At 62.5% G+C, this 126,291-nt stretch overlaps 3 protein-coding genes, 1 long non-coding RNA gene and 1 pseudogene across 9 annotated transcripts; 3 read left to right on the top strand and 2 right to left on the bottom strand.

The window, feature by feature from the left end:
* The first annotated feature begins 32,466 nt into the window (after window positions 1-32,466).
* CACNA1H (calcium voltage-gated channel subunit alpha1 H) lies at window positions 32,467-89,678 on the top strand. Of its 4 annotated transcripts, none has more exons than XM_085017837.1 (35): window positions 32,467-32,603; window positions 32,889-33,199; window positions 65,208-65,319; window positions 65,442-65,575; window positions 65,932-66,029; window positions 68,411-68,570; window positions 68,845-69,163; window positions 69,277-69,369; window positions 70,355-71,126; window positions 72,058-72,497; window positions 73,935-74,086; window positions 75,079-75,264; window positions 75,880-75,997; window positions 76,176-76,331; window positions 76,451-76,541; window positions 76,701-76,909; window positions 78,217-78,633; window positions 79,033-79,133; window positions 79,261-79,384; window positions 79,461-79,529; window positions 79,629-79,813; window positions 80,011-80,137; window positions 80,360-80,485; window positions 80,717-80,806; window positions 81,031-81,223; window positions 81,792-81,809; window positions 82,900-83,051; window positions 83,751-83,860; window positions 84,035-84,168; window positions 84,365-84,439; window positions 85,734-85,808; window positions 86,449-86,570; window positions 86,767-87,190; window positions 87,275-87,402; window positions 87,933-89,678. In XM_085017837.1, the coding sequence occupies exons 2-35, from the start codon at window positions 32,907-32,909 to the stop codon at window positions 88,914-88,916; spliced, it is 6,987 nt and encodes a 2,328-aa protein (XP_084873963.1). In that variant the 5' UTR covers window positions 32,467-32,603; window positions 32,889-32,906; the 3' UTR covers window positions 88,917-89,678. The 4 variants fall into 4 exon arrangements, with proteins under 4 accessions (XP_084873963.1, XP_020942524.2, XP_084873961.1 ...); XM_021086865.2 differs by having other exon boundaries at window positions 81,031-81,262; window positions 84,365-84,435; window positions 85,730-85,808; XM_085017835.1 differs by having other exon boundaries at window positions 81,031-81,262.
* Window positions 89,679-91,314: 1,636 nt separating this feature from the next.
* LOC110255206 (tryptase-like) lies at window positions 91,315-93,064 on the bottom strand. The gene is made up of 6 exons (XM_085018109.1): window positions 92,981-93,064; window positions 92,768-92,828; window positions 92,430-92,601; window positions 92,053-92,318; window positions 91,782-91,945; window positions 91,315-91,699 (listed from the first exon to the last, which is right to left on the bottom strand). The coding sequence occupies exons 2-6, from the start codon at window positions 92,826-92,828 to the stop codon at window positions 91,535-91,537; spliced, it is 828 nt and encodes a 275-aa protein (XP_084874235.1). The 5' UTR covers window positions 92,981-93,064; the 3' UTR covers window positions 91,315-91,534.
* A 15,086-nt stretch (window positions 93,065-108,150) lies between these two features.
* Window positions 108,151-110,462, top strand: MCT7 (tryptase). Of its 3 annotated transcripts, none has more exons than XM_021085858.2 (6): window positions 108,151-108,172; window positions 108,949-109,009; window positions 109,176-109,347; window positions 109,459-109,724; window positions 109,832-109,995; window positions 110,078-110,462. In XM_021085858.2, exons 2-6 carry the CDS (start codon window positions 108,949-108,951, stop codon window positions 110,240-110,242), a joined length of 828 nt encoding a protein of 275 aa, XP_020941517.2. In that variant the 5' UTR covers window positions 108,151-108,172; the 3' UTR covers window positions 110,243-110,462.
* Window positions 110,463-113,797: 3,335 nt separating this feature from the next.
* Window positions 113,798-121,450, top strand: LOC110259949 (uncharacterized). Its single transcript, XR_002342456.2, has 4 exons — window positions 113,798-113,879; window positions 117,752-117,953; window positions 118,398-120,077; window positions 120,775-121,450. It is a non-coding gene; the product is annotated as an uncharacterized LOC110259949 (long non-coding RNA).
* LOC146404609 (serine protease 33-like) lies at window positions 115,151-117,743 on the bottom strand (annotated as a pseudogene).
* Window positions 121,451-126,291: the final 4,841 nt, after the last annotated feature.

The following is a 126,291-nucleotide window of genomic DNA, read 5'->3' as shown; positions in this document are numbered from 1 at the left end:
ACACGAGACCCTTACCTGCGTGAGGACAGCGGGGTGATGGCGAGGGGCCTGGGCTCCTGTTACTCTTAGCTGGGTGTGTCCGGGGTGGTGAGGACAGGCCCGATGGGGACAGAGGGGCCATTTGACACTGTTGGTATTTGGGCCTGAGTCCCCCTCTGCCGGGCCAGCCCACACCTGGCCCTGGAGCTCAAGGCCTCGCCCTGGCCGTGCTGGGCGCCCAGATGCTGGAACCCAGTTCTGTAGGTCTCAGCAGCTGCTCACACCACCTCCCCCTCTTATTCCCTGGGGACCCTCGCTGCCTCTGCGGCCCCCGAACAAAAGACCAGAGGGGTCTGGGCACAGCAGTGACACAGCCCTGGCTGGCCCTAAGCTGCAGACATTGGGGGACGGGGCCTGGAAGGGGCACCGGGTCCCCTCCCTCACTGCACGGGGGTGGGGTGGGCCTAGGGCACAGCAGGGATGTCACCCCCCCCCCCACCTAGACCGCAGCCCCTGGGCAGCCGCTCCCCCCACTAATCCGAACCCCCAGCAAGTCGTGGCCCCGTGACCTTGGGCCGTCGCAGCAGCGTGTCAGGAGTGGAGCCACTTCTCATGTTAAGAGGCTCCAGCAACATCCTTTGCAGACGCTCCTGTTGGCAATCGAGCCGATTAGGTGTGTGCGGGCTCCAGATAAGAGCCCGGAGCCACAGTTGGAGGGCAGCAGGGAGACCGGAGAAGGCATCCGCCCCCCCACCCCCCAGCCTCCTGCCGCTGCAGGCTCTGGTCAAAGGCCTGGAGCTGCCTGCAGTCGAGCCCTGCGGGTGAGCCCTCGTCCCGTCTGAGCTCTGGGTGACTTCTGGCACACCCCTCACCTCGCTGGGCCTTGTCTGCAGCCAGGAGCCTTGGTCTACTTCCCTGGGGGCGGGGTGGGGCGTGCCTTGGGCCTGGAGGGCTGCAGGCCACGGGGGGCCAGGCCTCCCATCCTCCAGGCATCCTGGAGCCCAGTGGGGAGATGGATGGAGTCTGACGCGCCCACAGCCCTAGGGGGTCGGGGCCTGATGCCTGCTGGCACGGGGCTGCCCCCTGTTAGACTAGGGGAGTCGGGGTCCCAGCCTCCAAACACCCCACACAGGGGCCGTCACATTGCTGTTCTGTGGCCACGGCCTGGGGACCACCGCAGGCTCTCCCACAGCAGTGTTTCTCAGCTGGGGGTGACTCTGCCCCGGGCACCCCGGGTGATGGCTAGAAGCAGTTTTGTTTGTCACGAGGGCTGGGGAAGGGGCAGAAGCCAGTGACACTGGTCAGCACCTTGCGTTCCTGGGGCCCCTCGGCACTGCGTGGGAGACGCTGCCTTATAAGGGCCAGGGCTCTGTTTCTCTCCAAGACAATGCTTTTCCAGCAGGAAAGAGGAGACGGTACCCCCCACCCCCAGCATCCCTGGCCAAGGGCATTCCAAGTGCATGGGGTGGGGTGGGGGCTGTGGGGGGGGGGGGTCAGGCCCAAGGCGGCGCCAGGACGAAAAAAATAGCCCTGAGTGCAGCCCCTCCTGGGGCCACGGAAGGAGCCTGGGCTCCGCCCAGCACTTAGCCCTAAGAGGCCCTGGAAATAGATAGAGGGAGCTGGCTGGTTGCCACACTGTGCCCCCTAGGGCCCTCGTGGGAGCGGTGGACACGGCGTGGAGCCACTTAGCGGCGTGGAGCCACTTAGCTGAGAACTGAGGCCACTCCATATCCAAAAGGGAGCACGCGGCCCGTTGAGTGCTGGGAGGAGAAGGCAAGGTCACCGCCGGGCCTGCCCAAGTGGCAGCTGCAGCCCTTCCCGCCCGCCTGCCTCTGCTGCCCGGCCTCCGACCTGCCCTGCACCCCCACCCACGGCCCCCCTCCCTGCCTGGTTCTCTCAGCTCAGGGACCTGGGGGCGCTGTCCCAGGAAGTACACACCTGCCTCTTTTGGTCCCTTCATCCCTCTGACCTGCAACTGTAAGTGGACTTGGGTGTAAATTTAGCTCCTGAGTGTTACTGTCCCTCCCTAGGCAGGCAGTCCCAGGGGAGCTGGGAGGCTGGGGTCGCTGGCCAGGCCGGCCAGGTGGGGCTCCAGAGATCAGAGGTCAGTGCAGTGCCTGCCTCATGGCAGGGACAGGAACCCCAGGAGGCAGGCATTCGGTCACTGCCCTCTGAACTCCGATGCTCCCTGAGCTGGGGGGACCGTCCAGGGCACCGTTCTGTAGGGATGGCACCTTCCAGGCTCTGAGCCCCCGGCTCCTGTCTCCCCACAGCACCAATCTGCTGTGCCCGGGTCCCTCTGCCAAGGAGGGTGAGCAGTGGGCTCCAGGGGGGGCCCCTGGCCCTCAGTGATCCCCACCTGCCAATGGCAGGGAGTCATGCAAGTTTTCCCAGACCCTGTGTGGGCCCAGTGTGTGCCGGGAGCTCGAGAGTTAGCTGGGGTGGGGGCTGCCCCCACCAGCCCATCAGAGCCCCAACTTCTGCCTGCCGGGCACCTTGGCACCTGGAGCTGTCGAGCACAGAGCCAGCTAAGATGCACCCTCCGCTCAGGGATCCCCAGGATGAGCAAGAAGGGCCCTGGGAATTGGGGTCTTTGTGGGTAGGTGCAGGTATGGCCCCCCAGGAAAGGGAAAGGCCTCCCCACTGTCTGGGCAGGCCCATGGAGGCTTGCTGGGGTGGGGCAATGCTCTGCTGGTTCCCATCCCCCACTAGCCCCCCCCCGCCCCCCGCAACCTTGGGCAGCTCTGAATAGCCGTCAAGGCATCGACCGCAGCTGCCTTGAGGAAGCCCGGCCACTGGCCAGTGGGATGAGCCCCGCCGGCTCCCCAGCAGTTCCTGTGCTTTGCATTATTGGAAATCTCGCTTTCCTCGGGGCGAGCTGGTAGGGGCTCGGGAGACCCGGCCTCCCTCCAGAAAGGAGCTGGCGCCTCACCCTCACGGACGCCAGTCGCCCCTGACTCACACAACGGTCCTTCCTGGTGGGTCCTGTGTGGCCCCATCCCCCACCTCAAGGGCCCCTGCCAGGCCCCCGGTGCCCCCGGCCCCTCTGCTGCTCAGGCCTACCTCCTGGGTCCTCAGAGCCCAGGGGTTTCTGCCCACTCTGCCTCCCATCTCTCCATCCTCAGGACCAGCCCTGGGCCGCCTCCTCCAGGAAACTCTCAGGCACCCCGTCCCCTCCAGCGCCCTCCAGCCGGGCCTCCGCCGCGGTCCACACCCCTGCCTCCCCCAGCCAGTGGCCCCTGGTAGACGGGCTGACCACGTGGAGGGACCCACTCCACCGAGCCGGCTCTAGGGGACACTGTGACCCCGGCCAGAGGGGCCTCCCGTGAGCATCACCTGCCTCCCCCACTGGCACTGAGGTCCTGGGGGGGGCCGGGAGGCTGTCCTGAGTCTGCAGCGGTTCCTTCGTCCGTTATAAACTGAGGAAAGCCACCCCAGTTGGAAAGATGCCCGCGTTCTCGTTTCACATGCGACGCCGAGCGCCCGTGTCGGAGTCTCACCGTGACCGGTATTGAGGCAGAACGTTAGCTGCCAGGGCTTTCATAATGGGACCCCAAACTGGGGCGCCCCGCGGACCCATCATCTCGCAGCCTGGGGGCCAAAAGTTCTCCTGGGCCTCCCCGTCTTCCTTGGCTTATGGCTAATTCGAGTTCTGAGGTGGGATGGGCCTGGGCTCAGTGTGTCGCTGGCCAGGCGGGGATAGGCGCTGCCGGGCGTGACAGGGGGACAGGGGAGAGGGGCCTGCAGGGTTGGAGTCCCGCATGACGGGAAGCAGGCACAGGTGGGTGTGCGAGCGGGAACTTGCCCCTATTTGTCTCATTACTAGATCCAGGGAGGAGAGGCGACGTGCCCCACCCGGCCAGAGAGGGACACTGACGGCGGTGGGTTACTTTGGGATCCTGGTCTGTTTCTTTGACGACGGGGCCCTCCCGTGGACAATTGCTCACCAGGCCTTGGGAGTGGGGTGAGGGTGGGGGAGCTGAGCCCCCACCCCCAAGCAAGGAGGACGTTCCACTTACTGGGCATCTGGGTGCCCGGGTCCCGGGAGATGGGGGTGGGGATTGTCCAGAGCAAAGCTCCCTGGGCCCCGCCTGGACTCAAGCTCCCCTTGGGAGGGTCTGTCCCTCCCCGGCCACCTAGGGAGACGAGGGACCCACTGGGGGACCAGATTCACATCCCCACCCCCACATCCAAAGTGGCGCCCTGGCACAGTCAGGCACCCAGCAGCCCGCCCTGCACTTGGCCAGGGCATCCGTGATAAAATTGTTCTTTTTAAAGAGTCTCAATGGTGCGTGAGGACCTAATGGGGTTTGCCATCAGCTGATTGTCCCAGATCAATAGGGGTGCCAGGGTTTGCCAGGCCACCAACTGGCAGCCCCCACCTCGGCCCCGCCAACTGTCTGTCACCTGAACTCAGCCCAGAACACTCCAGAAGGTTCCAGAGACTCGGTGGCTGGGAAATCATTTCTGGAAGGATGGAGTTGTGGGGCTGGATGTGGGGAGAGCTTGGCTGTGTCCCAGGGTCCACACGAGGGCTGGGGGGCTGAAGCCATGGCCTGCAGCCCCCACCCCACCTATAAGCCATTCCCTTCCTCCTGGAGGGGCAAAGGCCTAAGAGCCCCCCCCCCGGGAGGCGGCCCTCCCCTTGAGGTGCCTGTGGCAGGCGGGCTCTGGGGGCTGCCCGGAGATGTCTCCCAAATGAAATGCGAGGACAAACGCCTGGCGAACACAGGCGGGGACACCAGAAGACTCCAATGGAGCAGGGTGCCCATCTGAGAAAGGAAAGGGGTTGCCAGCCTTGAGGGCAGTTCTCGCTGGACCAGCAGCCGCATCTGCCTCTGAAGGCCCCTCCAGAAGGCCCAGCTCTCAGACCCCAGCCCCAGGGTGCCCCCACTGGTGCTTCCTGGGCCTCGGCCTCGTCAGGGCCCTGCAGGCCTGGTCTCTGGTACCCAGGCTGCTCTGGGGCCAGAACAGGCCCAGCTTAGGCTCCGTCGGCATCTGTCCTATGCGTGCAGAAGCCCAGGCCTTTTGGAGGGATGGTGCTGGGCCGTGGCCCCATTGCAGAGGCCGGGGAGGGCCATCCCCTAGCGCAGGTACCGCGGAGTGGACCCATCCGAGATGCAGGCTGAGAGGGACCGGGAGAGAGGCGGCATCCTGGGCCCAGTGGGGGCTGGCTGGGGGCTTCTCCACAGACACCCCTAGCTCTGAAGGGCATCCGCTGGCTGCCAGCTCTGAGCCAGGCCAAACATCCACTTTGCACTTAAAAATCCTGTGTGTGTGTTTCAAGCCCATTGGAGGGAGGGTCCCTGGTCTGTCTGACTCACGGGTGTGAGGCTGTGGGTTCATGGCTGGCCCACGTCCTGAGCCCACGTCCCCCTGCCAGTTTGGGCTGTGACCTCACAGGCTGGGAGGGCTCTTCCTCCAGGGAGATGCGAGTCCTCGGGCCTCAGGTACCCCTGGACAATGGGGGCTCAGCTGAGGCTGCTGCCTCCGGGGGACCAAGGCCTGGGGTGTCCAGGTGCCCCCATTCCCAGCCAGCCTGAGTCAGCGGGCAGAGGGCTGTGCCTCCAGGGCCCTTGGAGGGAGTGTTTGTTGACTTCTGCCTGACCTGAGCTGAGGGATGCCTCCCGATGCTTGGACCGTCCGCGAGGCCTGAGGGTCCCCCTGATGCGGAGACCCCCACCCCAGGGCCCTGACCTTGACCCTGCCAGGGGGAGTCACGTCACTGCCCCTTCAAGGCCAGCCCCCCCACCCCTGTTCTGACATTTGCCCCTGGGGCATTTCCCAATTCCTGCCTCTCCTTGAAGCTCTGGAGAGTGGGGGGCGGCCGACAGCAGGGCCTGGAGCTTGTGGGGCCTGGGTCAGGCCCCCCGTTGGGCTGGATGCTAAATGTAGGCAGCCAAGAGCCCACAAGCCAGGCCCTGATGGCGCTGCTCCCCTGCTCCTAGGCTGGCCTGCCCAGGCATTCTTGGTCTGCCCGGGGCATCCTCAGACCAGGAGGGCCCTGGTGGCCTGGGCATATGGCCAATCACAGACAGTGCAGGACCTGGGGAGCTTCCAGGGGGGGCAGATCTGGGCTGCCAAACGGCTTACAGGGGGTGGGGCCCACGCGAAGGCGGGCCCAGGCTCTGCCCTGCCTGCAGGTTTCGGGGAGGGGAGGGGGCCCTCTTGCTGGTGCCCATGGAAGGAGAGGGTCCCAGCCAGTAAGACCCTCCCACAAGAGCAGCCCCAGTGGGTCAGCAGGGAACACCCCCACCCCCCCGCTCCCACCCTGGATTGGCAGGAGGCCCAGGGGTAGGGTCAGGGGATGGAACGGGCTCACAAGCTACAGGGAATCCCAGCCACCCAGCAGCGGACTGTCTGGTTCATAGGGCCAAGTGCTGGGGTTGGGCACACAAGGGGTGGACCGGGCTGGAGCCTTGGCGGGCAGTGTCCACACCCTGCTGTTCTCAGCCCTTGGCCCCAGAAAGCCGGGCAGGCACAGTGCCCCAGGGCAGAGCTGGGCCCCCGGGGAGGGGCTATCTCTGGTCCTGCCTCCCCATGACCAGCGCCTTCTCTCCTGGAGCCCGTGGGGTCCCCAGGCCTCTGGTCACACAGAATCCTCCGGGAGCGCCCAGGTCACCCAAGATGCTTATTACACTAATGGAAAAATTGGGGCTCCAGGAGCTTGGGGCCCACACCATGCAGGGCAGGCTCGGCTGGTGAGACGCTTTTTCCTTAGGGTGACCAGGAGCCGTGGGACCCAGCAGGAAAGCCCTGTGCCTGGACTTCCATCTCACGGCCTCCTGGCCCGCAGCTCTAAGCCTCTTGGACAACCTTGGGACCCCTCTCCCGAGAGCAGAGTTGGGGGCTAGGGGCGTAGCACTCTCCCTTCCGGGGACCCAGGTGTGCCCCCCCACCCCCCGCCGTGATGGACACCATTCCCTCCTGCCGCCCCAGCAGGCGGCAGAGCACGGCTATTGAAACCTGGGGCTCCTCCACCCCATGAGCCCAGACACGACCGGATGCATGTGGTGGTTGCCTGGCAACCCGCTGCCAGCGCCGCACCCCGAGCCCACGCAGGCCGGTCCTACCTCCTTCAGCACCTCCAGCTCGGCCAGTCTGAGGGAGGGGACAGTGGCAGGGGACAACCCCAGTGTCTCAGCCCTGGGTGGCCTCTGCAGACAAACCAGACAGCCTCTCCCCTGTCCCCTGGGTGTCTCTGGGATGCAGGGCCCCCAGGGGATGATGGGGGTCCTGGGAGGTTCTGGACCCCCTCTCTGTGCAGATGCGCCTTTTCGGCGGGACGGAGAGATACCCGGCCCCACCCGCCAGGAGCGCCCTGGCCCCCCCTGAACCACCAAACGACCTGGGTGCTCGGGCCTCCGAGCCAGCCCCAGACCTGGAGATGGGAGGCGGGAGGCCGTGCTGGGTCACGGTCTGGGGCTGCTTGGCCCTGATCACAGGCCGGACCTGCTTTTTTGAGAGGTGGAAACCCGATTTTAGGCCAGCGGGCAATGCCTACCCCCATGTGTGAAGTGTGATCTCTGCTCACCTGGTCTGTGTGATGCTCCCAATTAGAGCTGGTGACGTCTTCGGAGCGAGGGGGGAGGGAGGCCCCCACCCCCGTCACACCTGGAGATGGAGACCTCGTGCCCTGCGTCACCTGAGGTCACTGGCTGGGCTGGAGCTGGGATTAGGACCCGGGCCCACCGTGTCTCATGACTCCTGGGATTTGGGGACCAGGGAGCCCCTCCCCGCCCCGATGTTCCCTGGCTGTGGAGGCCGCCTCTGTGCCCTTGGTCTCTGCAGGGTCTCTCCAGCTGCAGGTGCCCAGCTGGGCCCTCGGGTGGCCCTTAGCGTGGAATTTCCAGGAATCCCCCGCTCCTGACAGCCTGATGGGGCTGAGTGGGTGGGGGCTGCCAGCATTGCCAGAGCTGGCCAAGCCCAGCGGTCCCGTTATTCCCACATGACTCTTGGCAGGGCCCTGAGTCGGGGGACAGACTTTTCTGTCCCATCTCACATGGCAGCCCCTCCCCCTCGGCCAGGAGAGTGAGGGCCCACACCTGCTTGCAGGTTTGGACACTTAAACTTGCCTGAGGAGTTCCCACTGTGGCTCAGTGGTTAATGAACCTGACTCGTATCCATGAGGACGCAGGTTCGACCCCTGGCCTCGCTTAGTGGGTTAAGGATCTGGCGTTGCCATGAACTGTGGTGTAGATTGCAGACGTGGCTCAGATCCCACGTTGCTGTGTCTGTGGAGTAGGCTGGTGGCTACAGCTCCAATGTGACCCCTGGCCTGGGAACCTCCATATGCCATGGGTGTGGCCCTAAAAAGACAAACGACAAAAGACAGAAGAAAAAAAAAAAACCCTTGCCTGAGACTCCTCTGGTCTCCTTTGGAGAAAACAGTGACTTTTGGCCGCAGAAACCTCAGCATCACCCCAGAGTCCTCACCTGCAGAGCCTGTGTGCCCGAGTCTGAGGGTTAGTCCACATGCAGCACCTCCCTGTGCTGCCGTGACCGTGACCGTGACCGTGACCGTGGGGAAGGGCTGGAAGGCACAACCCACAGCGCAGCAGCGTGAGCTCAGAGGATCTGGGGCTGAGGTGGAATGGGAACTCAGAAAGGGGGGCCTCCCAGCGGCTCGAGGGCTCAGTTCGAGCCATGCGCCAGCCCCTGGGTCCTGGAGGAGATGGGGGTGGGGCTCAGTCCCCCTCCTGCCTGCCGATCACAGGGCTGTGCCACCCCCACCCCAGCCCCACCCTAACCCCACCCTAGCCCCACCCCAGCACCCCTCCATCCTGAGATCCAGGCAGGTGCCAGTGCTGTCCGGGGGTCCCCCCACATGCCTGCTCGTGACAGCCTCTGGTGGGGGCATCTGGCCAAGATGGACCAGCGAGGTGGGGCTGGTGTGGGCCCCTCCTGAGAGCCTGGGGCTCCTCTGCAGACCCCCTGGGGCCTGAGCTTCCATTTCCTCACCCACAAAATCGGTGGCGGGGGTCCTGCACCCACCTCCAGGCTGTCAGGGGCCTGGCTCTCGGCAGGGCCAGCGGACACTGGTTATCTTGCTGGGAGCGGGCTCAGGACTCCAAGAGCCCAAATGTGACTGTTTATTGGAAACAGAGAAGCAATATTTGCATTTCAAGGCCATCAGCCCTGGAAACCAAATATTTTGTCTGAGGATCTCTCGTAGTGACGAGCAGACGTTTGGGGGAGGAGGTAAGGATGGTCCCCAGGGTCCCTGGTGCCCTGAGTGTCCACTCCGAGGCTGGGAGGAGATACTCCCACCCCCACTGGTAGATGGTGCCCTGTGGCCTTTCCCTGGTCCGCCTCACAGCCGAGCCTCAACGTGTGGGGGGTTGGCTACCCAAACACTTGGGGAATAGCCCTCAACAGCCCTGACAGGGACACTGGGTGTAGCCCCCGCCGTCCACAGGGCTCCTAGAGTCCCCTTTGCGCTGACCCGGCCTCTTTCCCTTCCTGGTCTGCTCTGCCTACAGTCTTCCTGGGAAACGTTCACCTGATTGCTTTTCTCAGGGGGACCCCAAGTCTGAGCCTCAGCTCCCCCCCACCCCGACTGTTCACAGAGCCACCAGAGCAGCATGTGCTAATACAGCCTCCCGAAAGGGACCTCCAGCCTCCACCTCCTGTTGAGGGGAGGGTCCTGCCATCCTGTCCTCAGTTCCCCGTCTGTCCTCGTCACCGAGGTCCCTGGCAGCCGGGCAGCGCCTGACACCCACAGTCGTGCACGCCCTGGTGTGCGTGTGGGTGAACGCGTGCCTTGGAGACCAGCTCCAGGGCGCCCTGGCCGGGGGTCTCTGCTTAGCCCCTGGGAAGCGCAGGTTCGCCTCTGGCCCCGCCCCCTCCCCACTTGCCCCGCCTCCAGTGAGCCCAGCCCCGCCTTCCACCTCAGAGGCCAGCCTTGCCTGCTCGCTGGGTCGCTGGACCGTTCACCCCTGTACACCCGACCCACAGCTTGTTTGCGTGAGGTTTGCGTGAGCCGTGAGGGCGGAGGGTTCTCAGTCCCCGAGGTCTGCAGCAGCCACCGCTGACCATGCACGCTCCCCGGGGACCCCCACGCCCGTATCGCCGGTGCCGGCTGGGACGAGACCTTGGCCTTTGTCAGCCTCCGTGGCCCCTCAGGAGGAGTGGGGGTCCCTTGATCCCGGCGAGAGCCCCCGGGGCGCCCTCTGACTTCTAGGAGCCTTTGGAGCCGCCTGCTCTCTGCGCCTTCGCCCCACCTCTGAGGGCCCGTCGGGCAGGCATGCTTCCTCCCTCACTGGGCGGTCTGTGGTGGCTGAGGATTTGGCAGTGGGGCCTCTGCCCTGCTGCCCCACACTGGATGATGGGCATCCCGGTGGGGCATGTGTGGAACAGCTGGGGGTGGGGGGCTGGCGCTGCTCCTACTTTTGCATCCAAGTGCTGGGCCCGGGGCCACCGGGAGCCCTGTCACCTCCCCTTGATGTGATGTGTGGGTCCCTCCCTAGCAGGTGCTGCTCTGGCAGCTGCAGGGAGCCTCCTGCCCACCCAGCCCTGGATACCGGGGAAGTGGTTTGGGCGGGCCCTGGGTGACTGGTGTTTGAGGCTCTATGGTGACCACAGGGGCAACCAGGCTGAACAATGCCTGGGACCTGTACTGGGCCACACTGGCCCCCTTCCTGCTAGGCTGTGCCTCCTGGGTGGAGGGGTCCTGGGCCCTGCTGGACCACCAGGCTGATGGGGGCAGGGTGCTTGACCAAGGGGCTGAGGGGCTGCATTAGGAGGGGGCCAAGCTCTACCTGCCACCTTCAGCCCCCAGCCCAGAGCCACCCCCCCAACCCTGCAGGCTGCCAGCCAATGCCCCCGAGCTCCAGGCCCCAGGCCCCCACGTGGCCTCTCTCTGGCTGGCTTTCCGCCTCTGGATGGCGTCAGGAGTCCCACAGCCACCCACGCTGGTCACCTGGGGCGTCTCCATGGAGACCACCCCCGCCACCGGCCACTCATGCTCTCCTCCAGGATGGCCAGGGAAGCAGAGATGGACACAGCGGTCTTGAGGGGAGAGGGGGCGGGAGGTGGCACCATGTCCGGGCCGGGTCCCTAAGGTTCCTCAGGACACAGGTCCTGGACCCCAAGGGTAGCCGTCCAGCAGGAAAGCAGGACCCTCCAGCTCTTCTCGGTGGGCACACCCGTGGTGACAGCAGTGCCCTCCCTGCCCCCTCTTGCGGGGGAAGAGTTTTGGCTCATGTTCCTCCTGACAGGTCTCTCCCAGAACCCAAACTGTCCACGACCCCACCCCCATTTAGCTGCAGCCCCCGAGAGAGAGACAGAAGGCACTCCCCACCTTGCTGATTTTTCCAAGGTCTTTATTTCTATTGAGAAATACCTGGGAGTTCCCGTTGTGGTACAGTGGTTAACGAATCCGACTAGGAACCATGAGGTTGCGGGTTCGGTCCCTGCCCTTGCTCAGTGGGTTAACAATCTGGCGTTGCCGTGAGCCGTGGTGTAGGTTGCAGATGTGGCTCGGATCCCACGTTGCTGTGACTCTGGCGTAGGCCGGTGGCTACAGCTCCGATTCGACCCCTAGCCTGGGAACCTCCATATGCCGCGGGAGCGGCCCAAGAAATAGCAAAAAAACAAAAAAACAAAAAAAAAAAAAAAAAAAAAAGAGAGAGAGAGAGAAATACCTGCAGTCAGTGAAAAGCTCAAAATTTAAGCGTAAAGATCTTGTAGGGTTTTGACGATTGAATAGGAGTTCGTTCTGGTGGCCCGAATGAGAATGAACATTCTGGCTAGAGAGAAGGACCAGCAGCAGGTCAGTGTGCTGATGGAAACCAGGAGGGAGCAGTGGTGCCTGTGAGCTGGTTCCGCAATCACTTATCTACCAGAGCCACAGGAGAGAAGAGTACCACCCCAGGATTAGCCAGGATCCCTAGGTCACAGGGTTGTCTAGGGAGACCCAGGAGAAGCTTCAGGGCTCCTCCAGCTGCTCCTGAATCTGTGCTCAGGGGAGCGTGTGTAAGCCGAGGCTGCTCTCAGCCCCTCCAGGTCTCAGCCGGTTACACTCTGGTCACTGCAGGTGGGTGTGAGACTTGCAGACTTTTCTGGTCTTGCTCACGACCCCAAGACTCACAGCTCGTTTCTGAACCAGCTCAACACGGCTCAGCCGAGGGTCAAATGGTGGCCCCAAAAAGACAGGTCTGTGCCCTGATCCTAGAACTGTGACTGTGACCTTGCTTTGCAGATGTCCCTAAGTGAGGGATCTTAGGTGGGTCTCCCTGGATTATCTGGGTGTCCCTAGGTCCAATGACAGTGTCCTTATAGAGAAGACAGGAGAGGCAGGATGTCGAAGGCAGAGGCTGGGGGAACCCCCTGGGGCCCCGAGGGACTGAGGCTCTGCCCACACCTCGGTCTCTGATTTCTGGTTCCAAACTGTGGAGATTAAAAGTCTGTGCCCTGGGCCATGGTCTGCGCAGGAGCCTGGAATCCACCAGATGCCCTCATATCCAATTCAGAGTGAGTTCTTCCAGCCACAGCCACCTGCTAAGGATCCCGTGTGGCCAGGCTGGCATGTGTCTCCAGGTGGGCGGAGGGCTGCCTGCTTCAGAGTGCCCCCCCACCCCACCCCCCGGAGGGTTTGGGTTCCCTCTGGGACACCCCGCCCTGCTCTCTTTCTCCTTCGGCCCTGGTCACGCCCTCGGGTCCAACCCCAGACCTGGACAGCCTCAGGAAGCTCTGGGTCCACCTGGAATGCGGCCGTCACCCCAGCCTGGGGTGTGGGCTCCATCTCTCCCGGTTCCCAGGGTCTGCAACACATCACGAGGGGCCGGCCGCCCTGCTCACTTCCTCCGCGAGGCCCTGACATTCTGCAGATGCAGCTCAGCTGGCCACGTGGGGTGCCGCGTGTGGGGAGCCGCTCCAGGGTGGGAGTGAGCAGGCAGGCTAGGGGCCAAGCTGGACACCTGGTGCCCCTCCAGCCTCGTTCCCACTGCCCACCGGTGCAAGGCCTGCAGCCGCCCTCAGTCCACAGTGCAGGGGTCGCAGGGGCACCCAGGCAGCTGGGTCTCGCTGGCCCCTCGGAATCACGGAGGCCTCCTGGGGTGAGGGCTTCCTTGAGAGCCCTGTGGGGACCCTGGGCCCTGCGGCTGGACGGTTGCCTCCTGTCAGCCACATGGGGACAGTGGGGGCCTGGAGACTGAAGGCCCAGGAGCACAGCCTGAGCCCTTCCACTGTCCAGTGCTCAGCTCACTGACACTTTTGGGGGGAGGCGGGGGTGGGGTGGGGGATGGGGGGAAAACAGTGCAGCCTGGAAATTCTAGAACAGCCCCTCCCATTGTATCAGAGCTTTCTTGGAGGGGCAAAGACCGAACATTCCAGTTTGGAAGGAAGAGTGATGGAGGGTGAGGGGGCGTGGAGGATGGATTTGGAAATCAGTAGTTTTTAGCCTCGCGGGGGAGGGGTTGCAGCCGGCACAGACCGATGTCTGGTCACCTGTAGGTCCCAGGTCTCTCCCCCATGCCCCGCCAGGTCTCAGCTCCACCTGTGGACTCCGACTCAGGAACCGGGACCCCCTGCTCAGCCCCGCCCACCGCCTGCTCAGCCCCGCCCACCACTCAGCTCCAGCTGCTCTTCTGTTTGGAGGGACTGCGCTTGGACACTTGAGGGGTCTGGGGTCACACGCTGTCAGCCCCCCACCTCAGTGCAGGTGACCCCTGGCTAGTGGCTTGCACTGTGGTCCCAAAAGCTAACCATCAGTACCTGGAAAAAGGTCTTTGCAGATGATCAAGTTAAGATGAGGTCACTGGGGGACACTAGTCCCATGGCCAATGTCCTCATCGGAGAACTCTTGGGACTCAGACACACGGGGAGGCCATGTGACGGCAGAGCCAGAGACTAGGTGACGTGGCCACAGGCCAAGGACGCCAGCAGCTCCGGAAGCGGGAAGGGGCAGAAAGGAGCCTCCTTGATCCAGGACTTGTGGCCTCCAGGCTGTGGGAGGGCGAACTTCCGTTGTTTCAGGCCGGTGGCAGCCCCAGGAGGGTCACACGCCCTGTGTACTCCCCCTGCTCCCTGTGATGGGCCCTCCGGCCGCCTGCTCCCAGGCTGCCTCCCCAGCTGGGACAGCGCTGGACACGGGGTGCCACAGCACCCCTGCCCTGACCCCTCCCCACCGCTGGGACTCCAGGCAGGAATCCCTCACTGGCACTGCCCCAGGAGGGCGGGCCTCCCTGGCAGCCCAACGTCCTCCGGCCAGGTCCCGTGCCATGTGCCAGGAGGTGCTCAAAGATGGCTTTGGGTGCCTACTGCATGTGGGTGCTAGCAGTGCCACTGGTGCCTGGGGACGTGCAGGAGGCGACTGTGTGTAACAGGGAACTGGCCCAGGCCAGGCAGTCTTCCTGGAGGAAACGCCTCACAGCCACAGGAGCACTTGCAAGGCTGCCCCAACCCCAGCCCTGCTGGCACAGTTGGCTCTCAATAAACGCCCCCGGGAGGGGGATGGAGAAGGTCTCCGAGAGCCCAGCCGGCGGCCAGCACGACCCGCTCTGGTCGGCCCTGAGAGCTGGGACCAGGTCATCCTCGCCGAGGGAACCCCTTGAGCACCGGCTGTATACCTGGAAGGCGGGTCTGGGTGTCTGAGCCCTGCCCCCATCTTCAGAACCTGTCCCCGCCGTCTCTCTGGGCCCCCGGGCTTCCTGTCAACTCGTCCTGTTTAAATATTTAATCCTGTTAAATATTAAACCTCTTCCAGGCCCCAATTACGATCGGATCGATTCTGAGCTGTGGCTGTGCTGCCAAGCTGGCGCTCTGCCTCCTGGCGCCCACATGGCCTGGGTGTGGGGGGAGAGGGCCGATGCAGGCAGATACTGCCTTCCCCCACCCCCCACCCCCAGGCTCCCTGAGTTCTGTGGGGTTTCCCTATGGCCCAAAGTAGGGACCAGCCCTGAGCTCCAGGAGGTGGGCTCACTGGGCCCACGTGACAGGCCTGCTTTCCTGGCTGTGGCCGGAGGTGGAGACGTTCCAGGAGGTGGGGAGTGGGGATGACCCATCAGGAGGGGTGACTCCAGGAACCCAAAGCGACCTCTTTTAAAACCAGTTTTAGGAGTTCCTGTGGTGGCTCAGCGGAAACCAATCTGATGAGCATCCATGAGGTTGCAGGTTCGATCCCTGGCCTTGCTCAGTGGGTTAGGGATCTGGTGTTGCTGTGGCTGTGGTGGAGGCCAGCATCTACAGCTCCAATTTGACCCCTAGCCTGGGAACCTCCATATGCTGTAGATGTGGCCCTAAAAAGCAAAACCAAAACCAAACAGTTTCGAGTTCCGAGATATTGGCCCGTAACAGCAGTGCTCCTCCGAGACTGAGCACAGACGTGCCTGTGGCTTCAAGGGTTTTTGAAATGCATGTAACTTGCGGCACACCTGTGCATCTGTGCAAGTGGGTGCAGGCTCACCCACGTGTGAGCGTCCCCCGAGCTACGTGGGTGCCTGCTTACGCACACACAGCGGCAGCTTCTCACACTCCGCTGGGACCGCCACACGAGCACAGGGCTGCAGGCCGTGACCATGCAGGCGATGCTTTTTATCGTCAATCCCGTTCAGTGGCTCAGATCTTACGGGACCCCCTCTGTTCACCTGTGTGGCTCTGGACGTGCCCTGAGGCCGCGGGCTGCGTCCCGTCTACCCGGGCGTGTCGCTCAGTCCAGGAGGGGAACCTCTTCGACTCTTTCTCCTCCTGGAACAAATTATATTCATTTAACTGAGGCTTCTTCCAGCTCAGCACCAAATGTAAGCGAGCATGGTTTAGTGTTCACGGGGCTCTTGAATGGATTTGGGAGCGTTTAACCATCGGGTGTATGAGCTGGGCGGTTGGCGGCGGCTCTACAGACACATGCTCAGGCGTGTTTTCCGTGTTTCTGCCCACTGTGCAGGATCCTCATGCGGGGTGGGACTGGGGCTGGGGAACCCCTTTCCAGCTCTCTGTTTTGCCTCCCTCTTCTTATCTAACCCCTGGTGTGGCCATGTCTTCAGTTGGTGATAAATTTTTTTTTTTTTTTTTTTTTTTTTTTTTGCTTTTTAGGGCTGCATCGGTGGCATGTGGAAGTTCCCAGGCTAGAGGTGTAATAGGAGCTGCCGGCCTACACCACAGTCACAGCCACACCGGATCCCCCACACATCCAGGATCAAACCCACATCCTCGTGGACACTAGTCGGGTTCATAACCTGCTGAGCCACAGTGGGAACTCCCATTTGATATCTGGCCAGGGACCCCTTCCTGGCTCTTCTCTCTCTCTGTCTTTCTCTCTGCGTCTTTTTTTTTTTTTTTTTTTTTTTTTTGGCCGCGTCCACAGCATGCAGAATTCCCTGGGCCACTGGGGAACTCCCCTGACTGTTCTCTCGAAGTTGCCTTGGTGGCTCCCGGACCCTTCTTCATCCAGATATGTTTTTGGGTCGGCTTGCCAAGATCCCAGAAACACCTGTTGGGCTTCTGCTGGCCGTCGCTTTGAGTTGACAGTTAATTTTAGGAGAATTGCCTTCTCTGCCATATGGAGTCTTCCCACCCACGGACACCATGGCTCTGCAGTTTTTAGATCTTTTGTACCTTTGAATACTGTTTCTCACTATTGTCCTCATACCGGCCGCCAGCATCTCCCCCCGCCGCCCCCAGAAGTTCCTCCAGCAGAGTCAGGAAGTGGAAGCCCTTTGGTCCAGGTTGTCTGAAGTGTCTTAGCATCTGCCCAGTGCTACTGGTGGCTATGCGGGCCCCTGCTCCCCACATCCCAGCTTTGGGGGTGCTGTTCCGTCATCCAGACAGACCCCCTCTCTTCTTCTTCACCTGGCCCAGCCGGGGTGGGAATTTGCTCCTATTCATTATATTTACTCATTTCAGTTTGGGGTGCCTCGTGTTTTGGAATCCGGGGCTTCCTCGTGTCCCTCAGCTCTGGGGACGTCTCGGCCGAAACGCTTCAGTCCTTGCGACTCCTTCCTTTCAGAGCAGAGATCACAAGTACGTTGGGCTTGGAGTCGTGGCGCAGCGGAAACACATCCGACTCGGAACCATGAAGTCGTGGGTACGATCCCTGGCCTCACTCCGTGGGCTAAGGATCCAGCGTTGCGGTGAGCTCTGGTGTAGGTCACAGACGTGGCTGGGATCCTGCGTTGCTGTGGTTGTGGTGTAGGCCAGCAGCTGTAGCTCTGATTCGACCCCAAGCCTGGGAATGTCCATTTGCCATGGGTGCGGCCCTAAAAAGACAAAAAAAAAAAAAAAAAAAATACGTTTGGCTTCATGGAGTCACAACTGTTTGACTCCAATTTCGGTGCAAAGGCTGCCACAGGCCACATGCAAACTCCTGTGCTTCCAGTAAAAAGACAGGCGGGGGCCCCTCCGTGGGGCACACGGGGTCGTCCCTGTACCTTTTTCTTCAAATTCACTCATTCTCTCCTCAGCTTCACCCAATTGGACGTCCACCACGCATGCACGTTGCACCCCCACAGACCGCCGTCCTCAAGTCTGCGAGGCCCCCTCTGCTCCCCCCACGGGTTTCCCGGGGCTCCTCCTCCCTGAAGTTGCATCATCTCCTGCGCTCTTGGGCTCACGGGGCGGGTTTCCTTGTGAGCTGAGCCCCCAGGAGCTGGTTTCAGGGTTACCCGTTCAGAGGCGCTTGACAGCACAGAGCCTAAGGGCCCAGGGCGTTGATGGCCCAGCCGCTATGCCAATGTTTCAGCTGGATGGCGTCTAGAACCAAAGGGAGTGCAGTTCTGACGGTCTGAGTGAGGCCAGCCTGTGGTTTCAAGACCCAGGACGGCGAGTTGCCTTCATGGCTCAGCAGTTAATGAACCCAACTAGGATCCATGAGGACACAGGTTCGATCCCTGGCCTCACTCAGTGGGTTAAGGATCTGGCGTTGCCGTGTACTGTGGTGTAGGTTGCAGATGCGGCTTGGATCCTGCGCTACTGTGGCTGTGGCATAGACCAGCAGCTGTAGCTCCAATTCAACCCCTAGCCGGGGAACCTCCATGTGCCATGGGTGCGGCCTTAAAAAGCAGAAAAAAAACCCACCCAGGACACACCGCTGTCCTGCCCAGAGGCCAGGTGACATAGGCGGTGCCTGTGGCTGGAGTTTTCCCACCTCCTGGGACCCCGATTCTGACGCTGTCTGGCCTGGACCCAAGGTCTTGCCTCTGTGTAGCAGTTGACACTGCATCCCCTGATTAGACGGGTGCTCATGCTGCTCCAGGCCCCGCGGGTGCAGATTCCGGCCTCGTCACCCTGTTCTTCGTGCATCCCCGGTGCGCTGAGTGTCCACGGTCCCCCACGTCTAGGTGTGGAAACCTGCCCACCAGGGGGACAGTGTGAGGAGGTGAGGTCTCCGGGTGGTGACCTCATCGCGAGGCTCGGCCTCACGGGGGGAAGAGCATCCTTACAAATGAGACCCCACTGAGACCCCTTCAGCCCGTGAGGACACAGGTTGGCCGTCAGTGACCTGCACGGGGCACCCTGGTCCTGGACATCCGGCCTCCAGAAGGGAGAAGTAAATTGCTCTTACTTATCAGCCACCCTGTCCGTGGCGCTCAGTTCCAGCCCCCCGGGCAGATGCCCCTTCATTTATTTCCTTCCTTTCCTGGAGACCAGCTAAGCCCTCAAAACAGTGTCCTGTGGATTACCCAGCGTTTCTAGGTATTTGGGGGGATTTTCAGGTTCCCCTTTTCCCCGACTGCTGCTACCCAAGCCCCCGTGGATTCTGTGCGTCCTTGTGGAGCCCGGAGCCCTCGGCCGGGTCGTGGAGGCCACAGCCTCAAACGGGCTCCCGGCGACCAGTGTTGGCTCTGGGGACACAGAGCAGGCTGTGTCCTTGTCCCAGCGGGGCTGGTAAACACACGCTGTCCTCGTTCCAGCGAAGGAGAAATAAAGGAGAGAGCCCGACGCTTCTGGCAACACCAGGAGGTCCCTGTCCAGGCAGCCGCAGTGGCTGCTCCACTGAGCTAAGGAAGCCACCCTGGGGAGACCCACCGTCAAAGCAGGGCACTCCCTGGGGACATCCCGCCTTCCCCGAGGCCACCACGAGGCTCGTGCGGAGATGGCCGGGTCCAGGGCTCCGGGCATCTGGGCAGAGAAGGCTGGTGAGCGGAAGCGGTGGTGGACACGGTTCTTTCAGGGTCAGGTGCTAGGCAGCCACCCAGGCAGGGGCCTGGGGGAGAGGCCCGTGAGCTGCCCCCCGACCTGGCTGCCCCCCCCCCCGGTTCTTCGGGGTGGGGGCTGCCCACCACCGGGCTCCTCTAGGGGATTGGAAGCCCCCAGAGCGGCTGCACCCACCCCTCCCTGGCCGGGAAGCACCCCCAAGAGTTCTGGGGGCCGCAGGCCCTGGGGCAGAGGAGGCCATTTGCTGCCTTCCTGGGGCTGCCTTCTCAGCTTGCGGGTGAAGGATCAGGCCAGGAAGGAAAAGGCAGGGCTGTGGATGAGAGATGACATGTGTGGCCCGAAATCAAGGCCTCTCCGGCACCGCGGCCACGTGGGCTTCTCCCTACCAGCTTCTCAGCCGCACAGCCTCCCTCCATTCCGGCCTCTGACCGTTTCCAAACCTGGTGGTTTATCATGTTACCTTGAGTGATGGTGCTTCTTCTTCCACCCTGGCCCCGAGTTCTGGCCAGACCCGCCCACGGATCCCGCGCCCAGTCTGCACTGGCCTTTGAGTTTCCCGGTGGCTCTTTTGATGGGCCAGTTTTAATTGATGAAACTTGATTTATCAATTTTTTTCTTTCATAGTTATGTTTTTTATTTTTCTTCAAGAAATATTTGTCCAGGAGTTCTCGTTGTGGCTTAGCAGGTTAAGAACCCGACTAGCATCCGTGAGGACGCAGCTTTGATCCCTGGGCTTGCTCAGTGCGTTAGGGATCCAGTGTTGTCATGAGCTGGGTTGTAGGTCGCAGATGTGGCTCGGATCCTGCGTTGCTGTGGCTGTGGTGTAGGCCGCCGCTGCTCCTCTGATTGAACCCCTAGCCTGGGAACCTCCATATGCTGTGGGTGCGGCCCTGAAAATACAAAAAGAAAAAAGAAATATTTGTCCACATCAAAGTGGCAGAGATACGCATCTACAACCTCTCTGGACAGTCGTGGTTTCAGTTTGTGTGCGAGGTCTGTGTTTGCTTCACGTTGCTCTGGCTGTGCCAGGAGGGAGGCTCGGGGTTGTTTTCCTGCTGGGTTTGCCACTTTTCCCAACGCCACTTGCTAGAGAGCTTCCTCTCTCCCGCTGAATCACCTGGCACGTTAGGGCCACGTCTGCCCTCAGCTCCGTGTGGAACGTTGTGGCACTGGTGCCTGGGTGAGTCTCCAGCTGTGCTCTTGTTCTCATGGCGGTTTGGCTGCCGCTATGCGTTGCGTTTCCCTGTGTATCTTGGATTTGGCTGGTTAGGTGCTGCAAAATGGCTTTGGGGTTTCGTTGCGGGGGCGGGGTTACTCTGAATCTCTCGGGGAAACTCGGGGGACAGGTGTGACAGCTTGATGACACCAAGGCTCCCGATCCCCAGTTGTGGATGGAAATGTGTCTCCAGACGTCCAGGTCTTAACTTTCTTGACCCCTCCCTCCAGAGGCCTTGCGCATCTTTTGTTAAATTGAAGTGTACCTATTATTATTATCATTATTATTATTTTTGGTCTTTTTCGGGCCACACCTGCAGCATATGGAGGTTCCCAGGCTAGGGGTTGAATCAGAGCTGTAGCCACTGGCCTCCACCACAGCCACAGAAACACAGGATCTGAGCCGCATCTGCAACCTGCACCACCGCTCACGGCAACACCGGATTCTTAACCCACTGAGCGAGGCCAGGGCTCGAACCCACGTCCTCGTGGTTCCTCATTGGGTTCGTTATTGCTGAGCCTCGACAGGAACCCCCAGTGTGCACCCATTTTGTGTTTCTGTGCTGTTGTGAGTGGGCGTGTACCTCCTCCTGCTTTGAAGCTGCGTGGCGCTGGCTTACCCTTCGGTCAGCGGTCCTGTGCTCCTGCCACGTCCCCGCAGTGGCTCTCGTGGATTGGAGGGACCCCTCAAGAGGGGTCTGAGATCTGTGCGTCAACAGTTTTACTCTTTCCTTCCCAAACTTTCAGCCCTTTGTTTCTGGCTCCTGCCCAATTAAACGAACTGGGCCTCCAGCACCGTGTTGGATGGCAGTGGCTGAGCCGGTGTCCTGTCTGGTCCCTAATCTTAGGGGAAATTTTCCAGCCTTTCACCATCGAGCATGAAGTCCACTGTGGGGTTTCCACAGACGTCTTGTGGCCCCAAGGGGGGCACCTAGGGTCCAGGCTGCTGACCTGAGGCCCCACAGGTCCCGCATGTCAGGGCTGGTCTGCGGGCAGCTTTGCATCCTGAGCAGAGCCTGCCAGTGGCCTCCATCCTTATCTCAGTAATGAAGCCGCAGAAGAGCTCATAAATCCAGGGAAATTAAAGCATCAGCATCTGCCGCCCAGAAGCCCTTCTCCTGGAACAGCTGTCTGGCCAGGCGAGGGGTGGGGGCTGGAGGCGGCACCTGCTGGGTGGGTGGGGGGCTTGGAGAGGCCGAGCGGTCATTGCCCCCTGGCCCCCATAACAACCGTCCAGGACTGGCCTTGGGACCTCCCGCATCTACGGCCCTGTCCCGAGGCCCAGCCTGTGGAGGGGGCCTTGCGGACCAGAGAGGGACCCCAAGGGCTCAGCTGCCAGCACGGGTCCAACACTCAGTCCTGGGCTCGATCACCCACCCACCCATCATGAGCCCAGTTGTGCGAGTGCCCCTTCCCCCAAGGCCCGGGGGGTGAGCTGTGCTCGGCTCAGGGGAATCTCCACGTTACATCGAGAGGCCCCCGGAGACCCCCTCTGGGAGCACTTTGCCCCTGACGCCAGCTGGACCCCTGCACGGCCCAAGCTGAGCCCTCTTCCCCTAAAAGCGTCCCGGGAGGCCTGATTCCACCCGGCCCTGCCACCCAACCTGTGCCCGTGAAACAGGCCCTGCCTGCAGGCCAAGGTGGGTCTCCCCTGGAGCTGGGGCAGCCAGCTCCCCAGACACCAGCCTGCAACCCCCCCAACCCCGCTCTGCTCGGCCCCCACCATCTCTCTAACCCGGAGCCCCTCAATGCCTTTGCCACCATCACCCAACTCTCTGCTCCCCACTGTGGGTGACGGGGAAAGAGGACAGATGAACTTGCAAGCACTGTCAGTGGCCTCTGCCAGCGCTTCCCAGAAGGATGCGGTTTTTGAAGAGTCCAGGTTCCCTGGTGGGTCAGTGGGTTAAGGACCGGGTGTTGTCCCCACCATGGTGAAGGTTCACTGCTGTGGCATGGGTTTGATCCATCAGGGAAAGAAGAGCCCGAGGCAGGCAGGGCTTAACCCAAAGTCAAGTGCTAACGGTACAACTTCCAGGGGGGCTTCCTGATGTTCCTCATGCCCCCCGAGTCCCTCCCTGTGGTGGTCGGGCTGGATCAGCTCAGCAGGGCCCAGGCCACATGCCCCGCAGGCTGCGTGGTGGCAGGCAGAGACGCGGACCCCAGGCTACGGCACCAGGCTGAGCGAGGGACGTGCCGGCCCGATGACAGCTGCCCTCCTTATCGGGATGCTGCCAGGTACACTTGTCATAATGGCAAAAGCTGCTGCTTTCTTCTCCCTTTACCTATTCTGACAAAGTTAGAAGATGATTTACTGACAACAGCAGGAAGGAGAAAAGCCGGAGTTCTCTCCTTGCGGTCTGATCCCAAAGGTGACGGAAGGGCCAGCTGGAGCCACCACTCGGACCGCATCCCCCCACCAAGGGCCCTCAGCGAGGCAGGAGGGCTCCCCTGACACGGTCAGCGGCCTTTCTGTCCTTCCCCCGCCCTGGGCTTGGGGAGTGTATTGGGGAGGAGGGCAGGGGTCCGACAGCCACCCCCGCGGCCCCGGGCTTGGCGGGGCACAGTGCAGGCTCGCAAAATGTTGAGGTCTGCACTGGGACGTCTGAACCCTGGAAGGCTTGGCTGAGCAAGGGCGACACCCAGCTGTACAGGGTCCCCTGGCCCCCCACCCGCAGTAACAGAAGCAAGTGGATACACACCGCCCTCCCTCGCCCCGCAGCAGGTGATGCCAGCCTGTGATGTACCCGATGCTTGGGGTCCCCAGCATGACTGAGGCCTGGCTGCCCTCGGAAAGTCCATCTGCCCAGGAGCAAACCCAGCTCATGGTGGGAGCCAACCTGAGGCAGCACCTATCCCTTACTTTTTGGTCTTTGTAGGGCCCCACCCGCAGCATGTGGAGGTTCCCAGGCTAGGGGGCGAATCAGAGCTGTAGCCATCAGCCTACACCACAGCCACAGCCACGCCAGACTCGAGCTGTGTCTGTGACCTACACCAGAGCTCACGGCAATGCCGGATCCTTAACCCAGTGAGCAAAGCAGGGATTGAACCTGCAACCTCATGATTCTTAGTCACGTTTGTTTCCGGTGCGCCACGATGGGATCTCCGCGAGCCTATCATTTTACGGGACTCATCCTCAGGTCCTTTCAACTCTGAGGCTGCCTCATCCATGTGACACGTCCCTCTCCCGAGCCACGTGGTCTCCATACCTGCCCCAGCCAAGGAGCCACCCCCACCCCTTCACCAAGGCCCTGGGTGCAAGGAGAAGGTGCGTGGTCACCCTCACATCTTGACCGACCCCGCCTCACCCTGGGCCCTAGGGCGGGTTCCCCAGACCAGCGGCGAAGCACGGAAGCTGCAGACACAATGGGAATCGGCTGGGAGTTGGCACTGGTCGGGCAGGTGCAGGCCCACCGTCCACAGTCCAGACGTGGAAGGTCGGGAAATCTCTTGGGGTTGGAATCCTTCTGGCCAGCAGCCTGCCCGCTTTTGCTTCAGGGACTCGGATTTTCAGGAACACGAGATGGGGAATTTAAGGTGTCCCCCTCCCGCCTCCACTTCGGGGCAGGTACGGCCGCGTGGGTCTCTCCTGCACTTCCTGCTCCTGCTTCCTCAGCTCCGCGAGCCCTAATCCATCCGTCCGGGGGGCCGTCCCAGCCCTGCTCTGGCCCACGCGGCCACACCGTGTGCCTCCAGGGGACCCAGGCTGCCCTGAAAGCCTGACATCCCGAGGCGAGGGCCAGACTGCAGCTTGTCTGAAATCTGTGCTCCCAAGTCTGGGTGCTCCCAGGAGCCCGCAGCCTCCGAAACTCTTTCCAGGGGAGGCAGGGGCCCCTGTCCAGGAGGGACGCCGGGCTTGCTGGGTGGTTGAGGCACCGAGGGCCGTGGTGCAGGTGGGCGGGCAGCCTGCTGTCTCCTCGGTTGGGAGCAGCTCCCCCTCCCTGAAAATGTGACCGGCCTGCAATGTCTGCCCACGGGCAGGGGAGAAGCCACTGTTAAGTGGAATCAACATTCAACAAACAGGAACCGTTTACCATGATTTGTGTAAATGCTGTCGGTGCCCGGCCTCTGCGGGCCCCAGTAGTGGCTGGGGTGCGAGGGCACCCCTTCTGCCACCTCCGTTCCCGGCCCTGCAGCCGGGAGGCTCCCCGGCCCGAGTCACGGCTGGGAGGGGCTGTTCACACGCGGCAGTGGACAGCTTGACCCATTTAACCACTAAGGTGGAAACTACCCCGTGTGAATGAGCGCAAGGAAGCAGGACCCCTCAGCCGGGTCCCCAGCATCCCGTGGATGGGTGACCGCCTTCGTCGGTGCGACAGAGAACAGGGGTAACGTCAGGGCAGCCCTGGCTCCCAGGGGACACTTCCCAGGCTTTCCTCTATGTCACCGCCCAGCCCAGGGCTCGCTCAACCCTCCTTCTGATGTAACGCTCCCACCCTCTCTCTGTCCCCGCCCGGGTCCCCTGCTGCTCTGAGGGTCTCTGCCCTGCTGGGTCCCAGCTCCAGTGCTGGCGCATGGGGCTGAGGGCCAGGGAAGAGGCTGGCGTGCAGACCACCCAGTGGGAGGCCTTGTGTGGGTCCCGGGGCAGAGTCACTGATGGCCAAGGCGGGGCAGGTAGGGAGGCTGGCCGAGGAGGAGCCTGGGGTCTGAGGGGCCAGCAGATTCGACTTTTTAGGGGCCTTGCTGAGCCTCGGAAGAGACCTCGTGAGTGAATCTGCCAGCCCCAGGCCTTCCTGCGGGCATGGGGGAGACAGAACTGGGGGCTATGGAGGGAACCCATGTGGAGACGAGGAGGGGCCACATCTGCCTCCAGTCTCCCACTTTCCACGGCCCCTTCATGGTCCTCTGGGAGCACCCGGCTGGCTCCCTGTCCCCTCAGGTCAGCCCCATCCCTCCTGCTGTTGGGGAGCACTCGGCGGCCCGAGCAGGAGGGCCTGTACCCTGGATTCAAAGCTGAGACGCCCCTTCATTGCCGGTCCTGGAGGGCTGCCCCGACTCCTCTGGGCGGTGGCTCAGCTCCCGCATGGGCACCCGCTGAGCCTGACATTGCTGCCAGGTGGCCTTCCAGGGCCCGGTGCCTGAGGCCCCCGAGGACAGTGAGCACCTCGGAGGCCCGGCTCTGGCCCCTCAGGTCCACCCCTCCCAGGGCAGCGCCACTGTCATCACAGGCGTCCCTCCAGCGCTGCTGCCTCTCGGCTTGTGGGGATGTGGTTCCCATGACCGCCAGGGTGCGGGGATTTGGGGATATTTAGAGCTGGGCAGCCACCGCCCCCCAGTCAACTTTTAGAATGTGTTCGGCCCCCCCGAAAAGGACACCCCATCTGTGCTCCCCTCCCCCTGCCCCGTGGCACCCTGTGGTCTCCCCAGTTCTGGGCATCCTGTGGGATCCTGTGCTGCTTGGCCCCGGGTCTGGCTGCTGTCACTTGGCCTCATGGTTTTAAGACTCGGCCACGTGGCAACTGTGTCTCAGTGTCGCTCCTGTCTGGGGCTGAGCTGGACTCCGCTGCACAGAAGGACCACGTTCAGTTTGTCCGCGTGTCTGTCCACACCTGGGTGGTTTCGCCTTGGTCTGAAGTTACGGCCGCTGCTGTGAACATGCATGTGAAGGGCTGGACATGGGTGGGCATGGGACAGCTGGTGGCCTGGTAACTCTGGCCTCAACCACCTGAGAGCAACGGCCAGCTCACTATCGCTTTTCACCTGATGAAGACAATCTAAGACTCAGAGACGTCAAGACACCTGACCAAAACCGTACAGCCAACTTGTGGCAGAGCTGGGATGCGAACCCAGGCCCTGCGGCTGCAGAACCTGAGGAAGGCCCTGAGCTTCCCCCAACCCCCACCCCCTCCTGGTGGACACGGGGCCACCCCCCGCCACAGCGGCACTGCCTGCGCCGCAGCCCCTTGGCAGCCTCCGGGGGGTGGGGCGTGCACGGAGGTGGACACTGAAGCACACGGCGAGGTCCTCCCGTTGCCCCTTCCCCACGAGACCCACTTCCCTGGCCGCTGGGTGGCCCAGATCCCGGTCAGGGCTGGGGAAACACCCCAATGCCCCGGTGAGCTGGGACGCGTGGCCCCCTAGGCCCCGCCGTGGCCTATGTCCCTTTCTCAGGCAGGAAAGTGTCCCCTGGCCAAGAGTCCCATGGCCCCCTGGATTTGGGGAGCAGAGCAGGGCTCAGGCTTCGCGAGTGACAGCCAAGGTGAGAGAGGGCAATTTTCACATATAGCGTGGCGGGAATGTCTAGACGCTTCCAGAAACGGGTGGTTTTTTGGATTTTGTTTGTCTTTTAGGGCTGCACCCGTGGCCTATGGAGGTTCCCAGGCTAGGGGTCCAATCAGAGCTGTTGCTGCCGGCCTACACCACAGCCACAGCAACGCAGGATCCGAGCTGCATCTGCGACATACATCACAGCTCATGGCCACGCCGGATCCTCAAGCCACTGAGCGAGGCCAGGGATCGAACCCATGGCCTCATGGATACTAGTCGGGTTTGTTAACCATTGAGCCACCACAGATACTCCCAGAAACGGGTGTTTTTAACCCAGCGGTGGTGCGGTAGAAGGGTTCTCCACTCGCTGCTGTTAAGGTTCAGGCTCTTCTGGTTGAAACGTAACAAAACTGCCAGTGCTGAGTTAAGACTCCAGACAATGTGTGAGGTCCCCAGGGAAGGGCAGCCCCCTCTGCGAGCTGGGGGCTGGGGGCTGACTATGCGGCAGCCGCCAGGCCCCTGCCCACGGTGGGAGCCACCCCTCCCAGCACAGCTTGGGGCTGAGATTCAAGGTAAGCCCGGGCCCCGCAGCCCCCGGCAGCGCGTGCTCATGTAGCACCTACTGTGTGCCCACAGCAGAGACCCACCTCTTCGGCCCCCCAGAGTCTCGCATCCAAAGCCCCGAGCTGTCACACAATTGGAGAATGAAGGTCTAGAGGCTTCCATGCTCCAGGGTGACCTATGTACTGTCCCCTGCTTTTGGAGTCTGGGGGCTCAAAGGTCACACCCTGGAGCCCCCCCCACCCTTCTGTCCTATGCTGACCAGAGGGAAACTGAGCTGGTTGGCCTGGGGCCCGCCCAGACCCTCTGAGCCTCCGTGGGGAGAGGCAGGAGGTGAGGGCCAGCCTGCAGGGTGCTGGGCACACAGCACCCATGCTCAGATGCCCCTTATCCCTGTTCAATACCCCCCGGGCACCTGCTGTTTCACCCCGGCCCTGCAGTGGATACCTGGCCTGGGCCTGGCCTCCTCCCTCTCTCCCAGCCCTTCACAGAGCCGTCCTGCTGCCCCAGGCAGGGGCACGAGATAAAATACAAAACACACAGCTCAGATACCATTTTTCAGACACCATCTTTTTTTTCTTTTTTTGACTGCCCTGTGGCATATGGATCAGATGCGAGTAGCAGCTGCAGCAATGCCCCATCCCCAGCTCACTGTGCTGGGCCAGGGATCAAACCTACGTCCTGGCTCTCCAGAGACGCCACCCATCCCACTGCGCCACAGTGGGAACGCCCAGACAAATGTTTTAAGTATATCCCAAATATCGCGTGGGATATACTTACACTAAACATGATTCAGTGAATGAAATTCAAAATGAACTAGGAAAACTTTTTTTTCCCTGCTAAGTCAGAGGCTTCTGTGAGCAGTGGACCAGGCTCACTCTGCACTCAGAGACTGGATGGAGGCCTGAGGCCCAGGGCACCCTCTCCTTCCCGTCCCTGGTCTAGCACTGCCCTGTGGGGACTCGGGAGGCAGAGGAGCGGGGGCCGTATGGAGGTGGAGTGGGGGCAGCCGAGTGGCTTGTCTGGGACACTGGCAGAGGCAGAGAGGGCGGATTCTGCGGGGACAGCTTGAAAGATGAACAGGCCACTAAAATGCAGAGGAAACCATTAAGCATTAGAGCAAACGCTGTCTTCTGGGCACCTCCATTGATGGGGGGTGCAAGTTTCGAACGAGACTTTCACTGCTGCTTTGTCTTGGGGGCTGGGAAAGGTGCCACTGCCCAAGACAGCCAGTGGGGCCAGGCAACCCCAAATCTCAGGCGGCCCTTGAGCTGGGGTGACAGCCCGGGATGCTCAGGCCCAGGCAGACATGCATCTGGGAGTGAGGCACCTGTCGCTGGAGGTATCCCAGCTGGTCAGGGGTCTAGGCTTGTGTTGGCCCTTCAGGGCAGGCCGCTGCCTGCAGAGCCTGGCCAGGGCTGGCCTCCAGCCCCACGGACGCTGAAAGGAGCACCTCTGGCCCCCGTTTCTAGGCATCCACGTGTTGCCAGTGATGGTGGCCCATCCAAGAGGCATAAGGTGGGCTCGGGGGTGGGGGCGGGTGGCCGAGGTGGATCACCTCCTGCGCGAGGCCCAGGGCCCCTCCTTTGAGGCATGATCCCTCTGCAGCACCCCTGGGGGAGTGCCCAGGTGGGCTCGGCGTGGCCGGGGTGACGCGGGCTCAGCCTCCACTCCTCTGGACACGCTCGCCTGCTGGGTGACTGGCATCTCATCTCCCACCTTCGTTCAGGTCTCTGCTCCTACAGCTCCTGCACTGCCTACGTGTTTCCTGGCCACCCCCTGGGACAAGGACTTGCCAGGCATCACAGGCACATTAAGTATGACACCATGCTGGCTCGGGAGCGCGGGGCTGGCCTGAAGACGGCAGGAGAGTGCTGTGGGGAGCTGTGTGGGGGCGGAGACGCCCTGGAGTGGGCACTGGTGGTTGAAGGGCTGGCTAAGCGAGGGCCGAGCAGGGGCGTCCCAGCAGTGGGCACTGCAGGGCCAGGGCTGGGGCAGAGAGGGGCCCCTTGGCTGGGGGTCTGTGGACCAAAGGGACAGGGGCAGGCTGGATTTAGCACCCAGAAGCGGGTTGTGCCCGCTTGAGGAGGCTCCACCCAGAGCCCAGAACCAGTGGGGCCTCTGTACGGACGGGGGCGTGTGAGGGGAGGGAAATGGATGGAGAGCAGTTCCTGCCGTGGCGCTGCGGAAGCAAATCTGACTAGCATCCTTGAGGACACAGGTTCGATCCCTGGCCTTGATCAGCGGGTTATCTGGCATTGCCGTGAGCTGTGGTGTAGGTCGCAGAGGCAGCTTGGATCCCGCGTGGCTGAGGCTGTGGTGGAGGCCGGTGGCTACAGCTCCGATTCCACCCCTAGCCTGGGAGCCTCCATATGCCGCGGATGTGGCCCTAAAAAGACAAAAAAGACAGGGTGCATGGACACAGAGCAGCGTGGCTGTGTGGGGGTGGTGACCTGGGCCAGGCACCCACAAGTCTAACAGAGGTGGCCATGCTGCCCACTGCCCTGGGCCCAGCCTGCCAGGGGGGAGGGCCCCAAGGCAGCCTGGAGCCCCCAGGCCAGGAGTGCCACTCCTGGGCCAGTTTCCCTCGGGCTGAACCCACAGGCTGTTCATCCCCACTCCCATCTATGTCAAAAAAAAAGCTTTACCCTTAAAAAAAAAAAAGGAGGAAATAGCAAAAAGCAGAATCAAATTTTCCAGAGACCAAGAGGATTCAAAAAAAAAAAAAAATCTGAACACTCTGTACAGTTTAACGAAATACTTTTAATGCCAATTTCCAAATTGTCCTATGCTTCAGCTCTGCAATGTCCCTTTCCAGCTTCATTGATTCCAACGCCGTTTTCTCTCTTGTATCAACCCCCGACCTCTTCCTCACCTCCTGTCCCCTGCGTGGGGCAGTCCCCCACCTGTGAAGCGCTCAGGCCTGAGCCACGTCACTCTCAGCCCCGCAGCTGAGCCTGCCCTGTGTGGTCGGTGCCATCAGACGCCGCCGTGGACGCAGGGTCAGTGAGGATCAGCTCCGGGGACGCAGAGCCTTGGAGGACAAAGTTCTCGGATGTGCTGGATGGCCCGGGAGGTGCCGGGAAGAGGTCTTCCAAGACTCTGAGGTGGACAAGGCCCTACCATGGTCAGTGTAGCATCACGGGTCTCTGAACGGGCCCTGGGACTCCTGAAGCCTACAGATCTTTGTCAGCTTAGAGATGCTCTTTAAGAAACAATGCCTGCTGAGAAACTCCCTGGCCCTTTCTCTCCGGCAGATGTCTGCAGGGCAGAGTGTGACAGAGGGTGGCAGTCTGTCACATTTAGAATTCCCAGGACCACAGGGCCGTCTCTTATCTCTTTAACCTTAGCACACCCCACTGCTGTGCGGGCAGCCCGGGCTGGCTCTGCTGCTTCCCAGTCTCTGGCTCCCTTCTGTGCCACAAGGCCTTTGCACAGTCTGTTCTCCATGCCGAGAGAACCCCTTGCTTCTCTCCCTTGTCCTCAAACAGACCCTCAGCCCCTATCCTGGCTCTCCACGGCGCTTAGCACAGCTTGTAATTGTTTTCATCCTCTACCCACAGACTTGTCTGTGGCCACCTCGCTGCCAGAATGAAGTCCCAAGGGACAAGGACAGGGTCTGTACTGGTCACTGCCACCGCACCCCAGTTCCATGCAGGACCTGGCACACTGTCAACTCTCAGTAATTTTTGTCCAATGAACCACAGCCCCCAGCAAGAACCAATCTCAAGCTTCGCCTTCACTTTTAATGAGATGAGCCGTGTGAAAAGGACCAGGAGGTCCAGGGCCCTGCGTGAGCCCCTGCTGCGGCTCTCCTGTCTGCCTGCCCTTGCAAGCTTCCTGTGACCTAGTCCTGGGGCTCTCCCAGGCCCCCTCCTAGGCGGCTGGGGCACTAATTGCTCTTTAAGGGCCTTAATTACCGGCCATGGCCCTTCACGGCTAAGTAGCAGCATTAAAATAGAGTAAATGTTTTCCTTTTCTTGAAAAGTTCACATATACAAGAGGAGGTGCTGCTGAGCAGTGATCAGCCCAGTGCAGGACACCTCCTGGGACCTGCGTGGGAGCCACCAGTCTTGCATGCAGCATCGTGTTCACCCCAGGGCCCCACGGTGGAGGGCACAGCGCCTCCTGGGCCCTTTCCTTCTGTCCTTGACAGCGCATCCACCCCAACCTGGTCACACTCTCTGCAGTGCCACCGCACAGATGGGAAAGCCCCGGCTGGCGGTGACCTTGCCAGAGCCTCTTGAGGTCTGGAGGGGGTCTGCACACCAGCCCTCCCACCTGAGCATCTGCTGAGGCCTGAGACCCCTGGAGCGAGCTTGTGTGGACCAGCTGCCCGTTCTCTTGTCCAGAGAAGGTGAGGTCTCTCTTCCACCGGGGAGCGGGCCCCTCCCCGCTGCTCTCCCTGCCCACCCCCCCTGGGCACTCGGAGCCAGAAGACTGTGGTTGTGGGGACCTGCGTGAAGAGCTAGGCAAGAGAGCCCACCTGGGTGGGACCCCGGAGAACAGGCGTCTGAGCTCTGTCCCCCATGCATCTCGGTGTGAGAGCGGGGGGGGGGGGGGTGTTGCGGGAGGGCCTGACCCATCCCCGGGATCCCACAGGTCTCCACCCAAAACCGGGTTGCGCGAGGGACAAGTTCGAAGAAGCTGCCTGAGGTGCGCTTGGGAGTGCGCGCGCGCGTGTTGGGGGATGCGGTTGCACGAGCATCCAGAATCCCACCCACGGATACGGCAGCCCATCACACACGCACGGTCACACCCAGGCCACACATCGGAGGGGGAGGGGCCCGCGGCCAAGGCCGCCACGCACCGCCCACGCCTGCTGGCCCCGCCCCCTCGCCGACCCCCGCCCGCGCCGCGGAGGGGCGGGGGCGCGCGCCGCGGAGGGGAGGGGGGAGGAGGAGGAGGGCCCGCCTCCGCGGCTCCGGCCGCCCCCGCAGCTGGGGGCGGGGAGGACGCCGGCGCCGCTCCCCCTCCCCCGCCAAGGCTCTCCGCGAGCGCCCCCTGGCGCCCCGAGCGCCCGCCCGGGAAGGAGGGTGGGGGCGCGACGGGGGGCGCGGGCCGACCCGGCTCCGCCTTCCCGGGCGGGGGTCGGGGCGACCTCCGCGGTGGGGGAGGGGCGGCGCGCGCGCGCCTCGGGGCGGGAGCGGCCCCTCCGGAGCCCCCCGCCCGGCCCCGCCCCCCGCGCCGGCCCCGCCCCGCCCCCGCCCCGCCCGGGGCTCACTCCGAAGTTTCCTGCGCCGCGAGTGGACCGGCTCTGAGCTCGCTCGCAGCCCCGCCGCCCGGCCCGCGCTCCCCGTGCTCCGCGCTCCGCGCCCCGCGCCCGTCCGCCCCGCGGACCCCTCTGCGCCGGACCGCTGCCGTCGCCGCCGGGCCAGCCGGAGCGGGAGCCGGAGCGGGAGCCGGAGCGGGAGCCAGCGGGCCGGGGGCGCGGGCCGGGGGCGCGGGCTGGGGGCGGCGGCGCTCCAGCCGGGGCCGAGCGCCTGCCGGGTACGCGGTGACCGCGCCACCCGGGCGATGCCCGCGGGGACGCCGCCGGCCGCCGGAGTGAGGTGAGACGCGGCGAGGACGCGCGCCCCACAGCGCGCCGGGACCCTCTTCAACTTGAGGCAGCCGGCGGGGGAGCCCCTCGTGCGCCTGCCCCCGCCCCGGCAGTGGGGGAGGGGCCGCCCAGCCCTCGCCGGAGGGAGGGGGCGGGCGGGGGCGGGGGGTGCCTGTGTCTCTAATGAGAAAAGACAAAGACATCCCGGCGGCCGTGGCTCTTCCCGCGGATCCGCTCCACTCGAGGCAGGCGAGAGTGTCGTTCCCGGGACCCGGTCACTGCCTGTCCCCCGCAGGTGCTGCCCGCCGCCACCATGACCGAGGGCGCGCTAGCGGCCGAAGAGGTCCGAGTGCCCCTGGGCGCGCCAGCCCCAGGCCCTGCGGCGGCGGCATCCCCCGCGAGCCCTGGGGCGCCGGGATCAGAGACGGAGCGGGGGTCGGGGCCCAGTGCGTCGTCCCCCGAGAGCCCAGCGACCGAACGTGGTGCGGAGCTGGGCACCGACGAGGAGCAGCCCGTCCCGTACCCGGCACTGGCGGCCACGGTCTTTTTCTGCCTCGGGCAGACCACGCGGCCGCGCAGCTGGTGTCTCCGGCTGGTCTGTAACCCATATCCTTCCCGGGCCGCCGGGGCGCAGGGATGGGGGGCATGGAGGTCCGGGGCACGGGACCCTCTCCGCGTGTGCCTCCTACGCTCGGGCTGCTTGGACCCAGCATGGGCTTGGTGCGCGGAGGGCGCAGGGCAGGGGCGCGAGGAGGGCAGCCCTCCTCCGAAAGAAGCGGCCCCGGGCCGAGCTTTGCCGGGCAGCGGGGGCGGCTCTCTCCATCCGAATGGGGTGTCCCCGCTCCGGAACCAGCTCAGGACCGGAGGGGCGGGGAGAGAAGCGGCTAGGCCACCGCAGGCTTGCGGTGGAGAGGGGTCGGCAGGGAGAGGAGATCGGAACTCCCTCCGCCCCCATGGGTGCCGGTCGGGACGGTAATTCTCTCTGGGTTTATGGCATGTGTGGTCTGAGGCAGGACCCTCGCCGGGGAAGGGGGGCCGGCGGGACCTCACTAAGGTAGCAAAGTTTTCCTCCGGCGCCTTGCGCTTGGGAGAGCCCGGGAGACCCTGGGGGCTGGGAGGCTGTGCGGTCTCGCTGGTCCTTCTCCGCGGAGGGAGGCGGGGACGTTGGTTGTGAACTCGCCTTTCCCGGCTGAACTCGCTGTTGGGGCTGATTTAAGTCATGCGCAGTGGGGGGTGGGGGGGGCAGGGAGGCAGCTGGCACCGCACAGTGGCACGCTGGTGCCCCTTCCCTTCTCCCAGTGCTTCCCTAGCCAGAGAGGAAGGGGGCCACCCTCTCTGCTCCTGGTGAGAGCGATGCAGACTTTTGGAGAAGGTTCCAGAGCAGAGCTGGTGGGGCAGGGGGCATTTCTGAGATGCTGGTAGCAGGTCTGGTGACCCCCAGCAGGTAGCCTTTGGGGATGGTCAGCGGGCCCTGGCTGGCTGGGTTCCAGCTGGTCCTCCCACTGGTCCGTGGAGCTGGTGGCCAAGTGGCTGAGCTCTGGGCGCTGGGCATTCCCACCCCATGGCCTGAGGGAATCCGGTGCGACAGCGAGGTGCGGTGCTGAGGAGAGGAGGCTGCCAGGCGGGACCTCGCGTGTGAACTTCTGCTGGCGTGGAAGAGGCAGGAGGGAGGAAGGCCTGCGTGTGTGTTTCCTACCTTGTGGGTTTAACTGTGCAGACATCACACCCCAAAGAGGGATTTGTACCAGGAAAGTAACAAGCGCCGAATGTTCCTTCCCTGAAGTCCAGACCTGGGCAGAGTCAGGGGACCTCTGTGGTTGTGAAGAGAGCCATGGTGGCTTGAGGGAGGGGCCAGGGCCCAAGGGCCCCCCACCCCCACCCCCCGGCGTGGCCCAGCCCCTGGTTGGGCTTGACCGCTGCCAGGCTGAGCTTGCAGGGTGGCTGTAGGCTTGTCCTCTGTCCAGATCCCCGCCTGGAGATGGCCAGGCCACCTCGTTTTGGCGGGAAGGCGGCCGGACTGGGGGAGGTGGTGGGTGATGGGGTGGGTGCCCTAAGGCCCTGGGACAGGAGGCTCCCCCCCCCCCCACGTGTAGGTCACTTCCAAGCACTCGTGGGACCAGCTAGGGAGGGGAGCAGGCCTGCAGTTTCTCTCCTGACAGCCCCCGCGTCTGGCTGCTCTGTCCCCATGCGGCCCAGGGAGTCTTCCGAGGCTGACCCTGTGTTCTGGCTGTTCCAGGCAGGCTGCGTCCTTTGGGACGGCTCGCAAGGTTGTTTGTGTTACTCGCGCAGGGGAGGTGGGGCGCTGCCACGCGCAGGTGGGGTGAGGTGAGGGGCTGGGGCGGGGGCTGAGGCTGGCAGGGGTGTGGAGGAGCTCAGGTCCAAGGATCATTTTACCCCTGCCCGCTTGTGGAAATGCTGCATCTGTCGAGTGGGGTGGGCCTGTCAGGCCCCCAGTGTGTGGGGACGGCTGCTGGCCTCCAGCAGATGCCAGGCCCTGGTGTGGAGGTGCCTAAAATAGGCCAGTGAGCCCGGACAGGTGGGGACCAGCCCCTCAGGGAACCCCGTGGCCTCAGCAAGGCTTTCGGAGCCTCTCGTTCCTGGGAGGAGCAGCAGCTTGTGAGAAGCGGGGGCTGTGGTTCTCCAGGGACCCGGTGGCGTCTGTCCTGGGCCGGAGGGTGCTCCTGGGCCTCGGCGTCCCTTCCTGCAGGTGGCTGTCCCATCAGCAGCCCTGCCGTCCTTCCCCGGAGCCTTGCCTGCTGCCCAGGGTAAACTTGCCCAGAGGGACGTGAGACAATGGGGTTTGCTCTGGAACCCACACTCCGTAAAGCAGCTCCTCGCTCCCCGGCGGCTGGCAGAGTCACAGGCGGTCCGCCCAGCCCAGCCCTGAGCCGGGACAAGATCGGCGGTTGGAACAGAGGACAAGGCCTTCCTTAAGGCCCGGACTTTCCAGAACCCCTGCGTGGATGGCCCCCCACACGAGGGAGCACGTGCGTTCCGTCCCTGCCTTGAGGGACACGCGATTCATAGTGAAGGAGCTTCCAAGGACGGCGTTTTCCTTATTGATTTACTTTGCTTCTGGAAAATATAATTGTGCTGGAACTTTTGGGGCGAGCGCTGTTTCTCCTACACAGGCTTATTTATAGAGGAGGGTGGGTGGGATCTGTGTGTTGTAGCTGCTCTGGGTTGTGTTCTGCCTGGGCTCCCCCGGGGTTCCTGACTCCTCGGTGCGGCTGTGATGCAGCTGCCTCCTCCCGGCACCCAGGCCGGGCGGGGCCTCCCAGGGATGCTGGAGGCTGGGAAGGGGGCCCTGTCTCAGTCTCCATGTGAGCCTGGGGACCGGCTGTGGCCCCATTGGGGTGTGTAGGGACTGGGAAGCAGCCACGGGGGCACTTGGGGGTGGTGGGCACCTCCAGGAGGTGTGTCCCAGAGGCTGGGCCCCAAGAGCCCCAGGCGCAGGGCCCAGGGAGGACGCAGGGCGTGGCAAGGTCACAAGGGTAGAGCAGGGTGAGCCCAGCCTGGCTCTTGAGTCTGAGTCTTTGGACCCTCAGGGCTGTGCCGGCAGGGAGCCGAGGGAGGCGAGCCCAGGTCCTTGAAAACGCACCGTGGACATCAGGGCCCCAGACTCATGCCCCAGGCTCGGCGGTTGCTGCCAGCGTCTGGGCCCTCAGCGGGCAAGGGCGTTCTGTCGGGGACATGCGGGGCGTTGACGTGGCAAAGGTCGGGCCCCCATCTGCCCTCGCCGGCCCCCCAGCACCCATCTGGCCCCACTAGGCTGGACATGAGCGGCTGGTCTCGTGTCCTCACCTTCCTGATCCTGTGGCCATGACCCCTGAGCGCTTTGTGGAGCACAGACCCCTCCCCCGACCCCCCCATACCTGTTCTTGCTGCCTCCTCCACCTCCCCTCCACCCCCCACCCCCCACCCCCGATCCTGACACCGGTGTGTTTATTTCTCAGGACCTAGAATCCTCAGGCTGCCCCTGGCCGGTGCATCCGTGTGTCTCACTGGAGTACCTGGCGCTGCCCGGCTTCCTTTGAAAGACAAAGGATGGGGGACAGGGCTCCGAGTGGCCTGCAGCCCCAGGCCTCCCCATCACCTCCTGCTCCGGGGTACGATTTCATGCTGAGCACCGACTGTATGCCCGCGGGAGGGGAGGGGAGGGGAGCCAAGGAAAGACCCTCCCCCACCGTGTGGCAGTGGAGATCAGAGTCCATGGCAGGGGAGCTTCCTGGGGATCAGCAGTGGGTTTCCGGGCAGGAGGCCTGCAGGAGGCAGGCTTGGGGGAGCCTTGTCCCTGGGTGGCTGCCCCTCGGGGTCCCTGGACTTGGGCTTGAGCTCCCATTGGTCCCCAGGTTGAGAGCAGGGCTGTGATGTGTCCTCATTCTGGCTTCTGGGCTCAGGAGGGCTTCCTGGAGGAGGTGTGGCTGGGCTGGGCCATTCGGGTGGATGTGAGAAGGAACAGGAAGACCTTGGGACGGCGGGGGGGCGGGGGGGTTGTAGAAGGGAGAATTCGTGCGAGCTGAGCTGCGTTCGTCTGGGAGAGCCCTGGCTGTGTCTGTGTCACGGTCAGTGCTGTGATGCTGCCCAGGGAGGGGCCTGGCCGAGGTTCCCTCTCCACAGTGGCCTAGGCTTCTAGCCCTGCCTCGTTTCCCACCCAGGAACCTATGGGTACGATCTGGTATCTGAGCAGACAGTTGGTGTCCCTCCAGCTCGGTGGCCTGATTAGTTGGCAGAGGCCAGAAAGCGCTGATTAATGCCCTGTGTGTGGCATGGCAAGGCCAAGTGTGGCCCTGGCCACCACATCTGCTGCCCAGCTGGACCATGGGGACGTTGTGGGGGCGGGGAGAGCCACGTAGAGTGAGACAGGGGCTCCTGCGAGCACTCATTTCAGGGCGGTCTCCCTACACAAACCTTTCCTGGCCTGAGCGCTGTGCTGGGCCCACAAGACTCTCCCAGCAGAGCTTCCAGTGTGTGTCTGGTGAGGCTGGCCTGACCGAGGTGGGGGTGCTCGGGTGGGTGGGATGGGCCACATGGAGGCTTTGGGGTGGTGGTGGGGAGCCAGGGAGACTCTCTGCTTGATGGACACAGGGACCCGTCGGGGGAGGAGACCTGGAGGGGGTGGATGTGGAGCAGCCGTGTCCCAGGCAAAGGAACGGCCTGCGCACAGGCCCCGAGGCTGGTGGAATGTGTCAGTGCAGCTGAAGCAGGTGGGGGCGTGCTGTGAGGGCAAGGGAGGAGCCGTCGGGGGCGGGGGGTGGGGTGGGGGGGGTCTGCCTCAGCTGGGTTGGGGCTTGTTCTCCGAGGGAAGAGCTGTGTTGGGACCAGGCTTGGGGAGAAGTCAAGGAGAGGGTGGAGGGCACCGCAGGGGCAGGGGCCAAGGTGAAGACGTGGCCACGGGTGCCAGCCTTCAAAGGAAACTCTCGGATGCAGCGGGCATCACGTTCTGACCGCCCAGTCTCCATCCTGACTGCGGGACGCTGTGGGCGCCCTCCTTGGCATGACGGGCGCTCAGAGGGCGCCTCCTTGGCATGACGGGCGCTCAGAGGTGGTCTGGGTGCTCCTCGCCCCTTCCTGGGGCAGCAGGCAAGGCGGCGGCTCCCCAGAGCTGCTGGCAGGACTCCCCGTTCCAGGGTCAGGATCAGGATGCGAAGGAATGCGGGGGATGGGCCAGCCTGTCAAACATCCCGGGATGAATCCAAGCAGCCCATCCCGGCTCCAGAGTCTAAACCTTGGCCTTGGCAGTCAAGGTCAGGCGGGAAAGACGTGTTACCTTCATTTATGCGGGTGTCGCGCTGAGACCAGAGACCGCCCAGAAGGGGGTGGCAGCCCTCGCCGCCAAGTTGGGAATATATATTTTTTTCTCTCTCTTCTTGTAAGTGGGTATTTAACCCTGGCACAAAAGACTAGTTGTGCGCTCCCCGCGCTGGTGAGCCGTTGCCTTTGACGGAGCTGGAAACATCTCTGAGCCACGTGTGCCCAAGCAGCGGGCAGTTAAAGCGGTGGCGCCCGCCTGCGGTGGCAGACGCAGAGTGATTTAGGGCCCTGTTCCCCCACCCGGACGGGATGGGTCTCAGAGGGAAGCGGCCCAGCCTAACGCGTTGGCAGCAGGTTCGGGCACTGTCCCCAGAGCACTGCGCCCACCGCAGATGACAGATGGGGGCTGCTCGGCTGCGCTGTCTTCGCAGAGTGAGGAGCGGCTCGGTGTCGTTCTGCTGGGGAGGGGCCCCGCCGTGCACACACCCCCCCACACACTCTCACACCTCTCGAGGCGAGGCTGCCCCGCCCTGCGTGGCCAGACGGCAGGCCGCGAGGACACTGGGGCCCCTGGCCACCAGCACGCTGGCCCCTCTGCTGGGGCGAGCAGGGAGGGCTCCTTGTGGAGGGAGCCTGAGTAGTGGCGATGGTTGGTGAGTGTGTTAAATTGGAGTGTGAGCGAGGGCCCTGCCTCCCCCCCCCACCCCAAAGGCACAGGGGGGGCCACCACCCAGGCTGGGGGACAGTGGCTAGACTCCCCTCCCATGACCAGGAGGTCCTTCCCAGCTGCCCGTGCAGGGCAGGGGCCTCGTGCTGTGAGCCTGCCTCTCCAGGACCCGAGTGGCTCTTGGATGCGAGGGATTTGAGGGGCTCTAGAAGCACCCCCCCGCCAGCATGATGCTGACAAGAACCAAGGCGGGTCCCAGGGCGGCCCTCGCTCAGCCTCACCCATCGCTTCTCTCTCTGCCAGTCAGGCAGGTCCAACAGTGAGAAGACCGAACACCCTCTGTAGGGCTGCCCTGGGGGAGAGGGGACCCCTGCCCCACCGGGTCTTGACGGGTGCAGGGGTACCAGCCCCGTGGTGTCAGCTCTTCCTTCTCCTTGGGGCGCAGGCACGTAGGGAGCAGATGTTAACGAAAGCCCTTGTGGTTGGGCCTGGACAGAGTGGGCTGGGTGCTCGGGGCCGGCGTGCAGGCTGGCAGCGCAGGGAGGAGGCCAGTTCTCCTGGGTGGGCATGGCCCCCGTCCCACTGCCTGGAACTGGGCAAAGCCCGACCCAGCATCAGTGCCAAGGCGCCTGGCAGGCGGCTGGCCTATTTGTCACACTGTTCTCTCCTTGTTCTGGGTTCTGCCAGTGCTCCTTCCCGGCTGGCCTCCAGGTGAGGTCGGGGTGCTGGGTCGGGAGGTCAGCACCCCTTTTCTGGGTGGCCATTGTCTCTCTCTCCCCACCTGCCCACATGCACCTGGTGGAGTCCCCGGCAGGAGGCCCTTGTATCTCAGCCCCTCGCTGGCTGGGGGCTGGGCTGGGGGCACCCTGATGCCCCTTTGGGGGGTGCGGCCCCTGGAGTCATTGAGCCCCTCCCACCAGGGGGGCTGGGCAGGACTTCCTGGTCACAGGAGGGGAGTGTGGCTGCTGTCCCCCAGCCTGGGTGGTGGCCCCGCCTGTGCCTTTGTTTTTCATTTGCATCACCTCTTCCAGAGCAGTGGTTAACGAATCTGACTGGGAACCGTGAGGTTGCAGGTTCGGTCCCTGGCCTCGCTCAGTGGGTTGAGGATCCAGTGTTGCTGTGAGCTGTGGTGTAGGTTGCAGATGCGGTTCGGATCCCGCGTTGCTGTGGCTCTGGCGTAGGCCGGTGGCTACGGCTCCGATTAGACCCCTGACCTGAGAATGTCCATATACCGCAGGAGTGGCCCTAGAAAAGGCAAAAAAGGCAAAAAGGCAAAAAAAAAAAAAAAATCACCTTTTCCTTTCCTACCGCTGAGACCAGGTTCCCAAGGTGAAGAGCCCAGTCCAGCTGGCTGGTGAGAGGTCTGTGCAGTGAGGGCTCTGGAGGCCTGTCTGGGACACAGCCCTGGCCCCAGGAGCAGCTCTGAGGGTGCCCGGGCTCCGGCTCTGGCCCCAGCCTGCAGGGGGTGTGTGCAGCATTGGGTGTGTTCACGGGGTGGGGGGAGGCCCAGGGGATCTTCCAGAAGGTGGTGGGGCCTCCGGGATGGACAGAGTGTGTGTCCCTGGAGTCCAGGGCAGTGAGGTGGGGGCTGGCTCTGAGCCCGGGGCCCGGGCCTGCTCCAGGCCCCGTCAGGGTGTCAGAGGCTGAGTCCCTGTTGCACCAAAGGCAGAGGCCACAAGGTCCACCACCCCAAAGCTGAGGGGCCTTGGTAGACAGGTCGCCTTCTGGACCCCAGTGTTCTGATCCGAGGGGCAGGCCTGTGCCCCTCAACCCCTCACGGGCAGCCATCCCCATCCTGCCCAGGGAGATGGGGCAGCTGGGACCATCTGCTGGGCCCTGGGCTGGCAGCCTGGGCTCGTTGGGGAAGGGCTTTGTCAACTCCTCTGGGCCTCCCTTGCAGCGATGGCTCTTGGGCAGTGCCCGTGGAGGGAGCTGCCCCCCAGGTTCTCAAGTGCCAGGCCCAGGCCGCCCACTTGGTGCCACTAGGGTGACCTTTGAGCCCCTCCCAGGCACCCCGGGAGGCCTGGGACCAGATGGGCCCGTTTTGGCCTTGATCTCCGTGCTGCCTGCGTCTGTAAGGAGGGGCCTGCCTGTCGGCGGGTCTGGGCACCCACATCCCCCGGAGCTCCGTGTGCTTGGCACAGAGCGGGCCAGGCCCCTGAAGCCACGCACCTCCCAGGATCTGCTCTTGGTGCTGGCTCCAGGGAGCCCACGAAGGGGACAAAGAAATGGACGTGACAGTGGCAGTGTTGGGGTCTTGGCCCTGCCCTATAGAGGGCATCACTACGCAGAGGGGGTCCTGGCAGGGTGGGCACTCCGGGCAGGCAGGCAGTGTCAGGGGGACCGCACCTGGCTGGGCGTGCAGCGTCCAAGGTGTGGCTCTGCTCGTCGTCCACACAGGCCGGCATGCGTAGGCCAGTGCACTGGCTTGAGGGTGTCCCCAAGTTCACATCCACCCGGACCTCGGAAGGTGACCTCACGTGGAAGTGCGGTCTTTGGGGACACAGGTTGGGATGAGGTCAGCCTGGGCCGGGCCCTCAGTCCAAGAGGAGCAGGTGCAGATACGGGGAGACCGCGGGAGGGTGGGGGCAGACGTGGGCGAGGCGGCCACACCCCAGGACACCCTGGGTTTCCTGCAGCCGCCACGGAGGCCTGCCTGGGACCAGCGCCCTCACGGCCCCAGACAGACCAGACTGCCGACGGGCTCCTGGCCTCCGGACTCGGAGAGGAAGCCTTCCTATAGCCTAAACCCCCGTCCTGTGGTGCCTGGTCTCTCACTCTTGGCCCCTCTCCGTCCCCTGGGAGAGCCAGGCCCTACTGGGGGAAACCATGTCAGGCCTTCCAACGAGGAGCAGGGCCCCTGGGAGACAGAAAACCAACCGTAAAATCGGTCATTTGGAGGCCTGGCCAGACCCCAAGCGGTCGTGTCGCTGGGGATCCTGGGGGCCGTTCTGGAGGAGGTGCCGTGAGGACATTGGGCCTTCGGGTGCCTTCTGGGTGGATGGAGACGGCAGAATCCCCTGTGCAGTGCTGAGCCACTTGCTCAGCGAGTGTTCCCCGTGCCGTTGGCCCTTGGAGGCTTTGCCGCGGCTCCTAGGGGGTCGTTTGACTGCATCAGCCTTAGAGGAAGCCCAGTGTTGGCCGTGCCTGGTGGGACCGAGGGTGTCCTGCAGGATGTAGTCTGGATGGCTGGCGGGTGAGGGGCCGCGTTCCCAGCTGCGGACCCGCTGTGGCAGCAGGGGCTCTGGAGGTGTCTGGATTCAGGCTGCTCCTGTGTCCTCTTCTAGAAGGCACTGCCCGAGGTGGCTGGGGGCGAGGTGGCTCCCCCAGAGGCCTGAAGCCCAGCCCCAGGCGCTCGCAGGTGTGGTGGGCATCCTGCCTCAGGCCCAGCTCTTGGGGCAGGACGGGCAGACAGGGACACCCCAGCCCTGCGGCAGCAGAGGCACTGGTCCCTGTGGACAGTGTCTGGGGCAGGGCTGGGGTGTGAGGCCGAGGGGGTGGGTGTGAGCAGTGTGGCTGCTCCCGGGATGCTGGGGGCGGCTGAGGCCAGGTGGGTGGGCCCTGGGGGGCGGGGGACAGGTGTGGGGACATCTGACAGTAGGTGGGAGGGCCACGGGTGCTGTTCCGAGGAGGGGCGCTGGGAGGGTCCCCTGAGCAGCCTGGGAGCCTGCAGGAAGGTGCGAGGATCCCGTGTCCTGTCCCTTTGTCTTTCAAGTGGTCACCTGGCGGCTGCACTCTGATGAGTCAGCCTGCATTAGCGCCTCATCGAGATGGACGAGGACGTGTCCCCTGGGCTGCTGGCAGGGCAGCCGCCGGCTCCGGCCACAGAGCAGGCCTGCCACGTTGCTGCGATGTCGAGCCGACCGCGTTTGTCCGCGTGCGCTGTGCCCTGGGCATGGCAGGCCTGCTGTTCCGGACCCGCGGCGGTGTCCTTCCAGCGCTGCTCTGAGGGTCGTTCTGGGCTGTGGAGGATGCCACACTGGGCACATGGCGGAGGAGGGGCAGAAGGTGACAATGACCTGCGTGGGGAGGGGGCACAGGGTGGGACACATGAGGGGTGGCGGCAGGTGGACCATCTGGAGTGGGGTCAAGGCGGAAGGAGGCTGGCCGAGCGTGGACACTTGGGGTCCCTGGGAAGGACCCCACCCAGCACCCCCATTCGCTGAGTGCGGCGCTGCTTAGATGCAGGAACAAGAGGTGGGGCCTGAGGAACATTCTAGAAGCAGGGTGGGACTGGTGGCCTGGGGACCTGGGGTACAAAGGATCATGAAGCACATCCCTGGACCATGGACTCCTGGACGTTGGGGTCGGGGAGGGGGTGCCTGGGCCCAGGGTTCGGGGAGCCAGCTCCTCCTGGCTGCGCTCTTGTCCCCACCTGGCTCCCACTTCGCCTGCCGAGGTCTCCCTTCCTTCCTGAGGTCAAGGCTGTACCTGCCCCCTGGGTGTGAGAGCGGCCTCACCTCCTGGGGCGCGAGGGGCTCAGAGCATGCCTTGGGCCGCTCGCGTCACCCACGGCCACAGTCCTCTGCTGCAACCACTCCTCAGCGTCTCACAGGCGCCCAAGGCCGCGTGTCCCGTCCGTGCGACCAGGACCCAGAGGCAGGGAGTCCCTGTGTGGTTTCTCCCTCGGACATCACCAGGTCCTTCCCGGGGTGCCCCTTGGGAGACCATGCTGGGCCCCGGATCACTCTCCTACATGTGGCAGGTGGGAGGGCACCCGGGCACCTCTGACGTCAGGCCAGGGGAACAGTGGTCAAGAGGCTCACCCGTTTGCCATGGGGAGCCCCTTACTCTGTCTCGGCCCTGAGGCAGGCGTCAGCACCGACTTCTGCCTACTGTTGAGAAAACTGAGGGTCAGAGCAGGTCCCTGCAAGGCCCCGGGGCCCGGCGTGCAGGCCGTCCCCCCCAGGAGCCCACTGTCCCCTTTGAGTTTGGCGAGGTGTGACGCGTATCAGCACAGCCCACGCAGAGCGCCTGGGTCCGTGCTCTTTGCTGTAGTTGTGCGCCTGTCACTACAGTCAGCGTTGGGACCTATCCATCAGCCTGAAGGGAGTCCCGTCCCTGTCAGCCGCTAGCCCTCCCCAGCCCCACCCCGGCCCCGGCGCCCCCCGGTCGGCATCCTGTCTCAGGGTGTGCCCGCTCTGGACTTTTCGTAGAAGGGGAGTCCCACGCAAGTGACCCTGTGTGTCGGGTGTCCCTCTGAGCCCAGTGTCCTCAGGGCCCGTCCAGGCCGGAGGACGATGGCGCGTCACTGCTTTTAGGCTGATGTGCTGGACCTCGTGTTCCTTGTTCACTTGGTGGTGGCGGCCATGGCGGGTCACACCTTTCAGCCGCTGTGATGTGTGCTGCCGTGAGTGGTCCGAGTTCTGCTGGGCCTGTGTCCAGGAGCGGAATTGCTGGGCTCTGGGGAAATGCATCCTGTCGTTCGAGATGCCAGAGCCTTTTCCCAGACAGCACCTCCTTCCTGCCTCGTGTGCCCCGAACTCGGGTCTCTGAGCCGGTGGTCTGCAGAGGCCTTGGCGCCAGTCCCTAGGGAGGGACCCCACCCCGCCTGAGCCTGAGCCCCCTGAGCCAGCAGGACCTGCCCACCCATAGATGCTTCCAGGGTGACCACTGGGAGGTGGGCAGAGCTGTCCAGTTGGCTTAGAAAAGGGGCCCTGCCTGGCGGCCTCCTGGGTGGAGTGGCCTTTCTGAACTGAATCCCCCTGGGATGGACTGTCCAGGCAGGGCCGTCAGAGCCATGTGGCCTGCGAGGCACCGCATCCTGGCACCCAGGTGGGTGCGCAGACAGCGCACAGGTGGGGTGGGGCCAAGCCCAGGGCCGGGTGGTGCTGGCCTGGGGGTGGGAGTAGCTGGCGTGTGTTTGCCTGGCATCCATCTCTCCATCAGCCCTCTGGAGAATTTCAACACCCACACGAGGAATAAAAAAAAATTATTAATGAGCTTGGCGCGGTTGCCATGGGAACCTGTTGCTAATGAATCTCTGGGGTCTCCTTTTACCTCTGTGGAGCGGCGCAGCCCGAGCTGTGCTCCCGAAGACGACATGTTTCCGACTAATCAGGTTGCCGTGGCAACGCCTGTCACTAATCCCCAGCCCGGCTCCTGCTTTACCCGCCTGGCCTGGGTTACATAAAGCGCTTTCGTGCATCCAGGGCTGCTCCCGGATTGGAGACCCCCCGGCCCCCCATCCGGAGAGCCTGGGAGTCCTGTCTCCAGGGCATCCCGGCCACTTGCCTCTCCACCCCCTCCACCAGTCACACCTGGGGTTCCCCAGACTCAGAAAGCAGAGGTGCCAGAGTCTGTGGCGTTTTGTTAGGAAAAAAGCGCAGAGGGTGGGATCTTCTCTTGGCCCCCCGTGTGTGTGGTGCTTGGAGGCCTGGCACCAGCAGGTGCTCCCGGAACGCCGGAGGGAGCAGCAGCTGGAGTGGTCACAGCCAGGGATCTGGCTTGTTCCCGGGAGGCCTAGGGCCCCAGGGCCCTAGAGCTGGCTGCTCATTTCCAGGCCAGTGCTCACGCCCGTCTGCCTTGGGCTCCGTGGTGGGGGGGGGACCCAAGAGGTGGACCAGAATCCTGGGGCATGAAGGTGGGAGGTGAGGCTGGTGTCCACCGTGTCCTGTGTTGGGAGGATCCTGCAGGGACCTTCCACACCCTCGGCCCACCCCGAGGAGCCCACGTGTCCGGTCTGCTCTGACGCTAGCCGGGCGCCTGGGCTCGCATGTAGTGGGCATGTGAGGCGGACATCAGTGAGTCTCCCGCTCTGTTGCTCCGGCCCAAGTATCTGAGACGCTCCTGCAGGGCAGGTGCCGGCGTGGGGACGGAAAGCGGACAGATCCTGTCTGCCCCCGGGGTCCAGCTTTAGGACTGGGTCAGCCATGGCTCAGTGCGCTGTGGGCTTCTCCAGTCTGGGCGGAGAAGCCACTGGACTTGGGGTTTTAGCTCTCTCTCCAGCTGCTGCGGGACACCCTGGAGCTGCTGAAATGGGTGCTGGGTAGGAGGCAGGCGGCCCTTCCCTAGTCATCGCGCATAGCTGCAGGCCGGGAGGGCTTCCTGGAGGAGGCGGTCTCCACAGGGCCCTGAGGGCAGAGGGGTGGGAATGGGGGTTCCTGTCAGGGTGATGCCCAGTATATCCGTGGACCCGAGAGCCCCTCTGTGCCCAGCTCAGGGGTTTGCTGGGGGTACCCACCCCTCAGACTGCTGAGCACACCCTCCCCCACCCCTTGCTCAGGGGCTCTTTGTCCTGGGGCCCCTGGGACACCCCGGACCATGCCTTCTGAAGCACCCCGCTCAGGCGGCCGTGGCAGCGCATCGCAGATGGATAGCTTAAACCTCACGAATGTGTTTCTTGCAGTCCTGGGGGCTGGACATCCAGATCGGGGGTGGGCAGTGCTGGTTTCTCCCGGGCCCCTGTTCTCCGCCTGTGGCTCTGCCCTCTGTGCCTGCCCGTCCTGCTCTTGTCTCACTGGGATGTGCTCTGGATCAGGGTCCCGCCCTGTGGCCTCACTTTTCCTCCATCGCCTCTCGAAAGACCCCACCCGCGAATACGACCACATCGGAGTTCCGTGCGGGGGGCTGGGCTGCAACACAGGAGTTTGCAGGGAAGGCCCTGCGGTATCTCCCAGAGCCCCAGCCGCTGGCTGAGCCCTGCCTTTGTCTCTCGGTTCTCTGGTCCCTCGGGGCCCAGTGCGCATCCCACACCCCCCAGCACAAGGCAAGGCCCCTGGGGGAGCTTCCCCCCTCTCCACCTGACAAGCGGTCCCAGGCCCCTGGGTGCCGCCAGCCACATGCCTGGGTGGACCCCTGGCAGCGCCCACTCTGAAACTGCTGGCCTGTGAGGGTCTGAAGCACAGACCTGAAACAAGGCCCTCAGAGCCCTGCTTGTCCTGGTGCCGCCCCTGCGCCTAAATCCCCCACCCCTGGGGTCCCAGTGAAGGGGAGGCCAGCCTGGAGCCCCTATGCCCCTGCCTGTCCCAGGGAGGCTGAGGGGCTTACGTGCCCTGGGCCTGAGGCTCTGCATGTCCACAGGGTTGGGTAGCTGGGGAGATGGAGGGAAGGCAGTAGGTAATTCCAGGTAGCAGAGCCGTCGCCTGGCGGGGGCACAGAGGGCAGGAGTTTGGCCCGGCCCATGGCTGTGTCCCTCTGTCCGGGGACCTCCAGCCTGGACCGGACATTTCTCAGGCTGGGCTGGGGCGGGGCTGGGGGGGCGGCTGTTGTTCTGACAAGAGAGGAGGCTGGGGTCCCTTCCCAAGCACAGAGATGTGGCCTCATGGGGTCTGGGTGGTGGGGGTGGCAGCAGACACCCCAGGAAGCATCTGCTCTTCCTTGCCGAGGGCAGAGCAAGACGGCAGCCGAGCGGGGTGCACGGTACAGAGGGAGGGGCTGGGGGGCACTTCCCCGTCATTGCTAATTTGGCCTTTCCAGCTCTCAGCTCCCAACACGCACCTGCTTCCACTGGTCTTGAGCCCCAGTCACCTCCCCAGACCCCCCCGGGAAGGTGGCACCCTCTGGACTGGCCTCTTGGCCCCGGGCTGAGCCTTGGCAGAGAGGGCAGTCCCTGGGCCTGGTCCTAAGTTGTTGACTGTCTGATGCCTGGAATTCCACCACGGAGCGCACGCTGTCCAGGGCTACACCCTGTTCCAGGCCAGCCCCCCCGCAGCCCCCCTGGGAGCGGGTGAGCAGATGCGCCCTGGAGCTCGGGGCGGGGGTGCTGCCCTGCCCTCCACAGGGCCCGGGCCAAGTCCAGCGCCCTCAAGGCCTCTCCCGGGGCAGGGGCAGGGTGCTCACCGGGCCCAGCACCGCGCGCCCCCACTGACGGCTCCCTTCGCCCACCGTGTGCCAGCCTCCTCCTTGGGCTCACGGGAGCCCTGGACAGGGTGGCATGACTCTGGCCCAGGGAGGCCTGCCCTTCTGTCCGTCTCTCCCAGGCCTGGCGCTGGCCCCAGGGTGAGTGGTTGTGCCTCGTTGGGACCTGTGGTGGTCTGCTCCCTCGACGTGGCGTGACCTTCCAGAACCCCGTGGGGAAGGCGGGGGCTCCAGGCAGGGGCCGGGGTGTTTCCTGCACGTTTGAAATACGGCCGGCCTGTGGCTGGGGGGAGCAGGCAGTGTTTTAATTCCTAATTTAGACTGTTTATCTGCAGAGCTCTGGAGGCTGGGCGGGCAGGCGGGCGGGCGGGGAGAGGCAGTGCCCCCGCCCCCGCCCCCCCAGGCGCCTCCGCCTCCTGCGCGCTCCAGCTGCCCAGTGGGCATGGGTGGGGGGCTCGTCCCTCCCCGCTTCCTGGACGGGGCCTCGCGGCTGCTGCTGATGCTGCTGCCACCGCACCGCTCGGGGGCACCGTCCACTCTCCAGCAGGGGCAGCCCCCTCCCCACACCTCCCGGCCAGGACTGGGAGTTGTGAGGCATCTGGCCCAGACGGAGTTGCGGCCTCGCCCGAGTTTTACTGTACAAGAGAGTAAAAAAGGGCAGAGGGCCCGGGGTACACGGGGCGAGGGAAGGGGGGACCTGGGGTGGGGGGGAAGCCAGCCTGTGTCGCTCCCTGCCCCCGGCTCCCTCCACCTCTCTCGTGACCGCCCCACGGTGGCCTCTCCAGCTTTAATTAGGACGTAGATTTCTTTTTCCAGCCATGATGATCTGGTTGAGGCCGGGCTGGCTTCCCAGTTGCCATGGAAACCGGTGTGCACCCCTTCTTTTGTCCCCTCCCGCAGTCCTCTGCAGAGGGGCTCTGGGCTGGACCCTCCATGGCTGGGAGCCTGTGTTTTCATCTTCTCTGCTTGTGGGCGCCGTGACCTGCTGGCTATGGTAGGAACTCACAGCAGGGGACGGGGGGTGGGGGCAGGGGAGGGGGACAGGTACTGGGCCGAGCGTACCCCTCAGGCCGCAGAAGGCAATGTGTTGTCACCCTGGGGTCTAGAGGCCTGGAGGGGGCTGCGTGGGCCCGTGTAGGGTGTTAGCCATCCAGGAGGGCACCCAGGGTCGGGGTGTGTGGGTGAGGCCCAGACCCAGGGTGCTGGTGACTTGGAAAAGCTACCTGGAGGGTGGGAGCCCGTCCTGGCCCAAGGGAGGCTCTGCAGACCCCACAGACCACGGACGGCGAGCCCCTCTCAGCTCACCTGTTGGGCACAGGCCTGAGGTCCATCCCATCTGGAACCCGCCGCCAGATTCCAAGCCCCCATGCCCCTGCACCTTGGCCTCCTAGAAGCTTCCAGGAATGGGAGAGGGGCTCTGAAACGTGTTTTTAGTGTCCAGGGGCAAAGGCTCTGCTGGCACACACCCCCCCCCCGGCCACTGTCCAAGCCCCCTCCCCCAGCAGGGCCTGCCCACCCCAGGCAGCACGTGCACCAGCGCCAGCGCGTGGGGAGCCCGAGCGTGGGAACAGCAGGTAGCCCTCGGCGGGCAGCGCAGGGATTCCCTAATTAGAGGATTTATTAGGAAAACGCCGGCGTTCTCGGCGCAGGCTTCCTGCAGCCGCAGAGGCACACGTCGGCCTCCAGCCCAGCAGCCTTGTGAGGGCGAGGGTGGGTGGGCTGCAGGGGGTCCCTGCCCCTGGAGAATCCCCCCATGGGGAGGATGGGCTTTGTCCCCCCACAAGGAGCCCGCCGAGCCCTGAGGGGCCCCTTCAGGGCCTTGAAGGGCGGGAGTACATCTGGGACCCACAGGGCCCAGCCAGCCTCATGGTGGGTGACTGGCCGCGGGCAGACGCAGACGCTGGCAGGGGGGGACCTGGGGCAGCTTGGGGTGTGGCCGGAAGCGCTTCCGTCCCTGTGACTGTTGGGGTGAGTGAGGCGTGGTTGTTCCCAGGCGATCAGAGCCCGGGGCAGCCTGTGGAGGGGCTGGGCCCCGTCAGGGGTTCTTGGGAGGGGGCAGGTCCAGGGCCTGGGGCCGTGGTTGGGGGGCTCCCAGCAGGTGACGGGGCGGGTCTGAGCCCCAGGTGGGGAGAGGACATCCTTCAGAGTTGGGTGGCCCTGGCACGAACCAGCTGCCCTGTCCTCTAGCCCCTGAAGCCAAGGTCTCTGAGCTGCAGGGCCTCGCCGTTCGTTGAGGCCCCAGGGAGCTTCTGCCACAGGACTCTATCTTGCTGTTTATCTTCCTGGAATTTAAAACTGAGAAATTTAGAAATTGCTGTTTGGTCATTTAAAACAATAATAAACTCATTATGTGTGAACATAGCATTTCTTTTATGAAAAATGCCTCTGTCTTGCAAGACATAAAAATTTAGCCAGACAAGGGGCGTTTCAGGGTTTTGCAAGTCTGGCGACTGCCCGGCCTGATGCAAGAACCAGAAACAGCAGGACCCCTTCTGCTCTGCGTGCCTGTGGGTGCCAGTGAGGAAGGGTGGGTCCGGGTGGGTTCCACCCCACCAAGGACTGCCAGCCTGAGGCAGCAACGCCCACCCCAGGGAGAGTTCTTCAGGCTCCTTCTGGAAGGTCTCCTCTTGGGGGGTGCCCTTGGGGTCCCCACTGTCCAAGCGAGGGGACGTCCAGCGCTCCCGAGCCCTGGCCGCCTGCTCCAATCCGTTTGCTCCCCCTGTCGTGGCAGTCAGACTGCATGTCGCCCTGGCCTGTGGGAGCCCCACTGTCTCCCTCCTGGAGGGGGTGTCAGCAGCCCGCTCCCCCCTTGAGGACCCGAGTACCTGGCCAGGCAGGCCTCGAATGGGAAGCTGTGATGTGGCCAAGCGGACAGGCCGGTGAGCCCTGGCAGGGAAGACCGTGCCCCGGCCAGGCCGTGGGGGTCCAGCCCGGCCTGTGGGCCCTGCCCCACGGCACCCATGGCCCCCTCCCATGGTGGGGGCACCAGCACCTTTCTGGACCTCTGGTGGCAGCGGCTGCAGCAAGCGTAGACAGCCCACCACGCTGGGGAGGGAGAGGCACCCCATTGTTAGTTTAAAAAAAATGACTCAGACGATTCACAGAAGTCTTCCTTTTCCTGCCAGTTTCCAAGAATTCTCTTCCAGCATAATGGATCGAGTTATTCGGAGATCGATGCAGATGCAGGTGGCTGGAGGGGAGCCAGGATGGGCGAATCCACGAATCCACGCGCCGCACGGCCAGGGCCCTGCTCCGGGGGCTCCGCCGGCTTGGGGGGGGGCAGGGCCACAGGGGACCAGGACCTACTGTGCGCTTGGCCTGTGCGTTTGCCTGTGCACACCTGCAGGTCCTGGCGAGGCCGTCCTTCCTTCGTGACAGAGGTCATGATCCCACCGTGCGCACGGTCTCAGCCCACAGCCCCCCCTGAGTGCAGCCCTACTGTGTGTCCAGACCTAAGTCCAAGCCCCACATAATCTGAGGTCCCGCTGAGCGTGTGAGTCCACTGAGAGTGAAGCCCTGCTGTGTGCAAGGGTCTCCCCAGGGACCGCCCTTCTGTGGGGGGGGTGAGGAGGGTGTGATCCCAGGAGGGCCCCACCCCCAGCAGGTGTGCACCCACCCAGGACACTCCAGCTGTGGGGGTGGGTGAGCAGCGGGTCTCCAGGGGTTGCCTCACTGACTTGGTGTCACAGCCCCGGGCTCATGCTGGGGTGCCCCGGTGGCCAAGAGGCACCCCCCCTGCCCTTGGTCAGGCCTGCCCTTGGTCAGGCCCCTTGCTGCTTTGACATCCTCGCTGGTGCATGTGACTGCTCCACACGTGCCCTGTTCGCTGTCCTCTGCTGGCTCCCTGCAGGCTGCCCTGTCTGTTCACTCGGTCCAAGGACCTAGAGCAGTCCCTGCCCACAGCAGGCGTTCGGTAAACAACTGTGTGGCGGGGGAGCCTTCAGCCTGGGTTTTGAGGGGTGGATAGGAGTTTTCCCAAGTCAGGAAGGTGGATGGGCGTTGCAGGTGAAGGCGTACCGGGCCTGGACTCAGGAGGTTGCATCTCTAGTGTGGTCCTCCAACTGCCCTGGCCTCGGGCTTGCTGTTTCAGGGGCATCCTGGTGGCTGTCCAGGGGCCCATGCCCCTGTGCCTGGGCCGCTGCTCCTCTGGTCACGAGGTGACCCCATTCCCGGCTCCCGTGCGGTGCTTTCCACTTCCCTGCAAATTGGCTGCCGTAATGGCTCAGCTGGGCTCTCAGCTTAAAGAATTGCAGCCCATTAAATGCCAGTGCCAGGTTGCTAGAAATGTTTGTGTGGAGGCAGGGGGTGCCCCCCGATGTTGTAATTAGCTTCCGATGGCGCCTGCATCCCTCACTGTCCTCTCCCTTCTTGTCTAGGGGTTCGGGGCTGAGCACTTTTGCTGATGTTTTGAAACGCCTGGCCCTAGCCCCTGCCTGCCAGTGCTGGGGGCTTTTCTGGACGCTCCGAGGGCCCAGCTGTGTGCCCTCTGCCCAGGTTGGGTCTCTGTTGGGTCTGGGGGCCTATACCTGCAGAGTTGGTGTCTGGCTGCCTATACCTGCAGAGTTGGTGGCCGGCCACTCCTGCCTCCAGCAGCACTGGGAACCTGCCTTTGTGTGTGTGACCCAAGCTGCAGGGACTTATGTGGAGGTGACAGCATGGGCACCTGGGGAGGGAGGCCCCAGGCTGCTGCTGGGGGGCCACGGGTGGGGGGCCCCCACCCATGGCTGGCAGGAAGCCAGACCATCAGGGCCAGCAGCAGCCAAGCCGCGTGTCTGGGGATGGTTCCTAGAGAACCTGGGACAAGGGACACAGGGTTGAGCGTCCACTGGGGCCTGGGGCCAGACGGGCCTGGGTTCTCTGTGACCTGGCAGGGGAAGGGCCCTGAGCCTTGGCTGATCCAGCAGGAAAACTGCCATGCTGGGCGGGCACATGGGAGGGGCCCAGCCTGACAGGGGAGTCCCCACTGTCCATCCAGACACCCCTTCCCCCAGCCAATCCCCCAACCAACAGAACTCACAGGACAGGGCATCAGGGTTGTGCCAGCTCCAGGGATCGCCCAGCTGGGGGTTGAGGCAGGACCGACCAGGGCACAGGGAGCGTCCCCCAAGTATGTGGTGGCACTTGGGGGTGTACTCGTCTGCACTGGGTGGCTGTGACAAAGCACCACACCCAGGGCCACTCAAACAGCAGGCGTGCGTTTCCTCCCCGCTCGGGGCGGGGCCTCCCGAGGCGTCTCCAGGCCTGTCCCCCGTCCTTGTCCTCCAGGGACCTTCCCTCAGTGCTCCCGTGCCCCCCCATCAGCTCTTTCTGTAGGGAGACACTCTGCTGGAGTCTGAAGCACCCGATCTTCTCCCGTCGCCGTCATTACCTCTTTAGTCTCCGGGGACGGTCGCATCCTGCGCTCTTGGGGGTGGGGCTTCTGCGTAAGAATTCCCAGGGGACATAGCACAGCCCGCACCAGGAAGGGCTGAGGCCCAGGGCCCGGAAGGATCTAGACTGAGTTGGAACGGCTCGAGGGGCGGCCGGGCAGGGAAGGTGGCCCTCACGTGTGAGGTGAACGTGAGTGACCTCAAGTCACCGTCAGGACTGTGACACCCCCCCGCCCCCCAGCAACAGGGGACCACGAACCCCTGGCCCTGAACTTCAGGCAGGATTTCCGAGGATGCCAGCGGCAGCTTATAAATGTCAGGGTCACATGCTGGTGGGGGGACAGCAGACCTGGGACGCGGAGCCCAGGTCCAGCCACTCTCACTTTGAAATCGGCGTTCTGAGGGCCTAGGTCCTTGTTAAGTGTCACTGCTGTTAAGTGACACAGACAGGGCTGGGGCGGGATGCCTGGTGTTCCAGCCTCCTTGGCCCGCGGGCCTCGGGGGTGCCCGGGGTCCTGGGGACCCGCTCCGTGTGGGTTGGGCAGGCTGCACAGGGCTTTCCAGAGGCCGGGGTCCTGTGCCCAGCTCCGCGGCGTGGGTACAGAGATGCCCCCGGGAGACAGGGACCCAGTGGGCCTTGGTGTCTCTGCATGACGAGGAGCCAGCTTCTCCTGGGCCTCTGTGTGGTCTGTGAAGGGAGATTGGAACCTCCCTCAAGGACTGGGTCTTTTCAGAGGCTCCGCGCTGCCCCCTGCGTGCGTGGGTCCCGGGCTGACCGTGCGCCCGAGGGCAGGAAGAGCAGAGCTCAGGCAGGCCAAGCCAGTGGTTCCAGAGATGGAATCTGCACCAGGGCTGGGGGCGGGAGGGCAGTGCCCCCGGGGGCTGCTGGGGGCCCTGCCTTAGGCACTGAGGCCCAGAGAGGCGCGGCCTTTCCCCATGTGGCCTGGAAGGTCCCCCGGGAGCCTGGACCAGAACAGATACCTGGAGATAGGGGTGGGGCTGGGGGTTGCCCTTGGATCTAGGGCCCGAGGAAGGTGCTACGGGGCGAGTCTGGACTCCCCCTTCCCCTGTGAAGAGGGTCCTGCCCTGTCCAGGCTCAGGGTGGGGCCCCAGGAGGGCTCCCCATAGGCCCGCAGGGGAGATTCTGGGAGCGAGCTTTCCCCTTGGGCTGTGCGGAAGGCACACCTCCTGCTTCTCAGCCAGCCTCCAAGGCCTTCTCCCCACCTTGCTGCGGTCCCAGGCCTGCAGGTGCCAGGTCAGTGGTGCCCATGCTGTCCGCGCTCCTGGGGCCAGCCTGAGCCCCTGCTCTGCGCAAGCCCTCTCATCACCATGGGAAGTCACTGCTCTGTGGGGCTCTTGGCGACTGCAGCCTCAGCGTCCAGCTTCTGTCTGGTGTTTGTTCTTCCGTGGCCCACCGGGGTCTGGGCTGCTCTGCTCTGGAGGGAGGGAAGGCCACCGTAACTACTGGTACCCACCCCCCACAACCTCATCTGGAAGGTTCTGGATGCTGCCCACCGCATGGGACCTGTTTCCCCTGATAAGCAGCTCCTAGCCTGCAGGAGGGCCCACCACTCCTAGTAGGGTCGCTACTGTGTCCTGGCGCCTGGTGGCAAATGAATGCCGGAGTGTAAAAATGTGTCTGGGCTCCCTGCCGCTGTCCTTATGCTGGGTAGTTGGGGGGTGGGGTTCTATTTTTATCCAGTGTTCACCCATTGGAAAGTTTGGGAAGGTACCCCGAGGCCGCTGGGGAGAGGGTCTGGTCCCATCTGTTGCTGGGGTGGGGGGGGGCAGGGGGCGGCGCTGGACTCAGGGCTCCCTGGCCTCAGCCTCGAGGGACCATTCTCCTGTCCCCATACCCCAGATGGAGGCCTTCGCTGGCCCAGCCCTCAGTTGAGGGGAGCCAGGGGTGGGGAAGCACCGTGCCCCATGGAACAGCAGGCAGGCCCGGCGGGCGCACTGTGACAAGGCCAGGCCCTCCTCCTTCTTAATAAATGCCCAGTTGCCAGGCAACGCTCGTGGGGAAGCCGGATTTGCAGGGAGCCGCCTGCGTGGGGTGGGGCCCAGGAACTGTGCCCCCCGCGGGGCTGCTGGCCCGTGCACCTGCTGTCAGGGTGTCAGGTCCCCACCGTGCAGAAACGTATGTCCGCACGTGGAGCGCGTTCCCATCACCGTCACTGGGGGTCCCAGATGTGAGCTGGGTCTTAACACAGAGACTGAGACCTTGGCGTCACCAGGCAAGGCGCAGAGGCGGGAGGGACGGGCCATGGGGGTCCCGCTTGGAGGGCAGAGCAGGGGAGGCTGTGCTGGGGTGCCGCAGGTCCGCTCACCCGCCTCTCCTGTGGGAAGGTCTTCCTGCAGCCAGCCGTTTGCAGACCCCGGGCCCCCTCTCCAGGGGCAGCCTGCCTGCTGGGGGGCAGGGCACTCCGGGCCGCGTTCCCATGGAAGGAGCGAGCAGTCCCCCGGGGCCGCTAATTCAGGCCACAGGCAGCTGTGCAGTGGCGCTGAGGCAGTTATTTCTGGCCCCGAGAATTCCTGCCCAGAAGCCTGTCCCCACGGCCGGGCGGTCGTCTTCCCCAGGGGCCCCTCCTGGCTCTGGGCCCCCGCCCACACCTTTCCCTTGCGGAGTTTGGGGACCAAGACAGGCGGAGGTGTGGCTGGAAGGAGGCTGTACCTGGCAGGGCTGGTCCCTCCAGGCTTCGGTCCCAGACACAGCCAGCCTGAGAGGGCAGTTCCCGAGGCCTCAGCGGCTCCCAGCAGGAACCACGCCAGAGCCCAGAGCCATGAGGAGGAGCTGTGGCCAGAGAGCTAGAGGAAGGGAGCGAAACGGGGCTGGGGGTCGGCTTCACTTTCAGACAGTGACACCCCTCGGGGAGGCTGCGGGCCCCCAGGGCACTTGTGCATGCTGCCACCAAGTGGCTGATGGGGTCTCCACGAGGCACTGGCTTTCCGAGGCGGTTGCTCGAAGTCACGGTGATGGAGCTGAAGACAGGGCCCTTTTCCCCAGTTGCACCCTGAGAAAACCCCGACTCAAGCTCTTTATTAAAGAGCTAAGCGGAGACGTTAGCACTTTTCCTAATAGCACGGTTTTTAGCAGCGGGCACAATGAGAGGGAGCTGTGGGCATGTGCTCCGGCTCTGCGGCTCTGCGAGCAAGGGAGCGGGGCTCTTCCTCCCTGAGAAATACGACCGCCAGCCCCAAGTCTGAAGGCCACGGCCTTGAAGATGCACACGTGAGTGTACAAGAGCATGTGTGTGTGTGTGCACACGAGGGACAGGCAGCACCCAGATGCACACACGCCCAGCGCACTCGTGCCAGGGGCACGGGCTCGCTCTTGCCGGGGTCTGGCTGCCACGTGCCGTCCCCGCCCCCTGGCCCTGCCTGGCTGGAGTCGAGAGGCTGCCCGCCGTCGCGTCCCTCCCTCCTGTGGCATAGGCTTAGCACAGACATTTGCCTGTGGGGCGTGGCCGTCTGTGCCCCAGCTGTCCAGAACGATGTGGTAATTGAGACCCGGTTCCAGGCACTGGGCTCCACTGCAGCCGGAGACCCAGGCCCTGGACCCCCAGCAGCCCAAGTGCCCAGGGGTCTGGGGCGTGGTGTGCAGACGGGTCAGAGCTGGCTTCCGGTGCGCCTCCGAGCACAGCAGCGGAAGCCTCCCAGGCCGCTGTGCGGGGAGAACAGAGATTTGGTCCTGGAAGAAGAAGGACGTTCTGGCGGCCACGGCTGGCCGCTCGCAGGGTGATGAGGTCCTGTCGCTGGGGCGGGTGGCATGCTCGGGTGGAGAGTGGGCTCGCAGCCCCCCAGCTCCTGGGGGAGGTGCTCTCCCAGGACCAGCCTGGCCCCCGGAGTCCCCCGCCCCCACCCCCGGCCCTCGGGTGACCTCGAGCCGTGGCCAAGAACAAACAGCTCCATGTTTGGCCGGCTCGCCTCGCTCTCCACCCGGCGAGCAGAGCCAGTGAGTCATGAGGCCCAGGCCCTGTGCGCAGGCGGGGGAGACTAGCTCCCTGCAGCAGGGGTCGGGCCAGGGTGGGAGCCCAGAGGGAGTCGGGGTCAGAGCAGAGGGACCATCCTGGAGGGGCCGGGAGATCCCGAAGCTGGGGCCCTCGCCCGCCTCGGTCCCCATATCCTGCCCCTGACTCGAGTGACCACGGAGCAGGAGAGGGGTGGGTGCTGCTGGGCCCCACAGTGGCCAGGCCAGTGGGCAATCCTCTGTCCCCGACGGTGCAGAGGGCCGGGCAGCGTGGAGCTGCCCGCAGAAGACCAGGACCCTTCAGGACAGAGCCACTGTGGGCAGGGAGGAACCTCCCTACAGCCACCGCCCAGCTACACACACGCCCTGCTCCCCGCTGGCCGCTTGGGTCCCCTCCCACCCTTCCCTCTCCCCAAACGCTGTGGGGTCCTCTGGACCCACCCGCTTCCCCAGTTAAAACCCTGCAGTGGCTTTCCATGGGGCAGGAGGGGGAGACTTGAGGCTGATCCACGGGGTCCCGGGCTGGGGGAGCCCCCTCCTTGGCCCTCAGCTGCCCCGGGGTCCTCCTCAGCTGTCAGCAGCTTGTCGTTGTGGCAACAGCCTCAGGGGAAAGAGAGAAACTTCTGTGGCCCTGAGTGCCAGCTTCCCCCTCCCCTTAGAGGCTCTCTTGAGGGACCCCTCTGGCTCTTTCCTGGGACCGGATAGCCGGATAGCTGTGCCCGAGCCCTGCTCTGGGAGCCCCGCGGGCTCCATCTGCTTCCGCATCCTGCTGGGTGTGGTTTGTCACCTCCTCCAGGCAGGCCTGGATGGCGCGGTGGGCTGGAGCCCCAGGCAGCTGGCTTGTCCTGAGACCTTGCTTCCCCCAGGCCCCAGGGTCAGGACCTCTCCAGGTCAAGGGTCACATGCTCTCAGGGGCAGGGGCCGATCTCTTGTCCTCGGCAGGCTGTGGCCTGGATGCCCCCAGGGGAAGGAGACAGCTGGCCCGGCTGCTGATGGGGCTGCAGAGACGTCTGTCAGCTTGGGGGACTCCTGGTGTCAGCCTCCCAGCCTCGGCCACAAGGGCTTGGTCTCCGCCGGCTCCGGTCTGCAGTCCCCGAGGGCCTGGCCTAGGAGAGCCCCACCAGATGCCCCAGCACCAGTGAGCGTGCGCACACGTGTGCCAGGGGGCCCAGCGACCTGTTCTGTCCCGCTGCCTGGAGGCCCCCAAATCTACAGGTAGACATCCCATCCCTGGCTGGGCCCCATCAAGGCTGGAGGGCCCCTAATTAATGAACTACCTCAGTAATGAATTAATTAGCCAGGAGTGCGTGGAAGAGCTTTCTCCAGCCCCGGGGGGAGGTGACCCTGCCTTGGGGCTGCCCTGCTGTTCCGGCCTCATGGGAACAGCAGGGCGGCCCCAAGGCTGGGGGTCTGTCTGCCAGGACCCTCCGGCCACCCCTGGAGGCTGGCAGCAGGAATTGGGTCACAGCCCACCGCGTGCCTCCATGGCCTCATGCACCTGTTGGTTGAAAGGTTTGAGGAGCTGGTCTCTTGACGCAGACACTGCTGCCTGGTGTGAGGTGGTCTCTGGACCTTTGGTAGCTGGGCCTTGGCCTCCGTGGGTCTGGGAACAGCCCGGTTCTGGGTGGACATGTGGACGGAGGGGTCAGTTCCGGAGGCTGTACTGCGCCAGGAGAGGCCGGTTCCGGGGCTCTCTGAGCTTGCTGCCCGGCACCACCCACGTGGGGTATCGGCCGGGCTGTGGTTCAGCCTCAGCGGGTGGGGAGGGGTCAGCGCCCCTCCTCAGTGGCTCACAGGTGGTTCTTCCCCAGGAGGGGCTGGGTTTCCCCCACTGAGGCAGTTCAGGGGGGCGGGGGACACACCGGCAGGGGCGTGCAGGCCTGGGGCGCAGGGGAGGGGCCGCCCCAGGGCGGGGAGGGGTGTGCCCACCAGGGGCCCCCGCGGGTTATGTGTTTGAAGGCAGCCCCAGCGCGTGTGTCCCTGGACCAGCCTGGCATTCAGCCTTCACTGGTCCTCGCATCTCCCTGCCTGTCCAAGCCACTTATCCGCACGGCACAGAACCCGAGGAGGAACACTGGGGTGGGGGCTGGAGGCCAGCCGTCCCAGCCCCCCACCCCCACACGTGAGCCCCTGAGCGCCTCCCATGGGGGGTCTGGCTCGGCCCTGCCTGTCTGCCAGGAGTGGGAGTCACCTGGGCTCACCTCTATCCTCTGAGTCATGGGCTGTGGGGGGAGGACGGAGTGGGGGCTGCTTGGTGCAGGACAGACACAGGGAGCCCGAAAGCTGCTGCCGTCGTCCAGCGTGAGCAGCCTGGCCCGGTCTAGGCAGTGGCCATGGCCGGGCTGAGGAGGGCACGGATGCTGACCTGGGTGTGCGGAGCTGGAGCTCTGGGCCGCCCAGCCCGGGTTCCCTTTTTCCTGCTGTCAGCACCCCTCCGTCCCCCACCACCTGGGCCCAGCGACGCTTACACCAGGCTCTTGGGGGCTTGGTCTGAGCGAGCTGCTGGCCACAGGCAGGCTACTCCGGAGAGCGGCCAGTCGGGCCTTCTCCTTCCCCCCAGACCCTCGCAGCTCTGTCTGGTGATTGCAGGCAGACCCTGTGGGATCAGGGCCTCGTCCCCATACAGCCCTGCATGGGGGCCATTGTGACTGTAGGGGGCCGACTGCAGCCATCCTGGGGACCCTGACCCTCCGTCCTCGAGCTGCTGCGTCCCCGTTGGTTTGTGGCTCTGGGGCCTGGAGCCGTGTCCCCAGGTGGGAGCGTCCCCACTCTGACCTTCACCCCACAGACTCCATCCTGCATCCTCAGCGAGGGAAAGCCAGTGTCCCCTCTCCCTGTGTGTCTGGAGCCAGCCAGGGGGTGGGATTGAGCAGAATGAGGGACAGGGTGGGAGGTTTGGAGCCTGCTGACCACTGTGCAGAGGGGCCTGGGTGAACCTTGGCACCCAAAAAGTAGCTGTTATCACTCCCATTGTACAGGTGGGGACACTGAGGCTAGGGAAGAGGGAAGGGTGGGCGGTGGAAGGATTGGGGGTCAGGTTCTCATCCTCAGACTCTGAGTGAGACTGCAAGGCTGTGAGCCCCTGGGACCTGGAGCCAGTAGGTCTGGGTGGGCTGGGGGTGGCTGTGTGATGATGAGAATCTGGTTCTGGGGTGAGGGTCAGAGAACACCCTTTGGGCCGCACCATCCTGCATCATGTAGGCTTTGGGGACACCTGCCCCATGCCAGGTCCCTGAAGGCCCCCATCCTTGGTGAGAGGCTGTGCCGTGATGTGTCCGTGGCCCTGCTGACGTGGCTGCAGTGGGGGGCTGGCACCCCCTGACGTGTGCTGAGGGGCCCCGAGCCCCTTCTGACTCCAGTTACACTCCCCGCACCCCAGCTCCTGACCTGGTGGCAGCTTCAGTGCAGAGCTGACCTCGGTGGCCCCACTTCCGAGCTGCTGCTCCCAGGCGGGGGGTCTCCCCGTGCCCAGGCCCAGGGTGGGTGCTCTCAGGCCAGCAGCCCTTGTGTGCTGTTCATAACCAGTCAGGAGTCTGGCTGCGAATGAGAAAGCTGTGGAACAGAAAACGCTGGACCGTTTCCAACCACACACAGGCCTGGGAGAGCAGGGCCCCGGGGTGCAGGGCCAGGGCCGCTTCAGCACCATGGACAGCGGCCAGCATCCCCTCGGCCTCCTGGCCCCGGGCCTGGCATCCGGTTTATTTGGGGTGCATTGCTGCCATGATCTGGGGGAGCTCGGAGCCAGCACCAAAGCCTTCAAGACAGGGCTGGGTCTCTGCTCCGCCCCGGTTCTGGGAACCTGGCCCACGGCCATGGCTGCTGGGGTAGGAGCTGGGCCAGCCCTCGCCAAGACCCAGGAGAGTGCGAAGCCGGGACCTCGTCCCTCCCAGGCTGGCCCCACGCTGAGAGGCTTTGAGTTGGAGTGGGGGACATCTGGGGGACATGGCACCTGAGGGGTCCCTGCACAGACAAGACCACTGGCCCACAGCTGTTGGGTCTCCAGCCCAGGGCCCTCTCCAAGCCTCCCTCAGAGCCTGTTTCTCATTATAAGCCCCAGGCCTGGGTGTGGAACAGGCTGCCCGGAGAAAGTCACTCCAGGCCCCACCCTGCCCAGGCCGGACACCGGGGGGCGGGGGGGGGGGCTGGCTGAGGGCCATCCCTGGGGCCTATGGACCCAGGGCCGGGTGGTCAGGGAGCCTGGGTTGGGGGAATCTCTCCCTACGTTCAGCCTCCAGGCCTGGGCAGGGCCTTCCTGGGTATGGGGTCCCGTGGGAGAGACTCATACCTGTGGCCCCTCGGTGGCCCGTGCTGGTGCAGCCGCCTCTTCCTGGCCACAGGGCAGCCTGGCTTCCTTGGACTTGCAGTGGAAATTGACTAATTTGTAGAATTTGGTTCAAGAACTAAAGGATTTTTAATTAAAACCCAGAAAATCCATCTGTGCAATTAAGCCTTGGGAAGTGACTGGCTGTTGTGATGAGAGTCAGGTTTGCACCGCTTGTCCTCAGCTGCCACTAAGGCGTGACCTCAGGATGGCTGTGATGCGTGGGCCAACGTGGCCCCTCTCTGGGCGGGGCGGGGCCCGTGGGACCCTCCCCAGGGCCAGGCGGCTCCTCGTGCTGCTTCTGTGTGCCCTTTGCATGGACAAGGTATGCAGACCCCGGGACCCCATCCTCCCTGGGTGTTTGGGGTGGGGCGTGGGGAGGGGCGATGATGGTAACGGGAGGGAGGGGGCCCAGTCGGCCAGATGAACGCCCCCAGCCGTGCTGACCGGGTTGGTCACTCAGCCACACGGATGGCGCCCCACCTTGTGTGAGCCCGTGCTCCCCCATCCCACGAGGTCACTGTAGCTGTGGTGGATGTCCTGAGCCCCTAGGGTGTGCTTGGGGGAGCAGGGCAGGCAGGGCCGTGGGGCCTGCGGGGTGGGTAGGTGCCCTCAGCTTGTCAGTGGTCTGGGAAAGTGTTGACGTAGGACCCTGACCCAGGACCTCAAGCCAAGCTGTCTTCGTACTTTGCTGGGGGCCTAGGTTGTGGCTCCTGCTGGGGATTGGGCCCCTCCAGCTCCTGATCAAGTAGCTTTCCGTGGCCCAGACAAGCCCAGTGGCTGCAGACACATCTGCGGCCCCGGTGAAAGTCAGGGTCCTTAGCTCTGCCCAATACCAGTTCTGAGGTCTGGGGGTCGTCTTCATGGGTGCAGGCCTGGGAGAAGTCAGGGGGCTGGTGACATCTGTTTGAGATGGGGGGAGGCATGAAGACGAGACAGGCCGGGGGCGCAGGGGTGGGCCGGGCTGGGCTGGAGACCCTGCCGCTACTGGAGCGGGATGTTTGCCGTGCAGGAGGTGGGGGCTGGCCCTGCAGAAGCACACGCAGTTGAAGTGGGGCAAGGAAGGGGGACCCAGGGCCCAGGTCCCCACATCCCCACCGACTGGGTGGGCAAACCAAGGCTGGGGCTGCCCTGTGCTGCCTCCCTGCAGGGTTGGGGGCCACGCATCTGTGAGAGCAGGGTCCAGCCTGATCTGGGAAGCATCTGACCATCGCCCACCCAGGCCGAGCTGTCTGCTCCCTGCTGTGCCATGGCACCATTGCCAGTGGCACTGGGGGGTCCTGGTCCTGCGGGCAGGGGTTCCACAGCTTTTGTGTGAGAACCCACCACCCCTGGAAGGCTTGGAGCGAAGCTGAGCAGCCCCCCCCATCCAGGGGTGTGGTTTACAGCCGTGAAAGACAGGGGGCCCCTCCCAGGGGCTGCAGACGGCAGGTCAGAGGACAACGGGGTGTTGAGGCCTGGCTTCCCTGTGTGGCCTCAGCATTCTGTGATGCAGCCTGGGACCCCTGTCTCCCTCTGGCAAGTCACCAGGGCTCCAGTCTGTGCCGGGGGGCCTGGACTTTGCCTGCCTGTTGGGCTGGCACGCAGTAGGTGCGTGGTGAGTATTTGGTGCAGCTTTCAACTGTGGCTGTTGTCCCCCACCCCACGCTCCAGGACCCTGCCTCCCCCCACGGGGTCTGTCATCCCGCCAGCCCCACTCGGCCACCTCCCGGGGAGCGCACGTGCCTGGCCCCCTGTCACGGGCCCAGGGGGTCAGGCCCTCAGCGCTGTCTTAGCAGGATGCTGATTTCTGTTTTTCTGCAGCCAAATCACGGCCAAGGTGCTTGTTACCGCTGAACCCATTAAGTGTAATTATGGGGCTCTCGGCAGGAACGTGTAATTACCCTGTGCCCAGCGCCGCACTGCACTGCACTGTCCTGGGCCGGGGCTGCAGGGCGGTACCTGTTGGCCCTGCCTCTGCAGGAAGGCAGGGCCAGGGCTGCGAGCAGGGCGGGCTGCTGGGCCCCGCGAAGCAGGGACACGTGCCTGGCCTTCCTCCCGCCCTTGTCCTGGGGCCCGTCCTGAGTGACGTGGAGGCCCCCAGCCTCCCCAGGCCTGTCCCTCCTGATCGGTCACAGCACAGCCTCTGCCGTGTTGTCAGGTGTCCTGGGGGTCAGAGCCTCTTGCAGGCGGGGCGGCTTGGAGCCCCCCGCAATGCCCACACAAGGTAGAACGCGGAGCGGCACCCAGGGCCCTGGGACTGACCCCTGCTTCAGGGAGCATAGCCACGTGCCAGGCAGGGCCCTGCTGCTTTGGTCACCTTGTTGGTCTGTGAGATGCTCCCCGCCTTCCACCCCGGGGACACAGGGGGAGCAGAGGGCCCCCAAGGCTCAAAGTCACACAGCCAGGACATGTGGCAGCCCAGAGTCCTGGCCCATCACCCACCTCTGCCTCCTCGGCACTGGGCCAGCGGTGCAGGAGGCAGGGTCTCAGCTCAAGCTGCCTTCAGTTGTCTGCTGACAAGCTGGACTCACCAATGCCAACTTCTCTGCTTAAGAAAGTCAAAGTCCTCCGTCCACCTGGTACCTGCTCAGGGGAGGCCTCTGGGGGGGGCCTCCTGTCCTCTCACCCTCACTCTCTCCAGCCCCCGGCAGGCCGCAGCCCCCACAAAGAGCTCGCCACAGGGTGGGGGCGGGGCCCGGTGGGAGGGGCTCCTGATGTGAAGGTGGCACTTAGGGTACGAGGAATGCCAACGGGCCCTCCAGTGCGAGGGGCACCTGCCTGCACCCACAGGTTTGCACGAAGCCCCTGCCCCCGGCTGGGGACCCCCACACAGCCTAGCCCCTGTTGGGACCCCTCTTCACCCCTGACAGGGCTAGCCCACCATGGGGCCCCAGGATGTCCTGATGAGCCAGTTGGGGCAGGCGGGGGTGCACCCCTGACAGACAGCTGCAGAGGGGCCACAAACAGTGACGCTACAGCTTTGGCGGAGCCACTGTGCCACCTGGTGGCCACTCCCAGGATGGCTGGGAGTTCTCGCTGCAGTCGTGGGTGGCCCTTCATCCTGAGGGCGGGTGACCCCGTGGGGTGGCCAGGATCATACAGCACATGGGGTGCAGTGCTGCCTGCTGGCCCAGTGCCCCAGGGTCCTGGATGGACACCTCTTCTGGACAGGCCCTTCACGGGCAGGCGGCTCCCCCTCCCAGGGCTGCTCTGGGCTGGGGTTGGCCTCACTCACCAGCCCTTCCTCCAGGCTCTCAGTAGGGCTGCAGGGCCTCCAGGCACTGAGCTGGGGGCTAAGTTCGCATCACATCGCCGTGGTCAGGGCACCCTCTGTTTGCTGGGGTCGTTGGGGGTTTGGGCCACGAGGACCGGGCTCCTGGGCTGTCCTCATGGCCCCCTCGTGGTTGATGAGTGTCTGCAGTCCTTGGAGTCCCGGCTGGGCACCCTTGTGAGACCGCTCCTGTGCAAGTCTGATCTCAGTTTAGGGCACTGGAGCTGGGGGGAGCCTGGCCAAGGGGCAGCTGCTGGCCTCCAGTCTCTGTCCAGGGTCCTGCTGTCCAAGGGGGTGTTGGCAGCAGGGTCCAGAGGCTGGTTGGGGGCGGGGGGGGGGGTCCTGCCCCGCGGGCAGGGTGGGCACAGAGGGGGGTGTTGACGGCCTGGCCCCGGGGCAGCAGCCAGAGGGGCTGGGTGGGGGGGGGGGTGTCCCAGGGCCGCCCTGCCTGCTGCGTGGACCCTTGACTCGGCGCCTGCCCCACGTGGTTCGAGCATGTCAGCATGCTGGTCATCATGCTTAACTGTGTGACCCTGGGCCTGTTCCGGCCCTGCGAGGACGTCGAGTGCCGCTCGGAGCGCTGCAGTATCCTGGAGGTGGGCGTCAGGCGAGGCGGGGGCCCGGGGGACGGGGCGGCCCGGGGGGCGGGGCGGGGCGGGCGGCCCAGGGGGGCGGGGCGGAGGGGCACAGGCGCGGTTCTCAGGCCTCCCTCCCGCAGGCCTTTGACGACTTCATCTTCGCCTTCTTCGCGGCCGAGATGCTCATCAAGATGGTCGCCCTGGGGCTGTTCGGGCAGAAGTGCTACCTGGGCGACACGTGGAACCGGCTGGACTTCTTCATCGTCATGGCGGGGTACGGTCCTCCCCGTACGGGCAGGAGAGCCCGGCCTTCCGCAGACCCCATGGCGGCCCCTGGCGGGGTGCTGTGCCCCCCGAGGCGGGCGGTGGCGCCAGGGGTGTTGGGACAGACAGGGTGCTTGGGGTGGTCTGTGAATGGTGAGAAGCCCCCAGTGGTCGTGCCCCCCCCACCACCACCCCCGCCTCAGGGCTCAGGCTGGTGTGGGCACCAGGCCTCTGCCGTGTGCTCACCTGCTCTGGCCCCTCGGCCTCAGCTAGCAGGGTGCTCTGCAGAGAGCCTTGTGCCTGCTGTCCCGGCTTTGACCCCAGAGCACCTGGCCACCCCCTGAGCCCACTCCCCGCCTCCCCCAGCATGATGGAGTACTCTCTGGATGGACACAACGTGAGCCTCTCGGCCATCCGGACGGTGCGCGTGCTGCGGCCTCTCCGCGCCATCAACCGTGTGCCCAGTAAGTGACTCTCCACCCTGGCCGTGGGACAGATATGTCCCACCAGCCCTGCTGAGAGCGCCGAGGGCCCAGTGGGGCCCAGGACCAGCAGGCCACACTGCTTGAGTGGCTTCTGGGTGCTCGGGCTCCAGTTTAGACCCCGTGCTGGGAGGGGGGCTGGCCTGTCCCCTGCCAAGGCCCCTGAGGATTTGCTGCTGCTTTTGTGGCGAGGACAGAGCACCCCTGGACCAGGTCGGGTGTGGTGGGCAGTCCTGATGCCCTGTGTGTTGCCGAGTGACAGAGGCCACTCAGAACCTCGGACTCCTCATCTGTGCAGCATTCGGGGTCCCGCTCAGGAGCCATGCAGGCCCTGGTGGCTTTCTCCTCCGGCCCAGCTCGTCTGAGCTCTGCCAAGGGGCCTCGTGCTCAGGGAAGCACAGAGCGGCTTCCACGAAGTCATGTGGCTGCTTGTTTGGAAAGTGGTCTGTCCTGTGACCTGGTCATCTGCCCACACAGGGGCCTGTTGGAGAATCTCTGTGGCTTCTGAGCTCAGTGTTGTAACCGAATTCAGCTGTTCATTTTCCTGGGGCCGGGGGCGGGGCACTGCCCAGTAAGGTGTGTGTACACACACGATCGCGTGGGTCTGTGTGTTCCGTGTAGGCGTACACAGCCTGTCTGGGTGCCTGGTCTGGGTCCTGGTGGTCAGGGCTTGGTCTGCAGCGCCCCTGAGAAGGCACACCCCCTGGGCACCCCCTCCCCCTGGGGCTGTCAGCTCCACTGGACGGGAGGCAAGTGAGGTTTGTGCTGCGGGACCCCCGGGCCTGCCTGCAACCTGCCACCTGGCTCTACCCTCAGGGCTCAGAGTTCAGATGCTGTGTGACCCTGGGCAAGTACTATACCCCTCTGAGCCTTGGTTTCCCTAGCTGGGAATGCAGGTCAAGTGGGACTCCTCAAGGTGCTATGTCACAGGTGGTTCTCAGCTCTGTGCCCAGCACCGTCACACACTGGGTCTGCTCCCCTGGGCCCCTTTCAGTGTGTGAAGTGACAGCCTTGTACACAAGACGGGTCTTTGCTTTGCAGGCCAAGTGCCTGCAGTGGCCAGAATTGCCGCCAGCAGCCTGGCATCCCTCTGGGGACATGCCCCATCCCAAACAGGACCATGTGCTCCTCATGCCCAGGGCTGTGTCTCACTCTGAACCCTGGATCGTCTGTGGCCAGTTGCCATCTGGCCAGGGTGGCCTTTGTGCCTGATCAGTCTGACTCCAGGCTGTTTTCGAAACTTCAGTGCCCCTCCCAGCCATGACGCCCCCTGTGACCCCAGGGGCGCATTCTGCCATCCAGCGGCCCCGGGGTACTGTTCTTGAGTCCCTGGCACCTGCCCCCAGCCCTGGGCTCTGTCTGCACCCTTAACCAGGACCTTGCTTATTTGGGGAAACAGGTCTTATTCTTGCTGAGGTGTGGGAGGGGGTGGGCCCAGGACCAAGCGAGGGGTGTGTGGCCTTGGCCGGACCACTCCTGGGGTTAGTATGCATTTATACGGCCCATCACACACCCAGGAATGAGTGCTTCAAAGCTGCCTCTCAAAGGCCGCCTCCTGTCCTGGGGTTACACACAGCCCCACTCTTTAAAGTGCAGGGTTCTTGGAGTTCCCGTCGTGGCGCGGTGGTTAACAAATCCGACTAGGAACCATGAGGTTGCGGGTTCGATCCCTGCCCTTGCTCAGTGGGTTAACGATCCGTTGTTGCCGTGAGCTGTGGTGTAGGTTGCAGACGCAGCTCGGATCCCGCGTTGCTGTGGCTCTGGCATAGGCTGGCAGCTACAGCTCCGATTCAACCCCTAGCTTGGGAACCTCCATATGCCGCGAGAGCAGCCCAAGAAATGGCAAAAAGACAAAAATAAATAAATAAATAAATAAATAAATAAATAAATAAATGCAGGGTTCTGCTCCCTTTGATTCACACACAGAACGGAAGGAAACGGCGGTCCCCAAAGGCTGTACCTGCTGCAAGACCCCCAGGCTCCTGGGTGCAGGAGGCACCCCTGAGCCTGAGCTGCTGGGTCCCCGTGGCTGTTGCTCCCATGCTGGTTCCTGGGGCCATGGGGCTCTCCAGCCAGCCACCCTGGGGGGCCACCTGGACAGGGCATGGTCCTGGCCAGCTTCATGAGGAGTAGGGGCCGCCAACGCTGAGCCCCTTCAGGCTGTGGCCTTGTTCCTCTCTGTGGGTTCTGGCTCACAGGTGTTTGTCCCTTGGGGCCTGCTGGACGTTGAGGGGCCCAGCTCAAGCCCCCAGCAGAGGCACTGATGCCTGTCTGAATGGCAGGAGTCTGGGTCCCCTGGACCCCCTCCCCGGGACACCCCAGGAGAACTCTGCTATGCTGACCTGCTACCCTGCCACCCGCAGGCATGCGGATCCTGGTCACGCTGCTGCTGGACACACTGCCCATGCTCGGGAACGTCCTCCTGCTCTGCTTCTTTGTCTTCTTCATCTTTGGCATCGTGGGTGTCCAGCTTTGGGCTGGCCTGCTGCGAAACCGCTGCTTCCTGGACAGTACCTTCGCCAGGTGCACAGGCCATGCCCACCCAGCAAGCCATGCCCCAACCAGCTTCTCCCAGCGCCCACCTCAGAGGCCCCGGCCTACCCGGAGGCCCCCCCTCCAGGCCCCGCCCTACCCGGAGGCACCGCCCCTCCCTACTCAGAGCCTCTTCTCCAGGCCCCGCCCCTCCCCAGAGGCTCCACCCCTAGCTCATCTCCTCCAGGTATTGCTCCCAAGTGGTTTTTTACGTTTTGTTTCTGCGTCCCTGTTTCTGTGCCTGTGTCCGTCTCCTTCGCCCCAGGAACAGCAACCTCAGCTTCCTGCGGCCGTACTACCAGCCCGAGGAGGGGGAGGAGAACCCCTTCATCTGCTCTTCCCGCCGGGACAACGGCATGCGGAAGTGCTCACACATCCCCAGCCGCCGCGAGCTGCGCGTGGAGTGCACGCTGGGCTGGGAGGCCTACGGGCAGCCACAGGCTGAGGGCGAGGATGGCGCCGGCCGCCACGCCTGCATCAACTGGAACCAGTACTACAACGTGTGCCGCTCGGGCGACTCCAACCCTCACAACGGGGCCGTCAGCTTCGACAACATCGGCTATGCCTGGATTGCCATCTTCCAGGTGGGCGCCCGGTCTCCTCCCGGCCCCGGGCGCCGAGCGGGCGGGGCCTGGAGGGCTGGTGCCAGGCAGGGCTTTCCGGCCCCACCAGCCCCACCGCCTGTCGCCCCGCGCAGGTGATCACGCTGGAGGGCTGGGTGGACATCATGTACTACGTCATGGACGCGCACTCCTTCTACAACTTCATCTACTTCATCCTGCTCATCATCGTGAGTGGGGGCCTGGGGGGGCCTGCACGGTCGGGGTGGGGTGCGAGTGGGTGGAGGCACCTCTGTGTCGTGACAGGCAAGTGCAGATCCCCGAGCTTCCTTGTTATCTGTCTTCCTGCCTCTGAGGTCCAGCACCATGCTGCTTGTGCCCCCGGCTGTGCCACCCTGGCCTTTGCTGGCCCTGCTAGGTCCCTGAGCTGAACGGAGCTATGGAGCGGGGGAGGGGGCCGCAGAGACCCAGGCTGTTCTCTCCAGGACGGGTACCCTTGGTGGAGGGGAGCCTTCTGTCCAGCCCCCAGGGGAGGAAGCAGGCAGAGCTGGGAGGACCGAAGCCTGTGTGCCCCTCAGGGAGGCTCAGGATCACCTCTTGGGGTCACAGTGCACGTGGGCCCCCAAGCATGACCCACCGCAGCGGCCCAGGTGTGGCCCTCACATGATTCTCTCAGTGGCCTTGTGGTGTCCAGGGAGGGTCTGTAAGAACCAGCCGTGAAGTGAATCAAGCAGCTGTCCCTCTTTATCTCAGACCACGTGCACAGGTAGTGTCACCTGGTGATCCTGCCATGGAGGACAGTGAGGGCTGGAGAAGGCCTGACCTGAGCTGAAAGGTCTGGCTGGGGTCAGATCTGAAGGGGGGGGGTCTCCCCACGTAGCCTCCAACTGTCCACAGAGGAGCAAGGAGCACCTGCTGCCCGCCCCCACCCCAAGAGCTGGGCTCAGTGTCGAATGGGCAGGGACTCACCATCACAGGGCACCTGAGGCCACACTCGGGCCGTGTCCACAGCCTAGAACAGGTAGCAGGCAGTAGGCTCAGTGCTTCTCTTGTCCGAGACTATTGTGTAGGAACCACAGCCTCTGCCCTGGCCCCTTGCCCTGCCTGATCCTGCCTCCCAGGGCGGCCCGTGTCTGTGTCGCCACGTCCCCGCCTCCCTCAGGCCCTGGCCAGGTGACGGCCGCCCGGAGTCTCACCCCCGCCCATCGGCCGCAGGTGGGTTCCTTTTTCATGATCAACCTGTGCCTGGTGGTGATCGCCACGCAGTTCTCGGAGACGAAGCAGCGGGAGAACCAGCTGATGCGGGAGCAGCGGTCCCGCTACCTGTCCAACGACAGCACCCTGGCCAGCTTCTCGGAGCCGGGCAGCTGCTATGAGGAGCTCTTGCGTTACGTGGGCCATGTGTGCCGCAAGCTGAAGCGCCGCAGTCTGCGCCTCTACGCCCGCTGGCAGAGCCGCTGGCACAAGAAGGTGGACCCTAGTGCCTCCCTGCATGGCCAGGGCCCCGGGCGGCGGGTGCGGCGGGCGGGCGGGCGCGCCGCCTCCATCCACCACCTGGTGTACCACCATCACCACCACCACCACCACCACTACCACTTCAGCCACAGCAGCCCGCGCCGGCCAGGCCCCGAGCCAGGCGCCAGGGACACCAGGCTGCTGCGGGCCGGAGTGCCGCCCTCGCCCGGGCACGCGCCCCCCGACACCGAGTCGGTACACAGCGTGTACCACGCAGACTGCCACGTGGAGGGGCCTCAGGAGAGGGCCCGGGCAGTGCATGCCGCGGCCACTGCTGCTGCCAGCCTCAAGCTGGCCACCAGCCTGGGTGCCATGAACTACCCCACCATCCTGCCCTCGGCCGCGGGGGACAGCAGAGGTGGCCCCGGGCTCAAGGGGAAGCGGGCTGGCGGGCCGGCGGGAGCCGGGGGACACAGCCCCCTGAGCAGCCCAGACCCTTGTGAGAAGATCCAGCACCTGGTTGGAGAGCATGGTAAGGACCTCACCCTTTGGGGAGCAGTAGGGGGACGGGGATCCTGGGACGTCCCTGCGTGTGGGCGCTCCTGTGAGCCCAGCTTTCTCCTTCGGAGCTCTAAGGGGGCACCTTAGACGGGACAGGGTACCCCACCCCCATGCCTCCATCCACCCTGAAGCCCCGAGCTGCTGACGGCTCAGGTGCACATGTATTTGCCACGTGGAAATGAAAATTCTGAAGTTGGCAAAGAAAATCCCCCCGCCTCCCGCCTCCTGTCTCTGTCACCTTGCCCACACCTGACCATGCGGCAAACTGCCTGTTCATGGCCTGGTCGCTTCCCAGGTGGGGAAACTGAGGCTGGGGCAGGGGGAGGGAAAGCTGAGGCCACAGAGCCCCCACGGCCAAGGAGGGGGGGTGGAGTGCCACCTGCACACCCAGTCCTCCCATCTGGCACAGGCAGGACACTGGGCCCCCAGGCATCTGGGCCTCGAGCACACTGAGGCCCCCAGGTGGTGTGCCCAGGCACAGCCTGCCGTGCCCTTGGCACGGTAGAGGTGTGTGTCCTCAGGCTCTGACCCATGTGTCACAGCACGTGCCCATAGCCCTGTGCTCCCCTCCTGGGGCAGCTTGGCCCTGGGGGCCCCTGGCTGGTGAGTCTGAGCTGCTACAGGTGCAGAGTCACCCAGGACCCAAAGACTCGCCCAGGGAGGCAGCGTGGAGCAGCTGTGGCTCATGTTGTATTGCTATGGATGCCATGGCCCAGGGTGGCTGTGTGTCTCTGCCTCTTTTTATCCCTGTCCCTGCGAGATCAGAAAGCGCTGGTGCAGGGCGTGTGTGGGCACATGTGTGCCCAGGTGCGTACCCAGACAGCTCACCCCACAGCAACCTCTGCGGGAGCCTGGTGTGGCAGCTGAGCCGCCTGAGCCCGCCCGCCTCCTTCTTCCCGCAGGACTGGGCCAGGCCCCCAGCCGCCTGTCGGGCCTGAGCGTGCCCTGCCCTCTGCCCAGCCCCCAGGCGGGCACGCTGACCTGTGAGCTGAGCAGCTGCCCGTACTGCACCAGCGCCCTGGAGGACCCTGAGCTGGAGTTCAGCGGCTCAGACAGCGGAGACTCAGACAGCAACGGGGTCTATGAGTTCACGCAGGACGTGCGCCACGGGGACCGCCGCGACCCCATGCGGTCGCCCCCAGTGGCGGATGCACCGGGTCCGGGCAGCGCGCGGCGGCGGGCACAGCGGCGGGCGGCTGGCGAGCGGGCCGGGCCGGGCCGAGTGTGGGCCTCCTTGAGCAGCAAGCTGCGCCACATCGTGGACAGCAAGTACTTCAACCGCGGCATCATGGTGGCCATTCTCACCAACACGCTGAGTATGGGCGTCGAGTACCACGAGCAGGTGGGCGGCCCTGCGCAGCCCCCGGAGGGGACGCGGGGCTGGCGGCCGGCCCTCGGGCTGAGCCCGGGAGCGCGTCCCTCGTGGGCCTCCTCGCCTGCAGCCCATCTGGCCCGCAGAGGGGCTTGGGGGCTTGGGCAACAGGACACTGGGTTTTGGCTGCTGTGGGACGTTCATCCGTCGCTCGATGCGTGCTCGTTCTTGTCCTGGGGCGGCACCTCTGCCGAGTGGGAACAGAAACCGTGGCTCGCGCCCGGAGGTCCTCCCATCTGGGGTGGGCTTGAGATCACCTCAGACCCCCAGGCAGCCGGGGGCCACGGTTGTTCCACACCACCCCGTGTTCTTCTCGGGGTGGGACCCCCACAGCCCAGCTCCCCCAGAGGCCCCCCTCTGCGAGCTAGACCTTCTGGCTATGCCCACCGACGTCCTCCCGGATGCCCGGGAGAGGCCAGGGGTGTGGAATGGCCCCAGGGAAGGAGCTGGGGGTGTGCCTGGCCCCCAGCAGTCCCCGCCCCAGACTGGAGCCTCGCCAGGGAGGAGCAGTGTCCCTTTAACAACTAAATCCCCTTGCCGACTCCTGCTCTCTGGGCTGCTCAAGTCGCTTAAGCTACGTACATTCTTTCATCCTGGAGCAACTGAGGGAAGAGCCAAGCCGCGTGAGCCTCCAGCTGCCCACTGCGCGGCAGGGGGAGGGTGTCTGTCAAGATGAGACCCCGAGCAGGGACAGCAACAGCCCCTCGAGGGACTCCGTGGCAAGGAAGAGCCTCTGCGTGCACACACGTGCACGTGTGTACCCAGCCACACACATAAACACATGCGGGGTTTCTATGTGCAGGGTGGAACGTGTACAGACATGCACAGTGGGTGGCCATGCACACACAAGTATCTGCGTGGGTGCAATCTTGTGTGTGCACCCGGCAGGCCACCTGCCGGCACACACATGTAGGCCAGCACATCTCCAGTGAGAAGGTGGCCTCTGGATCTTCAGTTGGCAGGGAGGGATGTGTGAGGCCCCCAAGGATCAGGGCGGCTATTGGGAGGCAGCTCCCCTGCACACCCACACGCACCCCAGAAGCCTGGTGCCAATTCTCCAGGCCCTGTTCCCCAGGCCTGTGCTTGCGGGGTCCAGTAGGTCTCCAGAGCCCTGAGACACAGACATGGTGGGGGGAAGGTCAGGCAGGGCCCTGGGGTCCCTGCGCCAGGCGGGGAGGGAGGACCAGGCAGGCTGGGGTCCAGCTGGAGGGGACATCCCTGGGCTCCTGTCTCCTCTAGACAGCAGCCAATGGGGCTTCTGCAAGGCTGCTGCAGCCCTTGACCCCTTGAGGCAGCCTTACCTGCTCCCGATTTAGTGGGCTCCCGATTTAGTGGAGTGGGCCCCTCCCTAGCCGAGGAGCAGTGGGAGATGTGCCCGGGCCCTGACAGCCCCTCTGCTGCCCACAGCCCGACGAGCTGACCAACGCCCTGGAGATCAGCAACATTGTGTTCACGAGCATGTTTGCCCTGGAGATGCTGCTGAAGCTGCTGGCCTGCGGCCCGCTGGGCTACATCCGGAACCCCTATAACATCTTCGATGGCATCATCGTGGTCATCAGGTGGGTGGGCCGTCAGCCAGGGAGGCCCCGGTGTCTGGCACGGCCCCCCACAGACAGCAGAGTCCCAGCCAGCAGGAGAGGCGCTGCTGGCAGCATTTCATGCCAGGCTATGGAGGTGGGATCCCCCTGCAGGCACTGTCGGTACACACGGGTCAGCTGCATCTCAGGTGGAAGTTTCTAGAATCTCGTGGAGCTGTTCCCTGCAGGAGCAGAGTGGGCACTCAGCAGCCCTTCAGCCTCCCGGCTGGACTCCACTTTGGGCTCAGCCCCTGTGAGGAAGGCCAGCTTGCCTGGGGTGGGGGGTGGGGGGGTGGGGGCGGTATCTGCTGCAGCAAAAGCAACACAGAAAGGAACAGAGGAGTCTGGGAACTCTCTCCCCCAGGAGTGAACAGGGTCCTCAGGGGTCAAGGGGTCCCCCACCCTGGCAAGACCAGACAAGACAGGCACAGCTTAAAAGATGCAGGAGTGCCCATCATGGCTCGGCGGAAACAAACCTGACTAGCATCCATGAGGTGCAGGTTTGATCCCGGGCCTCACTCAGTGGATTAAGGATCTGGGGTTGCCGTGAGCTGTGGTGAAGGTCAGACACGGCTTGGATCTGGCGTTGCTGTGGCTGTGGTGTAGGCCACAGCTACAGCTCTGAGTCAACCCCTAGCCTGGGAATCTCTAGATGTCACAGGTGTGGCCCTAAAAAGACAAAGAAAAAGGAAAAAAAAGATTCAGGACTGGGACAGACCCTCAAATTGAGAAGCTGCTGACCAGACAGCTTCTAGGGGTCAGGCAGCCCCCAGGGGTGGCAGCGGATGGGGAGCCTTCAGAGATGTTGGCGCTTTGATACGGCCAAACCTGCTCCCAGAATGGGATTGCGTGGAGGCCACCGTGGTTCCCAGGCTGGCATGTCTGCCTCAGGGAAGAGTCCTGCCAGGGTCCCGCTGGACACAGGGGCACACAGCCAGAGGGAAGGGTCCTGCTGACCCTTGGCCCGCCCGCAGCGTGTGGGAGATCATCGGGCAGGCGGACGGCGGGCTGTCGGTGCTGCGGACCTTCCGGCTACTGCGGGTGCTGAAGCTGGTGCGCTTCATGCCGGCGCTGCGGCGCCAGCTGGTTGTGCTCATGAAAACCATGGACAACGTGGCCACCTTCTGCATGCTGCTCATGCTCTTCATCTTCATCTTCAGGTGGGTCCTCCAGCCCGCGGTGCCAGCTCGCACCTGCCCCTGGGCCAGCCCCCCCCGCCCGTGCCGGCCCTGTGCTCCTTGCATCCGGGCCAGGAGCCTCAAAGGGGCAGCGGAAACGCAGTCGCCGGCTCCTTCCCACAACCCCGACTGGGCATCTCTGTGCGAAGCACCAGCGGGCTGGGCTCGGTGTTCATGGCTCGCAGCTGGCGGGGGGCAGGGATGGGCCAGCCCCAGACAGACGGACGGACAGGGGATTGTGCCCAGAGAAAAGCCGAGACCCACGGGGGGCAGAGAAGGGGCGAGGCAGCCGGGCTGGAGTTCCTTGAGCGCAGCTGCTGTTTGCTGAGCCCCTGACATGGGCCAGCTTGGGGAGGGGGCTCGGGCAGAGGATGGCCCCAGCCGGCTGGGGGAGGCAGGCACCCCCGATCCCACCGCTGCCCGAAGCCAGGTGGCCTCTGGATGCCCCCCCCACCCCAAGCCTTGGTTTTCCCACCTGTGTAATGGACCAGCTCGGCCGCGAGCACTGGGGGGCCCAGCTAGGGAGGTGAAAGGGAGCGGCTGCCGGGAGGGGGTCCCACCACGCCCGCCCTCCATGCACCCCTGCCTGCTGCCCAGCATCCTCGGCATGCACCTCTTTGGCTGCAAGTTCAGCCTGAAGACGGACACCGGAGACACGGTCCCCGACAGAAAGAACTTCGACTCGCTGCTGTGGGCCATCGTCACCGTGTTCCAGGTGAGCCGGCTGGGCGGGCCGCCCCCTGGCATCGACCAAAGTCCCTGCGAGCACGGCCCGGTGGGGCTGCGGCCAGAGCGGTAATGGGGGCGGGGTGTCCATTCTGATCCCCCCGGCCGGACCTGGCCGTGCGTCCAGGGCGCCTTTGGCTCTGCCCCGCCTGCCCTCCCCCCGCCAGATCCTGACCCAGGAGGACTGGAACGTGGTCCTGTACAACGGCATGGCCTCCACCTCGTCCTGGGCCGCCCTCTACTTCGTGGCTCTCATGACCTTTGGCAACTACGTGCTCTTCAACCTGCTGGTGGCCATCCTGGTGGAGGGCTTCCAGGCCGAGGTGAGGGGCTTCCAGGGGACGGGGTGGCCAGGCCTCCACCCTCCACCTGCCCAGCGTCCCTGCCCAGGGAAGCCGCCTCAGGGAGAGCCTCACGTGTGCCCTCTGTTCCGTGGGCACAGGGCGACGCCACCAGGTCCGACACAGACGAGGACAAGATGTCCACCCACTTGGAGGAGGATTTGGACACGTTCAGAGACCTCAGGGCCACAGGTATGCGGGCGCGCAGGGGCGGGGCAGAGGGGCACCGCCCGCCCAGTCCAGGGACAGCCGGGACCCCACAGGCTGGTCCTGGGTGGGCGGACTCTCCTTCCGGGGAGCCCTGCAGACTTGAGCCACCTCCTCCTCTCCCCCCCACCCCCCTGGCCCCAGAGCTGAAGATGTTCTCGCTGGCGGTGACCCCCAACGGGCACCTGCAGGGCCGGGGCAGCCTGCCTCCGCCCCTCATCATGCGCACGGCGGCCACACCCATGCCCACCCCCAAGAGCTTCCCACACCTGGACGCCACCCCTGGCCTCCTGGACTCCCGGCGCGGCAGCAGCAGCTCCGTGGACCCCCAGCTGGGGGACCAGAAGTCTCTGGTAGGGCCCCCCTCCCCCACTGAGGCCTCGGGGCACCTTCAGGCTCCACCCACCAACCCTTAGGGCCTTCCCCAGAGATGAGGGTCCCACACGCCCTCCAGTCAGAGCCCGCAAATCCCTGAGCCATTGCTTCCTTTTCTAGAAATGGAGCCAGACACTGGTGGTTTTTTGTTTTTGTTTTTTTTTTTTGTCTTTTTCTTATGGCCGCACCCACGGGATATGGAAGTTCCCGGGCTAGGAGTCCAATTCGAGCTGTTGCTGCTGGCCTACGCCACAGCCACAGTGCCACCAGATCTGAGCCACATCTATGACCTACACCACAGCTCACAGCAACGCTGGATCCTTAACCCTCTGAATGAGGCCAGGGATCGAACCTGCATCCTCACGGAGGCCAGTCAGATTCGTTTCTGCTGAGCCATGACGGGAACTCCCAAGGCTGCTGTTCTTAGGGGAGCGTATGAACACGCAGATAGAGTATCAGGTGAGAGCCTTATCTTCCAAACTGCAGCCAAAGACAAGGGCTGGTAGAGGCCAGAGCGTCCGTGAGAAGGCAAAACAGAACAGATAAAAGTACAGAAAACTGAGAATGTGAAACAGGTGACGGACGCCTGGCAGAGGGTCTGGTGTCACAACCAACAGCAGCCTGCGGAGTGAAGCCCATGGGGTGTTTCCGCACACTCCCAGGACAGCAGCCTAGCAGACGCAGCCAAAGCCAGTTTCTGGACTTCTCAGAAGGGCCCAGAGCAAACTGCGGAGGGAAAGCAGGGGTGTGAACTTACAGAAAGGCTTGGGACTGAGCCTGGGGTGGGCTGAGGGATGGAGCAACAGGATGCTTCCCAGCCAAGCTGATAGGGATCCTGGCTCAGCTCCCCCTGGACCCGGGAACTGAAAACGGGGAAGGGCAGGCTTGGGGCCCTCCAAAGAGAGCCGGTCAGATGCTCTGTGGCATCTGAGGATGCCTGATCTGCGGCTGGTCCTAGGCCCTCTGATAACCATTCCCCACCCTCTGGTCCTTTTTTGAGTAGGCACCCAATGCCCACCCAGTGCTCTGACACTTGCTGGCTCTGTCTCCAGCTTGTTGTCAAGCCACTGTGTGTCCCAGGCGTCCCCGGAAGGGGCAGTGCTGCTGGCATCTCCCTAGCAGGGCTGTCTGCTCTTTAAAGATGATCTGCGTACCATGGGTGTCACCCATGGGTGTCCGTGGTGACAAACCAGATGGGAAAGCCCCTGGGCCGGGTGCCCCTAAGACCAGGGTGTTTGGGGATAACTTGGGGGATCCCCTGCTCACCCCTGCCCCCTCCCCACAGTCCAGCCTCCGCAGCTCTCCCTGCGCCCACTGGGGCCCCAACAGCGCCTGGAGCAGCCGGCGCTCCAGCTGGAACAGCCTGGGTCGCGCACCCAGCCTCAAGCGCCGGAGCCAGTGCGGCGAGCGGGAGTCGCTGCTGTCCTGCGAGGGCAAGGGCGGCGGCAGCACCGATGAGGAGGCCGAGGACGGCAGACCCCGGCCTGGGGCCTCCCCGACCACGCGTGCCACGCCGCTGCGGCGCACTGAGTCCCTGGACCACCGCAGCACGCTGGACCTGCGGCCCCCACGGCCGGCCACCCTGCTGCCTACCAAGCTCCACGACTGCAATGGGCAGGTGCTGGCCCTGCCCAGCGAGTTCTTCCTGCGCGTTGACAGCCACAAGGAGGACCCAGCGGAGTTTGACGATGACGTGGAGGATGTGAGCAGGGCGAACCCCACGTCTGCCCCTCGCCTTCCTCTGGTTGTGGGCTGGTGTCCCCCAGGTCGGGGGGGGAGCTGCAAAGGGGGAGGGGAGCAGAGCAAGCTGGGCAGGAGCTGACCCAGCTGGTGGGCCCAAAGCTGATCCGTGAGGAACTCCAGATGTGGATTCAGCCCCGCCTCTGGCTGAGCGCTGGTTCTCAGCCAGTGCCGGGATGTCTGTGGGAGGAGGCAGGGCTGCCAGCCCACCTGGGCGGGCTCTAAGTCTGGCCACCCAGCCAGCCCCGGGGGCTCCCAGCTGGGATCCCTCGCTTGGTGTCTGGGTGGGTGCACAGGGCTGGGTGTGAAGGCAGGAGAGGCTGCTGGGCGGGGCCCTGAGGACCTTCTTCCCTGCCCCCAGAGCTGCTGCTCCCGGCTGCAGAAAGTGCTGGAACCCTACAAGCCTGAGTGCTGCCGGAGCCGAGAGCCCTGGGCCCTGTACCTCTTCTCCCCACAGAACAGGTGAGGGGCTCCCTCTGGGTCCGTGTCCCTACCTAGTGGTGAGTGCTGCGCTCCGCCGCGGGACCTCCGGGACGGGCTCCGAGGGCTTGGCCAGGGCTGCCCCGGACCCACCACCCCTGGCCCCCAGGTTCCGCGGCTCCTGCCAGAAGATCATTGCTCACAAGATGTTCGACCACGTCGTCCTGGTCTTCATCTTCCTCAACTGCATCACCATAGCCCTGGAGAGGCCGGACATCGACCCCAGCAGCACCGTGAGGCGCCCTCCTCCCTGGGAGGGGTGGGTCCCGTGGCCGCGGCGGACCCCTCCCACTGTCCTGTCCCTTGCAGGAGCGCCTGTTCCTCAGCGTCTCCAACTACATCTTCACGGCGATCTTCGTGGCCGAAATGACGGTGAAGGTACAGCGGGGCGGGGGCGGGGGCAGCCCAGGGGCCGTTGCTCTGGCCTTGTGGCCCTGCCGCCCGTGCACCACGCCAACCCCTCTTCCGCACCCCCAGGTGGTGGCCCTGGGTCTGGTCTCGGGCGAGCACGCCTACCTGCAGAGCAGCTGGAACGTGCTGGACGGGCTGCTCGTCCTGGTGTCCCTGATCGACATTGTCGTCGCCTTGGCCTCGGCCGGCGGCGCCAAGATCCTGGGTATCCTGCGGGTGCTGCGCCTGCTGCGGACTCTTCGGCCCCTGAGGTGGGCGGGGCCTGGATGGGGCGGAGCCGGGGGATGGGGCTGGAACCAGAGGGTGGGGCGGGGCCTGGGGAAAGATGGGGGCGGGGCCAGGGCCAGAGGCCAGTCGGGGGCGGGGTCTGTGCCGCTTTGGCCCCTCGTTCTGGGGGCTGCCCCCTTGGCCCGGCCCAGCATCGCAGTTCCCTCTGCCACTTGTCCAGAGTCATCAGCCGCGCCCCGGGCCTCAAGCTGGTGGTGGAGACTCTGATCTCGTCACTTAGGCCCATCGGAAACATTGTCCTCATCTGCTGTGCCTTCTTCATTATCTTCGGCATCCTGGGGGTGCAGGTGCGTGGCCCGCTTGTCTCTGGATGTCCTGCCATAGGACAGTGGCCTGTGGTCAGCAGCTTGGCAGTTCTGGGAGGGCCGAGGCCCAAGCAGGCAGGCAGCTGCTCTACCCAGCTGGTCTCTACCCAGCTGCTCGGAGCGGCCCCTTGTGGGCAGGTCCAGAGGGTGGGTGTGTAGGGCCTGCGCCCACCCTCTGGGGAGTGACCGCCCCGCCCTGGTCAGCTCTTCAAGGGGAAGTTTTACTACTGCGAGGGCGCAGACACCAGGAACATCTCCACGAAGGCCGAGTGCCGGGCCGCGCACTACCGCTGGGTGCGACGCAAGTACAACTTCGACAACCTGGGCCAGGTGGGCAGGGCTGGGACTTGGCGGGTGGCTGGGATAGGGGGCAGGCCTGGCGAGGTGATCTCAGCTAGCCTTGCCCCCGCCTGATAGGTGGGAGCGGCCCCCAGCCTTGCGCGTGTGGGCGGGTCTGCAAGGCGTGGGTGGGTCTGTGAGATGTGGGCGGGTCCGAGCAGGGCGTGTGGTCCTTTGCGGGTCTCCCAGGCGAGCCGTAACCCCTGTGCTCTGGCCTCGCAGGCGCTGATGTCCCTGTTCGTGCTCTCATCCAAGGACGGCTGGGTGAACATCATGTACGACGGGCTGGATGCCGTGGGCATAGACCAGCAGGTGCGGTGGGTGGCGGGCAGCCCTGGTCCTCCAAGTGAACTCTTCTTCCTGGGTCCTCTGCTCATCTCAGGGAACCTCTCCCCCGCGCCCCACTCTAGAGGCCTCTTTTGGCTTCTCAGAACTTCTGGAGAGGTCCACGTGGGGCCAGAGCACGGCTGCAGGCGGGGCCGCGCCCGGGAGGGCACCCGGCGGGCAGGCACCCACAAGCCGCTCCTGTGCTGCAGCCGGTGCCCAACCACAACCCCTGGATGCTGCTCTACTTCATCTCCTTCCTGCTCATCGTCAGCTTCTTCGTGCTCAACATGTTCGTGGGCGTCGTGGTCGAGAACTTCCACAAGTGCCGGCAGCACCAGGAGGCGGAGGAGGCGCGGCGGCGGGAGGAGAAGCGGCAGCGGCGCCTGGAGAGGAAACGCAGGAGTAAGGCGCCCCTGGTGCCGGTGACGGTGGCGGTGGCGGGTCGGTACCTGCGCGCCGCCCCAGCCCCCTCCACCCGCCTGAGGCCCCCTTTCGCCTGTGGGAGGGCGGCGGGGGACCCGGGGACCCGCTGAGGGCCGGCTCGGAGACTCGGCGCTGCGGGCCCGATCCCGGGTATCCTTGGCACTCTGGCTGTGAGGCGGGCACCCAGGCAGCTGCTCAGCGGTCGGGCCCCACAGCCCCACTGCCCTTGGCCCCCGGCCTGGCCCCGCCCAGCCGCTCTGCATACCTGCCCTTCTTGTTCTCAGAGGAGGGGCCTGGGCAGGGGGCACGGCTGCAGCCACCCCACCACTGCATGGGCAGGCTCACCCCCGTGAGTTCTCACACCTCGCTGGGGGATGGGGGCGGGAGGGGCGAAGCAAAGCCACTGGAGACAGAGAGAGGGTCTTAGGAAAACCCCACCCAGCTGGGAAGCAAAGAGAGCTTCCTGTGAGCGCCGCCGAGCCTCCCGCCCCCGTGGGATCTCCTGGCCCCGCCCACCGAGGCCAGCTCAGTCTCCTTGTCTTTCCAGGCACTTTCCCCAACCCAGGTACCTGTCCCTGCCCCGCATGCCTTAGCCCCGCTTCTGCCAGCCGCTGCACGGGGCTGCGGACTGGCTCGGTCTCCATCCCTCTGCCACTGCCACTGCCACAGGGAAGGCGGGTCTTTGAAGGCAGGCGCCAAACCCACTGGGCTCCGTCACAGCGTGGGCATGGGATGGCTGGGGTGGCCACCAGGCGCTCAGGGGAGCGAGGCAGGGTTGTGGGCTTGCCTGCCTGGTGTCCATGCTGCTGCCTCCAAGCTTGTGTGTGTCCCTCTGCCCGGCTTGCATGCCCGACTGCTTCTCTGCCGCACTCTGGGGCGCCCGCGGGCTGGGGGCTGCTCCGTGTCTTTGTGCTGGTCTGGCCCGGTTGGCCATTGACTCCTTTGGCTGCAAGAGCTGAGCGGGGCTCTCTAGTGACTGCATGCCAGACCGAGGAGCATGCGGGGCCCAGGGAAGGGTCAGTTGCCACCCCGCCCCTGCTCTCCCTGGTCCCCGCCCACAGGGCTCTGTGGCTGAGGTGGGTCCCCTGTGCAGTGGTGGCAGCTCTGCCCTCATCCAGTGGGAGCTCTGCAGGCGCGATCGGCCCTCAAGGGTTACTGCAGGCCGGGGATCATTTAGTGCAGACAGACCTGCTGGGGGTCGGGGCAGGTGCACCACCCCCACTCCCAGGTCATGCCCATCCACCTCAGGTGGCCCGGAGATCAGGCAGGCCCCAGGGAGTCGGCAGTGGAGTGGCAGCTCATGCCCAGCCTGGGAGGTGGGGAGATGGGTGGGTGTGGTGGGCTGCCCTGCCCTGCCCGCCTTGTCCGCAAAGAAAGCTCCCATCTGCCCACCCTGCATCAGTGAGCTGGCTCTGAACCCTGATGCCTGCCACACAGGCCCTGGCTTGGGAGCTCCTGGCAGGGCCCAGGTGGGGTCTCAGCTTCCAGGCCCGCTCCTGGGGTCTGCCCTGGGGCTGGGGCCCTCACCGTGAGGGAGGTCAGCGGGCAACCTGCCCCTGAGTCTCCCGTCTGAGCCTGGGCCCTCCCTCAGCACCCTGACCCTTCAGCCCCGGGAGGCAGCCCGCCCAGCCCTCACCGGAGCCCTCTCCCCACAGAAGCCCAGCGCCGGCCCTACTATGCTGACTACTCACCCACACGCCGCTCCATCCACTCCCTGTGCACCAGCCACTACCTGGACCTCTTCATCACCTTCATTATCGGGGTCAATGTCATTACCATGTCCATGGAGCACTACAACCAGCCCAAGGTGGGGCTCCTCCCCCCACCCAACTGCCCCCGCCTCTGGGCAGAAGCAGGGAGACACCCCTGGGATGGCTAGGGCTGGGGTCTTGCCCAGTGGAATGGCGCTACCCTGTGAACTTGGGGCCCCAGGTTTGCAGCCATGTCTGAGCCCTCACTCATGTTTATGGGGTACCTGGAAGTGGGGTCGGAACAAAGAGTTCTTCCTTTCAAATGGGCGGAAGTTCCCAGGGCCGGCTGCCCCAAGGGCCTTCCCAGCCCCAAGAGAGGTTCCATCTGGAAATGCTGGCTGGGGAGTGTCTCCGAGTCCAGCTTCCCAGACTGGACTTCACAGTCCAGGGACAGCCAGGCGGAGAGAGGGAGGTTTCCTTCTTGCATCTCCAGCATCTCATTAAAGACGCGGGGCCACACCCCTCCTTCCCAGCATACCAGAGCCTGGGACTCTGGCTGAAGCTGGTGGGCCACCACCCCCCCGCCCCGCCCTGGGCTGTGGGCTGGGGCTGGTCCAGGGAGGGGCAGGAGGTAAATCCAGGCAGCTCCTCCCTGCCCCCCCCGCCTGGCACAGACCTCCACCCAGTGATAGCTGGGCCCCAGGGAGACCTGCCCCTGCCCGCAAGGGACCCGGTCCGCAGAGGAGAGCCAGGGGGCGGGGAGGGGCAGCTGGACAGGGGGCCTGCCTCTCAACAAGCCTGCCCCTCGCCCCCAGTCTCTGGACGAGGCCCTCAAGTACTGCAACTACGTGTTCACCATCGTCTTCATCGTGGAGGCCGCGCTGAAGCTGGTGGCCTTTGGGTTCCGCAGATTCTTCAAGGACAGGTGTGTCGCACAGGCAGGAGAGAGTCGCGGCCCGCTGAGGGGAGGCGCAGGCTGCCCTGTGGTGACAGAGGACCCTCCCAGGGCACAGGGTGGAGACCTCTGGGCTTGAAGGGCTGGGGGGGTGCCGGGGAGGGCACAGTGGCCCCCGCTGAGCCGCGCCTGCCCGCTGGCCAGGTGGAACCAGCTGGACCTGGCCATCGTCCTGCTGTCCATCATGGGCATCACACTGGAGGAGATCGAGATGAACGCGGCCCTGCCCATCAACCCCACCATCATCCGCATCATGCGTGTGCTGCGCATTGCCCGCGGTAGGTGGCCCCGCCCGCCGCGGTCTGGCGCTGTCGGGAGGGTCCAAGGACGGGGCTCTGGGGTCCGCCCCGCTCCCCAGGGACTGTGCTGCAGATGGGGGCTGGGGGCCCTGGGGCCGGGTGGTCTGGGGCTGGCCAGCCTGGGGAGCGTCAGACCAGCCCCAGCCCCCCGCTAATGCTCGGCTCCCGGCCCTAGTGCTGAAGCTGCTCAAGATGGCCACGGGCATGCGGGCCCTGCTGGACACGGTGGTTCAGGCGCTGCCCCAGGTAGGTCTGCAGCTCCGGGGCCTGGCCCGGGTCCGGCTTCCCTGCTCCCACGGTGGACATCACTGAGCCCCCAGGAGGACAGGGCTGCAGGGAGGCCTGGCTCGCTGTCAGCGGGGGGGTGGGGGGTGGGGTGGCCGCCTGCCTTCTGGGCCACAGTCTAGTCTCTGGGAAAGACCCATCACCAGGGCCCATCTCCCCGGGTGCAGCTCTGGACACAGTGGGAAGTGGACAGAGGGCAGCGCCCCGGCTAAGATGGGCCTGTCCGAGTTTGGAAGACCGCACCCAGGGCTCCAGTGTTGGCCATGGCTGCTCCCATTGGGAGCTGCTTCAGGCCCTGTGTGCTCACGTCCCGTGCCCCCCCGTCACCACCACTTTCAGCCTTTGTGGCTCCTCAAGTGACTCATTGCCCCACCTGTGCAGTATCCAGCTCCCCGCCAGTCCACCCAGCAGCCCGGCCCTGTGTCCACCTGTCCGTGGAGCTAACCCTCGGCCAGCCATGTGCCCACCCAGCCACCCTCGCAGTTGTCTGTCCACCCATCCACCACGTGTCTGTCCCCACGTGTCTGTCCATCCTCCATCCAGCCCTCCTGGCCAGCTGTCTATCCACCAGCTCAGCATGTTTCTGTCCGCCCGGCTGCCTCCCACTCAGCCCCAGGCTCTGTGTCCTCCATCTCCAGCCTTCCCTCTGGGCCCCAGCCCTGAGCTGCATTCCTGACACTTTGTCCTACCTGCCCAGTGTCAGAGGGGGAGGTGGGGTAGGGGAGGGTGGGAAACCAGCTGGCCATGCTCCAGTGAGATGCCTCTGGCGGTCTGAGCAGGTGCTGGGGAAGAGGGGGAGCGGCCAGTTCAGGGCCCCAGGAGGTGTGTGTGAAGATGGGGCGCCCCACCCTGGGGTGAGCCTGAGCAGTGCTGGGAGGCTAGGCAGGAGTTGGCAGGAGAACCTCAGCAGGGGCCAGGCCAGGCCTCGCTCAGGCTGCAGAGCGTGCACCTTCGCCCCGCCATGGGCATCCCTGAGGCTGGAGGCGGGCCCTGCCTGGAGCCTACCGGAGCCCCCAGGAGGCCTCCCAGGCCCTGGGCAGTGGAGGAGCTGTAGTCCTGGGCGCAGGAGGGCATGAGGAGCTAAAGAGGGGCAGAGGGCCGCAGAGGGGCCTTGGGCACCAGGCAGGACACGGAGTCCTGGGGGCCACGGGAGCTCCAAGGCCAGGAGGGACGGGTTGGACCCCCTTGCTGGGCTGGAACGTGGGTGCCAGGGGGCTGAGGCCTCTGACCTCGTTCTGCTTCTCTCCTCGTGTAGGTAGGGAACCTGGGTCTGCTTTTCATGCTCCTGTTTTTTATCTATGCTGCCCTGGGCGTGGAGCTGTTTGGGAGGCTTGGTGAGTGCTGCTGCCCCGCCCCCTGGACCCTGGGTCCTGGAAGGTGCAGCTTCCCGCATGCTCACCTGGCCCCAGGACAGTTCAGGCTCTGTCTTTGACTGAGGTGACCACATAGGAGGCACACGCAAAAGCCTGGTGCCAGAATGTGACACACACACGTGTTGGTGGCAGGCCAGGAGGACAGCATGTGCGCACACGCAGGTGTTGACCTGAGCTCCACCTGGCCCCAGGGGATATGCTGCCGCAAGTTCGAATTGTCCCCAGGATTTCCCTGGACCCCCCAGCCTGAGTCTCTGGCCAGTCTGTGCAGCTCTTCCGTGGCAGCCCCCTCCCTTCCCGCTCAGTGTCACTAAAGGCTTAGTGGCTTCCGGCACGCCTACCTGTGCAGTGTTCAGGTGCTGGTCATGGTTTAGGGTCTGCCCTAAACTGGACTGGGCAGCTGGTGTGCCAGACCCTGGGCCTGATGACTGCCGCCCCTGGCCCAGGGCAGCTCGAGCCCGAAGGCATGCTGACCCCAAAGCTGGGCCTGGGGAGCAGAAAGAGCTGTCCACTGGGCTGAGCCAGAGCCCAGCCCTGGGGAAGGGCAGGACCCAGGTGTGCACTGGCCCCAGCCGGGTGCTGACCGGGTCCCTTCTGGCAGAGTGCAGTGAGGACAACCCCTGTGAGGGCCTGAGCAGGCACGCCACCTTCTCCAACTTCGGCATGGCCTTCCTCACGCTGTTCCGCGTGTCCACCGGGGACAACTGGAACGGGATCATGAAGGCACGGCCGCGGGGGGCGGGGCCCGGGGCGGAGGGGGGCGGGACGGGGGGGCGGGCCCGGGACGGCGATGGGTGGGTGGGGCGATGGGGCGGGGCAGGCGGGCGGGACCAGGGCGGCGGGGGGCGGGGCGGAGGGGCGGGCGTCTAGGGGCAGGGGCGGCCTTTCGGACTGAGGTGGAGGCTGCCCTCCGCTGCAGGACACGCTGCGGGAGTGCGCCCGTGAGGACAAGCACTGCCTCAGCTACCTGCCGGCCATCTCGCCCATCTACTTCGTCACGTTTGTGCTGGTGGCCCAGTTCGTGCTGGTCAACGTGGTAGTGGCCGTGCTCATGAAGCACCTTGAGGAGAGCAACAAGGAAGCCCGTGAGGATGCCGAGCTGGACGCCGAGCTCGAGCTGGAGCTGGCGCAGAGGCCGCCCGCCCGCCCCAGTCCCGCGGCCCCGCAGAGCCCGGGCGCGGGGCCGGACCCCTCCAACCTGCTGGTCGTGCGCAAGGTGTCCGTGTCCAGAATGCTGTCGCTGCCCAACGACAGCTACATGTTCCGGCCGGTGGCGCCCGCTGCGGCCGCTCACCCCCACCCGCCGCAGGACGTGGAAATGGAGAGCTACGCGGGCGCCTCAGGTAAGGCCCCTGGCGGCGGGCAGATGTGGGCAGGCAGGGCAGCCGGAGGGGTCGGATGCCCATTTCAGGCCCCTCCTGCCCCAGGCCTGGTCACCTCCATCCACTCGCCACCCGCGGAATCCTGCACCTCCCTCCAGGTCCCGTCGGCTGCATCCTCCCCTGCAAGGGGTGCAGGTCACTCCCCAAGTCTCAGCCGGCTGCTCTGCAGACAGGTAGGAGAACCCCCCCCCCCCGGTTCTCAGCTGAGGCTGGGGGCCCCATGGCTCTCCCCGGCTTTTGAAGGATGAGCAACAGGGACGCTGGGAATATTGGTGGGTTACCCAGAGCCCATGACGACGGCATTTGGCATCCCCAGGCATCCCCAGCAACGGTTCCGGCCAGCCTCGCCTGTACCCACACCACCCCCGCCTGAGGCTTCGGCCTCTTTCCCCTTCTCCTGCCTCTGCGTGCCTCAGTGGGCTGGTGTTGCATGGGGTCAGGTGGTGGCCGAGTCCTCCATGGCAGGTTCCAGAGCAGGGTCTCCAGGGCCCTGTGGCAGGTTCTGCCCACAGGAGGTCAGGCCCCAGCTCTCTGCTCCTCATGGCTTCTCTCCAGTGTGACCAACCCTGGCCATGTGCCCCCATACCAGCATCTCGCAGTCCTGTCTCAGCCTTGGGGTCAGGAGCCCATCCTAGATCAGGGTAGGAACGGGGTCCCTGTGTCCTGGCTGCTGCTTGGGCTCACCTGACCCGTGTCTTTGCAGGAGGCCCTGGCCACCCAGTCCCTGGAGGGGCAGGTTGGCAGCCCCGGGGACAGCAGTCCCAGTTGGGGAGAGCCTGGCAGGAAGACCCCCGGGAGGCAGGCGACCCTGGGGGCCTCCGTGTGCTCCCCACCCCGTTCCCCACGGCCCGCCAGTGTCCGCATCCGCAAGCACACTTTTGGGCAGCACTGCATCTCCAGCCGGCCACCAGCCCCAGGCAGGGAGGAGGCTGAGGCCCCGGACCCGGCCGACGAGGAGGTCAGCCACATCACCAGCTCCGCCCGCGGCCCCGTGGCCTCGCCTGCGGCCTGCGAGCCAGACTTGCACCGGCTCTACAGTGTCGATGCCCAGGGCTTCCTGGACCAGCCGGGCCAGGCGGACGAGCAGAGGCGGCCCTCGGTGGAGCAGGGCTGCGGGGATGGCCTCCCAGAGGCGGGGGTGGTGAAGGCTCGGGCCCCGGAGGCTGAGCTGGCCCTGGGCGCACGCAGGAAGAAGAAGATGAGCCCGCCCTGCATCTCTGTTGAGCCCCCCGCAGAGGACGAGGGCACAGCCCGGCCCCCTGTGGCTGAGGGCAGCAGCACCACCCTCCGGCGAAGAACCCCGTCCTGCGAGGCCGCGCCGCACAGGGACCCCCTGGAGCCCCTGGACAGTGCAGGGCTGGACGCTGCCGCCAAGGGGGAGCGGCGGGGCCAGGCCCCCTGCCGCACAGACCACCTGACCGTCCCGAGCTTTGCCTTTGAGCCACTGGACATGGGGGCTCCTGGTGGGGACCCGTTGTCAGATGGCAGCCATGGGGTCACCCCAGAACCCAGACCCTGTCCTGGTGCCATGGTGCCTCCCGAACCCCAGCAGATGGAGTCCTCAGTGCTCTCGGGAGACCCCCCAGAGGAGGGGGAGAGGCTGCACCTCACAGTCCCGCAGAGCCCCCTGAAGAAAGGGCCCCCCCCAGCCCCCGCTCCAGGCGACGGTGTAGACAAGCCCGTGTAGCTCGGAGTGCAGCGCCCACAGGCCTTGGCACTGGGGTGAGGTGCGCCCAGCGGGGTGGCAGCACCAAGTGGGGCTGTGCGTGGGCCCCAGCTCAGGCCCCCCCGCAGGCAGAGGAGCCGGGAGGACGTCGGCCCAGGGAGACGGGGGCAGATGCTACCCTGGGCGAAGCCTCCATCCCGCGGTTCAGGTTTGGGATTTTCCGAGGTGACCGCCGCGGTCCGAGGCCGTGCCAGGGGCCCGGTCAGCAGTCCGGTAACAAAGCTGCATCCGAGGGACAAGGACCAGAAAATGAGCAGAGGAGGCAGGAGGTCACCCGGTAGAGCCCTACCCTCACATCCACTAAGTTTTTTAGGGAACACGCTTGGGGCCACGTGTGCCCTCTGGGTGGCGGCTCCGTCCCCAAGGCCACAGAGGCCACGCTTCACGTCGCTCACAGTCTGAATTCTCCTCGTCTGTCTCCACCTCCTCTTGTTGCCTCATCTCCCCCCACCCCCCACCGCTCTGCCCCCGTCGGCGTCCCAGACAACGACCCTGACTCTGGTCCCTGGGCCATGGCCAGGCACCAGGGACCAGGCAATAAGACCCCCCCGTGGCCTTTGGGCCTGGGCCGAGAGTTTCAGCGGATGCCCCTGTTTCATGTCATTTCTTTTATAAATTCAGGTGAAATGTTGCAATAATCTGATGTAGAAAATGTGGCTTCTCAAGTCAAGGGGAGGAGAGGGGGCAAAACAGAGCCGAATAAATATTAACTTATTTAAGAAACGTGTTGGATTTCCAGCATCCGACTCGGTCCCCCGCACGGGAGGGCAGCAAGTCTGAGGCGTTGGCGAGGGTTGAGCAGGTGATGGCACCACCACTGCCAGGGCCGAGGGGCTCCACAGAGCCCACCCCCTCCTGCCTGTGCATCCCTGGCTGGGGCGGGTGGCAGGTGGGAAGCCTGCCTCCCATGGCAGCTGGAACCACATGGCATCATTCATGTGCTAGAGAAATGAGGTCTGATCCCACACAGGAAGGAGTTTCTGCCCAGGCTCCCGGGAGGGATGGGAGCCCGCGGAGCAGGGGACAGACTCCCCACCAGGAGAGTGGGCAGCCACCTGGGGCGCCCCCTCCCCATCTCCCTCCCTGAAACCTCTGAGCCTACACCCTCCTCGCATCCTGCTGGCCTCTGCCCCCAGCCCCATTGCACAGACGCCCGGCTCCTTCCTTGTGAGAACAGGTGCAGAAGGGGGCCAGGTCAGAATGAACTTGTTCTTGACCATGGATGGTGGCTGTGGCCTTGGGGGGGTGCTGCACGCACAACAGAGCTGGCTCCAGGATAGGGTCCAGGCCCTTCCCTCCACACAGCAAACAGGCCACCCAACCCACCCCACCCACCTCCAGGCTGATCTAGGTGATGGGAGGGGCTGTCGAGGGCTCTACCTGGCTGAGGCCTGGGCCTGTTTGCTCTGAGCTGGGTGGGCAGCAAGTCCCCAGCTTGGGAGCCTGGGGGCTGCAGCCAGCCCTTCCCCAGCGCTTCTTGGCAGGTGTGGAATGGGGTGCCAGCGCCCCCTCTGGTGGTTATGTGGGGAACTGCGGGACTCCAGAGTCCCAGGTGGCTCTGCCAGATGGGTGTGGGGAGCCCAACTGGACCTGCTGGAGCCCTGGGTCTGCAGGCCCTCCTGCCTGTGACCTTGGCCTCAGTTCTCACAGGGAGAAAACGCTGAGCTGGGCTGGACCCAAGGCTGCTATACTGGTTCTTCCTGCAGACCCAGACTCTGGGCTGCGCCCTCCCTGCCAGGGAGGGGTCATGGGTCTAGGGTCAGAGGGCAGGAGAGCCCGGATGTGGGCCCGCCAGGGTGGCCGCAACCTTCACGCAGCTCACCACACCGGTTGTCAGACCAGAGGCCCTCCGGGTCGTCCTGGGGGCAGAGCGGAGTGAGGACCAGGATGCCAGAGAGCCGGGAGCCCCCATCCTCCGCCTCGCCCACCTGGGCACACCTGGTAGGCATCCCTGGGGCAATTACGGCTACTCCTAGGCCGAGTGGTCCTGCCTGCAGGTCTGCCGGAGGACGGGTCTTGGGTGGGGAACAGGTTGCAGGGAAATAGGGGGACCTGGGGGTGGGCGTCTGTGTTCTGGCTGCGACTTCACTGCGGGGAACCTGGTGCCTCTAGAACCTCTGAATGGTCCATGAACCTTTATCTCTCCCCAAAGCACGATGCCACGCACTGAAAATAAACACAAGCCAGTGCGCTGAAGAGCCGGCCCTGAACACCAGGGGCAGGGCTGGGCCAACCCCACCACAACGCCGGGTGCTCAGGGGTGGGGACCCACCCTGATGGCGGAGGCACCCACTGGCCCTGGACCCCCTCCGTCTCCCTCAGTGACACACGAAACCAGAGACACAGTGACAGCCACCTCTGCTTTCCATGCTCTTTAATGAGTGATCGTGCTGACGGCCCGCTCCCTGGGACGAGACGTGTGGGGGCTCAGGGCAAGGGGGGGGGCTCAGGGCAGGGGGCACTCGGTGGGAGGGGGACTCAGGGTGGGGGGCCAGGCACGGTGCAGGAGGAGCCACCTCGGCAGGAAGCAGTGGTGTGGGGGCAGGAGGTGACTGGCTTTGCAGACCCAGGGACCAGGCTCAGGACTCCCTGGGGATACACTGGTGGATCCAGTCCAAGTAGTGGGTGACGCGGGTGTAGATGCCAGGCCGGTTGGGCAGAGCGCAGCCCTCGCCCCAGCTGACCACGCCCGCCTGCAGCCAGGTGCCATTCACCCTGCAGACCAGGGGCCCCCCGGAGTCACCCTGCAGAGAGGAGGGGAGGGGAGGGGTGAGCGGTGGCTGCCAGGCCCGGGCAGGTGGGGGCTGCGGGGGACATGCGGACCACCTGGCAGGAGTCGTGCCCTTCGCTGCCGGCGCACAGCATGTCGTCGCGGACAATCGGGATGTTGTCCCCTGTGGACAGGCCGAGGTGGTACTGCATGTCGCATTCGCTGTTTTCCACAATGGGGACCCTCACCTGCTTCAGAGGATACGGCGGTGGCAGGGGCCCTGGGGGCGAGAGGCGAGGAAGCTGCAGCGGCGGCGGGAGGGCTGTTCCCCAAAAGGGTGGAGCTGTGAGGTGACCATGTCCCCCTCCGGCTGTCCCCCAAACCCACAACCACTGTGCACGTCGCCCCAGCCTGTCACCCAGCACCGTGTCCCCTTGGGGAAGGTCTCCGAGGCCGGGGGCAGGGTGACCGGCTGGACGTGGCTGGAGAGGTTCACGGGGTCCTCGAGCTCCAGCAGGGCGATGTCCGCTCCGTTGACCTCGTCATAGTAGTTGGGGTGGACGATGATCCGGCTGACCAGCAGCAGCCAGTCCTGGTAATAGAGGTGCTGCTCCCCCAGCTGGACCCTGATGTACAAGGGGTCAGCCTTTTCCCTGGAGAGGGGACACCTCTTCAGGGAGGGACCAGGCTTCGGGAAGCCCAGGGGCTGGGTGGAGCCCCGGGCCCACCCCCACCCCCACCCACCAGGCCCCATGGAGACTCACGGTCCAAAGCAGTGCGCCGCGGTCAGCACCCACTGGGGGTGGATCAGGGAGCCCCCGCAGAAGTGCTTCCAGTATTGGTCGAGGCATCTCAGGCTCACCTGCCAGGGCCACTTGTGCCCAGGGGCTTCCTTTCCGCCCACGATGCCTGCTCGCTCCAGGGCCTGGCCTGGGGCTGGAGCAGGCAGCGCCTTCAGGACAGGACACAGCCTGGCCACGGGCTCAGCCCTCCCTGTTGCCAGCACCACCCCGGGCTTCCCGGAACCCACCCACCCATCGCTGGGCATGTGGGGTGTGGGCTGAGCGGGCAGAGATGGCACGGGCCCGGGGCCAGGACTCACCGGGGGCCGTGTGGACCAGGCTCACCAGGAGGGGCAGCGCCAGCACCAGCAGATTCAGCATCTGGAAGGAGCAGGGCGGGGCAGCAGGAGGTCGGCCGGGGGTCTGCAGGGGGTGGGGTGCAGGTGGGCTCGGGGTCCCCGGGGATCCGTGGGTGCGTCCAGGCTGGACCTGAAGCTTGGCCACCCTGCCCCACAGTGACCCCCAGACCTCACCTTGGCCGGTCCCTGCTGCTACTTCCCCAGCAGGGCTCTCCTCTGCCATTTATCCTCACCGACCCGGACAGGGTCACAAGGGGTGCTCGTCCTCCAATCCAGAGGGGAGGAAGGGCTGACTCAGACCAGGGCCCAAGTCCCTCTGGCCCGGAGGGGCCCCCCCGCCCCGCTCCCCGCCCGGGATGGCAGATCCATCTCTCTCTGGTCTTATCTGAGCAGTTACCTCCGCCATCAGCGGAATCTTGTTATCTGGGGATCTGAGCGCCATTGGCAGAGGGACAGGGAGAAAACGGGGGAGGCCAGCACCAGGCCCCCCTGGACACACACCCGCCCCCCCAGGCCCCACCACCCCTGCCCCCCGTCCTGCAGGGCCAGAGCTCCACCGCTCCGGCCAGTCCATCCCCCCCCCCCCCCCCGCCCCGCCTCTCCCCTGGGCCTGCTGGTCACCCGGGGCCTCCCGCCCATTTACCCACCTCGTGGCCTCCTGGAGCCCTGCTTCCCTCGCTGCCGCCCAGAGGCCCCTTCCTGTGCCCTAGGGGAGCCTTGCCCTGCCCCATCCCGGCCTGGACACCAGCCTGGCTCTGCGCCTCCCCGCCCCCAAGCTCTCTTGCACACTCCAGGTGTACCAAACAGTATTTCCTGGGGTACAGCTCCCCCGGGACTGTCAGGGTCTGTCCCAGCACCATCTCAGGACCCCTTCGAGCGGACTCGGCTCTTCACTTATTCTCTCAACAAAGCGGACCCAGCACCTCCAGGTGCTGCATTGGGACCCCATGCATCAGGCCAACAGTGATGGGACCGTAGAAGCCTAAGGCTGTGGGGACATCCTGGCGCCCCAGCTCACGAGGGGTCAAGGTAGGGCCTCTGGAGCACAGAGGGCCTGTTCTCCAAGGAAGGCTCTGATTGGCTCGGGCCTGGGAGGCAAGCCAATCAGCAGTTGAGATGTGATCGCTCTGATTGGCTAGCATTGAACCAATACCTGGCCGGGCTGCAGCGGGTGGGCGGGGCATGATGATGGAAAGGGGTTACAGACGCCACGTGAGTCCCTGTCCCCCAGCCCCAGGCCTCAGTTAGGAAGGACTACCTCCTCATTCTTGCTGCTCAGTGACAACAAAAAGTTTAAGCCTCTCATAAAATCAGGAATAACCAAATTGTCGAAGAAATGTAAATGGCCATTTGCACATAAAAATATTCTACCTAGTTAATAACAAAAATGCAATATAATTAATTAATTAATTAATTAATTTTTTCTTTTTAGGGCCTCACCCGTGACGTATGGAGGTTCCCAGGCTAGGAGTCCAATCAGAGTTACAGCTGCCGGCCTGCACCACAGCCACAGCAATGCCAGATCCGAGCCATGTTTGCTACCTATACCACAGCTCACAGCAATGCTGGATCCTTAACCCATTGAGCCAGGCGAGGGATCGAACCCGTAACCTCATGGTTCCTAGTCGGATTTGTTTCCACTGCACCACGACAGGAACTTCCAAAAATGCAATATAAACTGGGCAATCATTTTGGGGTTCAAATTTGCCAAGTTTCTAAGATTACGTGGTGTTTCCATGGGTGTGGGAAGAGGCGCTGACAAGGTGGTGTCATCAAGAGCCCCCAAACCAGTGACGTCTTTGAACTCACTGTGGATTCCTAACTGTGGGATGAACTAATGAGTGATGAGGGAAGGCCGGGGCAGCCCCCATGCCCCCCCCCCGCCCCCTGCCACCTGCAACCACAGCAATGCTGGATCCAAGCCACTTGTGGGAACCTACACCATAGCTCACAGCAACACCATTCCTTAACCCACTGAGCAAGGCCAGGGATTGAACCTGTGTCCACACTAGTCAGGTTCGTAACCCACTGAGCCACAACGGGAACTTACAGTTTTTCACCTATTTTTATATTTGGGTTGCCTGCATTGTTGCCGCTGAATTTTGAGAGTTCTTTGTATATCTTTGTATGTATTTTGGATAATAATCCTTTATCCAATATGTGTTTGGCAACGATTTTTTTTCCCACTCTGTGACTTGTCTTTCCATTCTTGCAATAGAGCTGAAGGATGTAATTTTTATGAATTCCAACTGATCCATCTTTTTCTTTTGTAGATTGCACCTTTGGTGTAGTTTCTAAAAATCCATCACTGGAGTTTCCACTGTGGCTCAGCAGGTTAGGGACTGACATTGTGTCCCTGAGGATGCAGGTTTGATCCCTGCCCTTGCTCAGTGGGTTAAGGATCCAGCATTGCCACGAGCTGCAGTGTAGGTCACAGATGTGGCTCAGATCTGCATTGCTGTGGCTGTGGTGCAGGTCAGCAGCTGCAGCTCCGATTGGACCCCTAGCCCGGGAACCTCCGTATGCCTCAGGTGCGGCCCTGAAAGACCAAATAAATAAATAAATATATAAAAACCTCATCACCAAACCCAGGATCATCTAGATTTTTTTCCTGTGCTAACTTCTAGAAGTTTTGTATTTTTTTTCATTTCACGTTTAGGTCTGGGATCCAGTTCCAATTAACTTCTGAGAAAGGTCCACATCCAGTGTCATTTTGGGCGGTGGCCGGGGCCAGCCGCAGCCCCTTTGTCGAAGAGCCTGTCTTTCGCCATTGGACTGCCTTTGCTTCTGTGTCAGAGATCAGGTGGCTCTTCTGTGAGGCTCACTGGGGGGCCGTCTGTCCGGGTGGATTTGTCTGCTTGTCTGCTCTCTTGTCAATATCATCATAGCCTCGCAGGACGTCTTGAGGTCGGGTGGCGCCTGTCCTTTAAGTTTGTTCTCTTGGATGTCACCTTGGCCACTCTGCGTCTTTAGCCTGCCGTTGGTGGCCCTCCTCCGTGCGCAGGAAGCCACTCCCTTTCGCGGGTGAGAAGGATTCCACTGACATGAAGACGTCCTCCGTTTCGTTTTATGAGCTCAACAGTGTCAACAGCCACATGTGACGTAAACCCGTCTCGAATTGATTTCTGTGTGTGATGTAGGTGGGGCCCAGGGTTCACTTCCCCGACATGCTTATCAGCCGAGCATCCTTTATTGAAAAGGCCCCCGTTGCCAGTTCAATAGAGTGACGGGAATTGCAGGGCCCCGTCATCTTCACATCTCTAGCTACCCAGCTCTGCTCCTTTGTCTGTGTGCGCCCTTCCCAGGGCTGCAGCATCTCGGTCGTGCCAGCTCTGGAGTAAGTCTTGAACCTGGAGAGGACCAGTGGGCCATCGTTGTCTTTTTTTTTTTTTTTTTAATTCTTCTTCTTTTTAGGGCTGCACCCAGGGCATACGGAGGTTCCCAGGCTAGGGACTGAATGGGAGCTGCAGCTGCCGGCCTACACCACAGCCACAGCAACACAGGATCTGAGTTGCATGTGCAACCTATGCTGCAGCTTGCAGAAATGCCGGATCCTTAACCCACAGAGGGAGGCCAGGGATCGAACCCTCAACCTCACGGTTCCTGGTTGGATTCGTTTCTGCTGTGCCATGATGGGAACACCTGTGTTGGGTTCTCAGCTCGCTGAGCCACCATGGGAACTCCTATCATGGTCTTTTTCCTCAAAGTTGTCTCGGCTACCCCAGGTCCTTTGCATTTCCCTATTAACTTGAGAATCAGACTCTCAGTTTCTGCAAGAAGTCAGGCTGTGTGGTATCGATTTAATAAGTCCACAGACCACAAATGCTGGAGAGTGTGTGCAGAAAAGGGACCCTTCCTATGCTGTTGGCGGGAATGTAAACTGGTGCAGCCACTGTCGAGGTTTCTTAAAACAGTACAGAGCTTCCTTTAAAAACTAAAAAAAGAGTTGTTATGATCCAGCAATCCCACTCCTGGGCATATATCCAGATAAAACCGTAATTCAAAAAGATACACGCACCTCTGTTTCATTGCAGCACCATTCATAATAGCCAAGACATGGAAACAACCTAAATGTCCATCGAGACAGAGGAATGGATTAAGAAGATGTGGTCCATATACACAATGGAATACGACTCAGCCATGAAAAAGAACAACGTAATGCTGTTTGCAGCAACATAGATGCGACCAGAGACTCTCATACTAAGCAGAGTCGGTCAGACAAAGAGCAACATCATATGATATTACTCATAAGTGGAATCTAAAATACAACATAGATGAACTTATCTCTGAAACAGAAACAGACTCCCGGACACAAAGAACAGACTTGTGGTTGCCAGGGGGGAGGGGGCGCAGGGGTGGGGAGGACCGGGAGTTGGGATCAGCAGGTGCCGACTAGTGTATACAGGATGGATGAACCACAAGGTCCTCCTGACCCATGTTCAGTCTCCTGTGATCAACCACGAAGGAAAAGGACGTGAAAAGGGATATATGTGTATATGCCGCACTGAATCGCTTCACTGTACAGCAGACATTAACAGAATAAATCAGTAAGACCTCAATTAAAAAGTAATGTTTGGAGTTCCCGTTGTGGCGCAGTGGTTAATGAATCTGACTAGGAACCATGAGGTTGCGGGTTCAATCCCTGCCCTTGCTCAGTGGGTTGATGATCCGGTGTTGCCGTGAGCTGCGGTGTAGGTTGCAGACGCGGCTCGGATCCCGCGTGGCTGTGGCTCTGGTGTAGGCCGGCGGCTACAGCTCCGATTAGACCCCTAGCCTGGGAACCTCCATACGCCGCAGAAGCGGCCCAAAGAAATAGCAAAAAAAAAAAAAAAAAAAAAAAAGTAATGTTTGCCGTGCAACTTACAGACATAACAGTATTTTTGCATAGGGTTTTGTGTCCTCACAGCCTCGCTAAACTCACTTCTCTGGAGTTTCTAGGAGACATGGGCTTTTCTGTGTGTGTGATATGGTCACTTGCAAATAAAACCTGCAAATAAAGCAGATTTATTTCTGCCCAAGCCCAGCGCCTTCTGAGTACCACAGCTCCCAAAGGGCCCACCAGAGGGAGCACCCACCCGGCTATGCAAAGCAGAGGCCCTTCAGCAACTGCCGGGGAGAGGGGGGGTGGGAGCTTGACCCCGGGAGGCGGAGGAGGTGGGGCTGGGGGAGGCCGGACAAAGGTGGGGAGGGAGGCACCCTCTGCCTACCCCCTTACCTGCCTGCCTGGTCGTGGCCACAGAGTGGAGGTCTGACGGCACCTGCTGCCCTCCCTGGGACCTCACAGGTGCAGATGGCCCGGCCAGGAGGGCGTGGGGGGCGCAGCTGGACCTGGAGCCCTGGGGTCTACAGACCCTCCTGCCTGTGACCTTGGCCTCAGGTCCCATGGGAAGAAGACGCTGAGCTGGGCTGGACCCAAGGCTGCTGCAATGGTTCTCCCCGCAGGCCCAGACTGTGGTCTGTGCCCTCCCTGCCAGGGAGGGGTCATGGGTCTAGGGTCAGGGGGCAGGAGAGCCCGGATGTGGGCCCGCCAGGGTGGCTGCAGCCCTCACGCAGCTCACCACACCTGCCGTCAGACCAGAGGCCCTCCGGGTCGTCCTGGGGGCAGAGCAGAGTGAGGACCAGGATGCCAGAGAGCCGGGAGCCCCCATCCTCCGCCTCGCCCACCTGGGCACACCTGGTAGGCATCCCTGGGGCAATTGGGGCTGCCCTTAGGCCGGGTGGTCCTGCCCGCAAGTCTGCCCGAGGACGGGCCTTGGGTGGGGGACAGGCTGCAGGGAAATGGGGGGGGGGCAGCAGCCCTGCGCTTTGGACCCCAGGCACCAACGTGCCGTGTGGATCACACACTGAGCCCTCGGTGACTTAATACAAAGCTGCAGGAGTTCCCGTCATGGCTCGGTGGTCAACGAACCCGACTAGCATCCACGAGGACTTGGGTTCGATCCCTGGCCTCGCTCAGTGAGTTAAGGATCCTGCGTTGCCGTGGCTGTGGTGTAGCCGGAGCTGTAGCTCCAATTAGACCCCTAGCCTGGGAACCTCCATACGCCACGGGTGCGACTATAAAAAAAAAACCTGACACTTGGAGTGACAGACACTGTTAAGGAAGTGAAGGTACAGTCCTCCGACTAGAGAGACACGTCCGCAGTCCGGGGGTCCAGTGAGGGCCGTGTACCCAACTTAGAGAGCAAGGAGGCGGGGAGGGAAGGAGGAGCCCCCACGACGCCCTCAGACAACGTCTGACCTGGTTCCAAAGGGTGACAACCTGTGCAGACACTTCTGCCAGGCTGCACAACCATCCAGAAGCCCCTGTCTGCCCATCAGGGGGCAGATGCCACCGCACAACCTCTGATGCGCTGGGACCACAGGGGCTCTGTGCCTCTGAGCCCAGGCTAGGCGGCGTGGGGGTCACCGTGACAGAGAGGAAGCGGGCATGGCCAGCCAGGGCTTGTGCTCAGGGGAGGGTGGGGGCAGGGGAGGTGGTGACACACAGCCACGGAGCAAGCAGGCCGATGAATTAGGGGTGGGAACTAGGTGGTGCGGGACGGGGGCCGCGAGAGCTGGTGGCTTCCGTGTAGATACAGAACGATCTGGTGTGGGCTCCGTGAGGCTGCATGTGCTGGTGTGTGCACGCCTGTGCACACCCCTCTGAGCCCGCGTGTACCCAGGTGTATGTGTAGTGCGTTCTCTGGCTTTTCCCCGGGGAAACCCCAAGAGCCTCGGGGAGACCCATCACCAGCTTTGGTTCCTGGGTACGTCTGCCCCCCAGACGGGCTACGCTCCGGGAGAAAGTGCCTGCAGGGGCCTGCAATCCTCTTGTGCAGGCAAACGTTCAAAGGGAGACAGGCCAGCACAGCGAGACTTCAGCAGCGCCGTCACAGCAGCTTCGTCGATGACGCCCCCAAGAGGCAACAGCCAGGTGCCCAGCACTGGTGCGAGGGTGATGCCCTGAGGTGCGGTCCTGGGGCCAGACCCAAGTGCAGACGAGGCAGGACAACCCACTGTGTCACAGGCGCAGAACCATCTCCCTGGGCACTGGGTGCTACCTGGGTCCCCGCGGGGCTGAGCAGGGACGGGAGACGAAGGCTCAGGGCCGCACACGGCACGCGCTCGGGATGAGGTCACTGCCCCCGGGCCACGGGGAGCCAGTTCTGTTGCCGTCCAGGCTGGACGGGAGGGGGGCCTGTGAGAGGCGGGCTGCTCACTCGGGAGGAGGCTCCGGGTCAGCAGGGGCGGAGGCCGGAGCGACCCCTGTGCTGATGCTTTAGAGGCAGAGACACAGGTCCGAAGGCTGAAGCCGTGCGGAGCCTTGTGTGGAGCCGGAAGGATGCGTGTAAAGATAACCGCGGAGGCACACTGGTTAGACACACACGTCCCGGCTCTGTCGGCCGAGGGGGCCCGTGGGCAGTGACACCCCAGGAGCGTCAAGCACACCCCGTGCCCGGATCTTCTCTGAGTCCTTCTCCAGTAAAAGGAGTCGGCTCCTCGGGGTGGGGCAGTGATTCGGGGCCGAGGCAGGACACACAGGATGGAGCCCTGGAGACGAGACGGTTAAATGTCCCGTGGGGCCTGGACGGGGGCCCAGGGCGCAAAGGGGCACTGGCGGGGAGTGAGGAGACAAACGTGAACGAAGCGAAAAGTCACCCGGAGCTTCCGCCACACACCGGCGTCACGAACGACGGCAACAGCTCCGATTCGACCCCCTGCTTTTGAGCCTCAGCTCCAGGCCGGCTGCTGGCAGAGAGTAGAAAAGCCTGCTTCCCAACTCCTGCCCCTAGAAACCACATCCTGGTGGTTCCTCAGGCAGCCCCGCCTGCCCCCGGGCTTCAGTTTCCCCACACCCAACAGGGGGTCTCCGAGGGACCCACCGGCTGTGCTTTGGAGCTGGTGGGGAAGCAGGCAGGAAAGTCCCAGCCTCTCCCATGCCCTGATCTGCTCAGCCATCAGGCCCTGGGCGGGTAGAGGGCGTTAGGAAGGGGCAGCCCCAGGCTGGGCAACTGGTGCCGTGCCCGTCTGATCTGATCTGTGGTGGAGAGCACGAGACCCGGGCACTGGCAGGCTGGCACAGAGACGAAGTCATGGGGCCCTGAACTATCTCCTCCGGACCCAGGCTGGGCCTCAAACTATGTTCGTTTGTTCGTTTTTTCTTTTTAGCTTTTTAGGGCCACACCTGCGGCATGTGGAGGTTTCCAGGGGTCGAATCAGAGCTGTACCGCAGGCCTACGCCAGAGCCACAGCAACTCAGGATCCGAGCTGCATCTACGACCTACACCGCAGCTCACGGCAACACCGGATCCTTAACCCACTGAGCGAGGCCAGGGATCGAACCCTCGCCCTCATGGATGCTAGTCGGGTTCTTTACTGCTACTCCATGATGGGAACTCCCTCAAACTGTGTTCTGTATTCCTTTTTGTTTTTTAAGTACAATTTTCTAGAGCAGGTTTAGATGTATAGAAACATTTACTCAACTGGCCCCGGCAGTTGTTTCGAGTTTGTTGCCGTCGTTCGTGACGCCGGTGTGTGGCGGAAGCTCCGGGTGACTTTTCGCTTCGTTCACGTTTGTCTCCTCACTCCCCGCCAGTGCCCCTTTGCGCCCTGGGCCCCCGTCCAGGCCCCACGGGACATTTAACCGTCTCGTCTCCAGGGCTCCATCCTGTGTGTCCTGCCTCGGCCCCGAATCACTGCCCCACCCCGAGGAGCCGACTCCTTTTACTGGAGAAGGACTCAGAGAAGATCCGGGCACGGGGTGTGCTTGACGCTCCTGGGGTGTCACTGCCCACGGGCCCCCTCGGCCGACAGAGCCGGGACGTGTGTGTCTAACCAGTGTGCCTCCGCGGTTATCTTTACACGCATCCTTCCGGCTCCACACAAGGCTCCGCACGGCTTCAGCCTTCGGACCTGTGTCTCTGCCTCTAAAGCATCAGCACAGGGGTCGCTCCGGCCTCCGCCCCTGCTGACCCGGAGCCTCCTCCCGAGTGAGCAGCCCGCCTCTCACAGGCCCCCCTCCCGTCCAGCCTGGACGGCAACAGAACTGGCTCCCCGTGGCCCGGGGGCAGTGACCTCATCCCGAGCGCGTGCCGTGTGCGGCCCTGAGCCTTCGTCTCCCGTCCCTGCTCAGCCCCGCGGGGACCCAGGTAGCACCCAGTGCCCAGGGAGATGGTTCTGCGCCTGTGACACAGTGGGTTGTCCTGCCTCGTCTGCACTTGGGTCTGGCCCCAGGACCGCACCTCAGGGCATCACCCTCGCACCAGTGCTGGGCACCTGGCTGTTGCCTCTTGGGGGCGTCATCGACGAAGCTGCTGTGACGGCGCTGCTGAAGTCTCGCTGTGCTGGCCTGTCTCCCTTTGAACGTTTGCCTGCACAAGAGGATTGCAGGCCCCTGCAGGCACTTTCTCCCGGAGCGTAGCCCGTCTGGGGGGCAGACGTACCCAGGAACCAAAGCTGGTGATGGGTCTCCCCGAGGCTCTTGGGGTTTCCCCGGGGAAAAGCCAGAGAACGCACTACACATACACCTGGGTACACGCGGGCTCAGAGGGGTGTGCACAGGCGTGCACACACCAGCACATGCAGCCTCACGGAGCCCACACCAGATCGTTCTGTATCTACACGGAAGCCACCAGCTCTCGCGGCCCCCGTCCCGCACCACCTAGTTCCCACCCCTAATTCATCGGCCTGCTTGCTCCGTGGCTGTGTGTCACCACCTCCCCTGCCCCCACCCTCCCCTGAGCACAAGCCCTGGCTGGCCATGCCCGCTTCCTCTCTGTCACGGTGACCCCCACGCCGCCTAGCCTGGGCTCAGAGGCACAGAGCCCCTGTGGTCCCAGCGCATCAGAGGTTGTGCGGTGGCATCTGCCCCCTGATGGGCAGACAGGGGCTTCTGGATGGTTGTGCAGCCTGGCAGAAGTGTCTGCACAGGTTGTCACCCTTTGGAACCAGGTCAGACGTTGTCTGAGGGCGTCGTGGGGGCTCCTCCTTCCCTCCCCGCCTCCTTGCTCTCTAAGTTGGGTACACGGCCCTCACTGGACCCCCGGACTGCGGACGTGTCTCTCTAGTCGGAGGACTGTACCTTCACTTCCTTAACAGTGTCTGTCACTCCAAGTGTCAGGTTTTTTTTTTATAGTCGCACCCGTGGCGTATGGAGGTTCCCAGGCTAGGGGTCTAATTGGAGCTACAGCTCCGGCTACACCACAGCCACGGCAACGCAGGATCCTTAACTCACTGAGCGAGGCCAGGGATCGAACCCAAGTCCTCGTGGATGCTAGTCGGGTTCGTTGACCACCGAGCCATGACGGGAACTCCTGCAGCTTTGTATTAAGTCACCGAGGGCTCAGTGTGTGATCCACACGGCACGTTGGTGCCTGGGGTCCAAAGCGCAGGGCTGCTGCCCCCCCCCCATTTCCCTGCAGCCTGTCCCCCACCCAAGGCCCGTCCTCGGGCAGACTTGCGGGCAGGACCACCCGGCCTAAGGGCAGCCCCAATTGCCCCAGGGATGCCTACCAGGTGTGCCCAGGTGGGCGAGGCGGAGGATGGGGGCTCCCGGCTCTCTGGCATCCTGGTCCTCACTCTGCTCTGCCCCCAGGACGACCCGGAGGGCCTCTGGTCTGACGGCAGGTGTGGTGAGCTGCGTGAGGGCTGCAGCCACCCTGGCGGGCCCACATCCGGGCTCTCCTGCCCCCTGACCCTAGACCCATGACCCCTCCCTGGCAGGGAGGGCACAGACCACAGTCTGGGCCTGCGGGGAGAACCATTGCAGCAGCCTTGGGTCCAGCCCAGCTCAGCGTCTTCTTCCCATGGGACCTGAGGCCAAGGTCACAGGCAGGAGGGTCTGTAGACCCCAGGGCTCCAGGTCCAGCTGCGCCCCCCACGCCCTCCTGGCCGGGCCATCTGCACCTGTGAGGTCCCAGGGAGGGCAGCAGGTGCCGTCAGACCTCCACTCTGTGGCCACGACCAGGCAGGCAGGTAAGGGGGTAGGCAGAGGGTGCCTCCCTCCCCACCTTTGTCCGGCCTCCCCCAGCCCCACCTCCTCCGCCTCCCGGGGTCAAGCTCCCACCCCCCCTCTCCCCGGCAGTTGCTGAAGGGCCTCTGCTTTGCATAGCCGGGTGGGTGCTCCCTCTGGTGGGCCCTTTGGGAGCTGTGGTACTCAGAAGGCGCTGGGCTTGGGCAGAAATAAATCTGCTTTATTTGCAGGTTTTATTTGCAAGTGACCATATCACACACACAGAAAAGCCCATGTCTCCTAGAAACTCCAGAGAAGTGAGTTTAGCGAGGCTGTGAGGACACAAAACCCTATGCAAAAATACTGTTATGTCTGTAAGTTGCACGGCAAACATTACTTTTTTTTTTTTTTTTTTTTTTTGCTATTTCTTTGGGCCGCTTCTGCGGCGTATGGAGGTTCTCAGGCTAGGGGTCTAATCGGAGCTGTAGCCGCCGGCCTACACCAGAGCCACAGCCACGCGGGATCCGAGCCGCGTCTGCAACCTACACCGCAGCTCACGGCAACACCGGATCATCAACCCACTGAGCAAGGGCAGGGATTGAACCCGCAACCTCATGGTTCCTAGTCAGATTCATTAACCACTGCGCCACAACGGGAACTCCAAACATTACTTTTTAATTGAGGTCTTACTGATTTATTCTGTTAATGTCTGCTGTACAGTGAAGCGATTCAGTGCGGCATATACACATATATCCCTTTTCACGTCCTTTTCCTTCGTGGTTGATCACAGGAGACTGAACATGGGTCAGGAGGACCTTGTGGTTCATCCATCCTGTATACACTAGTCGGCACCTGCTGATCCCAACTCCCGGTCCTCCCCACCCCTGCGCCCCCTCCCCCCTGGCAACCACAAGTCTGTTCTTTGTGTCCGGGAGTCTGTTTCTGTTTCAGAGATAAGTTCATCTATGTTGTATTTTAGATTCCACTTATGAGTAATATCATATGATGTTGCTCTTTGTCTGACCGACTCTGCTTAGTATGAGAGTCTCTGGTCGCATCTATGTTGCTGCAAACAGCATTACGTTGTTCTTTTTCATGGCTGAGTCGTATTCCATTGTGTATATGGACCACATCTTCTTAATCCATTCCTCTGTCTCGATGGACATTTAGGTTGTTTCCATGTCTTGGCTATTATGAATGGTGCTGCAATGAAACAGAGGTGCGTGTATCTTTTTGAATTACGGTTTTATCTGGATATATGCCCAGGAGTGGGATTGCTGGATCATAACAACTCTTTTTTTAGTTTTTAAAGGAAGCTCTGTACTGTTTTAAGAAACCTCGACAGTGGCTGCACCAGTTTACATTCCCGCCAACAGCATAGGAAGGGTCCCTTTTCTGCACACACTCTCCAGCATTTGTGGTCTGTGGACTTATTAAATCGATACCACACAGCCTGACTTCTTGCAGAAACTGAGAGTCTGATTCTCAAGTTAATAGGGAAATGCAAAGGACCTGGGGTAGCCGAGACAACTTTGAGGAAAAAGACCATGATAGGAGTTCCCATGGTGGCTCAGCGAGCTGAGAACCCAACACAGGTGTTCCCATCATGGCACAGCAGAAACGAATCCAACCAGGAACCGTGAGGTTGAGGGTTCGATCCCTGGCCTCCCTCTGTGGGTTAAGGATCCGGCATTTCTGCAAGCTGCAGCATAGGTTGCACATGCAACTCAGATCCTGTGTTGCTGTGGCTGTGGTGTAGGCCGGCAGCTGCAGCTCCCATTCAGTCCCTAGCCTGGGAACCTCCGTATGCCCTGGGTGCAGCCCTAAAAAGAAGAAGAATTAAAAAAAAAAAAAAAAAGACAACGATGGCCCACTGGTCCTCTCCAGGTTCAAGACTTACTCCAGAGCTGGCACGACCGAGATGCTGCAGCCCTGGGAAGGGCGCACACAGACAAAGGAGCAGAGCTGGGTAGCTAGAGATGTGAAGATGACGGGGCCCTGCAATTCCCGTCACTCTATTGAACTGGCAACGGGGGCCTTTTCAATAAAGGATGCTCGGCTGATAAGCATGTCGGGGAAGTGAACCCTGGGCCCCACCTACATCACACACAGAAATCAATTCGAGACGGGTTTACGTCACATGTGGCTGTTGACACTGTTGAGCTCATAAAACGAAACGGAGGACGTCTTCATGTCAGTGGAATCCTTCTCACCCGCGAAAGGGAGTGGCTTCCTGCGCACGGAGGAGGGCCACCAACGGCAGGCTAAAGACGCAGAGTGGCCAAGGTGACATCCAAGAGAACAAACTTAAAGGACAGGCGCCACCCGACCTCAAGACGTCCTGCGAGGCTATGATGATATTGACAAGAGAGCAGACAAGCAGACAAATCCACCCGGACAGACGGCCCCCCAGTGAGCCTCACAGAAGAGCCACCTGATCTCTGACACAGAAGCAAAGGCAGTCCAATGGCGAAAGACAGGCTCTTCGACAAAGGGGCTGCGGCTGGCCCCGGCCACCGCCCAAAATGACACTGGATGTGGACCTTTCTCAGAAGTTAATTGGAACTGGATCCCAGACCTAAACGTGAAATGAAAAAAAATACAAAACTTCTAGAAGTTAGCACAGGAAAAAAATCTAGATGATCCTGGGTTTGGTGATGAGGTTTTTATATATTTATTTATTTATTTGGTCTTTCAGGGCCGCACCTGAGGCATACGGAGGTTCCCGGGCTAGGGGTCCAATCGGAGCTGCAGCTGCTGACCTGCACCACAGCCACAGCAATGCAGATCTGAGCCACATCTGTGACCTACACTGCAGCTCGTGGCAATGCTGGATCCTTAACCCACTGAGCAAGGGCAGGGATCAAACCTGCATCCTCAGGGACACAATGTCAGTCCCTAACCTGCTGAGCCACAGTGGAAACTCCAGTGATGGATTTTTAGAAACTACACCAAAGGTGCAATCTACAAAAGAAAAAGATGGATCAGTTGGAATTCATAAAAATTACATCCTTCAGCTCTATTGCAAGAATGGAAAGACAAGTCACAGAGTGGGAAAAAAAATCGTTGCCAAACACATATTGGATAAAGGATTATTATCCAAAATACATACAAAGATATACAAAGAACTCTCAAAATTCAGCGGCAACAATGCAGGCAACCCAAATATAAAAATAGGTGAAAAACTGTAAGTTCCCGTTGTGGCTCAGTGGGTTACGAACCTGACTAGTGTGGACACAGGTTCAATCCCTGGCCTTGCTCAGTGGGTTAAGGAATGGTGTTGCTGTGAGCTATGGTGTAGGTTCCCACAAGTGGCTTGGATCCAGCATTGCTGTGGTTGCAGGTGGCAGGGGGCGGGGGGGGGCATGGGGGCTGCCCCGGCCTTCCCTCATCACTCATTAGTTCATCCCACAGTTAGGAATCCACAGTGAGTTCAAAGACGTCACTGGTTTGGGGGCTCTTGATGACACCACCTTGTCAGCGCCTCTTCCCACACCCATGGAAACACCACGTAATCTTAGAAACTTGGCAAATTTGAACCCCAAAATGATTGCCCAGTTTATATTGCATTTTTGGAAGTTCCTGTCGTGGTGCAGTGGAAACAAATCCGACTAGGAACCATGAGGTTACGGGTTCGATCCCTCGCCTGGCTCAATGGGTTAAGGATCCAGCATTGCTGTGAGCTGTGGTATAGGTAGCAAACATGGCTCGGATCTGGCATTGCTGTGGCTGTGGTGCAGGCCGGCAGCTGTAACTCTGATTGGACTCCTAGCCTGGGAACCTCCATACGTCACGGGTGAGGCCCTAAAAAGAAAAAATTAATTAATTAATTAATTAATTATATTGCATTTTTGTTATTAACTAGGTAGAATATTTTTATGTGCAAATGGCCATTTACATTTCTTCGACAATTTGGTTATTCCTGATTTTATGAGAGGCTTAAACTTTTTGTTGTCACTGAGCAGCAAGAACGAGGAGGTAGTCCTTCCTAACTGAGGCCTGGGGCTGGGGGACAGGGACTCACGTGGCGTCTGTAACCCCTTTCCATCATCATGCCCCGCCCACCCGCTGCAGCCCGGCCAGGTATTGGTTCAATGCTAGCCAATCAGAGCGATCACATCTCAACTGCTGATTGGCTTGCCTCCCAGGCCCGAGCCAATCAGAGCCTTCCTTGGAGAACAGGCCCTCTGTGCTCCAGAGGCCCTACCTTGACCCCTCGTGAGCTGGGGCGCCAGGATGTCCCCACAGCCTTAGGCTTCTACGGTCCCATCACTGTTGGCCTGATGCATGGGGTCCCAATGCAGCACCTGGAGGTGCTAGGTCCGCTTTGTTGAGAGAATAAGTGAAGAGCCGAGTCCGCTCGAAGGGGTCCTGAGATGGTGCTGGGACAGACCCTGACAGTCCCGGGGGAGCTGTACCCCAGGAAATACTGTTTGGTACACCTGGAGTGTGCAAGAGAGCTTGGGGGCGGGGAGGCGCAGAGCCAGGCTGGTGTCCAGGCCGGGATGGGGCAGGGCAAGGCTCCCCTAGGGCACAGGAAGGGGCCTCTGGGCGGCAGCGAGGGAAGCAGGGCTCCAGGAGGCCACGAGGTGGGTAAATGGGCGGGAGGCCCCGGGTGACCAGCAGGCCCAGGGGAGAGGCGGGGGCGGGGGGGGGGGGGATGGACTGGCCGGAGCGGTGGAGCTCTGGCCCTGCAGGACGGGGGGCAGGGGTGGTGGGGCCTGGGGGGGCGGGTGTGTGTCCAGGGGGGCCTGGTGCTGGCCTCCCCCGTTTTCTCCCTGTCCTTCTGCCAATGGCGCTCAGATCCCCAGATAACAAGATTCCGCTGATGGCGGAGGTAACTGCTCAGATAAGACCAGAGAGAGATGGATCTGCCATCCCGGGCGGGGAGCGGGGCGGGGGGGCCCCTCCGGGCCAGAGGGACTTGGGCCCTGGTCTGAGTCAGCCCTTCCTCCCCTCTGGATTGGAGGACGAGCACCCCTTGTGACCCTGTCCGGGTCGGTGAGGATAAATGGCAGAGGAGAGCCCTGCTGGGGAAGTAGCAGCAGGGACCGGCCAAGGTGAGGTCTGGGGGTCACTGTGGGGCAGGGTGGCCAAGCTTCAGGTCCAGCCTGGACGCACCCACGGATCCCCGGGGACCCCGAGCCCACCTGCACCCCACCCCCTGCAGACCCCCGGCCGACCTCCTGCTGCCCCGCCCTGCTCCTTCCAGATGCTGAATCTGCTGGTGCTGGCGCTGCCCCTCCTGGTGAGCCTGGTCCACACGGCCCCCGGTGAGTCCTGGCCCCGGGCCCGTGCCATCTCTGCCCGCTCAGCCCACACCCCACATGCCCAGCGATGGGTGGGTGGGTTCCGGGAAGCCCGGGGTGGTGCTGGCAACAGGGAGGGCTGAGCCCGTGGCCAGGCTGTGTCCTGTCCTGAAGGCGCTGCCTGCTCCAGCCCCAGGCCAGGCCCTGGAGCGAGCAGGCATCGTGGGCGGAAAGGAAGCCCCTGGGCACAAGTGGCCCTGGCAGGTGAGCCTGAGATGCCTCGACCAATACTGGAAGCACTTCTGCGGGGGCTCCCTGATCCACCCCCAGTGGGTGCTGACCGCGGCGCACTGCTTTGGACCGTGAGTCTCCATGGGGCCTGGTGGGTGGGGGTGGGGGTGGGCCCGGGGCTCCACCCAGCCCCTGGGCTTCCCGAAGCCTGGTCCCTCCCTGAAGAGGTGTCCCCTCTCCAGGGAAAAGGCTGACCCCTTGTACATCAGGGTCCAGCTGGGGGAGCAGCACCTCTATTACCAGGACCGGCTGCTGCTGGTCAGCCGGATCATCGTCCACCCCAACTACTATGACGAGGTCAACGGAGCGGACATCGCCCTGCTGGAGCTCGAGGACCCCGTGAACCTCTCCAGCCACGTCCAGCCGGTCACCCTGCCCCCGGCCTCGGAGACCTTCCCCAAGGGGACACGGTGCTGGGTGACAGGCTGGGGCGACGTGCACAGTGGTTGTGGGTTTGGGGGACAGCCGGAGGGGGACATGGTCACCTCACAGCTCCACCCTTTTGGGGAACAGCCCTCCCGCCGCCGCTGCAGCTTCCTCGCCTCTCGCCCCTAGGGCCCCTGCCACCGCCGTATCCTCTGAAGCAGGTGAGGGTCCCCATTGTGGAAAACAGCGAATGCGACATGCAGTACCACCTCGGCCTGTCCACAGGGGACAACATCCCGATTGTCCGCGACGACATGCTGTGCGCCGGCAGCGAAGGGCACGACTCCTGCCAGGTGGTCCGCATGTCCCCCGCAGCCCCCACCTGCCCGGGCCTGGCAGCCACCGCTCACCCCTCCCCTCCCCTCCTCTCCGCAGGGTGACTCCGGGGGGCCCCTGGTCTGCAGGGTGAATGGCACCTGGCTGCAGGCGGGCGTGGTCAGCTGGGGCGAGGGCTGCGCTCTGCCCAACCGGCCTGGCATCTACACCCGCGTCACCCACTACTTGGACTGGATCCACCAGTGTGTCCCCAGGGAGTCCTGAGCCTGGTCCCTGGGTCTGCAAAGCCAGTCACCTCCTGCCCCCACACCACTGCTTCCTGCCGAGGTGGCTCCTCCTGCACCGTGCCTGGCCCCCCACCCTGAGTCCCCCTCCCACCGAGTGCCCCCTGCCCTGAGCCCCCCCCCTTGCCCTGAGCCCCCACACGTCTCGTCCCAGGGAGCGGGCCGTCAGCACGATCACTCATTAAAGAGCATGGAAAGCAGAGGTGGCTGTCACTGCGTCTCTGGTTTCGTGTGTCACTGAGGGAGACGGAGGGGGTCCAGGGCCAGTGGGTGCCTCCGCCATCAGGGTGGGTCCCCACCCCTGAGCACCCGGCGTTGTGGTGGGGTTGGCCCAGCCCTGCCCCTGGTGTTCAGGGCCAGCTTCTCAGCACACTGGCTTGAGTCATAGAAAACACGTTCTGAAGGGTGAGAGCGGACCCCTGCTATTGTCAGCCCTCAGTCCCCAGAGGGCTGCTCCCGCCCACGTCTGTCCAGGCTCATGTTACAGACAACACCCGCGTCCTTCATCTGCCAACTGTCTTTTATTGACTGTGTGTGCTGTTTCCTGTTGCTGCTTTTGCAGAAGGCTTTCTGTTATCTGTCTCCGTGTTGGAGGCTGTGTCCTGGAGCAGGTTCCCAGAGAGCCACCATGGGTGGCAGTGCTGCATCCTTCCCAGAAAGGCTGTTCCGCTCTCTCCTGCCCCAGTCCAGTCCCACTGTTCCCTTCACCACTGGCCAATGACAAAGATTCTCTGCTTAGAGTTCCTGTCGTGGCACAGGGGAAACGAATCTGACTAGAAACCATGAGGTTGTGGGTTCGGTCCCTGGCCTTGCTCCATGGGTTAAGGATCTGGTGTTGCATTGAGCTGTGGTGCAGGTCGCAGAGGCGGATGGGATCCTACGTTGCTGTGGCTGTGGTGTAGGTCAGCAGTTGGAGCTCTGATTGACCCCTAGCTGGGGAACCTCCATACACCGTGGGTGGGGCCCTAGAAAGAAAAAAAAAAAAAAAAAGATTCTTTGCATGACCACAGTCAGGCTCCTGGGCCCATCTGTGCCCTTCCTGGTTAAACCCAGTTCTACCAAGAACACTGCTAAGTCAGTTAAGCAAGAACCCCCTGCCCTTGGTACCTGATATCTGATCAAAATCCCCCACTTCCCACCCTAGATGTCACCTTCCAGGGCTGTGTTGGTTTAATCAGAATCCCCGGAGACCTGAGGTCTTCTCTTAGAAATTCTCCACCCACCAACCCCTTCCTCCTTGGCGGTAAATCCCCACTAGTTCCTGGTTTATTCAGAATGGGGCTCCATTCTGTCCTGGGGTCTCTTTTGCCCTGTTGCTCTGGTTTTCTTTGATTCCAACACCCTGATGTGATGGGAGATAAACACTGGATACAAATGGGAGAGATACTATCTCAGGACGAAGTGTAATAGTGTAAACATGATAAGATACACAGTAAAATTTACACAGTATATAAGACATCAGGAAATGAATGAATCATATGCTGTGTAGGGAAAAGGAGCGTCTACCTTCAATATCTGAAATTCTCTTAATGAATAGCATCCTTTTGCCGCTTCATTTTGCAAATTGCTTTCATCTCCTTCCTGGAGGAGCCGAACAGTTCCTGTGTTTGGCAAATAAAGCAAAGCATTTCCTCCTGCAGCTCCCCATCTCCCGTCAGGGAGGCTATTAGTTCGAAGTTTCTTTTCGTCCCCTTGAGGTTTTCTGAGAAATGCACGCCTTCATACTTTGTCTCTCCCAGTTGCTGAAAATTGCTTTATTTCCTTTAAAACTGGCGGTGTTTGTGTTTACAGATGGAAGATTTGAATCGTTGCACACAACCCAGACACACACACTCAGGCGTGCATCGACACTAATCCTCTAAAACCCACATCCGTGTCAGGCGAGGCTCTGGAACAACCAAGGCAGGAGACTTCTGGGTCTTTCCAAGGTCTCCCTGGCTCTGCTGAGAGTGGGGCTCAGGGGCCCCGGGGCCAGGGCCCCAGCTCTGCACATTCAGGCTGTCCTTCACCTTCCAACTTGGACTTGAAGCCAGATAACGGAGGAGGGGCTGAGGCTTGCTCGTTTTTCCTCAGTCTAGAATCTTTTTCTTTTCTTTTTTTGCTTTTTAGGGCTGCACTCGCGGCATATGGAGGTCCCCAGCAATCGGAGCTACAGCTGCAGGCCTGCTCACCACAGCCACAGCAATGCCAGGGATTGAACCTGCAACCTCATGGTTCCTAGTAGGAATCATTTCCGCTGCACCACAAAGGGCACTCCTAGAATCATTTTTAATTACAAACATAGCGTGTGCCCACCGTAAACCCTTGAAGGATACGGGCGGGTGAAGAAGAAACCTAGGGGACTGAGTCCCCGACGTGGCTCAGCAGTTAGCGAACCCGGCGAGTATCCATGTCCCTGAAAACCAGATCCGGCTCGGCCCAGATAGGAGAGAGCATGGCTCAGAGTTCCCGTCATGGCGCAGTGGAAACGAATCAGACTAGCATGCATGAGGACACAGGTTCGATCCGTGGCCTCGGTCAGTGGGTTAAGGATCTGGCATTGTCACGAGCTGTGGTGTAGATCACAGACGCTGCTCAGATCTGCGTTGCCCTGGCCTTGGTGTAGGCCACAGGTGCAGCTCCAATTCCACCCCTAGCCTGGGACCCTCCATATGCCACCAGCTCGGCTCTTTAAAAAAAGACAAAAAAAAAAAAAAAAAAAAAAAAAAAAAAGCAGAGGGAGCACGGCTCAGCCTGGAAGGGTCAGGGCCAGAGGGCAGGCTGAACTGGGGGCGGGGGTCCAGTCCTCGACACGGACTGCGGATAAATCCCAGGACTGAGCTAATTCGAAGAACCCTGGAGGAGGAGCTGGGGACAGCCAGGAGCAGAGTCAGACAGACCATCGCGCCCAGACGCCCAGGTTGTAATGAGGCATCTCAGGCTGGAGGGGGGTGGCTGTCAGGGGCTCAGAGCCCATTGCGGGAGCCAGGGGTCCTCAGAATCCATACAGCCCACCACCCAAGTGTCCTCTGGAGAGCGGCCTCGTTCTGGCATCCATTCAGTACCGGTGAATGGATGCCAGCCCTTCCCCGTGCAAGACCAGGCTAGCTGCTCAGCTAATGTGAATCCCGATTGGGCACCACAATTTATGGGTTGGGATAGGGTGCAGGATCCCAGCAGGCTTTCAGCAGTGACCGTGGATTCTTCCAGGGAGCGGAGACGCCTTCCCAGCAGCAACCGCAAGATGATGCAACAGCCGGTCTGCCCTCGGCGGAGGCAGCGGGGGGGAGACCTCGCGGCTCCAGTAGGCGACTCCAAGGCCGCCAGACCCCGCGCCAGCCCCTTTCGGCCTCGTCTGGACCCAGAAGCTGGGGCCCAGCCCAAGCGCCCCCAAGACTGAGAACGTTCGCCCCCGGGCTCCCTCTGCGACCCGGCCGGCCAGCGGGCTTCGGGGGCAAGGCCCGGGGTCCTCCTCGCGGTGGGCCCGGGAGCGGGGCCGAGCGCGCACCGGGAGCCAATCCGGGCGCCCCCTTCCCCGGCGGCCGCGCGGGGGCGGGGCCAGGCCCCGGGGGCGGGTCCGAGAGGCGGTGGCGGCCGCGGCTGGGCGTCTTGGGCGCTGTGAGCCGTGGGAGCTGCAGGTGAGGTGGGGACCTGGGGAGAGCCGGGTGCGCGCAGCCAGGCGGGGTGCGGCCGCGGTGCGCACAGAAGGGTTCGGTTTGGCGAGGGAGGTCCCGGGAGCCGGGCCAACGAGGGCAGCCCTGCTTCTCTGCCGGCCCCGCTGCGCCCTGCGCGGCCGGGTGTGCGCCCGCCCCGCGGTGCCTCCCACCCCCACCCCGTGCCCCTTGGAGCAGAACTTAAATAGCAAAGAAAAAACTCGCGGAGAGACTCCAACAGAGACGGGGGAGAGTTTCCCGCCTTTCAAACAAGGAATCTTCCAATTAGGCCTCTGCTTGGAGACCCAGACTGCCCACCCCCCCACCCCCGTCACTGCTTACACGGCAACCCTGGGGGGGTGTCTCTGCTTAGGACAACTGGTCCTGCCCCACCCCGCCCCCAGACGGTTCAAATGAACAGGCCAGAGGAGCTGGGTACCAAGCGTCTGCTATTGGCAGCCCCCAGCCACCTGAGGCCAGAAAGATGTTACCAGAATCCGGGTTCGAGTTCACACAAAGAATGGACCCTGCGAACACACAGGCAGCAAGCAAGCCAAGTCTTTATTACAGGAAAGCAAATAGCTCCCAGGGCTGCTGGGAGGGGGGAGAAGAACCCCATTGTCCTGTAGGGGTTTTTACCCCTTAAAGATGGGGGTACCAACGTGGGGTCCAGGAAATGTGGTTTTCTCCCATTGGCCTCACCCACTTATCTGTGTCAGTCCTTGTCCAGTAGGGCTTTTAGGGGTGGACATGTCCTGTAAGCTTTATGGCCTTTTTGTCCTTGTCTTCCCTTAGACCGAGTCGCCCTGGAGCGGGTTAGGGATTAAGGTCCACGTGGGGGGAGGCACACCTCCTGCGGTAAGCAGGCCTGTGGGGCATTACTCCCTGGAGCCCTTAAGCCGCACATGTCAATCAATAGCCATATCAAAGAATGCATGGAAGCCCAGGCCCCTCCCCTGACTGCCTGAGTTAATATTCTGCCTCAGACCCACACCCCCTCGCCCCGTCCCCTCCCCGCCCTTCCAGCCTGACCCAGCTCTCGCCCTTACACAAGTGCCAATCAAACGGCCAGCATGCCTTGGCCGTCTCTCTCCTAGAGCCAGGCCATGGGCTGCAGCATCCCCCCGGCCACATGGGGGTCAGGATAGGGGGTGGGAGAGGCACAGGCAGCAAGGCAAGGGGGTGGGGGAGACACCCAGATACAGGCAACTTGGGGGAGTTGGGGCAAGAATGGCCCACCAGACTCCAGAGAGGGGTCAGCCCCTGGGAAGGGGCCTCGGCAGAAGCATGTGGCGCTGGATCCAGGGCTTGTAGGTGGAGACCCTGGTGTACACCCCTGGGAGTCTGGGCTCAGCGCAGCCCCTGCTGAAGCTCACCACTGCCACCTGCACCCAGCACTTGTCCTGGAGCTGACAGACCAGTGGGCCTCCAGAGTCACCCTGAAAGAAGCAAGAACAGCAAACAGGTCCAGTGGGGCTCAGGTCTATGCTGCAGGTGGTGGAAGCTTCAGGGTGAAGCTGAAGTTGGGGAGCATGGGTCCGAGAGGGCTGGATGCTAGGGCAGGAGAGGGTGCTCCGGGCAAGTTCTCAGGGCTCCAGGTAGCCAGGTAAGGTAGACAGGCTGGATCTCCCATCTTTGATGTGTTCCTCCTAGCAGTCCTGTAGGGCAGCTCTCACTGGGTCTTTTTTGGTTCTAATAGTTGAGGACTCTGAGGCTCAGAAAGGTCAAGCAACTTGCGGAAGGTCACACAGGTTGTATACAGCAGAGCTGAGATTCAGTCACTATAATTATTACTCCAAAGCCTGGGTGCCTCCTCCGAGGTGTGCTCGCTCCTGACATGTCTCCCGGCCTCTCTGAGCCTCTGTGTCTTTGCAGCACCCACTCACGTCCCTACGGCAGGCCGAGTTCGAGTTCTCTGCTCTCTGTTGTCAGAATGACTCTGGACTTGTTCTTTTTTTTTTTTTTTTTTTTTTGACTTTTATGTTTTTAGGGCCACTCCCGCGGCATATGGAGGTTCCCAGGCTAGGGGTCGAATCGGAGCTGCAGCCACCAGCCTATAGCACAGCCACAGCAACGCCAGATCTGAGCCGTGTCTGTGACCTACATCACAGAGCGAGGCCAGGGATCAAACCTGTCTCACAGGTTTGCTAGTCAGGTTTGTTAACCGCTCAGCCAAGATGGGAACGCCTCTGGACTCGTTCTTACAATGACTGTTCATCCAGCCCCAGCTCCAAGCTAGACACTGTTCTACCTCGGAGGTGAAATGAGGCCTCTGGCCTCACAAAGTGAGATGCTGAGATGTTGCCTTGGCCCCAAATCCAGGCCCCAGCCTGCCTTGTGGGCTCACTTAGGGTTAGAGAGGGACCAGTTGAGGTCACAGATTCCCCATGCACGGGGCTCTGCTTCCTCAGCCCACTGTATTCCAGGGACACTGAGGCCCACAGGGGCCCAGTGACTCCCCAGGCCCCGTGGAGGATCAGGGCAGGAGCACCGGCCAGAGTGGACTGACCTCCCAGAAGCCCTTGTGACCCTGGAAGTGGCCAGCACGCAGCACGTCCTTGGTGATGGGCTCTGGGTGGTAGAGCCCGCGACAGCTCTGTAGGCTGATGCCTGTGCGGCTCTGGCAGGGCCACTGCGGGCAGAGCGGACAGTCAGGGTGGAGGAGGGGCCCTCGGGGACCACAGGTGGGCTGCAGGGCACGCTTGCTCTCTGGGGATGGCTAGAGGCGGTAGCAGGACGGGAGCCCTCCCCGCAGGCAGTTACGTGGCCGGTGAGCCAGCTGCCTGACCCCAGGTGACTGATGGGGCAGGATGAGGCTCGGGCCAGGGACAGGCTCAGACAGAGGGCTGGGGAGACTTGTCACCCCCTTGATGTGCGTCCTGCTCCACCCAGGGCAGCTCCCTCCAGTCCCAGCCCCTTGCCCCTCACCTACCATTCTGCCTGATGTCCCCCCAGCCCATCACCCAGCAGAGGGTGCCCTCGGCAGGTGGAGCCCGGCGAGGCCAGAAGGACCTGTCTGAGGGTGCTTGAGAAGAGCACAGGTCGTGCCAGCTTCACCAGGGCCATGTCGGCCACCCTCCAGCGCGTTCCCGTTGCAGGAGGGGTGCCGTACGATGCTGACGGCGGCCACGGAGGTGGAGCCCGGGGGATGGGTGTACAGGACAGACTCGCCCAGCTGGACGGTCTGGTCCTGCCGCTTCTCGGGGCTGAAGGAAGCAGGAGGAGGAGGTGGGCTGTGAGTCTGGGGGCCGGCTACCGGGGGAGCGGCATGGGATCTTCGTTCAGTCCCCGCAGGACCCTCTGCTCAACCCTGGCCCATCAGGTCGGGTCCAGGCTGGGGGATCACAGGGCTGGCCACGCCACCCTTGTCCCCGAGGAGCCCAATCTGGCTTGAGGGGGAAAGACCTCAGCATAACATCCAGCCATGTGATGGGACAGCCGTCCTTTCACTGTCCAGAGCCCTCTGAGAAGCCGGGCCTGTGCCACTGGGGCACAGAAGGGTCACAGCTCTGCTCTCCCCAGGCCAGATGGACAGTGAGGGAGGCAGTGCCCAGGTGACAGAGCGCCAGGCCAGCAGTGAGTGGAAGTGGCTCTGCGCTGGGGCGCGCGGGGAGGCCAGCAGGAGCGCAGCGGCTCCACGTGGGGGAGGCTGTTGCACGTGTTGGATCAGCCAGAGCAGGGGCAGCAGTCAGGGGGCTGAGCTATGGAGTCCCTGGAGCAGGTCGAGAGCCCCCTCCCAGCACCTGAGGACAGCTGAGCCCGCAGGAAGTTGGCCTCGGACAGGGATGGGAGGGGGTTCCCGGAAGACAGGAGGGTGCTGGGGTTTCTTGCTAGAAGCGTCTTCTGCATCCCTCCAGGAAGCCGGTCTCTGCCTGCGGCCCTGTGCTGCCTCGCCGGAGCCCTTGCCTTCCCAGAGAGCGAGGTTTCACCCACCCCAGCAGGACTGTTCCTGTTCCGAACGCCTCCTCTCACAGGGCTGGGCTCACTGGGGCTGCGGGGGGACCCACGCCGCCTGAGTCCACAGCCTGCACCTGCCGAATGCCTAATGTATGGCCTCAGGTAGGTTATTCGCTGCCCCTGCCTCAGTTCCCCCATCTGGAAAGTGGGGGTATAGTACGTCCCTCAGGAGGTTTTCGGAGCCAGAAAGTATTCCACAGAGTGTGCTGGAACCATGCCTGCCTTCAGGAAGCCCCAGGCACGGTGGATCACTATTTTCAGGACTGAAGTCTACCAAGAACATTCCAGAAGGGGTCCCAGCACCGAGGGGCAGTGAATGGCTGTTTTCCCCAGAATTACACTGACACCAGCCCAGCAGGGATGCATTACTGCACCAGTCGAGGTTACATGACACCTTCGTTCAGCCTGAAGCGCGACTCTCCGTGGTTCCAAATTATCTGTGTGTGAAATTTCACCCTTGAATTGGCTTTTTGTTGGGGTTTTCATTTTCAAATATGGTCAAAAGAGGATGTTGCCCTTAAAGTTTTTTTCTCCATTCACGCACAGCCAGCCAAGTTCATGGCAGCGTGATGCCCGATCGTCAACCGGGAGAAGTAACCCAAGCGTCCATCAGTGGCTGAATGGATCAAGGACACGTGGTGGCTCCATGAGCTGATGTCTTAATCAGCCTTGGGAGGCAAGGAATTCTAACCTGTGGCTCAATGTGGAAGGACCTAGAGGACCCTGTGCCCAGTGAAACAATCCAGACGCAAAAGCACAAACACTGAAGGACCCCACCTCTGTGAGGTCCCTAGTGGGAGCACGGTCGCTGGGGCCGGGGAGGGTGCTTCATGTTTGATGGGCAGTTTCAGTTTGACAGGATGAAGCGCATTGCGGGGTGGGGACAGCTGTGCAACAACCTGGACGCACCTATTACCACCGAACAGTACCCTTGGTACGCTTAGAAACAGTTGAGGTGTGGAGTTCCCGTCGTGGCACAGTGGTAAACGAACCCGACTAGGATCCATGAGGACACGGGTTCGATCCCTGGCCTCACTCCATGGGTTAAAGGTCCGGCATTGCCATGAGCTGTGGTGTAGGTTGCAGACAAGGGTCGGATCCTGCATTGCTGTGGCTGTGGTGTAAGCCGGTGGCTATAGCTCCGACTGGCCCCCTGGCCTGGGCACCTCCATATGCCGCAGGTGCTTGCCTCCGGATTTGCTGCCGGATCCAGGCCACGTGGCTCTGACACTGGCGGAGAGGGACAGAGTCAGGGAGCAGCTGAGGCCCCGGCCGGCCACACCCACTGGACACAGGTGCCTCTTCCTGCAAGGCTCCTGCGGGGACATGGGACAGTCACATGGCCCGTGGACCCAGGTGTCCAGCCTCAGGAGGCCGAGGCCAGGAGACCCGAGGGGCGGGCCTGGCCTGAGCGTCTTCCCACACGGGGGTGTGTGTGTGGGGGTGTACACCAGCCCACATTCTAAGGATCTTCCCAGCATCCTCTTCCTGTGGGGTCTGCACCTGCTGCAGGCAGGCGGGGGGTGTGGTCCTGGGGGGCGCAGAGGCGTCAGGCTCAGGGCAGGGCCTGGCTGTCTACACTTCAGCCCACTCAGAGCTGGGCAGTGCCTCGGGGCCAGGGGCTCCGGGGCAGAGAACACTCAGAGACCCCAGCCCGGTCCTCCCGTCCTCAGCGGCCTGAGGAGCCGCGTCTGCAGCTTCTCCCCCCGAACCCGGGGACACGGCAGAGAGTGTGCAGGCGGCGGTGGCGGCTCAGGAGGGGTTTCTTCAGCCTCCCGCCTCGCAGATGGCTCAGGAAGCAGAGAAGAGGCTGCACAGAGGCTTCAGCAGGGACTTTTTAAGGTAAATGTCCCTGAAGGAAGCCAGACACAGAAGGCCACCCAGGGTGCGCCTCTGTTTATATGAAATGTTCCGAGGAGAAACCTCCACGGAGACGGAGCGCAGTTGTGGGGGAGGGGGTGACAGCTGGAGGCCCAGCTTCTCCTCTGAGAGCAAGGGCTGTGCCCCGGAACTGGGCAGTGGCCATGGTGGCACCTCCTTAGGAGTTCCCCGGAAGCACTAAATCGTGTGCTTTTAAAGGGCGAGTTTGTGGTGTATGGGTATCTCCTGGAGAGGAGTTCCTGCTGTGGCACAGTGGGGTCCCGAGGTGTCTTGGGAGCACTGGGATGAAGGTTCAATCCCTGCCCCTGCACAGTGGGTTAAGGATCCCACATTGTCACTGCTGTGGCTCAGATCTGATCCCTGGCCTGGGAGCTCCATATGCCGTGGAGTGGCCAAAAAAGAAAAAAAGTGTATAATGTCCTGGAGATTCTGGGCAGCGGGGTGTGCAGGGAACCCACTGTCATGTTCTTTCCGTTTCTCTGTGTCTTTGAAGGTTCTCGTAGTGAAATGGGGTGTGAATTAGAGCGTGCACCGCCTGGATCTGCTTGAGAGCGGGCAAGGGCTGGCATCTTCCCGGGGTTTCTGCAGGCTCCTCTGGGCACGGCCTGCTGGCGTCTGGAGCAAGCAGGGCTTGGCAGGAAGCAAGACCAGGCTCACAGTTAAAGAGGAGGAATGTACAAGTTTGGGGAAATTGGAGTAGGCTGGAAGCAGGGCCCTGGGATCGACCCCTGGGGTGGGGGGAACAGATGCCAGCCTACCCACCAGAGCAGATCTTCCTGCCCAGCCCTTGACCAGGGCCCCAGAAGATTCTCGGTGACGACAAATGATAGCTGCCAGACCCACCCACCCGCCTGGCACACCTGGACGCTGCAGGAAGGCCAGCATGGCCACACCTCAGCAGAGAGAGGTGTGCCTCACTTGTGGCCACCAGATCTCCCTCCGTGCGTGGAGATCACAAACAGAACCCTGGTGGAGAGGAGTCTTGGGACCCATGTGTGTGTTTTTGCTTTTTTTTTTTTTTTTTTTTTTGGAAACTTCCCAGGCCAGGGATCAAACTGAGCTGCAGCTGCAACCTATGACACAGCTGCAGCCACACTGGCTTCTTAACCCACTGTGCAGGGATCAAAGCCACATCACCACAGAGACAACACCTGATCCTTAATCCACATCAGGGACTCCAGAAACTGTGTTTTTAAGGATCCCTCCTCTGCATGACAGGATGGCCCCTTAGGAGACCCTGAGTGATAAGGACACCATTTACCGTTCCCTCCAAAAGACCCTTTGCTTGCTTTCTACCTGGCTGTTGTTTCTTATTGATTTCCGGGAGCTCTTTATATATTGTAGACGCTGAGAGGTTGTTTATAATATCACCTCTAACTATTTGTAAGGTTTTCTTTTTTTTTTTTCTTTGTCTTTACAGGATTTTATTTTATTTTTTTTATTACTCAAATGAATTTATCACATCTGTAGTTGTATAATGATCATAACAATCCGATTTCACAGGATTTCCATCCCACGGCCCAAGCACATCCCCCCACCCCCCAAACTGTCTCCTCCGGAGACCATAAGTTTTTCAATGTCTGTGAGTCAGTATCTGTTCTGCAAAGAAGTTCCGTCTGTCCTGTTTTCAGATTCCACAGGTCAGTGAAAGCATTGGATATTGGTGTGTAAGGTTTTCTTTCTCACTTTAATGTAACAGGGATTTAGGTTTACAGATAGCCTAGGTTTGTGGTCTAATTTTGTTTTCCACACAACTCTTCACCCACCTCTCTGATCCGTAATGCCACCTCTGAGTGCATGCCACCTCTGAGGTGCCAGGATCTCCTGCGCGTAGGCATTTGCCTCTGCGGCCTCTGGTTGTTCCATGGAGTGTTTCTCTATCCCTGGACCAGTAACAAAATAAGTCTCAGCTTCTGGTGAGCAAGGCCTCGCCCTGGTGGGTTTTTTCCCCTCATTCTGCCTTGGCTGCTGTTGGCACGATGCCTTAGGAAGGATGTCTTTGTGTTGTGTTTCAACATATGACAGAATCACTGTATTTCCTTCACTTCCTCATTTGAGTAATTATGCAGCATCAAGAGGCAGTCACTGTGTTCATTCCCATACCTTAGAGGACACACTTTATTTCCAGAGACAAGTACTGTTTGTAACTTTCAGTGAACGAAAATGATTTTCTTTGACAAACATGGGAACAAATGCAATTGTTGAAAACAAGTAGGATTTTTTTTTTTTTTTTTTTTTTTTTTGCTATTTCTTGGGCCGCTCCCGCAGCATATGGAGGTTCCCAGGCTAGGGGTCCAATCGGAGCTGTAGCCACCGGCCTACACCAGAGCCACAGCAACGCAGGATCCGAGCCACGTCTGCAACCTACACCACAGCTAACGGCAACGCCGGATCGTTAACCCACTGAGCAAGGGCAGGGATCGAACCCGCAACCTCATGGTTCCCAGTCGGATTCATTAACCACTGCGCCACGACGGGAACTCCCGAAAACAAGGAGTTTTGAGAGTCACAGAACCTTGAGATGGAATATTACAACCTCGGTAGGATTTACTTATCAAGGATGGCTTTTTTTTTTTTTTTTTTTTTTTTTTTGCTTGAAGGCCATAGGGCAGGCAGGCATTTAATCTTTAACATGGAACGTTCTTTACTTGTGGTCAGTGCAGCCCTCTCTTTAATAATTAAAGCAGAGGCACAATATATGATAGGCTGCCAACAGGCTGTTCTCGGCAGCACAGCGTTCAGGTTAAATCATGTATAAACCAGGAGTCCCCGTTGTGGCTCACTGGTTCACAAACCCAACTCGTATCCATGAGGATGTGGGTTGGATCCCTGGCCTCGCTCAGTGGGTTAAGAATCCAGTGTTGCCATGAGCTGTGCTGTAAGTCGCAGATGCGGTTTGAATCCTGCGTGGCTGTGGCTGTGGGGTAGGCCGGCAGCTCCAGCTCCAGTTTGAACCCTAGCCTGGGAACCTCCATGTGCCATATGACCCTAAAAAGACAGAAAAAAAAAATTGTATATAAACCAGAATGATTTGCCCATCCTCAGTGCGTGAGCACTTTTTCAATCAGGGGTCAGCAAAATGTATTCCCCTCTAGGGTTTTGTTGTGTCCACTGCTCTTGCGTCTTAGAACTCAGCATTCATTCTCTCCCTCTTTTTTTTTTTTTTTTTTTTTTTTTTTTTTTTTTTTGCTTTTTAGGGCCACACCTGCGGTATAGGAAGTTCCCAGATTAGGGGGTCAAACTGGAGCTACAGCTGCTGGCCTACCCCACAGCCACAGCGGCTCCCCAACCCACTGGGTGAAACCTGGGATCGAACCTGCGTCCTCATGGATGCTACTCGGATTCGTTTCCCACATTCATTCTCTTTTTCGTCACTGGTGAGTTGAGTGATAACATTTGATTGCCACAGCCTGTCACCAAAATAAAAATGAGCTTGTCCTGCTGACCTGAAGGTGACAATGGGTAAGATTTCCTCGCACCTGGAACCAGCCTCCCCCATCAGCTCCTTGCATCGTTGCTGCAAGATTTGCAAGTCCTCTGAGCCGGTTTAAGGGGTTTGGCCCTGTTGCTTTCCAGGAACTTGGTTTCAGCTGTGTCTCATTTGGACACAAGCAGGTTAAGACCGGCCAGGACTGCCGGCCTCAAAGTCCACCCCCACAACGAGCCAAGAACCCCCTTTCTGAAGGTGCCACCCCAGAAGAAGCTTGCAGCTTCGTCGCACCTGTTCAGAAAGATGCACCTTGTTCTTATGTCCAGTCACCTTTCTGCCTTGCTCCCCTCTCCCTGGACCACCCCGCTGCTTCTCCAGCAGATACCCCAGCCCCTCGCCCTGTTCCCATCCCCGGGCAGCTTTCTGTGCGGCGAACCCTGGCGTCTCCGCGTTGGGCAGGCTGCCCATCGAGCACATGCACCTGGTTCGGTAAGAAAACTTCCTGGAAGCGTTTTCCGTTTCTGCAGGCACTGCTGTGAGTTTACAAGACTTGACATCTCTATGATGCTGAGTTTGCCACCCAAAGGCTCGGACCTCTGTCCTCTGCGTTTCTCCTCTGGTCCCGTCAGACAGCTTCCTCTCTGTCCTGCGCGTGTTTTGTAGGTTTTCCAGGCGATGCATGGCCGTTCTAGGTCGTGCCGTCTCACGGATGACTCTGCTCATTGATCCAGCAGTGTGGAGAAGCACCGTGGCTTTTTAGCGCACCCATCCTTCCATGATGTCGCAGGAAGCTGCCTGGCACGAACCTTGGGACCTCAACGGAGGGCTCCCTCTGTCCTGGGAATCTGTTCCTTCCCGTCTCACCCGCACACCTTGGGAGGTGAACTGCGCTGGTCCCCCACCCGGCCCTCCCTCACCCGAGGGGGCCTTGGAGGAGATCCTCCTTATCCAGCTGAGAAAGGCTTTCTCACCAAGCCCGCTAGGAGCTATTAGGACCAGAGGCTGCGTTTACCGATCCAAAGAAATCTGGCACATCTTCCTTGGCCACTGAGTTGACCACCTGCCTGTCTGTCCATCTGTACTCTGTCCGCATGGTAAATGGTAGCCCTGGGTCTTTGTGGTGCCAGCCCACCTAAGTGTAGACCCTATTAAGGTTTCGTTGTGTTTTATTTTGTCGTTTTGCCTTTTTTTGTCTTTTTAGGGCCACACCTATGTCCTATGGAGGTTCCCACACTAGAGGTCCCATCGGAGCTGCAGCCACCAGCCTACACCACAGCCACAGCCACGCAGGATCCGTGCCACATCTGTGACCTGCACCTCAGCTCATAAAAGGACCATCTTTTCTGCATTGTCATAGATCAATTGACCATTTCTGGGCTCTTGATTCTATTCCATTGATGTATGTGTCTGTTTCTTGGGCCAGGCTTCTTCACAATAGCTTTGTGGCGACGTCTGAAACTGGGCAGCGTGATATGTCTCGTTCTGTTATTAAGAGTATTTTGGCAATTTGGGGTCTTCTGTGTTTCCATCCAAACTTTTTTTCTTTTTTTTTTTTAGGGCTCTAGCCAGGGCATATGGTAGTTCCCAGTCTAGGGGTCAGATCGGAGCTGCAGCTGCTGGCCCACGCCACAGCCACAGCCGTGCAGCAACCTACACCACAGCTTGCAGCAACGCCGAGTCCTTAACCCACTGAGCGAGGCCAGGGATCGAACCTGCATCCTCGTGGATGCTTGTCAGGTTCATTCCCACTGAGCCGCAGCAGGAACTCCTGCTTTTCTTCTGCAGTTTGTTATCCTTGGGCATCACAGTGCTTAGCAGATGCTGAACTATCCTTGCATCCTTGGGATAAACTCCAAATGATCCTTGTGTCTGAGCCTTTCTGTGCGGTGAATTTGGTTTTGGTTTGCTCAGGTTTTGCTGAGGATTTTTGCACCTTTGTGGATCAGTGATACTGACTTGCCGTTTTCTTTGTTTGTGCTGTCTTTGGTTTTGTCGTGGGTGGTGCTGGCCTTCTAGAGTGAGTTCAGAAGGGTTCCATCTCCTCCTTTTTTTTTGCAGCAGTTGGAGAAGGTTTGGGGTTAACGCTTCTCTAAATGTTTGGGAGCAGTTTACCTGTGAAGCCATCCGGTCCTGCACTTTTGTTTGAGAATTTTTCAAGGACTGATTCAATGTCATTGCTCCTAATTGGTCTGTGCATAGTTTTCTTTTACTTCCTGGTCCAAATGGGATGAGCCTACATTTCTAGGAATTTGTTCATTTCTTCTTAGGTTGTCCGTTTTATTGGCGTATAGCTGTTTGTTGTAGTCTCTCATGATCCTGTGCCCTTCTGTGGTGTCTGTCATAACTTTTCTTTTTTTTTTATTTCTGATGTTATTGATTTGGGCCCTTTTTTTTTCCCTCTTGGTGAGTCTGGCCAAATGTTGATCAATTTTGTCTTTTCAAAGAGCTGCCTCTGAGTTTCATTGGCCTTTTCTATTGTTAGACTCACTTGCCTTTATTTCTGCTCTGATCTTTGTGATTTCTTTGCTCCTTGGGTTTTGTCCCTTCCTGTTCTGGTTCCTCTAAGTTGGTTGAGGGTTTTTTTCCTGGAGCAAGCCTGTAGCGTCATACAAGTCCTCTTAACTCTTTGGGCTGCGTCCCATAGACTTTGAATGATTGCGGTTCCATTTTCCTTTGTTCCCGGGTATTTGGGGGCTTCTGCTTTGCCTGGATCCCCTGGTTGTTGAGAAGCGTATCGTGTAGCCTCCACATGTCTGTGGGGCTTTGCCGTTATTTTCTTGTAGTTGATTTCTAGTCTCATAGCGTTGGGGTCAGAAAAAAATGCTTGATGTGGTTTCAGTTGTCTTAAAATTCGCAAGGCTTATTTTGTGGCAAAGGAGTGTGTTTCCTTTGCGCTTGGAACAAGTCTATCTCCTGCCGCTTTTGGAGGTGATGGGAGAGAGAGAGAGAGAGAGAATTGATCTAATGTGCTGCTCACGGCCCGTGTGTCCTTGTCGAGCTTCCGTCTGGATGACCTGTTGGTGGATGTCGGTGGGGTGGTGGGTCCCTGACCATTATCCTGTCGGGTCAGTGTCCCCGTTATGTCTGCTCATGCTTGCTTTCGATATTCAAGTGCTCTCATGCGGGGTG

The sequence above is a fragment of the Sus scrofa genome, chromosome 3 (assembly GCF_054392235.1).
Source record: "Sus scrofa isolate SSC_HxYL_T2T_F1_AM1 chromosome 3, Sscrofa_HxYL_maternal_Yorkshire_Landrace_v2.0, whole genome shotgun sequence".
Taxonomy (NCBI): Eukaryota; Metazoa; Chordata; class Mammalia; order Artiodactyla; family Suidae; genus Sus; species Sus scrofa.
The sequence above is the reverse complement of the archived record's forward strand: the minus strand, read 5'-3'. Positions and strand labels throughout refer to the sequence as shown.

What these genes read in the sequence shown, in the direction of transcription:
- CACNA1H (XM_021086865.2), top strand. Translation starts at nt 32,907, where the DNA reads ATGACCGAGGGCGCGCTAGCGGCCGAAGAGGTCCGAGTGCCCCTGGGC. An exon ending in CTCCGGCTGGTCTGTAACCC is followed by an intron (nt 33,200 to 65,207) that starts ATATCCTTCCCG and finishes CGCCTGCCCCAC; the next exon opens with GTGGTTCGAGCATGTCAGCA. An exon ending in GAGCTACGCGGGCGCCTCAG is followed by an intron (nt 87,191 to 87,274) that starts GTAAGGCCCCTG and finishes CTCCTGCCCCAG; the next exon opens with GCCTGGTCACCTCCATCCAC.
- LOC110255206 (XM_085018109.1), bottom strand. Translation starts at nt 92,828, where the DNA reads ATGCTGAATCTGCTGGTGCTGGCGCTGCCCCTCCTGGTGAGCCTGGTC. An exon ending in GCGGCGCACTGCTTTGGACC is followed by an intron (nt 92,319 to 92,429) that starts GTGAGTCTCCAT and finishes TCCCCTCTCCAG; the next exon opens with GGAAAAGGCTGACCCCTTGT. An exon ending in GGGCGACGTGCACAGTGGTT is followed by an intron (nt 91,946 to 92,052) that starts GTGGGTTTGGGG and finishes TCTCGCCCCCAG; the next exon opens with GGCCCCTGCCACCGCCGTAT.
- MCT7 (XM_021085858.2), top strand. Translation starts at nt 108,949, where the DNA reads ATGCTGAATCTGCTGGTGCTGGCGCTGCCCCTCCTGGTGAGCCTGGTC. An exon ending in CCTGGTCCACACGGCCCCCG is followed by an intron (nt 109,010 to 109,175) that starts GTGAGTCCTGGC and finishes TGCCTGCTCCAG; the next exon opens with CCCCAGGCCAGGCCCTGGAG. An exon ending in AAGGGCACGACTCCTGCCAG is followed by an intron (nt 109,996 to 110,077) that starts GTGGTCCGCATG and finishes TCCTCTCCGCAG; the next exon opens with GGTGACTCCGGGGGGCCCCT.